The sequence below is a fragment of the Schistocerca piceifrons genome, chromosome X (genome assembly GCF_021461385.2).
Source record: "Schistocerca piceifrons isolate TAMUIC-IGC-003096 chromosome X, iqSchPice1.1, whole genome shotgun sequence".
NCBI classification, from domain to species: Eukaryota; Metazoa; Arthropoda; class Insecta; order Orthoptera; family Acrididae; genus Schistocerca; species Schistocerca piceifrons.
Genome location: NC_060149.1, coordinates 810,405,031 through 810,549,209, shown reverse-complemented (window position 1 = coordinate 810,549,209; position 144,179 = coordinate 810,405,031). Strand labels below are relative to the sequence as shown.

General features: G+C 41.8%; 1 protein-coding gene across 1 annotated transcript; it reads left to right on the top strand.

Moving 5' to 3' along the window:
* Positions 1-27,358: 27,358 nt before the first annotated feature.
* LOC124723093 (ras-related protein Rab-31) lies at positions 27,359-101,719 on the top strand. Its single transcript, XM_047248271.1, has 5 exons — positions 27,359-27,525; positions 56,979-57,106; positions 57,276-57,408; positions 98,106-98,261; positions 101,259-101,719. Exons 1-5 carry the CDS (start codon positions 27,483-27,485, stop codon positions 101,492-101,494), a joined length of 696 nt encoding a protein of 231 aa, XP_047104227.1. The 5' UTR covers positions 27,359-27,482; the 3' UTR covers positions 101,495-101,719.
* The last annotated feature ends 42,460 nt before the right edge of the window (positions 101,720-144,179 follow it).

Below are 144,179 nucleotides of genomic sequence, written 5' to 3'. Positions count from 1 at the left end.
CAGCAGAATTCTTTCACATCAGCTGTCCAGGAAAAAAAACAACTCCGCAAGTACAAAGAATGCCGACAGTGGCACAAGAGCCACAGCGGCACAAGAGCCGACAGCGGCTCCGCCTCGCCACTATTGTTACGCCCGCCTGTGCGGCACGCTTGATCTCACTCGCCTGTGTAACGGCATTTCCAGAACGTCCGTTTCACTGAATTCTTTCGGACAAACTCACTCCCGAGTAATCTCAAGGAGTCCATTAATACTATCACAGTGGATAACTCAACACTGTCCATCATCACACGCATGTACTAGCCTGAAACTTAAAACAGCGTCTAAGTACATCGGCAATGACTAGTGAAACACACATTCATGAAATCTTACAGCTAGTTACAAAATCATATTTACATTGCTTCATCTACAGTGACTCAGCTGAAAACTTAAACTAGCAGCTTGGGTTTTTCAACTGACAAATAATCACTCTCTCTTAAAAAATTTAGTACAATTAATTACTTATTAATTACAAATTCTTTAATGTCCTCTTGGTCAGGCAAAAGCATGGCAATCTATCAAATCCTTAAATCTTACACTCTATATTTACATACTGTACAAATTACCCGTTCTGTGGTATTAATCAATCCTAGGTTGGTACAATTTCAAGTCTACAATGTTCCGTATACCTAATAGTTTTCCAGAGCTTGGATACTCTAAGCAATAAGCATTTGTGTGAGGTATACCAATGACTTTATATGGTCCATTATAAACAAACTTAAATTTAGAGATTTCATTGTCTATCTCGCTCGATTTCTCATGAGCTTTTACAAGTACTAAGTCTCCGATTGCAAACTTAGCAAAACGCACTTTAGCGTCATGGCGACGTATGCGACCATCGGTTTTTAGCTTCATTATTTCTGGCAAACGATCTTTTTTCACACCAATACTCGGTTTGTCTGGAAACACACTCTTATTCCTCATTACTTCATGCAGGCCTCGTCTTTGTTCGTGTGTTACGTTTGACACACCGTCTACAATACTTTCCAATTCACTTTCTACACAATTGTCAATGCCGAGATTCCTCACATTACAGTAGTTCAAATTCATACCTACGTCAATACCATCCGGCCAGTTAACAATGTGTATAGGCTGGTATTGCCTATGCACACCGTCTCCTGCCTCGTCAAAACTAACTACTATTGTTTTATCTTGTGACGTACATGTCAAAGTTTTGCTTTCGCAATTAATCACTGCACGGTGCTTTAGTAGCCAATCTAACCCGATAATTACTTCCGTAGTTAAGTCTGGCACGACGACAAACTCTTGTTCAAATCGTGCCCCACATATCTCGAAGTTGACAAAAATCTGTTTTGTGACCGGTTTACTGGCCTTCCCAGTAGCACCGATAATTTTCACTCCTGTTACTGGCATAACTACGATGCCGGGTCTGTCTTTCAGTAACTCAAATATTTTCCCAGATACAGCACTCAATTCTGCACCGGTGTCAATCAACACGTTTAGTTGTAGGTCGTGCATATTAACAGACACTACTATCTGTCTACACTTGTCCTCGACTGTTTCTTTATTTTCCCACAGTAAATCCTCGTCTATATCCAGGTCATTCCAAAAAAAAAAAAAATCCGGCTTTGATCCTAAATCCGGCTTATCTGGCGGCCTTTTCAGCCTCTGTTCACATACAGTTTTAATTTCAACACGTTTGTCCTGAGGCTTAGTCTGTAGCTTCGCCTCCAATACCGAAACCTTTTCCTGTAACTCGTCAACTAGTGAGTGTTGCTTTGCTATCAATTCATTAATTGTCACCTTCGTTGATTCCTCTTTGGTCAGATTGATCTCATCTGCCAATCTACTTTGAGCAATGTGCCCAGTAGTATCTGCAATTACTTCCTCTACATCTGTGCAACCCACACTGCTATCGTCTGACCGTATAATGTCAGCTCTAACCTCATACACGCTGTAATCTATGTGCTTTTATACCAATCGTGTCCGGCTATCACTAAGATTTTCGTAATCTTTCTCCTTAATACTCTCGCAATGTTTAAACTGGAGGTTTGCGTCGGATGGGTCGGCTACTTCTACCACTACAACTTTCGGTAAAGTCTGCCGGTTAGGGCCAGAACTTTCCGTTACTACTTCAACATCCAACTCCTGCGGGACGAAACACGACGAATCTTGCTCGTGCTCCCCATTAACATCTACTATTTCTAGTAAAGTCTGCCGGTTAGGGCCAGAACTTTCTATCACTTCACAAATACTATCTTCCTGTGGGACGAGACGCGGCAAATCCTGCCCGCGCTCCCCATAAACACTTCTCCCGTACAGGCCCCTATAATCTCTTAGTACGTCGTACAAGCGACCGAACTGCCTTAACCAGACCACATCCCTCTCTGCATCCCCTCGCTCAATGACGAACGTGTTATCCGACATCTGATCTTCTCTCAACAATTGCGAATCATTCTTAAACTCAATCTTCAGTTCCGCTGTGGGTGTTACAGCTGCCACTTTATAATCGATTTCCGGAACACTACTTACATTGTTCTCACTGACAGTGAATGTATTTTCTACCGCCGTGTCTACAGCTGATCTACTACTTGTGGGCGCACTCCTTTCTCCTAACACTGGCACACTCTCCCGCCGTTGAATATTCCATACGGAATTTTCATGACGACGACACCTGGGTTTTCTCCTGTTATTGGGCCTCCAAAATTTCTCCACGCCCGGTGGGCCCCTCACCGGCGCGGCTAATGGTTTCCCTGTCTTGTCCCAGCAGATACGCTCCCCAGATGCTGCTGAGGCGGCTTATCGCACCCTCTGGCGTTATTACTATCCTGTGAAGCCCGTATCACGTTAGTATGATACTGGTTTCCGTCATTCCTGTTATTATTTGCATTGTACCGATTGTTATTACGGTCCGAACCATTATTGTTATTGCTGCCATGGTTGCGGTTGTTGTGGTACCCGTTGTTGTTACAATGGCCTCTACCGCTATCGCGATTATTGCGCCAATTGTCCTCGTCCTCAACTCTTTCCAGGAAATCATTGATTGTCCTGTAATTGCTTCCTACGTAGCGTTTTGTGTCATCTGGAAGCTTCCTGTAGAGTTCCCAGACTATTTCGGATTCCGTGCGGCGATCACGCAAATATTCCAACTTGCGGATCCAGCCCTCACAAAACTCCTTCATCGAGCCGCGCGAATTCGCATCGAAAGGCCTCGATACGACAAATTCGCGCCAGACACTTTGCTGTTTTTGCTCTGACCAGTATTCAGCCAGAAACAAATTTTTAAACTCGTCAAAAGTCAGGTTGGTAATGTTGAGGTTTAAGCCCCAGCGCTTGGCATCACCAGGCAACACATTAGTAACCGCATTAATTTTTCTCTCCTTAGTCCATGATCTGGATAAAACTCTTTCACAATTTTTAATGAAATCCGTCTGGTGTATACCGCCTTTTTTCAAGGGGTCGAACCGCTCCTCTTTCGTCAACAATTCCGAACTGTGTGCACGGATTGGCACATTGCTCTGTTTTTCGTCAAGTTTCTTTTCTAATTCCGACACTCTCGTAATTACTTGGCAAGTGGTGTCGCAAGCGTTTCTACTTCCCTTTTTTTTTCTTCGGAGGTATTAGCCTGCTTCGTCACTTTGGTATCTACTTCGGATACTAAAGCCTTTAAAGTTTCCACCTTCTTTTGATCCTCTTCTTTCACTAATTGAATTTGTTCCGTCACCTTATTCTCGATGATCGGAGCAACTGCTTCTCCTACACTTTTCTCGATTCTGCTAATTTCGGAATAAAAACGAGTATTTATGCTCGCAACTTCCGCCTGAACGCCTATCATTTCCTGTTTAAGATTACCGATTTCGGTATTAATCACAACAATATCTTCTTTTATTTTATCAACTTTTGTGTTAACAACTCCAACATTGTTGTTAACAACATTAATAGCTTTGTTCTGATTGTCTAGCTTCCGTTCAATTTTTTCAGACTGACTCGTGATTTCGTTAATCAAAACATTCAATAAACCAGTTAAATTCCCGGAAACTACCGGTTTTACTTCCGTAGCGGCTCTCTCTTTAATTGTCCCCCCGTATTCGTCATCAAGGGATTCACATTTGATTTTCACTTCCGATTCCGAAACATTTTCTAAAGTTCGGAATTCATTTCTGATCTTTGTTGCGTTTCGGCGGTCGCGTCTTTCATGCTAGCCGCCTGCCCCTGAACAATGGGTACCGCGGTGCGCGTTTCCCACTGTTCGACCGATTGTTCCGTGTCCAAGTCTACAAAATTTTGGTAATTGCTGCCTTCAATCATTTTAATAATTTTCAATATACGTGACAAATCTCAAATCTAATTAGGATTCCTCCCACTACTTAATCTCGCTGACGTAACGACCTGTTCGTAACCAGTACTTTGTTACAACATTTGCACAATGCAAAATTCGTGTCCAGAGCAACCTCAAATTCCGAAGATTGTCCTGTCACCAGGTCGCCACGTGTAACCTCCCCCTCACTTATCGACCTTAATGACAGTGGAAAATTAAACCGCGTGTACCTAATGGAAATTTGGGAAAAGCAATCGTCACCGAAGTTAATTTGTCGGTAAAGAGGGAGGAAAGGGTTACAGCTAAATGAAAGGAAAAATGCAAATGAAACTGGTGGAAATTAATTTTGAAAAGGGGTAAAGTTAATAAAGAAAGTAAATGTACGGCCGTTACGTTAACAATTAACTAGCGGTAATTAGATGTTTGAGATTTGGGGGAAATTACGATCGCCAGTCCTAAGGACAATTACTATAGTAACTGAAAAAGAAAGGTTATTACACATATAATTAGCACTAGAAGCGTGGCAACTGAAGGTTGACACGTGTAGTGTGAAAACTGAAAGTTTGTCAGAAGTAATAAATTTCGCTACACGCTGACTTAATTTAGCAAAAGAATTAATAAAACCGGAAAATCGAAAGTTAATTTAGTGACTGAAGTTAATAGTGAGCTTTCTTTCTGAAGCACATCGAAATTCAGTAAAATACGGTTAGTCTTGGACTACCTCAACAATCAATTCAAAAGTTACTTGAATCTACGCAATTTAGAAATAAGAGATTTAACTTTGAACTTGAATTAAATGATTCTGAACAATTAACAATAGTAAAATTTAGTACGTACCAAGCTGAGCTGTAGTCACAGGTAAGCTAAAATATGGTAACAAAACTCATACTCATAATTTGTGCTTGTGTAATCTAAATATTGTAGCCAGCTATGAATACTTTAACTGAACTTTGAAATTAAAGCAGTGAAATAGAATAATATTGCTTTAATGCTGGCATTTGAATTTCAACGACACTCGGGTTCATTCCAGAAAAGGAAGGGACCCTGCTTGGTAATGCAATTGCGACAATGAGCAACAAAGGTTCATGATACATTGCTGTAATTTTGTGATCTTAACAGTTTTAAAAGCTGAGGTATGCCATACAGTTCTAAAACTTTACGTGCTTCCTTGTTGGTTGATTGAAGGTTTGAAGTCGTCGATCGAGGAGGTGGCGACAGTCACTCATTGTCGGCCGTCGCTGTTGCAGAAGCTGGACGTTGGCGCGCCTTCTTCTCGACACGGTCTCCAGCCGAAACGGGCTCTTGGTGTGCGCCAGCTAACGCTTCCCGTCCGCGACACCGTGTCAGAAACTATCATAGCAAGTCGAGCGCAATTACATGCTGCCAAACCCCGAAAGCGCGGCAACTCGCGGGAGCGTCACACAACACACCTGCTCCACCGCCCTCCTCCAGCCAGACTTCCTCTGCTCTGCCCGCGCTCCACGCGGCAGAGTTAACACTACCAAAGATCGTAAACACTCTGGTTCTCCACACGACCTATCGATGTATTCGTTCGATAGCATAGTTTTCCCTAGGCAAGACCCAGCGTAAAAATACAAATAATATTTACAAAACAACCCAATCCATCGACATAAATGCATATATATACATACAAATAGTAAAACAATTACAATATATAAAGACACAGAAATGACATATCTTCAGGTAACAAAATAAGGAAAAAAATTTATAGTACAATAGATGGAAATAGGAGGATATGCATTTCCGGCGTTACACGCTGAGCTGCATGAGTATCGCATGGTCCTCAATGCTATCTGCTCTAACCTTGTAGTTGTCGGTTCCCGCGATCATCTTTCGTGGTTTTACGACCGAGTAGAGCTTCTCTCACAGCTCACCATAGCCCTCGCGCCAATGGATAGTGATTTGCGGAGGGCGGTGGGACGGTTTCGTCGCCATGGTCGGTGCGGTCCCATCCTCGTCAGTCTCGGCTGCTTCAGGCAGATCTGGACCTGTTCCGGCGTCACCAGTTCGAACGCCCTGGCTCTCGCTGTGTGGCGCCGCGAGGCCGCGATGAAGCCTTCTTCATCGGGTTTCCTCGGCGATGCGGTCGTCCTGCGGTGGAACTTCCTCTTCTTCCGCCTGGCGCGACCGGAACTTGCGGGGGGGGGGAGTGTCCTCTACGGTCGCAGCTGGCCGCTTCCTCCGCGTGTTTTGGTCGGCCTCTGCAGGCTTATCTGGTGTTGCCAGACTGGACGCTGGTGAGGGCGCGGCGGCTTCTGTTGCCAGCGTGACTGGTGTGGGTGCGACTGCTAGCGTGGCAGCTGCCACGTGCGCTTGGCTGTCGCGAGCCACAGGTACCAAAGACCGGAGTCTCGAGAGTACCTCCTCCCTGTCCTCTTCTGTACCCAATGGCCAAACGTTGCATGTAGTTGCAACTCTCCTGAGGGGTCAGCCTCGCCATGGCGATGGCAAATTCCTCCTTTTGTCAGGGGCACTGGCGGCCCTGTGCGTCGTCTCCGTCCTGAGGGTGTGCGAGCGTGGCGCCGAACATTCGCGGAAATTTCCACGTCCATTCGGCGGCAGCGCACAACACTCTCGTCGGTGGTGGGGGGTCAAATGCTGCCACCGTCCGGGAAACCTCCCTTGGACGGTCATCTGCCACACTCTGCGTCCCGCCAAAGCGATCTTCTCGTTTCGGCTCCTCCTCCACGATGTGGCCCCCAACACGACAACTTTGCTTTTTTAGAAAGCGACGACAATTTTGCTTCCTTTGATAGGTGGGTCATGCCACGTGGATTTTGCCACCCGAGTCTCTAACGGCCCTGGCACGCTGATGTCAATACCGAGAACGCTGGTGAGCGAGGGCACACAAGCCGAGTCGCCAACTGTGTGAACCCGAGTGTGCGCAACGAAATCACAGGCAAAGTGCTACTCTCAGCAGCATCAGCACAAAGCGTCCGCGCGCTTCGACAGCCACGGCGCGAGCGCTTGTGGATACCTGTCAGTACTGGTTGGCATACCATATACTCTGTGTTTCCTCCTTAGGTGATTTATGTATTGGTTCACATGTTTCTGGAATAATATGTAAAATGGTACACTACAGGATTCGAGTACTATATTATAAGCTGGAACAGCTTTCGCCTGTTACTAAAAATCTTGACTTAACTACGATACGATTCTTAGAAAAAATAGAATTCATGATGAAAACAATGGAACACTGCACCATTTACGTATTTTTTCAAGGTTTTCTCGTTTTTTTGCAATAATTTATTCTCATTATCAATAACAAATATTTACACAGGTATTCTGTATGATGTTTCAGAAAATTATACAAAAGAAATTGTCCGGTGCAGTAAACCATAAAAAGCACCTGCAGGGAAAGAGAGGCAGGATAACACACAAACACCACATAAAATACGGTACCCAATGTGAATATTTTCTCTCAATAAGGAGAATAAATTCTCGAAACGCGTCAGTTTAAGCATGTGAAAATACGTAATTAGTGCAGCGTTCATTACTTAAGACATGAATGACTGTAGCAGGCTTTTCAAAACTTCGATTATGATGAATGAAATAAAGAAAAGGCAGTTCTTAAATAAGTAACGTGTATGCAATAAATAGGGCAGTTTGAAATGTTTGTTCCCCCCCAACCCCTTCTCAAATAATTTACGTAGTCGTTAATGTCCTTACACTGCAGCTCACGAAGAAAATTCTGATGAACACTTCAAGCTTCTGTTCTCGTTATCACACACATTTTTTCTTTCTTTTCAAGCAATGCGCTCCACACCAAAATATGCTGTTGTACAGGCGACTAACTTACTGTTGGGCTTCCACTCCCAAACAGCTACGATAAAAGGTCTTTCGCTTCACAGATTTCCATAGAATTTTAATAATTGTACTTGCTGATATTACAAAACTAAACTTCAAGCATTACAATAATCTGTCTTTCATCTCGAAGTTACTTCTGATCTCTTTTCGAGTGCGACTACCTCTCTCACTAACATGTTTTGCTTCTCTGTTTTATCTCGTATCAACACTAATAGCTTGTCATACGATGCAGAACTCATCAGAACATAAGTTATGAAATCCTTCAGGTTCGTGAGTCTTATTTAAGTCGGTAAATTAACGTGTGACCAGTCGCTCCTTTTTTCAACCAGTCTCGGACCCATTTTTCTCTTTTTTGTTGTTTTCTTTTGCTTGCTAGCTACAGCTAATATAATTGCAGCATGCGCTTTCTTTGGGTGTCCGACATCTAAACCTTGTAAAAACTCTTTGTCAACTGACAATTTTTGTCTATGTTATTTTTTGTGGCGGTGTTCGTAGCGACAAACACTTGGCTGTAGAAATGGCTTACGAAGTCACCGCCACACTTTCAATAGCGGGCCGACCGGTCCGCTGGAACAGTGAACAGAAAGATGAAAGCCCAAACACTAATATTAAATAAAAGTCGGTACTTATCTTTTATTAATGAAGATACAGTAACACAGTAGTGAACTCGGTGTCTACAGAAATCTGTCTAGTTCGAGTCGGAGCGGCTAGTTCAGCGTCGGCTGACGACAAACAACTCTGCTGCGATGAACACACAACTGACTACCAAGTACACAATTCGGAGGCGAGTATACAACTGAGCGGCGAATACAGAACTGTCCTAGCGCTCGCGACTCCAGCGCTTAAGAAGCCAGAAGCCAGAGGTGGCGCGCGCAGACTTGCGGCGATTTGCTGTCTCGCTGGCGCTGCTTATGCGGACGGCGTCCGGACTTTGATGCTGCCAACCTTTTGGCAGCGGGCTCGGGTGGCATTACTGGCTAGGACATAACACTCCTCCCCCCCAAATCGCCGCAACGTCGTTGAATAATAACGTGGGGAGCGTCGACGGCGGGGGAGGGGCCTGGCCGCAGGCGTAGCAGAAGAGACCGGGGCGGAGACTGTTGTCGGTGGCAGTCCCCGGTCCGCACCCCAGCATTGGCTGCGCGGGGCCCCGGGAAACACCGACTGAAAACCGAGGTCAGGGTGCACGCCTGTGACCACGGGCGCAGCTTCTGGTACTGGACGCGACGGGGCGTCGGGACCCACGAAGAGAGGCAGCGTCACCTGACGCTGCGTCGACGGCTGCTGAGTGGGCGCCGGACAAGGCGCTGCGGTGTCAGACTCCTTGGGGGTGCCCAAGGAAAGCGGCTGCAGGACAGGCTGCACAGCCACCGCTTGGGAAGGCGGCCCGGCTGAGGGGTCGACGTCCATCAGCTCCGAAGGCGGTGGCGACTGAAGAGGGACCGCAGGCGCCGGAGCGACCACCTGGGGCGCTCCCGAATGAAGCTGCGCGGGAGGCATCAACGGGACGGGCTGTCGGCGTGGTAGCGGCGACGGCTGCTGCTGCCCCGGGGTCGGCAGCGAAGTCGGAAGGCGCGGCTGGAACCCGCCGCGAACCAAATCTGTGGACAAAGAACGAGCGGCAGAATCCGGGCGGCCAGCGCGGCGCAACTGGTTCTGATGCCTCCTGTGCACCCCAGTAGCACCTTGAACAGCATAAAAACCGCGACCCTGGACACTTATCACGGTACCACGTTCCCAACGACGGTGACCGTGATAAACTCTGAAAAAAACGGCGTCGTTGCGCTGAAAACGCGTGCGATGCTCAGAAGCGGCGGGTCTATCCGGGGGGTGCAACAACCGTAGTAGGGTGCGATGACGACGGCCGTGGAGAAGCTCCGCAGGCGAAGGGCCGTCGCGTGGCGTGGTCCGGTATGACGACAGGAACGTGATGAGGGCCTGCTGACGAGAGTGCGTAGCACGAAGGCGGTCCATATGATCCTTGAATGTGCGTACAAAATGTTCCGCTGCACCATTCGATTGAGGGTCGAACGGCGGAGTAAGAACATGGCGAATGCCATTGGCAGAACAAAAACGCTCAAATTCAGCAGAGGTAAATTGTGGACCATTGTCAGACACTAAAACTTCTGGAAGACCCTCAATACAAAAAATTGAAGTCAACGCCTGTATAGTTTGTGCAGACGTTGTAGACTGCATGGGCACAACAAACGGAAAATTACTAAATGCATCTATCACGATGAGCCAACGAGAATTCCAATATGGACCAGCGAAATCAATATGTACTCGCTGCCAGGGACGGGCAGGGCGTGCCCACTCAAAATAGCGTTGAGGCGGAGCAGCTTGGTGTTCAGCACACGTCGAACAATCTGTAGACATCTGTGTAATCTGCTTATCAATGCCGATCCATGTACAATGACGGCGGGCAAGCTGCTTGGTGCGGACCACTCCCCAATGACCTTGATGCAACAAGTCGAGGACCTTGGATTGGAGCACTTGGGGAACCACTACACGAAGCTGGTCATTCTCGGTGCGTAACAGCAAAACTCCGTGCGAAACAGACAACAGATGACGTTGCGGATAATAGCGACGAACCACAGGATCCGATATGTCCTTTGCCTTGGACGGCCAACCACGTTGAACAAAACGTAATAGTAAACTCAGATGAGGATCCGTAGCTGTCTCACGTGCCACCTGACGATAATAGGAAAATCCCGGAGAGATTGATGCTCATCGGCGTCAATCTGATGGCAAGAGTCTTCGGAGGAATCGAAGACATCATCCGCAGCAATCGGCAATCTAGAAAGCGCGTCAGCGTTTGCATGCTGAGCTGTAGGGCGATACAGTATCTCATACTGGTATTGTGATAACAAAAGAGCCCAACGTTGTAGTCTTTGAGCTGTCCGCTGAGGAACTGGTTTAGACGGATGAAACAGTGACGTCAGGGGCTTGTGATCTGTCACTAAATAGAATGGTCTACCATAGAGGTAGTGATGGAATTTTGTGACACCGAACACAATAGCCAACGCTTCCTTGTCCAATTGGCTATAATTACACTGAGCTTTGTTGAGCAATTTAGATGCGAACGCAATAGGACGTTCGGTGTTACCGACTCGGTGAGACAACACAGCACCGAGGCCGAAAGAAGAGGCATCACAAGCTAACACCAGAGGCTTGTTAGGGTCGTAATGGACCAGACAACGATCATTCAATAAAGCCTCTTTAAGCTGCTGAAAGGCTGATTGGCAATCAGCTGACCACACAAACGGAACATTCTTACGGCGGAGACGATGCAACGGTGCAGCAATCTGTGATGCATTAGGTATAAACCTAATATAATACGTCAATTTGCCAAGAACTGCTTGCAATTCATGCAGATTGCGAGGGGCGGGCAAATCACGAATAGCTGCTAAATGTGACTGGGAGGGATGAATGCCTTGAGCATTAATAACATGTCCCAGATACTCCATCTCCGTAAGGAAAAATGAACATTTATCGATGTTGCAACGTAGGCCTGCCTGAGACAACACTTTAAACAAACACTCCAAATTACGGAAATGTTCAGCAGGCGTCCGACCGGACACAACAATATCGTCTAAATAGTTGCAACACGATGGCACATTAGCCAGAAGTTGAGACAAAAAACGCTGAAAAACAGCTGGAGCTGACGCACAACCAAAAGGCAAACGCAGAAAACGGAACAACCCCAACGACGTGTTTATGACAAAATACTGTTGTGATTGCTCGTCGAGGGGCAATTGCAAATATGCTTCACGGAGATCAATTTTGGAAAAGAAACGAGCTTCCCCTAACTTATCCATCAGCTCGTCCGGTCTAGGCAAAGGAAAAGAATCAATGACAGTCTGAGGATTAACTGTCGACTTAAAATCAGCACACAAACGTAACTTGCCAGACGGTTTCTTTATAATAACTAAGGGAGAGGCCCACTGGCTCGCTGAAACGGGTTGAATAAAACCGTTGTTTTGCCAACGACGAAGTTCATCTTCTACAGGTGCCCGGAGGGCGTGAGGCACTGGACGAGCACGACAAAATCGAGGCTGAGCATTATCTTTTAACGTAATATGAGCGGCAAAGTTCGCAGCACAACCTAGTTCGTCTTTAAATATGTCACTGTATCGTTTACACAAATCGGTTATGCTGTCTTGAGGATCAACAACAGAATCAATTTGCAACACATTGTCTTGGATAGACAGGCCAAACAAGTCAAAACAGTCTAATCCGAAAATGTTTACACTGTCTGTAGCGCGGAGCACTGTGAATGAAACTGTTTTTGTATTGCCACGGAATGTGGCTGGCACGCTACATACACCTAACACAGGAATTTGTTCTCCACTATAAGTAGCCAAAGAATGTTTTGCCGCTGAAAGTTTAGGGCGGCCGATAGCCGCATACGTAGCACTATTTATGAGAGTCACAGACGCACCAGTGTAATTGAAAATTGAAGGTCTTATCCTGGATGCGTAGCTTCACAAATAGTTTATTACACTGTCTCTGGATCGGTGCAGTGGAGGCGGAAGACACAAAATCTGCGCGTTTAGCGCGTGTTCGCTGCTTACGACATCTCGTGGGTTGGGCGGGTGGAACAACAACTCCCGCTTCACTTGCAGTCTGTACATTACTTTTTACAGCGTTGGAATTACGCTTGGGTCGCATAGCAGAGGGCTGGGTGGGTGGCTTATTGCGAACAAGTTTATTACCCACACGAACCGTGGAAGAGTCTGTAAACGCGACCTTCTGGGCGGGCTGGCTTTGAAGAACATGAATATCCATGGGCTGGGCAGCACTAGAATTGTTCTTGCGTTTACGCAAACAAACAGTCTGGATGTGTCCTTTCCTTTGACAAAAGTGACAAACCGCGTTTCTTAACGGGCAACGTTCACGAGGATGAGCAAGAACACACTTAGGGCAAGATTTAACTCTTATCATTTTGCACACGCGGCTGACGAATGTGTGTAACACGCCGCGGCCGGCTAGTGTTTACAGTCTGACTCTGCCGGTGGGGCCGCGGGCGTGACATAACTTGCTTAGCACAGGCAATTTGAGAAATACATGGCTGATCTATCTCACACTCAGCATAGTCAAAAGTATCTTGGGCTTCAATGATGTTCATCACAGTCTCTAATGACGGGTCAGGCAACTTTAAGATAGCAGCACGAATACGAGAATCTGCAATGTTTTGAGTAATAGCGTCTCGTAACATGACATCACTGTAGGAAGCTCCACACACACAATTAAATCGGCACTGACGGGTGAGGCCCCGTAAATCTGTTAACCACTGTTTATTAGATTGATGTGGCAGTTTCTATAATCTGAAGAACTTGAATCTGGCTGCTGCCACATGAACTCGCGACTCGAAATACTCAGCAAGCTTGTTAACAACAACGTCATAGTCTAAAGCTTCTGGCTGGGATTCCGGGAACAACTTACAAAGTAGTCGATAGATTTCCACGCCTGCAGTGGAAATTAAATAAAGCTGTCGCTCAGTACCTGTGATTTTGTAGACTGACATGTGCGCCTGCAACTGCGCGAAATATTCTCGCCATTCTTCTCGGGATTCATCAAAAGCCCGGAACTGTGGTGCTGCCTGTGCTTGTTCCTTTTGTGTTGGAGGATTAGCCGCTTGTTTGGCGATGGCTTCCACCAGACTTTGTATTTGCTGACTCTGTAACAAGATCAACTTTTGTAATTCGGCAGACATAGTGAACACAAATTAAACCAGCCCCCAAAAGTTTATCGCTATAATTAGTATAACAAGAACAAGTTGAACCAGCCCTGCACACGAGTTCGGAAGTCCTCGTCGCCAGTTTTGTGGCGGTGTTCGTAGCGACAAACACTTGGCAGTAGAAATGGCTTACGAAGTCACCGCCACACTTTCAATAGCGGGCCGACCGGTCCGCTGGAACAGTGAACAGAAAGATGAAAGCCCAAACACTAATATTAAATAAAAGTCGGTACTTATCTTTTATTAATGAAGATACAGTAACACAGTAGTGAACTCGGTGTCTACAGAAATCTGTCTAGTTCGAGTCGGAGCGGCTAGGTCAGCGTCGGCTGACGACAAACAACAACTCTGCTGCGATGAACACACAACTGACTACCAAGTACACAATTCGGAGGCGAGTATACAACTGAGCGGCGAATACAGAACTGTCCTAGCGCTCGCGACTCCAGCGCTTAAGAAGCCAGAAGCCAGAGGTGGCGCGCTCAGACTTGCGGCGATTTGCTGTCTCGCTGGCGCTGCTTATGCGGACGGCGTCCGGACTTTGATGCTGCCAACCTTTTGGCAGCGGGCTCGGGTGGCATTACTGGCTAGGACATAACATTATTGAAAGTATGCGGTCGCTTTCAATACACTGAAAGTTTAACAAACTAGTATTGTCATAAATTATTGAGTATTTTGATGTATATTAAGTATGTAGGTGTGCGAAATATGCAAACCTATACAGCTTTTATCCAGTGTGCTACTACCTAGGTATGTAAAATGCATGTCACTCACACCACATTATCGCAGAATGTAAACAGAAAATAGTATTTATTATCTGAATATATTCTTGTAGGGCAGATATAAGTGCTTCACAGGGTTCCATAAAAATTTTGCTGATTGTGTTTGCTGACATTACAGCAATAAATTTCAAATACTCAAATGATCTCCCTGTCGCTAGGAATCTCAAAGTCACTCCCGGTCTCTCTTCGACTGAAAGTGCCTCCCTCATTAACGTATTTCTCTTCTCTATCTTATCTCGGGAAAGGACGCATCCGAAAATAGTTCATGATGTCTATCAGGTCTATGGTTCTGAATTCACTTAGTAAATTCACATGTGACCAGTTGCTCCCTTTTTTCAACCATTCCCTGACCCATTTTCTCTTTATCGATGCTTTCTGTTGCTTGTAAACTATAGATAATATAATTGCAGCACACGCTTTCTTATGAGCATTCGACATCTAAACCTCGTGAAATCGCGTTTGCGGCTGACACATTTTGTCAATATTATTGGTGGAGTAAGACCGCTTCGATATATTGATGATTTGACAAACTCGTATTGTCAATACATATTGAACGTGTGCAGGCCCAGTTAATAGCTGCAGTGAAGTAATTTGGTCAAAGAAGTTTGACGAAATGTTTGACAAAGTTTATTGTCAAAGAGCTACTGTGTAATATGGGCCACACACTGACGTGCATTTAGGCCTGTATTTGGCGTTTGCCATGTCACATGCCATAATGATGACACAGAGAAGGGTTACCGAGGTGCATCTAGCGTCTCGCTGATGACAGTGTGAATTTGCTTTGAAGCTGCTGATTCTCTTCACCTGCTAGAATGGCTGTCGACACGTGCCTTTATTTGTATATTCATCACGAGAGGAATTGTGACTGCGCTCCTTTCAAAGATATACTTTGGCTGTAGCACCTGGATGAGGCCATATTGGATTTCATAAAAATCATATTTGGTGTGTTTTATATTACAATCAATTTATAATTTATTTCCAGTAAATAAATGCTGTTACAAAATACTAGTACACCGAGGACCTCTCAAAAAGGTACAATATTTTGATACTGAATGCATAAGCAGCATTCAAAAGTTTCAGTAATCACATGATACAAAACAAAGCCACTGATTGTTAGTAACCACTGTTGTGTAGCGGGTGAGTAGACACAGTTACGATGCTTGTGCGGAAATTTTGGTTCACGCCCTGCCATCCGCAAAAATTTTGATATTCAGCTTCACGTTTCTGACAGCTTCTGTGACCAGTGGCGGATTTAAAAATTTTGCGCCCCTAGGCACACCATATTATATGCGCCCCTCCCCCCCAAAAAAACATATTTTAAATAATAACTATTACCTGATCACTTGACGATTGCCGTTTTGGGTGGGAGCGCTGTGAGCTGTTTCCGTACTCCGCTATTCGTTGTTCCGAAGGACGCGTCAGCAGTCTAGTCACGCTCTTAATCAAAATGTAATATGGTTCCTGAACAGTACTTGGTGTACGACAGTGAATAAAACAAACTTAGAATTGCATTGTGTTAACACATTCTTCTGTCGAAAGACAATAGAAACGAACACAAGAAAAATAACTTTTCTTTTATGGCCTAAAAAATTCAGTAGAGCGATTAGGAGACAACGGATTTTTGTTATACATTCACTATTAATATGTGTTTTGCACGAAACCGTTGAAAATGAAAATAAAAAAGTTGTGTTACGATCTAAAAATTGAAGCGAACGTGTCACACATTGGAAATTAATGCGTACTTTTAAAGAGATGCGTTCAAAATTCAAATAAAACTGTCGTTTTACGATATAATAACTTGAATGTGTAGCAGATAAAAAAGAAGTGAATCTATAGGAAGGCATAAGAAATGAAAATGAAATAGGGATTTCGATGCACGAACTAATAACTAAACACAGACAAACAAACACCGAACTGGATTTGCTATTACATAATTTTGCAGACTGGTGTGGAAAAGTCAAATTTGTTTTATAATCTAATAGTTAATGTATAAAGCATTTTGGTCTGTCTAGTTAGATGCTGCATAATAAGTGTACACAATACCTTTAATCCATGTAAGAGCTGAACATTTTTGTACTGCAGCTACTGTTCTCACCATAGCTCTTTCCAACGGTATTACCAAAGCTTTTGCGTATTTATCGACAGAACTGAACGACGTTATTTACTAACAGTTTTTCATCTGAGCGTACTCTCCGATAACGTATATGTCCGCAATAACTATACATTCAGCAAACATCAACAATACGCATCAGTTGCAATACACTACAGTATCAGTATGAGTTGACTGTACAGCGCCGAGCGGCCTGGGTCATTTGGGTATTGTTCAGTATTGTCGGGCGCCTTCGGCCACGTCTGCACATAAACCAGGTTTAGTTCCGCGTTCTGCCATCGGCAATTGTAAAACAAACAGGTAATACATAGCTTGTAAATCCAATGAATGTTCCGTAAGTTATAATAAAAATCACATTATAAGATTAAATTTTTAAAACTAATATGAATAAATAAACAAACTCACCAGTCAGCAAAGTTTGCGTCTGGCTTTGAATGGCAGAAAACTCGTTGATCATATCTTCATAGCTCAGATGGTTATCAGTTAGGAGGTCGGCTTCGATGTGAAGAATGGACAATGCGTTCAAACTCTCCTCAGACATCGTAGGACGTAGGTACGATTACAGTCTTTTAAGAGCCGGAAACGAGCGTTCTGCTGAACAAGTTGTAAGTGCCATACATAGAAGTACCCGTATTCTAAGAGCAATGTCAACATTCGGAAACACGGACTGTAACCTCTCTTTTCGTAAAAATTTACTCATTTCGACTGGTATAACACTAGTCTCAAAAGATTTCCAAAGTTCCGCGAGATGTACACTTTCATTAGGGAAAGAAGGCTCTAAATCTGTCATATGACGCTAGGAGTTTTGCTGCACGTTCACCAATATCGTCAGGTGAACGGTTCTTAAGGTTACTGAAAACTGTGAAGGAGTCCAGCAGTGTCCTACAGCTTTCCTTCCTCCTCACTAATTCGACGTACAAGTTGTGGAATACTGGAAAAAATGTTTCGAATCTAAATTTTTCCCTTCCAGTCAGAAAAACTTCTTTAGAGTCCGCTTCTTCGTCATCATGAAGATTGCGTTTTCGTGATCTTTTATAGGTACATTCAGAGTCTATATAAGTCACAATCTCCATGGATTTATTTTCATAATAGTCGAACATGCCACGAATAGATGCAATAAATTCAACAAGGGATTCATATAAGTCATACGCTATTTTAGTTTCAATATTTACACTTTGCAATTTCAGATTTAGACTATTGAATCCCTGGAGTATGTCCTTCCAAACTGTCATCATGAATACTGTTTATAGACTGCTGAGTTGATTCGAAAATGCTGAAGCCTCATTTCGCACAAGTGGTTTTTCAAACGTATTATTGGCAATATGTGTGAGGGCATTGATAACGCCCTTCCAGTTTTCATATAGACTTACACACGCTTCCTCTCGTGCTGGCCAACATGTTTTTGATAAACTTTTTACCATTTTTCTTCCTGGCTTCATAAAAGAAGAAGTTTATCCCAATGCTGTGTGGAAGCAGAGAAAAAATTGTAAAGGTTTTGCACTACATTGAAATATGAACATGCTTCCTGACAATAGCTTGCAGCACTAGTGCCGACTAAATTCAAAGAATGTGCTGCACAAGGCACATAATGCCCTTTCGGATTTCGTTCTTTAATGTATGCCTGCAAACCTGTGTAGGTTCCTGACATATTGCTTGCATTGTCATATGACTGGCCTCTGCTGTCAGTAATATCAATGGAATTTGTAGACAGGACTTTTAGCAAGACCTCAGCTAAGTTTCCGGGTTTGGTAAAAACAGAAGGAAACGTTGAACAGGCTCGCCATTCTCGTTCACATATCCTAATATGAAAGATAATTGATCAATATGTGAAATGTCCGCCGTAAAATCTACTATTATAGAGAAATATTTGGCCTTTGTATTCCTTCAGAAAGAAGCTCTATTATTTCATCACATATTGTTGAAGAAAGATAACTTTTATGTCCTCGCCCTGGATTTCCATATCGTTCAATGTACTCTGCGAGAAAAGGATCAAACTCGGCTATAAGTTCAAGAGACCTATAAATTGACCATTATGTAGTGAATGGAATCTTTCAACGTGTCCACGTAGGGGAAGTCCACGACTTGTTAGCTTCTTCACTACTGCAAACACCCTTTTCAACACAGTGCGCCAGTACAATTTTTCTGTCTCAACATATGACTCAAAATGTTACGAGTGACAACTCAGAATTTTTGTGTTCAAATGAATTCTCATGATGAGATAAAATATTAGAAATATTTTTCCAGTCTGCAATACCATTAGGAGCAGTCGCGGCCTTACCTCCGAACAATTTACATGGTGCACAAAAATGCAAAGTTGATTCCCCATTTAAAAGTTTACGCTAAAATACATTTTTTGTTCAAATATCTGGTTTTATCGCCTATTGATCTTCTTGAATTAGAAAAATCACCGGTGCAATTTTGATTAATGCCACGTAGTAGGAGAATGTCGATTGTTGATTCATTGACACACCATTCTGCAGGATCATCACTAACGAGGTTATTTCATTTTGTAATGTCTGAATCGACACTTAGTTTTTCGTGAAACTCGAAATCAGGAACAATTTCCTTTTCTTCATTTTTAACTTTTTTCGTCTGGATTTATTTCTTTTACAACGGCTGTAGTGCCAGAAATATCATCCATACTACCTGAACTCGAAGTAGAACCAGCAACATTTTTTGCAAAAAATTTATATACTCTGCCAAGCCTTTTTAGAGCATTGGCTTCTCCTTCTCGATAATTTCCGAAATGCCACCCAACTTAATTTTGCATGTTTGCTTTTTTCACCGTTATTCATGTTAAGGCACTTACAAAATTGTCAACCAACAGCCAAAACAAAAGAAAAAAATTGTAAAAGGAAAGAAAGAAAGGCCGTGTCCAGTTCCAATCGTACTACACCACACATGAGCACAAAGCTTTTTATTTTAAACATGGCACACTAGCTCAAAGATTTTTCTTTTAAACACAGAGTTATGAACTGAACAACTCGAATCACTCGACGTAACTGTGCTATGAATTCATCTCGTAAAGAAATTGGGGCAGTCCCTTTTTTGGCTTCTGTTTCTCGCGTCGCCGGAATTTAACTGGGACGCAAATATTTTCTGAATATTCTTGACACTGTCTTTCTAATTTAAAAAGCAAGTAATTTTTGCAATTTCTTGCAGTGAGGTGTGTTGGATCGACTCTTATTCCATTAATTCTTATAACATTTTGGCGGTTTCTGTGGACAGAGAAGAAAGACTACAAAGTTTAAGTAGTCTTCTTGGCAGTTGATGTTGTGTTGCAGTTGATGCAGTGTGCACACTGCTGTTATGTCTACACGCAAATGCTCCTTTTATTCCAACATAAAATATAAATATCCTTTCCTCGAAGAAAAAAATCTTAATAAGAAGTTTAATATAAAATTTGCAATGCCATGTACTATTCGATTAAACAGAATGGGAACTTCGGTATCGTGCAGGCTGAAGCACACTAAATGAGACAAACGAAAGTTGGTTTCTTCTTCTTTTTTTTGCCTAGTAAAGTAAACAAATAAATAAAATTTTTAAACTGTCGTGAAGTGTATTTCATACATTATTAGATATTCTGCTTATGTTCTTTGCGTGTAAATGTGTTTAAAAATGTAAAACATTCCTAGTATCAACATGTTTTGTTAAATGGGTGTCATTAAATCAAAGCTCAGATATTGAAGACCACAGAGCTTTCCCATTAATTACAGTAATAGAGGGTTGACTTGATACTGCCCCGTAGTTTCTAAAAGAAATTTAAGTACAGTCAGCTTTTACATACTGAGCCCACACATGTTACAGTATTTAAGACTCTGCTGATTAGTTTATCACAGCTTTTCAGGGGTCCTGGTATTTTCACGGGGAAAATATGGTAGGGTTAAGTAGAAACCGACAACATTATCTGAATAATAACGTTTCAAACATTGTATTGTAGATTGCCTTCCTGACAGCTTACTTCAAAATATTTTGAACAATCATGAAGATGATACCAGATTTCCATTCAGTCACCAAGTAAACTATGTATATTTCCAAGCTTGTATTGTCGAATTTCGTTCTCAAGGCTTATATAAACTGGCTAGTTGTTTAACAATATTACAAATTTTTGTCGTTTGTAAGTGCAGTTATTTTCAAATGTAAAAGGTTAAAATGAGTATAGAGCAAAAAGTGCCATCCCAATAAGGTGCCGCCCCTAGGCCCGTGCCTAATGGGACTGTATGTAAAGCCGCCACTGTCTGTGACTTGTAATTATCAATCATTTAGAAATTAAGCATGAAACACGGAAGTGAGGGTGAATATTAAAAACACATTGATTATGTGGTAAATACAAACTACCACACATTGTCAGAACAAAAAACATAAACAAGACTGACATACGTGAGAAAGAGTTGAAATGTGACTTAGTCTCACTGTCAGCCACCTATAAAGCATAAAAGAAAATTTACAAGCTAGTTATTTTAGGAGACTTCTTTCTCAAACAAGAACACCTTCAAGTTAAGCACATACATGTACGAAATAATTCTAATAATGATGCAGCTAGTTGTCTAAGTTACTTTCCTGGCACTGGATTGTAATTTTTTGTGCATAATATTAGAACATTCTTCACACAAGCATCACATTTATTTGGCAGTTGGGGAGCTTCTCCATACATGACTTTTGTAGTAAATGTCGTTACATATATAACTAGTATGTAATCAATAAAATTTTCCTTTGTAACCGCACTGTCAATATGTCAGACTACCGACGTTTCGATCACTATTGCAAGTGATATTCTTCAGGATGTTTTTGTTTACTGCTTTGTGGCCAATAGCGACCCCATCTCATGCTAGGGGAAGGGGGTGCTGAATGAGTATGTTTTTTTCCCCTTTATTGAATTTTGATTCCCATGCAAAGGGGGGGGGGGAGGGTGGGCTGGCAGCAGATTAATATGCCATCTTCAGCCTACAAGAGAGTTAAAAAAACGTAATCAGAAGATAACACACAATAAAAACAGGCAATAAAACGGTGACATTTAAAACCTGCAAAATGGCAAAAAATTGTGGAAGTTAAAATATAAAAACACATGGTTGATGATGCTATTTAAGACACACAGTAAGTAGAGAGACACAATTAAAAAAACATGGCGACAGTCTGGTTTCTGTTTGCAACAATTAAAAAAGTGGATGCATAACGCTGAACACTCACATAAACACTGCACTATAGAGTAGACATGAAGATGACACACCACAGCCTAAGGCCAATGTGGGGAGGGGGGTGAGTACCTGGACAGATGAGGGGAAAAAGGGGGGAAGAGAGGAAAAAGCAAAAAGGGGGGAGCTGATGGAGGGAGAGGACACATAAAAAGGGGGCAGGGTGGATGTGAGAAGGAGTGGGAAAGGCAGAGGAGGGGAAAGCAAAAGGACTCAGGGGAGAGAATGGGGACAAAGAGAGGGTAGTCGGGGAAAACACAATGGAAGGAGTGGGTCAAGAGGGAGCCCGGGGAAAGGACAGAGGTAGGGAGGGGGAGATGAGGATCAGAGTTGATAGGAGGGATTAATGGGGGGAGAGAGGGCATCATCTAGGAGGTAGAGTTGATAGAAGCCACCTTGGGAAAGGAGATGAAGGGTGTAAAGGTGGAGAGTATGTGGGATGCAACAGTGAAGGCACGGCAGTGGGCATGGGTTGGAGAGGAGAGGAGCAACCAGGGGATGGGTGGGTTCAAGTCTGTGGGAGGTGTAGAGGACTTGGATATATTTAAGGAAAAGGAGCAGATGGGGGAACGGAATCAGGTCATAGAGGATTCATGTGGTGGATGGGAGGCATTTATGGAAGGTGAGGTGGAGTGCATGGTACTCGAGGATCTGGAGGGACTTATAGAATTTGAGGGGGGGCAGATATCCAGATGGGACTGGCATAACAGAGGATGGGACGGATCAAGGATTTGTAGGTGTGGAGGATGGTAGAGGGGTTCAACTCCCATATCCAACCAGAGAGGAGATAAAGGTGACAGAGGCAGTTGTGGGCTTTGGATTGGATAGAGTGGAAATGAGGATCCAGGTGAGGTGATGGTCAATGATGAGTTCAAGGTAGGTGAGGGTGGAGGAAAGGCGGACAGGACAGGCACAAGTGGTAAGGGAAAAGTCTAGGAGCCAGAAGGAGTGAGTGGTAGGAACTACAATGATTGCCTGGGTCTTCAGAGGACCGATTTTTAGGAGCTACTGGTTATACGATGCGACAAAAAGGTCAAGGTGATTCTGGAGAAGGCGTTGTGACTGTTGAAGGGTAGGAGTGAGGGTAAGGAAGGTGGTGTCATCGGCATACTGCATTAGATGGGCTGGAGGGAGGGAGTTGGGGCATATATGCTGTGTACAGGAGGTAGAGGAGAGGAGAGAGGACAGAGCCCTGGGGTACACCCATGGAGGGGTAGAAGGAGAAGGATGGCCTGTGGGGGCATGACTGGGTGGTGAGGTTGGATGGCTCTGGTAGGGATATGGGTAGCTATAGCATCAGTCAAGGTGTGGTGGAGGAAGGTAGCAGCTTGGGAGATGTCGATGGGAAATTGGAGGGTAGGGTTGTGGCGTTCGAGCTGGGTGTGCATGGAGTCCTGGTAGGTATCATAGTTTGCACGGAAGTAATTGTGGACAACTTTAGGAGGAATCTCAGGGCAAGGAGCAGGGCGGGGATGGTGACCATCAGAGATAATAAGAAGAATGGGGCTTGGTCACTGCCAATTAGGTCAAGGACTTCTGCAGTGATGCGCCCAAGAAGGTTGGGACAGGCTAGGATCACATCAGGAGTGGTGTTGGATTCAGTTGGATGTGTTGGGGGAGGGGAACCAGGTCTTCCTGGAGGGTGGTGATAAAACGATACCACCAATGGAGATCAGCAGGAGCAAGGCTGTGTATATTGAGGTCTGCAGCTACCACATACGTGGTCAATGTGGTCCAGGAAATTGTATGAGATAGGGATGCAATGGCAGTTGTAGATGGTGACACATGTGACGATAATGGTGGGGAAGAAGAGGCTGAGGGTGAGATGCTCGGTGGGATTGTTGAGGAGAGGTTGGAGCCGAACAGGGAGGTGTATAAGGTAGCTGATAGCAACCCCACCATGTGTTAGGGGGTATTGGTTATTGGTGTGGTGGAGGGTGCAAGGAGCTGAGGAGACTGAGAGACAGGGTTGCAGGAATGTTTCATTTAGGATGTGGCATCTACAAAGTGTTGATTGAGGGTGTGGTGGAAGAGGAGTTTGTGGATGGGCAGGGAGCAGATATTATGGTAAATGATACTGTAATGTTGTCGGGCCATGGTAAGGGAGATTTAGATGAGGGTGGTGAAGGGGGTGAAGGTGAAGTAGGCCTGGTTGTGGGAGTAGATGGCATAGATGGTGAGGTGAAAGATGGAACGGGCAGCAAGGACGATTTGAGAAAGGGTGTGGGGGCATAGGAAGGGGTGGATGTTTTGTAGGACAATTTTGGTGAAGCAGATGATGTCCTCTACAGTAGAGGCAGGGCGGAGCGAGTTGTTGAGGTGGATGGTATCATCTACAGAGCGGATGGGGACAGTGAGCTCTGGGGTGACAGGAGGAGGATTACAGGAGGGGGGAGGGGAGTCGAGGTTGGGGCAGTTCTTCAGGAAGTGGGAATCTTTTCAGTGAGAACAGGTAGGGGGCCTCTTGCAAGCAGCAGTGACATGGTCGTTATACTTAAGGCAGAGTTTGCAGCGATACGATTGGAGGGGGGAACGGGAGGGGTCAACTTTGTGGCGTCTATTATAAATGAGGGCTCTCTCTGTAAGGAGGTGGTCGATGGAGGAGGAGGATTCCGTGAATAGTTGCATAAGGTAAGTTGGCACAGCATCACTAAAGATTCAATGGGCTGAGCGGATTTCAATGTCGGGATGGGAATTGAGTTCTGCCAACACCTCAGCCTCCGTGATCATGGCAGTGAAGGTCGGCAGACGGCAGGGAGGTTGAGGCTGTCGGGGAGAGGAGGGGTGTTGTAGGGGATAAGGGTGGCCTGTGGGCCAAATTGGATACATGGGATTTTGGAGAGGAGAACCACGTTCTTGCAAGGAATGAGAAGGGAGATGGGGGCATTGGGGAAGCATTTACAGATGATAAGGGTGAAGGTGCAGGCATCGAGGAACTGAGGGTCAGTATTGGAGAGGATGAAGGTCTGGGTTGAAGGAGATGTAGGAGTGGGGGATGAGGTCGCGTCCATGGGGGTGGGTGTGTCGTGGGGATCAGGGGTTTTCTTTGTGGAGAGGGTGGGGACAGGGTCAACATTAGGGCGTTTAGTAGGTTTCTTGGACAGGAAACGTTGGGAAGGGGGCTGGGGGATAGGTTGGAAGGGGAGGTGCTGGGGGGCAGGTACACCCTGAGAGGCAGGTGATGCAGCGGGTGGGGGCATGGGTGTGGCAGAAACTGTGGCGTGGCACGCTGAGATCCGTGCTGGCTGGGCGGCTGAAGTAAGTGGTGCAGTGAGTGGTAGAAATTCTGAAGATGGTGACAGCTAAGGGTGAAGGAGAGTCGAGAGAGGTGACAGCTGAAAATGGCACAGGAGTAGGGGAGACTGCGAGGGAAGGGAGAACGGGCTGATGAGCTCCATGTGATGGTGGTTGCAGCAGCTGAGGGGGAGGTGAAAATGGTGAAGGTGGTAGGGTGGGCCATGGTGGTAGTGAGCAAGTGGGGGGAGGGGTGATGGCGACAACAACGGTGACAGGGGCAGGGACGAGTAACGGGGGCAGCAGCAAGGACAGTGGTGGGGACAGAAGACTATGGCGATGACAGCAGCAGCAGGTGCGACGATGAGGCAGTCCTCAGTGAGGGGTTGGGGGGCAGCGGCGACTCGAACAGGGCAGGGTGGCAGCCCCCCCGACAGATGGTGAAGACGGTCTGGCGAATCCCTCCGGACAGCGGCTGTACAATGATGGTAACAGGGGTGACCTGGTATCCTTGGCTGGGAGTGGTGGTGGTGGCAAGCACCAGAGGGCGGGCGGCAGCGAGCACCGGGCTGCAGTGGCAATGGCTGATGGACGGGCTGATGTATGGACTGACGGCTGGCTGGCTGGCTGGGGGCAGCAGCGGCGACGGTGTACAAACAAATAGCAGTAGCGGCCGGCACACAGACGGTAGCAGCAGGGGCAAGGGGTTCTTCCAAATGCATCGATTCCACTCTGAGTGTAGCCCAGACAGTGTAATCCTCCGACTTGGAAGCGAGGGGATCCAGTCCTCGAGATGCTGAATGAGAAAATTTCGTTTCTTATATACCTGCAGACGTGGGTGTTATCTCTTACAGATGAACGAAAAGGATGTTAGAAGTTCTTTATTGGTGTTTTTATTATTTCTTCTCATTGGTAGAGACCCGACGTTTTGATTGGTGTTTGCATTACTACTTGTGATTAGTGGAAATTGATGAGTGGGTAACCAGGCAGCAGTTGTCACGTGGCGTTGTTTTCCTGCAGTCTAGCGCCGGCTGAAGTGCGCCAGTGCTCTATGTACCTTCCGCCGCCGCTGCTGTCTCCCGAGCTCCTGTGTGTATTGCTTCACGTTAGCTGTCGTCCCGTAATGCTGTTATTGTTGGCACCCAACACGTCGGAAGTCGATACTCACCTTCTCTGTTCATGTTAGCGGATCGCCTGGCTATTTCTATTGCCTCTCTAACCTTCCCCCTGAAAGTAAGAGGTTGTTTCACCAGCACACAAGCTTCGCCAAAATCAATCTGTTTGCCATACTAATCCTGGTGTTCTGCCACCACTGACTTGGTGTCTTATCATAGTTGGATATATCTTTCGTGTTCAGATATCCATGTGCTAATGGGTCCTCCCTTCTCGCCTACGTGCACTAATCCGCATTCGCACCTGATTTCGTGAACTCCAGCAGCATGTAGTTTGGTAACTGCATCTTCTGTTGTGTGAAGGGAATCTCTTATTCTGCCGCTGCTTCGGAAAATCGGCTTGATGCCTGCTCAGTGGAGAATTTTGTCCACCCGTTCAGTGACATCTTGAACATATGGTAATAGAGCGATGTTTTGTGCTTCCTTCTGCTCTCCCCTATAGCCTTCATTCTTCGCCATAGTTTTATCTGCTAGTTTCAGTCCATAACCATCAGCACCAAAAATGGACTTGAGCTTCTGTGGTTCACCCTTCACACGTTTCTTATCGCTTATTCTGTGAGCCCTTTTGGCTAAAGTGTGCAGGGCGGTATTCTTCTGCGTAGGGTAATGATGCTTTATTTCGTCTGCTAGGATGACTGTCACGACGATACCTTGACAACAGAGACATCTATCGATATCTTCAAGCAAACCAAAGTATATATTTGAAAGGAGTGAGCCACGGTACCTCTCGCGATATAAAGGCACATACTGTGGGCATACTGACCCCAGAGAGACCTATAGGTTTATGCACGACCAAACTCACATGCTATGCTAGTAATCCGAATACCCGATGCTAGTCTGCCCCGAAATGTATCTCACATCGCTGTCTCACACAAGGAGGTTACAATTCTAATAACATCGATGCCACCATTGTGAATTATTATCGCTGGCTCATGGATTATCGTTGATGCGAATCAACTAGCAACTTTGACATTGACTTGTTTACCAGTAGCGGCAAGACTGTGCCCGTATGTCAAATTTGTTGTGTACGTCAAAATGTAATTGCGTTGTACAGCTGTTATCAATTAACAATAACCAGAGGTTGAAGGGCAGTGTGTCAGCTTTCCAAAATGAAAACCATCGAGGCGAAAATCGTGGTTTTGGGCGCTCAAGGTAACATGATATAGCCTTGTGCTTATGTAAGACAGTGGGATAATAGCATTAATGCCTGAAATGTCTTTGGAATTTTCTCGAAGTCCGTGATATTCGTATTACCCGTGACATATGTTAACTAACTGCACAGCTACTAATAGATGACTCGTTTCTTCGTGGTTAGAAATTAGAAATACTTGTTGCAGTTAAACTGTACGTTGGCCACTATAAGAATATATGGAACTGATTGTTAAATTTACCATATATAAATCTGAGACATTTCATTGTTCGTGCGTTTGTTGATACAGTAACCATCAAATCGCACCACATTTTGACGTAACTACTGTTTGCACTTAGATTGAGATTCATGGAACTAACCTTGAGAGCAACAATTTGATAGTATTCTCTCATCTCGCTTCTTCATCTTTTAGGATTTCCTAGATATTTTCTTTTGCTGATCTTCCAGTACACTGTACTTTCTGTGTTTCGTTTCTTTCAGTTGCTCATGACATGCGAATTGTCCCCACTTTCTTTTCTGTGGCATTGTGGAGAACTAATGGTGTGATGTAACTGCCAACAAAGCTAAATACTATGCCAGCTATTATTATTTCCTGTTGTACAAGATTTCAGTTTTAATGTGATAGCTATGTGTACAGGAAGTATATAAGCTCATTTGGCTTTTTATCCAAACTCCATATGGACTGAGGGGCACACTTCCCAACTGGGAGAATTTTGTAAGCTTCTGGGTGTAATCAGTGAAAAGTACTGAGAGAGGTGGCACACTTATTGGGACAAACGTGTCATATTCAGGAGGACAATGGTTCAAAGCTGCATATGGGCATCTAGGTTTTTCGTGAGTTCCCTAAATCACTTCAGTATAGTGCCAGGATAGTTCCCTTGAAGGGGCATGGACGATTTCCTTCCACATCCTTGAACCATTAAGAGCTGGTGCTCAGTCTCTATTAATGTCAATGAGATGTTGAATCCTGATCTTCCTTCCTTCATGACAGGTGCCTATGACTCTCACCTGAGGAATCTAAGGATAACAACAAACAGGTTGAGCTATGTTAGTGCATATACTAGGGGAGCTGACAGGTCCTGTCTTCCTGTTCTGTGTGAAATATATGTACCAAGTTTGGAGACCATCCCTTACAATATGCTATCGTTCCTTATGCCAAGACCTATGGTGATAGTGCTATTAGTGCCATTGTTTATACAATTCATGATTATTCATGCCACTATTGATAGGTAGTTTAAAGTCGAAGCATGCAGCACCACTGTTCAGGAAGAATGTATAATAATTCTTGATGTAACAGGTACAGAAATTAGTAGCCAGGCATGTAACCACTATTTTAGCTGGCAACTTTACAAGCCCTGGTTTATTTTACCTGTTGTACCAAGATTACACTGTTGAAGTTGTCTTTATTTTTAAGTAAATATTATTTTATTAGTACAGATTCACAGATCCAAGTAAGGAAATTCTTTTTTGAGCAAGTAGTGAACAATATCATGCAACCTTTCAGTTATGCTAAGTGACACTGTTAACAGCTTTTCGCGAGCTCTGCATCTTCATTACAACTATAATGTTATGTAATAAAACATATTTTAAGTATCAAAAATATTGGAGCCTCCATGGAAATATGAGGGTTTTGGACAGGGACATTGTTATTAATGCCATGAAACAGAACTTATTGGTCAGTGGTTGGAAAATAGGGTGTTTTTCAGCAGGGACATAAAGTACAGAATGTGGAATGTATAGAATATAGTTTGCCATGACGTATTTATTGTCTTATCAACTCAAAAACTGTCAACCTCCAGTGTGACTTACAGGTTAGTGTGTCATCCCAAGCTTCATTTCAAAAAAAATTAGGGATATAACTAGTCAGTGTGAGATGACAGTAAGCAAACTTTGCCACATCCCTCTGCTGCTCTGTAACTTCTCATACAGTGTCTTCAGTTTTTTTACTGCGTACATTCTCATGTATGACATTGAATTGGCTCTAATGCAGAAATTTCTGGAGAAAATAGGGAAACGCAAAGAGATGCTGATCATCTGCTCTGATTTCATTGGTGCTGTAGAAGTAATAACATAAACAAAACAGAGAGAATAATTCTGAGCTTTTGAGACCATTATTTTAATTTATGGACCAAATGGGTATGGGTTGGTGGGTAAGTGCCAGATTAAAAATCCAAACATACAGGATTGGATCTCCAGTCCTTTTTTGGATTTTTCAATTTTTTTGTGTCTAGTATAGCTTTTTCATCTTTGGCAATGATTTATAATATTAAAAATGCCAAGTGGCATCATGGTTTGAAATCCACAGTAAACTGTAGGTCTGCCTTTATAGAATATTCCACAATCTTTTGGGTGTGCATCCAGGACAGTAACATTTCATCTTGCAATTTTTGGCTGTTGACCATACAGCTGTCCTCAAGGTGCCTCACCTCAAAGATTACTGTACGATTGACACATGAAATTTCAGGCGATGAAATATTGTTGTTCTGTATGTATACCCAAAAGATCATTGAATAAGGCAAAGATCACTTCAAAGTGGACCACACCTAGTAAAGCACTTTTGCTTCTGAGGCAACCTTTGTGGTGATAACAATTTTACATTTATAATAGTAAGGGGTATCATTCAGGTGAGCGTGAGGATATTTAAGGGTACAAAGAAGAAATGTTTTATCGCCACTGGATACTAATGATGTGAATACTGATTGTGCTGACATGCCGCCCCCAAACCCTCCTGACACACACACCTAAACTTTATACCCCAACCATGTCTAACTTGTGGAATCGGATATTGGCGTGATGCTCTAGTCTAGCTCAAAATGTGTCATTTCCCATGGACACAGTTTTGTCTTGCAGGAAGACCACTCAAAAGTGTGTGTTTATCATATGTCACTTTTGGGTACTAAATTTTAAGATTGTTTTATTTGCTGAGTAGGTCAGTTCCTTATTTACTTAGGGATATAACTCGATTTAGCTGGAAGAGGAATACATGTAGTCCTTATATAATCAGGCCACCTTTATAAATAACCGAAGAGAGATTTTACTGTGTGTAAAGGCTCTAGTTTTAGATTTGAAATTAGACACATCATGCAACAGAGAGACCTCTCCTCCTGCAGCCCTCCCAATAAGTTACTGAAGTTTGTGTGTCCAGTAGCTGCCACACTGTATTTTTGCTCCGTAAATGCTCAGTGGAGTCACTCAGTTTGTCATTACATATTCATCATTGGATTCATAAAAAAAACACGTTTGTGTTGGAGTGCCTATCAGTAATCAGTGTGTACAAGAGATGAGAATAAATAATGGATTGGTTTTTATATGCACCCTTTTTGCTATTGCAGTCAGTGGGATGCTACCTGTTGCCACCGATTCGTGGTTTTCATTCCTCTCTTTCATAAACCCATGTAATGCATTTCTGTAAGACAGGTCTTCAGGACTGGACAGAATCCATAACCTGATGTACAAGCATATTTGCAAAGAGTTAAATTATACACATTCTTGTGAACGGCATTCATAAATGACTGCAAAGAGAATATCCTTGAAATAGGAAGCTAATTTAATCATTTCTGTCTTGAATGGGATTTGTTTTATGGGTGTTGAATACTAGTCTGCCTTGCAAATAGCTGTAAAATCTTATTCATGTAAAACACTACTTGGCACCACCACATCTACGTAGTGTGTGTGTTGGAGTGCCTATCAGTAATCAGTGTGTACAAGAGATCAGAATACATAATGGATTGGTTTTTATATGCGCCCTTTTTGCTATTGCAGTCAGTGGAATGCTACCTGCTACCTGTTGTCACTTATTCATGGTTTTCAGTCCCCTAAACTCAGGACCGTATATCCTCATCCTGAAATGAATTTAGATCATAATTCTGAAGTGTTGATCAATTCCAGTCCCTGTCTCTTCTACTTGATAATGTGTATAGGTGTCACACATTCAGTAGCTGAAAAATTACTGTTACAGTTAATGCTCTCCAGTTCCTCTGTAGTCACATGTGCGGACCTGATTGCACAATTATTTTATATTTTTAAAAAATTTTTAACTTATCCTGACTAGATTACAAGGGAAATATTGACCTTGCTGACACCATGCGTATGCTTTGATTTGATATCATGAAATTAGCAGTCATAAACCGCTCACTTAAATACAATATGCACAAAATATGTGCTGCAACAAGAAATCACATTTGTTGGCTTCACTAATTCACAACCAGACTGCATTATTTCATTCTAACCTATATTTCAGTCTGTGTGAGAGATCAGTGTCCCAATCCCTACATTTCCAAAAATTAGTGCCTAAGGAAGCAAAATAAATATTTAAAGTATTCTGTTTTGGCTCTGTGCATGTACAATGTCACTCACTGCATCGTTATATCTGTTCATGTCTGGTATCAGTAAGTTCACTGCACATGTTACAGATGTACATTATGTACATCTGCGTAGATACTCCACAAGCCAGCATGAGGTGCATTGTGGAGGGCACCCTGTAGATGGAAGCATGTAAACGTGTAACACTTTTTCTCTCTCTCAGTTTAATATAGGGTTAGACAGAACATTTTGTCAAAAAAAAAAAAAAAAAAAAGTATACAATAATAAAGGATCAGCTGAACCTGCTGACAACAGATGTCAGCTTCGTCCCATAACATAATCAGGTGACATATGACATTGTGTGTACACAAACAAAAAGACAACATAACACTAACAATAATTCTTTTCCATCTATACTACTTTTTGGAATGTAGGTTATGTGGCATACTGATCTGTAATGCAGCGTGAGGTCTACGTTGCACTAATAGTTGACAGTTTAGTTTAGTTGAGTTGAAGTGGTATCAAACACTTCAGTTAATTCAAAATAAACAGCTTGTTTCTATTGAGGTATGTTAGATCACTGTTAAATGAGGTCAGGGTTTTATGGTTCTAGGTCTGCTTGCAGCTGTTTGTCACTGGCAAGAGGACAGTCATAGTTATGTGAAAAAGAGTGGCTCAAATCAAGTAAAATAAACTTTGAATGTATGTATAAACTGACCACTCAACAGTGGCATGTTTCCATCCAATCATTCAGACAAATTAAGATAATTTTCTTTAGTTTAGCCTCATGTGAATCGTAACCCTTTCACACATGACTATTTCCTACATCATGAAGACACTGTATTGTAACATAGTTGTTTGTATACTGACCTGAGTATATTCAATGGTTTGACTGGAGATATGCGCTCTATTTTGAGCAACAGTTGGGTGAATATACCACAGGTTTTAAAATTTGATGGGGAAACATGACTTACTCTTGTATACATAAAAATTCTCTGTGTGGATTGCACTTTAATTCTTCAAATGGTTAACACATTTCGGCAGACTGCCATCATCAGGTATGTCGTAAGACAAAAGGGAATAAACATGGGATACACATTACGGAAATACGGAAGCGTCCGATCCCGCCCGTCGCCTTTGACCCATGATGTTACAAATATGGCGGAAATGACCATAAACAATGATTCCAACATGGCGCATATGAAGTCTATACGTACACATTAGGAGGACGAAAATACATCGAAAAACAAACACACACACTTTCCACAAAAAGCCTGACGACACTAACAGGACAAGTGCGGGAAAATGGGGTGTTTTTGGGTGGGGGCAAACTAAATACAAACAAATTTTAGACACTCACCCCTATACAAAATGACGAAAAAAACCGAAATCACAAAACTCCCCAAATACCACTAAACACAGTAATCATCTGGAATCGGACACTTCCCTTGACCTATATAGCTCAACAGCAGTTCCCGATCCCATAAATTAGGATCAAACACTTCCCTTGGCCTATATAGCACAAAAACATCTCCCGATACCAATATCACACAGCCACACATTGGGATCAAACACTTCCCTTGACCTGCGTACTGTTAATTTTATCCGCCATATCCATTCCTGAACAAAACCAACAACCGATTAATTTTATTTAAATTACCACACGATCTACAGTGAACAACACTAAATTAACCTTCACACAAAATCGTTAACTCACTGAAACGAATTCCACTACAAACACAGCCGACACTCGAACAATTCTGGATACTGAGCAAAAGAAAATTGAGCCCATTACACCACACAAATGAAAGCCTTGAACATACCACCAGAGAGCACAACTAACCACAACACGACATCTACAAACACGCCACACTCACAAGCCAAACTCCGCGCCGTCATGACGTCACACACGACAACACCTGTACATCACGGGTCAAAGCCGACGCATGGGATCGGACGCTTCTGTTGACCCCACATTACTTCACATATTATAAGAAAGGAGCTATACTCACTGACTGATGAAAGACACTTGCAATGTACATACGTGACATATGCACACCGAAAAATTGTATTACGTCTAGTAGTACATGGTCATACCAGGTATAAGAACATGCTGGCGGTAATGATGTCACAGATGAGATATTAAACTGTACATTGTGTTTGTAACACAGGGAAAGTGCACTATAATTTGAATATAAGACGCTCAAACAGAAGTAAAATACAATTTTCATCAAAATATATTTTAAGTTTGTGTTTCCAAACTTCAGTAAACAATAAATAACACATCCGTATAGCTTAATTCATATACATGTACTTAGACTTTGTAAAAAGTTGACAAATGAATTTATGTATGGATTAGATAACATGAGACACCTTTACAATAAAGAAATAAAATGTTTTTCGTACAAAACAAAATATCTGTACTTCTGTACTGCACTGAGCCCTTGAGTCAAATTGAGGCGCTACTCGCAAGTGTTGGTAACGGTTAGTTTCCTTTTTTCACCCTTAATTTTATTTTGACACTGTCTACTAAATACAACTTTCCTTGTTAAAATGTATTTGGTTTCCCCTCCGTGCTTTTAATGTCTCTTATTTTGTTTCATTTTGTATGACAAATGTTTTATGCCTTTTCATAGTAAAGCTGTCTCATATTCGTGTAATCCTTATGTAAACTAATGTTTAAAGTTTTGTGTCTATGAATTTATCCATATTAATGTGTTACTTATTGTTTAATAAGTATGTAAAATCAAATGTAAAATACATATTTAATGTAATTTGTATTTTACTTATGTTTTAGCTTGTTAATCTTGTAATAAAATATAGTGCACTTTTATGTGTTAAGAGTGCCACCAATGACTTTGTTATGGCAAATGTGCGCCTGTACTCTGTATGATCATTTTCTGTTTTATGTAATATGATGTACTGATTTTTTGAAAGTTTTTGGTATGTATGTCTCTTAACTTATACTGTAAGTTTCTCTCATCAGTTAGTGAGTACATCTTCGTTTTAGTGATATGCGAAATAATGTTTATACTGTGTTTTTTGTTTTTTACGACAGACCTGATGATGGCAGTCTGCTGAAGCATGTAATCCATTTGAAGAAATGAGATATAATCTAGACAAACAATGTTTGTGTCAGTGCATCATGGTCGCAGATCTGTTGATAGGCTTCCTGTCTTCCGCCTTATTCCCATATCATTGGGGCTCACTCCTTACTATTTTTTTTCATACTGGCAGTCAGCCTGCCACATGTCTGTGGAAAGCTACAATGCTTTTATCCAGTTAATCTTTATTTCATGTAGTACTCTTTCTCACATCCCCCTCCCTCCCTCCCTCCCCCCAAGATTCAAATTATAACATACTATTCAAAAAAATTACTAATGTATTTCTGTGGTACCCTACCACAGTAACATTATTTGTAAGGGAAGGCTTCTTTCATCAATTCACAGACTACATAAGCCACATTCAGCGAGGGCTCTAATAACAAAGTAGTTGTGTGCCCTAAATTATCATATATCCAAAAGGATGCTAGTGCAGTGTTACAAAAGTGCTTTACAATGAAAGAAAATTACACTGAAGAGCTAAAGGTGCAGCTGCCTAATATCGTGTAGGGCCCCCGCGAGCACACAGAAGAGCCTCAACACGTGGCATGGACTTCACTATTGTGTGAATTAGTGCTGTCAGGAACTGACACCATGAATCCAGCAGGGTTGTCAATAAATCCATACGAGTACAAGGGGGTGGAGATGTCTTCTGAACAACATGTTGCAAGACATCCCAGATATGCTCAATAATGTTCGTGTCTGGGGAGTTTGGTAGCCAGTGGAAGTTTTTAAACTCAGAAATGTGGTCCTGGAGCCACTCTGTAGCAATTCTGGTTGTTTTGGATGTTGCATTGGCCTGCTTTAATTGCCCAAGTTGGACGGAATACACAATGGGCATGAATGGATGCAGGTGATCAGACAGGATGCTAACGTACGTATCACCTCTCAGTCATATCTAGATGTTTCAGGGGTCCCAGATCACTCCAACTGCACACGCCCTACCCCATTACAGAGCCTCCACCAACTTGAACAGTCCCCTGCTGACATGCAGTGTCGCATTCGGGAGGACGACGGTTCAATCCCGCGTCCGGCCATCCTGATTTAGGTTTTCCGTGATTTCCCTAAATCGCTCCAGGCAAATGCCGGGATGGTTCCTTTCAAAGGGCACGGCCGACTTCCTTCCCCGTCCTTCCCTAATCCGATGAGACCGATGACCTCGCTGTCTGGTCTCCTTCCCCCAACAACCACCACCACCACCACCACCACCACCACCACCACCACCACATGCAGTGTCCATCAATTTGTGAGGTTGTCTCCATACCCATACATGTCCATCTGCTCGATACAATTTGGAATGAGACTCAGCTGACCCGGCAACGTTTCTCCAGTCATCAGCAGGGATTAGTTATTGCTCCACTTTAGCCTCTACATTTGCAGAAATGCCAGAAACAAAGTTAAACAGTCAGAAGAAATCCTGTTGAGGGACCGAGATGTATTGGGAAAGTACACTGGTGTGCAAAACTTGTGAACAAAAGTAACTTTTGCATGTTGTCTCTGCCAAGTAACAGAGTAACATAGCTCTATGAAACTTGGACTTACACAGAAAGAACTGCCTCAGTATATCACAAAAACTGAAAGAAATACACAATGAGATGAATATAAATGACCCTTTCAAAAAAAAGAGAGAGAGAGAGAGAGAGAGAGAGAGAAGGTAACTACACTTAAGTGATGAGGCAAGACATGGTTCTTAATAGGGTGTGAGTCCACTACAGGTAGCAGCACATGGTCTGCTTCATGCTACCATGTTTACCACAAAGTTAGCAAGGAGTTCTTGTGGCAGGGCATTCCATTCCTCCATCAACATGGTTGACAGGTTGACAACTGCTGGATGGACATTGGTGCATTTGGACGTGCTATAACATATCTCCCAATGCATACAAACATGCTCAGTGGGATTTAAGTCAGGAAAATGGGCTGACCAGCCACAAAAATGAAGTCAGGCCTAAATGTGACCCTGAAAAGATGCACATGTTCAAAGATTTGGCTGTCAGTATGCCCATGCAACATTATGCTTCCCCTCACCATAACACCTGCACCAACAAAACAATGTTCCTGGGTGTATTAAGTGTTCACACTTCTTGCAATATGAAGGTATATGCAGAATCACTACTCAGACTGAATATGCTCTCATCCGAGGACATGGGACGTCACTCCTTGAGAGCCCAGTGCATTTGTCCTTAGCACATTTGCAAACAATGGTGCCAATGTTCATGTGTCAATGTACGCAACATACTGGTTACTGGGTGAAGGGACCACCCCATGCAGTTACCATGTCACTGTGGAGTGAGAGATTGCATGCCTTTCGGTCCTGTTGAATGTGGTCGCAGTTGCACCCACTGTTCCACGTGCCTCTTGCACAACATAGCAGTCATCTCCTCCCAGGGATTTGCCACTATTTGGCAAGTTCGTGCTTGGCTACCACAGGGCCCCAGCCATTGTAGCACTTTTTCCCTTCCGTGCTGGAAGTCTATCTTCTTGCTATTCTTTTTCCCCTCCCTTGGGGAAAGGTGTCTGGGATATTATTGGGAATGTTCTGCATTCTGTTGCTGACCTGCAAACAGTCTCAACTTTCTTTTTTTCCTTTCTTTGCTTCCCTTCTCCTCTCATTCCTCTGCTTCGGTGTTTGAGGATCCTCTTTTTTTCTTCTTCCTCGCTGTGCTCTCCTGAAGGCCGACCTACTTGTCTAACATGAAAAAGGTAACTGGGTAACACGTAATTCCCAGCCCCGGGTCAACAGGTAGCGTTCGCATATACCCTCTGGTACAGGCCAGGCCCAGGGAGGGGTGATTGCCTGAGCTGTAACCTTCCCAGATTGCCCATTGGTCTGTTTGTCAGGTGATCTGGAGGTGTGAACAATCGCGTAAGGTGGGTGTGACCCCTTGTATAGGGGACCCCCAGTTGGAAGGAGCATGCTGTTGGAGATGCTGGCAATCGTGGGGGATTTCCTCATGATGAGTCACTCATCCTCTCCATCGATGTCGATGAAACGAAAACATAATGAGGCTACCAACTTGAAGACGCTTCCCACTGCACCATGGTTCCTTGTGGTATCGCGTACTGAGGACGGCCAGTCCTTCGGCACGTGAAGTACTCCCAGTCCTTTCTTATTCAGAAAGGTGTTGATGCCATTGCTGGCCCTGTGAAATCCTACTCTCATTTACAGAATGGCACTTTGATTTTGGAGACGACTTCTGATGCTCAAGCACAACTACTACTTGCTGCCTCGCTTCTCTACAGCTACCCTGTTTGTGTCGAGGCACATAGAACTTTGAATTCTTCCTGTGGTGTAATTTACACCAGGCTGCTTGACGGTCTAAGCGAGGCTGAAATACAACCCTACCTCTCTGATCAGGGTGTCACTGTCGTTCGTCTCATGTAAAAGGTCGATTCCTCCTTGGTGCCTCACCTGTGACAGGGTGGTGCTGCTGTCCAAGATTAAAGCAGGCTACCAAATCATCACAGTCTGGCCGTACACTCTGAATCTGATGTGTTGTTACCATTGTCATCGGTTCAATCACACTAGAGCATCTTGTTGACACCCGGGCAAATGCGTAACCTGTGGTAGGTATGCACATGAGGGCAATGTCTGCTGCCTCCTCCCTGTTGTATCAACTGCAATGGCACCCACGCTGTTCCTCCCAGGATTGCCCCGTGTATCTAGATGAGCGAGTTGTTAAAGAGATTCTGGGAAAGGAAAAAGTGCCTTACCCAGTAGCTCGCAAGGTACTGGTTAATCACAAACCCTGTGTTCTCCCGTCTGCCACTTATAGTTCAGTTCTTGTTACCTCTCGCTCCATGAGGGACATGGGTACGCAGACATGTGACCTCAAATTTGGCTCTGAGGTTGTGAAGTCGTCTAGTGTCAAGGTGGCATCACCATCCCCCCGTCCCACTGTGCAACAAACTGTCAAACTCTCGCCTCAAGGGGTGAAGCTACCCACTACACAACTGGCAGGCAGGAAAGGCCAGAAGAATTACTCCCGAGAAGACTTCCTCTGTCCCTCCAGCCAAACACCACCCAAGTCTTCCTCTACCCAGAAGGGCTTGAAGAAGCTCGCTAAAGACAAACGGTCTTTCCCATCACCAACTCGAAGTTCCTGCTCGACGGTGTCACCACGTGGTTGCTTAGCCTGGCCGGCCTCTGTCTCGCCGGTGCGCACCACCAACTGTTTTTTGTTGTTGGACTCCACCGACCGACTGCACAAGCACACCAATGCTTGTGTGGATCATCCTGCTACTGTGACCTGTAGTAGCGATTCTGCACTGGCTGTCCCTCAGGGGACACTGAGTTTACACTTACATCTCTTCCTCCTCATGACTGTCCTCCAATGGAACGTTTGCGGCCTTCGGTCCCACAAAGAGGATTTATGGCTGCTTCTAGCATCCCATCGTCCCCTTGTACTTTGCCTTCAGGAAACGAAATTGTGCCCTCAAGACTGCTTTGAGCTTCCACATTACTTACTGATTCATTTTGACCTTCCCCTGAGGTCGGCATCCCATCTCATGGGGGCAGCATGCTGCTTATACGGGATGACCTTCATAGTCAACCCATCTCAACCCCTGTCCTTCGATGTCACCAGGGCCGACTTACTTCGGCTTATTGGGCAGCTACCTCCACTGTTTTTGCTACTTGGTGACTTTAATGTGCATCATCCCCTTTGGGGTTCTCCCAGGACCTGCCAGAGAGGTGCCCTCTTGGCTGACATTCTAAACCAACTCAACCTCTTCTGCCTTAAAACTGGTGCACCCACTTTCCTTTCTGACTCCTCACACAGCTATTCCCATTTGGACCTATGCTTTTGCACTGCTCAGCCTGACCATCGTCTTGAGTCGTCCGTTCTTTCTGATGCCTACTCAAGCGACCATTTCCCGTGTGCTTTCTGTCTGTTAACTCCTACGCCATCCCCATGCATGCCCAAGTGGTAGCTTACTAAGGCTGACTGGCAGCTTTACTCCTGCCTGGCGACCTTTGCAGAACAAGATTTCCTCAGTTGTGATGACCAGGTGGACTATCTCACAAACGCTATCCTTACTGCTGCAGGAAGTTCCATTCCTCATTGCCACGTCGTGTCCCAGTCCCTTGGTGGAGCCCCCTGCAGGTTTGGGGGTGGGAATAGGCCCGCGGTATTCTTGCCTGTCGTAAGAGGCAACTAAAAGGAGTCTCAAATGTTTCGGCCTATACGTGATGGTCCCCTCTCAGGTTTGACCTCCATATTTCCAAATTCTTCTGAACAGCGAGCCAATTGGGGAAGGGCGCTTTACATGGTGCATTGTGTCCATCGTGCATTTAGACCTTTAGCCAGCTTTCTCGTCGTCGCATTGCCATCCTGCTCGTTCTCCATCTCTTGGTCGAGGATACATCCCTGGGTGCAATTTCCACCATGCACTTTGCAGTGTTGCTTTTTGCGGAGACGACGACCATAGACTTCCTTGCACCTAATATCGAGCACGGTAGCCAGTTCGTTGTGGTGAGGTCGCCATGTACCCTGTTGGTTGTAGCCCCCTGACAACACAGGGATCGCTCTGCTGATGCCTGCACCGTTAACTCCCCATGTATGCCAAGGAGTAGACGCCTATCTCCGTGGGGCATCGGGACTCCCGGCAATGGCCATCCTGCCAGGTGGCCGTTGCTGAGGCTGGGTGGCGCCTGTGGGGAGGGCCCTTGGTTGGAGTGGGTGGCATCAGGGCAGATGACCCGCAATGAAGTGTAGTACAGCATCTCTTGCTGGTGGCCATCCGCCAGCAGTCTCTGAGTGTTCTTGGGCTCAATTCAATGCTCAGAAATACGATCCCAAATCTTTCCCCTCCCTGGCCACACTGTGGGAGGAGTGTAAGGTTCAGGATGGCAGTGACACTTATTCGCCCCGGTTCCTAGTTTGTATGAGAGCTGACGGCAAGTCTTTCATGTCAACAAAGCCTCAATTCTTCGTAGAGCATGTAGAGAACAAGTTTGGGGTGGTGGAAGGCTTGTCCAAAATGCGCTCTGGGTTAGTATTAATAAAACGGTGTCCTCTGCCCAGTCACGAAGGTTACTTGCTTGTGACAAGTTGGGAGGTGTTTCAGTTACCATCACACCCCATAAGAGTTTAAATCTGGTCCAGGGTATTGTTTTCCATAGGGACCTTCTTTTGCAGTCTGATGACGAGCTGTGCGCCAATTAAAACATCGAGGTGTTCATTATGTCCAGCGTGTTCATCGGGGTCTGAAGGTAATCAGTTTGCTACTGGTGCCTTCATCCTGGTCTTCGAGGGTGATACATTACCAGAGAAGGTCAAGGTGATGGTCTACCGCTGTGATGTCAAGCGCTATATCCCTCCCCCAATGCGGTGCTTTATGTGCTGGAAGTTTCACCATATGTCTTCCCACTGTACTTCCAGCCTCACATGTCAAGATTGCGGATGCCGATCACATCCCAGTACTCTATGTGCCCCGCCTCCCATCTGTGTAAACTGCGGAGACCATCATTCACCTTGCTCGCCAGACTGCAGGATCTTACAGAAAGAGTGGAAAATCATGGAATATAAGACCCTGGACTGACGGACCTATACTGAGGCTAAGAGGAAATATGAACAGCTCCATCCTGTGCGAATGACTTCCTCATATGCTGCCACTACGACAACTGTGATAGCCGCCTCAGTTCAGCGAATTCCAGTTGGCTCACCGAGCCCCCCCCCCCCCCACCCCTCCCAACCCCCCACCCACCCACCCACCCATCGGTGACGTCTGTCTTCACTTCTAAGCTGGAGAAGCGTCCAAATTCTTCGGATCCTCTCGCTTGCAAGGGATCCCTTGGGTCCCTCCCTTCCCAGATTTCCAGGATGTCGCTCGGCAGTGGCATAAGTGCCCACAAGAAGCTGGTTGTAGGGCTTCGTGATCCTCTTCCATTCCAGAAACTGAACCAGTGAAGCCCTCCCAGCCAGTGAAACCCAAGGAGCAGCGAGAAAAGTCCAAGAAGAAGACTTCTAAGATGAAGGAACTTGCGGTGGCACCCACCCCACCGCAACCAGAAGCTCTGCGTTTGAGGGTGAGGTAGAGATTCTGGCGTCTGCTGAGTACCTAGATCTTGCCGGACTCTGACACAATGGATGTCACTCGCACAAGTACTCAATCGGTGGCAGCAGGTGACCCAGCGGCATAATCTGCCTCCTCAGTCCCTTCACGCCTTTCTCGGTCATGGACACTGTCATTCTCCAGTGGAACTGCAGTGGTTTTTTCCATCAACCTGCTGAGCTCTGACAACTTCTCAGCCTTCACCCTTTCCTCTGCATTGCTCTTCAAGAAACTTGGTTTCCAGCGATGGGAACCCCCGCCCTCCGTGGCTATCAGGGTTATTATAGGAACCAGGCAGCTTATGAGAGGGTATCTGGTGCCCTCTGCATCTACGTCCTTCACTCCCTTTACAGCGAGTCTGTCCCTGTACACACACCTTTAGAGGCTGTCGCTGTTCAGGTGTGGACGCCTCAGGCTGTTACTGTCTGCAGTCTCTATCCTCCACTGGATGGTGATGTCCCGCAGCATGTCCTGGCTGCACTGATAGCCCAATTGCCGCCACTTGTTTTGTGGGGTGGATCGCTGGCAATAGGCTAAGGCAGCATCGTTGAGCAAGTATTGGCCCAGCTCGACCTTTCACATTTCAGTGTGGCACATGGCACGTACTCAGCCATCGACCTTTCGATCTGCAGCCCTAACCTATTACCATCTATCCAATGGAGTGTGCATGACAACTTGTGCGGTAGTGACCACTTTCTGATCTTTCTGTCACTTCCACGGCATCACTCTCCTGGGCGCCCCTGCAGATGGGCTACAAATAAGGCTGACTGGGACTTGTTCACCTCCATTGCCACTATTGAGCCTCTTTCCAATGATGCCATTGATGCGGTGGTTCACTCGGTCACGACCGGTATCATTACTGCCACAGAATCTGCCATTCCCTGTTCTTCTGTGTCCCCTCGGCGGAGGACTGTGCCTTGGTGGTCGTCCAAGATCACTGAGGCAATTAAAGATCGCAGGCGGGCTCTCCAGTATCACAAGCAGCATCCCTCATTGAAACACCTCATTGCCTTTAAACGGCTTTGTGCGCAAGCCCACCACTTCATTCGCCAATGCTAGCAGGAGTGCTGGGAAAGGTATGTCTCCACCATTGGCCTCCATACCTCTCCATCACAGGTTTGGGCCAAGATTAGGCGACTCTATGGCTATTGGACCCCCGTCAGTGTACCTGTGCTTTCACTGAATGGAGCAGTCTGTACTGACTCCGATACAATTGCAAACCACTTAGGGGAGCATTTTGCCCATAGCTCCGCTTCTGCAAATTACCCACTGGCCTTCTGCTACCTGAAAGTGCGGTTGGAACGTTGGAGCCTTTCATTTCACATGCGCCACCCTGAATCGTACAATGCTCCATTCAGTGAGTAAGAATTCCAAAGTGCCCTAGCCGCTTGCCCTGGTACGGCTCCCGGGCCAGATCGCATCCACTATCAGATGCTCAAACACCTCTCGGTGGACTGCCAGTGATGCCTCCTAGACCTTTTCAACCGTATCTGGGTTGAGGGTGAGTTCCCGTCGCAATAGTGGGAAAGCATCGTAATCCTTGTGTTGAAACCTGGCAAGAACCCACTGGAGGTGGACAGCTACCGCCCCATTAGCCTCACCAACGTTCTTTGCAAGTTGCTCAAATGCATGGTGAGCTGGAGGTTGAGTTGGCTACTTGAGTCTTGGGGCCTTCTGGTTCCATCTTAGGGTGGGTTCCGTAAGGGCCGCTCCGCCACCAATAATCTGGTGTCCCTAGAGACTGTCATCTGTATGGCCTTTGCCCACTGTCAGCATCTGGTTGCCATCTTTTTTGACATGCTGAAGGCATACGAAAGGCGCAGTCTTCGGCTGTTGCACATGGCTTCCAGTTTTTGGCTGCCAAGACCTGTGTTACGCATTTCTGCCGGTGACGCACTGTTCACCCTGAACCGAGGCTTTATCTTGATGGCGAACCTCTTGCTGTGGTGGAGACACATTGGTTTTTGGGATTGGTTTTTGATACCTGGTTGACTTGGCTGCCTCATATTCGGCAGCTTAAACAAACGTGCTCGCGGCATCTTAATGCTCTTCATTGCTTGAGTCACACCAGCTGGGGTGCTGATCGGTCTACCCTTCTACAGTCGTATCGGGCGTTAATTCAGTCCCATGTAGATTATGGGCACCTGGCTTATGGTTCGGCATCCCCTTCCGCATTGTGGTTGCTGGACCCCATCCTTCACAGTGGGATCTGTTTCGCCACTGGAGCTTTCCGGACAAGCCCTGTCAACAGCATACATGTGGAGGCAGGTGTCCCTCCATTGCGGTTCTGGCGCCAACGATTACTGGCCACTTATGCTACACATGTTTGTAGCTTGCCCAGGCATCCCAATTATCGTCTCCTGTTCCCTCAGTCGGTTGTCCATCTTCTGAAATGGCGGCCCCAGTCAGGGTGTACAGTCGCAGTTTGCGTCTGAGCCCTTCTCTCTGGGCTTGAGGTTTTCCATCTTCCACTTCTTTTCTGGGCCCCTCTGTGTATACCCCTGTGGTGTGCGCCCCACCCATGCCTTCGGCTTGATTTGGCCCAGAGCCCGAAGGACTCAGTCCCTCCTGAGGCCCTCCGCCACTGCTTTCTATCAATCCTTGCCGCGTTTCAAGGCTCTGACATTGTCTATACTTACGATTCGATGGTTGCTGGTCATGTTGGTTATGCTCTTACTCTGGGGAATCATTATGAACAACTCATTGCCGGCTGGCTACAGTGTTTTCACTGCCGAGCTGGTCGCCATCTGTCGCGCCGTAGAGTATATCCGCTCCTGTGCAGGTGAGTCCTTCATTATCTATATTGATTCCCAGAGTGGCTTACAAGCTATCGACCAGTGTTTCCCTCGCTCTCGTCTGGTGATGGCTATCCAGGGGTCCCTCCATACTCTTGCCCATTGCGGCCGCTCTGTGGTCTTTGTGTGGACCCCAGATCATGTAAGCATCCCGGGAAATGAACGTGTTGACACGCTGGCCAAACAGGCTGTCAGTGCACCAGCCTTGGAGATTGGCTCTTCAGAGAGTGACCTCAGGTCAGTTTTGCAGCAGAAGATACTTCGCACCTGGGGTGAAGAATGGCATGCCCTTCCTTCACCCAACAAACTTCGGGCCATCAAGGAGACTACCGGTGCATGGCGCTCCTCCATGCAGGTCTCTCGCTAGGACACTGTTGTCCTCTGCCGGCTGTGCATTGGCCACACCTGGATGATGTACAGCTATTTATTGTGCCCCGAGGACCCACCTTTATGTCGCTGCAGGCAGCTTTGACTGTGGTCCACATCTTGTTGGACTGCCCACATTTAACTCCGCTCAGGCTGACATTTGCACTGCCTGGTTCGCTTCCTGCACTTTTATCAGAGGACGTTGCGATGGCAGATTTAGTTCTGAGTTTTATTTGTACGGGGGGGGGGGGGGGGGGGGTTATTGCTTGATCTAAGTGTTTATCCTTTTTGTGTGTTGAGTCTGGCCTTTGGCTACGATTTTAGACTGGGGTTTTTAGTGCGTTTCTTGGTGGCTGGCTTTTCCTTTTTTATTTCTATGGTCGGCCAACCACTGCCACACTCTTTGTGATTTCAATTCCTTTTGTCTGGTCTCTGTCTTTCTTGTCCTTTGTCATCTCTTGTCATCTCCATTGCTTGTTTTTATTCCTTGCGGGTGTTTCAAGTTTAAGGAAAAAGGGACCGATGGCCCTAGTAGTTTGGTCCCTTCATTCCCACAAACCAACCAACCCTTGGTGGACTGAGGAATGCCACAACGCAATTTGCGCACAGAGACATGCTCTCTGTGTTTTTAACTGCCGCCCTACACTAGAAAACTGCATTCATTATAAATAGATGCTTGCAAAGTGTCGTCGAGTTCTTCGGGATAGCAAAAGATCTAGTTGGATTTCGTTCTCTAGTTCTTTCAACAATTCCACACCTTCCTCTGTTGTGTGGGCCAACCTCCAACAGCTCTCTGGAACCAAGATCCATTCCCCCATTTCCGGCCTGACAGTAGGTGCCGATGTCATCGTGGATCCTGTTGCTATCTCCAACATCTTGGGCCGCCATTTTGCGGAAGTTTAGATTTCTTCCCACTATCACCCTGTCTGTATACATAGGAAATGAGTGGAGGAGGCTTGGGTGATACCCTTCTCTTCTCTGAATCGTGAGTGCTACAATGCCGCCTTCACTATGAAGGAGCTAGATCATGCTCTCAGTTCATCCTGGTCCTCCACCCCAGGGCCAGATGCTATCCACATTCAGATGTTGCAGCACCTCTCTCTTGCAGGCAAGCACTTTCTGCTTAACGCATACAACTGCATCTGGGCTGAGCGCACATCTCCTGGATACTGGCATGAAGCCACAGTCATACCCATGCCTAAGCCCAGTAAGGACAAAAACCTTCCTTCTAGCTACTGCCCCATCTCTCTTACCTGCTTTGTTTGCAAGATGATGGAACATATGATTCATGCCCAGCTGATGTGGTGGCTCAAATCTCGCCATTTACTCATGAATGCACAGTGTGGATTTCGAGTGCGGCGTTCTACAGTTGACCATCTTGCTACTTTGTCTACCCATGTCATGAACGGTTTTCTGTGGAAATCCCTGACTGTGGCTGTTTTTCAATTTGGAGAAGGCCCACGACACCTGCTGGAGAACTAGTATTCTTCATACTCTTTACACATGGGGCTTCTGTGGGCACCTGCCCTATTTTCTTTGGGCATTTTTACGAGACCGAGTTTTCAAGGTGCGTGTGGGTTGTGCTTTGTCAGACACCTTTATTCAGGAAAATGGTGTGCCTCAGGGTTCCGTCCTGAGCATCATCCTCATTGCTATCGCCATTAACCCTATCATGGCCTGTCTCCCACTGGGCGTCTCTGCCTCCCTTTTTGTCGATGATTTTGCATTTATTGCAGTTCTCCACAGACCTGTCTCACTGAGCACCATCTTCAGTGCTGTCTTGATCATCTTCACTCCTGGAGCATCGCCAACGGCTTTCACTCTTCCAATGACAAAACAGTCTGTATGAATTTCTGGTGGCGCAAATTATTTCTCCCACCATCTCTACATCTTGGGCCTGTTGCCCTTCCGTTCATTGACACTACGAAATTCCTGAGTCTCTTGCTTGATAGGAAACACTCTTGGTCCTCCCATGTCTCTTACCTGGCAGCCCGCTGTACACAGACCCTCAATGTCCTACGTGTCCTCAATGGTACTTCTTGGGGTGCCGATAGAACCACCCTCCTCCATTTGTACCAGTCCCTTGTCTGTTCGAAACTCGACTATGGGTGCTTTGTTTATGCATCTGCATGCCCATCCCTCTCATGCCATCTCAACACTATCCATCATCGCAATGTCCGTTGGGCCAGGGTGCCTTTTACACCAGCCTGGTTGAGAGTCTGTATGCTGAAGCTGCTGAACTACCATTGTCCTACCGCTGTGACTTCCTCCTCAGCAGATATGCATGCCGTTTGTCTGCCATGCGTGGCCACCCTTCCTATGCCTCCTTCTTTGATGATTCCTTAGATCATCAATATGTGGCTCATCCCTCTTCCCTGTTACCTCCTGGCGTCCACTTTCGCCACTTGCTACGGCGGCTTAACGTCACACTGCCTGCAACTTTCCCCTTGGGTGTGAACCCTTCACCACCTTGGCTTTGTGAAGTGGCCCATGTTAACCTTGACCTTCATTCGCTTCCTAAGGACACTACTGCAGCCTCGGTCTATCGCCTCCAGTTTCACGACCTTCACATGGAACTTAGCGATAGTACCTTTGTATACACTGATGGCTCTCGGACTGACTGTGGGATTTGGTGTTCATTTGTCGCTAGAACCAGTGTCTTTCTATATCGGCTTCCGGCCCACTTCTCATTATTTACAGCCGAGCTTTTTGCCTTGTATCAGGCCATGGAGTACATCCGGCAACACAGCCTTCCCAATTGTGGCCTCTGCTCAGACTCACTCAGCAAAAGGTGGTGTCACTTTGGCACCGCCAATGGTACTCCCTTCATGGGAATAAGCTTTGGCTTATTAAGCCTCTCCAGGTGCCTTGGACAACCTCCTCTCAGCACTCCTGCCGAGAGGAGATTATTTTAACTCGGCTGCATATTGGGCACTGCCTTTTTAGCCATCGTCATTTGCTCAGTTGCGCCCAAATTTTAACTGTCCGCCACTACCTGCTGGAATGCCCTTTTTTTTACTAATTTATGTTCCATCTTGGGTTTCCCATCTGATTTATCAGCTGTTTTAACAAATGACACACATGCTGTCGCCCACATTTTCCTTTTTATCTGCCGAAGCAATATGGTGAAGGCCATTTAATTTTTAGTTTTAGATCTCCATTTTTGTATAGTGTCATTTTTAGCCCTTTTTCCACGTGCCTTTTTTAGATGTATCCTATTCTTTCCATTGGGACTCACGCATAGTCATTTCCCTTGTCTCCATGTTTGTGTTCTGTAGTTTCAACTTCGGCATGTATGGCCTCAGTTGTTTTTCGCGCCCTAAAACAAAACAAACGAACCATAGCAGTCATCTGCTACTGTAGTTGACCAAGGTCAACTGCCTCGGGTTACTTTCATCACACATTGCTCTTCTTCCAGTCTCCTAATGATTCTTTCCTGTTTTGAAGTCGTCCACATGTTGTTTCTGGGCCATTTTGTAACGAAGAACACCAGCACAGTGCACCATAACTGCTCGCTGATTGACACACACTGTCTTTTCCCATTTGCCCCCTGCGGGTCTGGCGGTTAGAATAGGCCAGAGGTATACCTGCATGTCATAAGAGGTGACTAAAAGGAGTCTCACACAATTCGGCCTTTATGTGATGGCACCCTGTCATGTTTGACCTTCATCTTTCTAAATTTTTCCGAAGAGCAAGCCAATTGGGAAAAGGCGCCTTAATGGTGCATTGTGTCCATTGTGCATTGAGATCTTTAGCCCAGTTTCTCGTCATGGCATTGCAGTCCGGCTCATTCTCCCACTCTTGGGTGAGGACACCTTCCTGGGTGCGTTTTCCATCATGCACTATGCAGTGTCGCTTTGTGCGCCGATGATGACCGTGGACTTCGTAGCACCTCATATGCAGCATGGTAGGCAGTCCGTTGTGATGTGACCTCCATGTACCCTGTTGGTTGTAGCCCCATGACAACACAAGGATCGCTCTGCTGATGCGTGCACTGTTAACTACCTACATATGCCATGGAGTAGATGGCCATCTCCCTGAGGCAGCGAGACTCCTGGCAATGGCCATCCTGCCACGTGGCCCTCACTGAGGGTGGGTGATGCCTGTGGGGAGGGCACCTGGTTGGAGTGGGTGGCATTAGTGTGGATGACCCACCATAAAGCGTAGTACGTCATCTCTTGCTGGCGGTGTGCCGCAAGCAGTCTCTAAGTGGGCAAAGTATAACTCCAATGCTGAGAAATATGACCCCAAATCGTTCCCCTCCATGGCCACATCATGGGAGGAACACCAGGCTAAGGATGACAGTGTAGCTTATTCACCCAGATACCTCGTATATACGAGAGTTGATGGGAAATCTTTCATGTCCATGAAGCCTCAGTTTTTTGTGGAGCATTTGGAGGACATGTTTGGGGAAGTGGAGGGCTTGTCCAAAATACATTCTGGGGATGTTTCTGTTACCGTCACGCCCCATAAGAGCTTAAATATGGTCCAGGGTATTATATTCACAGGGACCTTCTTTTGCAGTCTGACGATGAGCTGCACCCCAGTATAGAGCAGCGAGGTGTTCATTTGGTCCAGCAGGGTCCGAAGGATGATGTGGTTGCCACCGGTGCCTTTGTCTTGCCTGAGAAGGTCAAGGTGATGGTCTACCGCTGTGACGTCAAGCCATGTATCCCTCCCCCGAAGTGGTGATTTAAGTGCGGGAAGTTCGGCCATGTCTTCCTGGTATACATCCAGCATCACATGTCGAGATTGTGGATGTCCATCACATCCAAATACTCCATGTACCCCGCCTCCCATCTGTGTCAACTGTGGAGGGCATCACTCGCCTTGCTCGCTAGACTGCAGGATTTTACAGTGAGAAAAGAAAATAATGAAATACAAGACCCTGGACCGACTGACCTACACTAAAGCTAAGAGGAAATTTGAGCGCCTACATCCTGTGGTCACCCCATCAGTTCCTCACATTCCTGTCGCCTCTCAGAATCAGAAGACTATACCTGCCCCCTTGATGGTGGGGGGGGAGGAGGGGGGCACTTCCCTCCCTGTTGCTCCTGCACCACCTACTTCTGGAGCAACACCACACCGTCCCCCCCCCCCCCTCAGCCGTCAGGGATATCAGTCTCCACTTCTGCGCTAGAGGAGTGTAAGTCTTCTTCGGCTCCTCTTGCTAGCAAGGGGTCCCTTGAGTCATTCCCTTCCCAGGTTTCTGCTAGTGAGAAAGTTGACACCCACCAGTGGCTGAAGTTCCTAAAAACAGCTGATCATAGGGCTTCACACTCATCCTCAGCCCTGGAGACTGAATCAGTGAAGTCCTCCCAGCCAGGGAAACCCAAGGAGCAGCAAGTGAAATCCAAAAATAATGTCCCCAACACCAAGGGAATTGCAGTGCCACCCACACCACCGCTACCTACAAGCTCTGCATCTGCGGATGATGTGGAGAGTCAGGCGTCTGCTGAAGACCTAGATCTTGCCAGACCCTCAGACTCAATGGATATAGACTGCTCAGGCGAATAGTCGGTAGCAGCAAGTGACCCTGAGGCATAAACTACCTCACTGAATGTTCTATGCCTTCCCAGTCTCACGATGACTTCATCCTCCAGTGGAATTGTGGCGGTTTTTTCCACTGTCTGCCTGAGTTACAACTGTTAAGCTTTACACCTGCTTTCTGCACTGCCCTTTGTGGCTATAAAGGGTACTACAGGAACCGCAGCAACTATAATAGTGTCAGGTTGAGTTTGCCTTTGTCCTAAACTCAGTATGTAGTGAAATTGTGTCCCTTCACACCCCTCTTAAAGCTGTGGCTGTCAGAATAAGGACGACACAGGAAATAATTGTCTGAAATTTATATCTTCCTTCAGGTGGTGCAGTATCCCTGAATGAATTAACTGCACTGCTTGATCAACTCCGTAAATCTTTCCTACTTTTGAGAGATTTTAACACCCATAACCCCTTTTTGGGTGGCACCGTGCGTACTGGCCGAGGCAGAGGTGTTGAAACTTTACTGTATCAGTTCAACCTCTGCCTCTTAAGTACTGGGGCTGCCACACATTTCAGTGTGGCTCATGGTTGTTGCTTGGCCATGGATTTATCAATTTGCAGCCCAGAACTTCTCCCATCTATTCACTGGAGAGCACATGACGACCTGTATGGTAGTGACCACTTCCCCATCTTCCTGTCACTGCCCTAGCATCAGGCCCATGGACGCCTGTCCAGAAAGGCTCAAAACAAGGCGAACTAGGAAACATTCACCTCTGCTGCCACTGTTGAATCTCCCGCAAATGGAAACATTGATATGATGATTGAGCAGTTGACTACAACAATTGTTTCTATGGCAGAAAACACGATCCCTCACTCTTTAGGGTGCCCCTAGCGAAAGGTATCCCTTGATGGTCGCTGGAAGTCGCTGAAGCAATTACGGAGTGTTGGTGAGCTCTACAGCGGCATAAGCGGCACCCTTCCCTGGAGCACCTCACCTCATAGCCTTAAAACGGTTGCATGCCCGCGTATGCCAGCTTATCAAATGATGGAAGCAGGAGTGTTGGGAGAGATAAGTCTCAACCATTGAGTGCCATATGTCACCTTACCAAGTCTGGGCAAAAGATGAAACGTGTTTTTGGGTACCAGACCCCAACAGGTGTTCCTGGTGTTAACATAAATGGCGTGTTTTCTACCGGCACAAACGTGATTGCCGATCACTTTGCTAAGCACTATGCTGGAGCCTCTGTGTCAGAGAATTACCCCCCCCCCCCCCCCCTCCTCCTCCTCCTCCAGCCTTTCGCACTCTCAAATGGCGGCTGGATGGGGAAGTCATCTCATTTACTACATGCCACAGTGAATCCTATAACGCTCCATTTGGATGGAGCTCCTCAGTGCCATTGCACATTGCCCCGACACAGCTCCTGGGCCAGATTGGATCCACAGTCGGATGATTAAACATCTCTCATCTGATTACGAGTGACATCTCCTTGTCATCTTCAACCAGATCTGGTGCAATGGGGTCTTTCCATCGCAGTGATGGGAGAGCACCATCATTCCAGTGCTCAAACCCGGTAAAATCCCACTTGATGTTGATAGCTACTGGCCCATCAGCCACACCATTGTTGTTTGTAAGCTGCTAGAACATATGGTGTGTTGGCGGTTGGGTTGGGTCCTGGAGTCACGTGGCCTACTGGCTCCATTTAGAGCGGCTTCCGCCAGGGTCACTCTACCACTGATAATCTTGTGTCCCTCGAATCTGCCATCTGAACAGCCTTTTCCAGATGCTAACACCTGGTTGCCATCTTTTTTGATTTACGAAAAGCGTGTGACACCACCTGGCGACATCGTATCCTTGCCACATTGTACAAGTGGTGTGTCTGAGGCCTTTTCCTGATTTTTGTCCAAAATTTCCTGTCACTTCGTACTTTTCGTGCCCAAGTTGGCGCCTCCCATAGTCTTCCCCCCCCCCCCCCCCTCCCCCATATCCAAGATAATGGTGTCTTGCAGGGCTCTGTATTGAGTGTGTGTGTCTTTTTAGTGGCCATTAATGGTCTAGCAGCAGCTGCAGGGCTGTCCATCGACCTTCTCTGTATACGGACGTCTTCTGCATATTATACTGCTCAACAAGTACTGGTGTTGCTGAACAGCGCCTACAGGGAGCCATCCACAAGGTGCAGTCATGGGCTCAAGCCCATGGTTTCCTGTTTTCGGTTGCAAAGTCATGTGTTATGCACTTCTGTTGGTGTCGTACCGTTCATCCAAAACCAGAACTTTACCTTAATGACGATCCACTCACTGTAGTGGAGACATACCTATTCTTAGGTGATGACCCACCTCAGTGTTGGTGCGGCACCCAGCTGACAGTGGCCCATATCTTGGTGAGCTGACCTTCTTTGGCTGCCCTGCGACGGACTCTTCAGTTACCGGACTCATTGCCATTAATTTTAGCTGACAAAGCCTCATCGGCTAATCTAGTTTTATGTTTTATACGTGATGGTGGGTTTTATCATTCTATATAAATTTTATTGCCTGTCCTTTGTCCCTTTGTGTTCCGCACTCTAATGCTTTTAGGGTGGATGTTTTAATGTGTCTCAAAGTGGATGGCTTTTCCTTTTTATTCTCATGGTCAGCCAGCCATGGTCATCCGCTCTCTTGTTTTTACCCCTTCTGCCTGTTTCTTGCTTCTCTCTCTAGTTTTCTTTTCCTGTTTTGTCCATAGCAGTTTTGGTTGTCCTTCTGTCGTTCTTCTGGTTCTTCCTTTCTCCTGTTATTGTGCTGTATGTCTCCTTTCTTTTCTTCTTTCCCTTGGGTAATTACTTTAAGGGAACAAGGGACCGATGACCTCTCAGTTTGCTCCCCTACCCCCTCCCTCCCCCCATTTTTAAACCAACCAATCTTTTCCCTTTCCTGCAACTGCCTCATGTTATAGGGTTAGTCCCATTTGGCACTACAGTTACGCTGACCTTGCACCACGTGATGTCCAACTTTCTGTGCATGACTGAGAGACCTCTGTCAACATGCTCCCACATTTTCATTCATTTCTACCAAGTTGTTTGTATGTTATGTTACTTTATCTCATTCTTAAATTTTGCAGTGCAATGTACTTTCACAAATGGAGACTCATGTCAAACACCATCAAAATGAAGGTTTCCCTTTTGCATCTAAACAATAAACTCATCAGAGGAAAATTCAACATACAGTTTTAAAACACTATACTTAGAATAAAAACACCAAAGTACCTGGGAGTAACCCTTGTAGAATTCTTTCAGAGAGCATCTAATAAAAACAGCCAAAAATTTGGAAACAAGAAACATCATCATTCAAATGCTGTGTAGTACAACTTGGGAGCATCTGCATTACGTCTATGTTCTTCTTTTCTGGGTCTTTTCTCAGCTGCTGAATATTGTGCACCAGTTTGGCTAAACAACTCCTGTGCACAAAAGATAGGTGTCCAACTAAAGAACACCATGAGAATAATTGCTGGTGTTACGAAGTCAACATCTACAGAATTGTTGCCAGCACTAAGCCACATTCCAGCCCCTAAACTAAAACACACAAATGCTTTCACAAATGAGTACCAAAAGATAATGGGTAGCAAAATCTATCAAGATGTCGATAAATTGGGCCATAAGACTCTGCTCTAGATGGTCACCGACAATAACAGCAAGGGGCACTGTTGAATATATGTTCAGCATTACTAATGCACAGACTCAAGAATGGACGGGGCAACAAAGTGATAATATGCTGTGTAACACCCAAAAATCACTTGCATTTGACTTGCCTCATAAAACATCAATACTAAACAGAATTACAAGCCAACATAGCAGATATGCATATTTTTTACACAAATAGGGTAAGCAATCATTCCCACTTTGTGATTGTGAAGAACCACAGACCATCACAGAAGAATGCTGCACCAGATCATACAATGGTAGAACAGAAGACTTCTCACTAGCAACTCCAAAGTCGATAGAGTGCATAAATGCCCTAGATGTTTATAAGCTTTTAAATGGTATATGTTGTGCTCTTCAGTCGTATCCATTTTTTTCCCTGTGTTTCAGAAAGCCATACAATAAATAAAATAAATAATTGTAGTCTTCCAAGTGATGAGAGGTCACTTTTCAGACAGTCCCCAGCTGGAGGCAGCACCAGGACAAGCAGTGTTGGCACTGGCAGGGGTTAAGGGTTGAGGAAGAAGGCTGTGGATATTCTTAAATCTGGCTTGGAGCAGTGATGCTTCTTGCCTTATCAAACATTGATATTGCCACACATTCTCTCAAAATTTGCTACCTGTGTTCATGGTACATGGTAACAGTAAGATTTTTTGAGAGAGAGAAGACTTGTTTTAATGCATGATTTCATGTTTTGTAATGGCACCATTGGCCATGCTGTTGAGTAGCCTAAACAACCACCACCATTGAAATTTTGTTCTGCTGTCCTCCCATCACACACTGTTCAGTGGTATGTGGCTGATGATCACAAGCAACCACATCTCTATCTGAATCCACCTTCGAAAGCAGTTATCAAAAGAAAGCTGCTGATATTTTAAGAATATGGTGAGAAAATTACAACTCACTTTTGATATGATTGCCACACCTACAGGATCTGACACACTGTATGTCCTATGGTCTGTTACCCATATGTCATGAAGAAAAGACAGTGCTTGGTTTGTTTCAGTTCCAAATGTGTTTCATGCAACCACAGCTTGATTATGGACATACGGTTCAGCGAAGTCTAAACATTAAGTTGGCTGGGTGAGCATTTAGCATCAGCTCTGTGCACACACTTGCTACTGAGTACAGTGATCCATCATTTGCCGTGAGATTCACAATTTGAATTTGAACTGAGCCTACGAATACCGGACATAAGCTTTCGACTCATAACATAACAATGACGTGGCGCCATACCTAGACAGACAGACAGAGAACAGAACAGTGAAAATATTTTTATTTTGCATCTAGATTATTTTTTTAGGCCATAGATTTTGGTGACAGTTTGATTTGCAGCATAGCCTATGTCTGGGTTAGCCTGAAAGATAACAGGTTGGTTTTGAGTTGGCAAAGCCAACAAATGTGAATACGGAATCATGATCTGTAGTGAGACAAACTTTTCTGTGTAGCTGAGGTGTAGGTTTGGTGGAAAGGTGACAGTCTGTTTGTGAGATGGCAAAGTAGTGTTGAAGGCTTCAGTGAAAGCCAGTATGCTGCCTGCCTGACACTATTGCTTACTGACCAAGTGATCCTCAGGAAAACTGAACCAGTTTTGGTGTTCCTTCTTCCAGCTGTTGACATGAAGTTATTTTAACTTGCTTTCCAATAGAGATTTTTACTATAGCATAAGAGTTCCATATCCAGCAAGAAGACAAACCAGTGTCTGATACATAGATCATATAGACTTCTGTTGTATCCTAGCCAGTAATGCCAACCGAGCCCGCTGCCAAAAGGTTGGCAGCATCAAAGTACGGACGCCGTCCGCATAAGCAGCGCCAGCGATACAGGAAATCGCCGCAAGTCTGCGCGCGCCACCGCTGGCTTCTGGCTTCTTAAGCGCTGGAGTCGCGAGCGCTAGGACAGTTCTGTATTCGCTGCTCAGTTGTATACTCGCCACCGAATTGTGTACTTGCTAGTCAGTTGTGTGTTCATCGCGGCAGAGTTGTTGTTTGTCGTCAGCCGACGCTGACCTAGCTGCTCCGACTTGAACTAGACGGATTTCTGTAGACACCGAGTTCACTACTGTGTTACTGTATCTTTATTAATAAAAGATAAGTACCGACTTTTATTTAATATGAGTGTTTGGGCTTTCATCTTTCTGTTCACTGTTCCAGCGGACCGGTCGGCCCGCTATTAAAAGTGTGGCGGTGACTTCGTAAGCCATTTCTACAGCCAAGTGTTTGTCGCTACGAACACCGCCACAAAAACTTCCATATTAAACATTTTAATAACCTATATATTAAATCTTGGCTAGAGAAAACTTATGATTTACTGCTAGACGTGTCCTCTCTTTTACACGACATTGATATAAACGTGAATTGTTTTTAAGATTTTGTCCTGTCCATTGCCTCTAATGTGCTAGGAAATTTTAATGTTGTCTCAGGATGCCTAGCTCATTCTTTATTTGCCATTAATATTAGCCACATGGTCATTTTAAAATATTTTAGCAGTTCCAGAACCTTCCTCAAGCCAATTTTAGATAGAACAACTGAATTTTTTCTATCATTTTTTTAAAATTTGCTTTATTACTGTGAGAGATGGGTGGAGAATGGATTAACCTCAAAAATATTTTGCCAAGTGTACCAATAACAGCTTTGCCAAGCACCTTAATTGCACAGTAATGTAATAATATATTTTTATGTTCCAGGTGTAGGTAAGACTAGTATGGTTGTCAGATATATTGGTAAAATGTTCAGCCATCATATCAGCCCAACAATTGGAGCATCATTCTTCACATGCAAAATAAATATTGAAGATACAAGAGTAAAGCTGCAGGTATTTATTTAAAATTCAACAATGCATACATCTTTTTTTCTCAGTTTTCCAAATGTATTGAGACACAACAAATACTCCACAAACATTTTTGCAGATTTTAAACCTTTCACAGCTGCTAAAAGTTTTACTTTCTTAATTTAATTACATATTTGTTTCCCACTCTGTCAAGGTTTGGGACACTGCTGGTCAAGAGAGATTCAGATCCATGGCACCCATGTACTACCGCAATGCGAATGCTGCCCTCCTTGTGTTTGACATCACACAATATGACTCTTTCTTGTCTGTCAAATCATGGGTGAAAGGTAATTTAAACAATATAATAGAAAATATGCATTTAACTATAATATATGCATACTTCACGTCACAAAATTTGAGCAGCAGGATATGTGGATCTCACTGAATTAACTTTGCACGCAGTGCCAATATATCAGCATGGCAGTGCACACCCTTATACGAACTGACTTTGAATGTCTTCAACCTACCAAGCTATGTACATTTAATACCATCATTGTCCAAATTTTGCTCATGAAAGGAGTTTTGCGTCTGTTTCGATAAACACCTGTCAGTACTCATACAGACCTCACAATTAAAGAGTAAACTGGCTTGGAAAATAGCAGGAAAGTTGAAGGGGGAGGCACTGTCATGAGTGATAAAATACTAGTGGTTATAGGGTTCAGAAAAGACACTCTTTTAGGGTAGGGAGGACAGGAAGAAAACAAAGTTTTAAGAGAGGTTAGGATTGAGACAAACCTTCAGTTTGAGAAAGAAACCAAAAAACATAATTCTAGCTTATTACATCAGCATAAACAGGTGTTGGTTGAGAATTTTCAACAATCAGCATAAATTTCAACACTACCCAATTTTAACTGTCAATGTGAAATGTCAGCTATCTTTATGCATCAACATATTTGAGGACTGAGAAATAAAATTAATGAATTAATTATCTGCATAGATGAATTAGTCGTCAAACCCAGCTGACGTAATCTGCCTCTATGTACATCATGCGACCACTGGTATAGAACTTTTAAGTGGTACAGGATTTAGGTTAGCATCTCACTTTTGTAGAGCAGAAATGGAGAAAGGAAGAGTTGCCACATTCATCAGTAACTGTCATAAATTTAAGAACATAGAAAGACAAGTTTTGCCTAGAACAGCATATGGAAGCATGTGCAACAGAAGTAGAATTTCATAAAAAATCCTTCATAACATGAAGTGTATATTGAGCACTTGCAAGTAACTTAAATCTGTTCATAAACCACCTTGAAGCTGTACTGGCCCATTTAACAACCAGAAACAAAGAAATAGTGGTTGCTGGTGACTTCAGTGCAGATTTCCTTAAAGACTCTCCCAATAAGAACTTATCTGAGTGAGTAACGCTATCATTCAACTTAATTCCCACTGCAAAGTTCCCAACTAGGGCAGCCAATTGCTGACAAACAGCCATTGATAATATCTTTATAGAAAAGTCCAATGAACAAAATTAGATTACAAAACCAATAGTCAATGGCCTCTCAGACCATGACATGCAGTTCCTTCTGTTAAATGTTAATGCTGAAAATGGTATAAAATCTGTTAAATCTGAACTCAAGAGGGTAATCAATAAGTCAAAAATTGATTATTTTAGGACACTCCTCAGAGACATTCACTGGAGTGATGGTTACAGTGCTCATGGCATAAATGGAAAATATAACACTTTTGCTAATAAAGTGCTTACCTTATTCTAACACAAAGAAGCCATGAATTACTCAAGGAATAGAGGTATTTGGTAAAACAAAAAGAAAACTATCTGTCAATCTGAAACAGTTCTGATGTTGATGCTATAGCACATTCCAAGAAATACTGCAAACTATTAAAGACTGTAATACGGATATCAAAGCAAATATATTAGATTGAAAAGATAAGTCATACCAGATAACAAAGACAATATGGGCTATAGTGAAGGAGGAGACAGCTAGAACCAGACATGAAGAGGGGCAAATTGCATTAAGAATAAATGATATATTGGTGACAGGTGCGTATAGTGTTGCAGAACATTTTAACAAACATTTCATAATTGTTATTGAAAAGATGGGATTGTCAGGTTCTGTATATGCTGCCTTGGGCTACCTCAGACCAGACATTTCAAGTAACTTTCATAATATGACTTTGACCCTCACTACCCCAGCAGAAGTAATGTCCATCATAAAATCTTTAAAATCGAAAACATCTAATAGGTATGATGAAATATCAGCAAAGTTAATTAACAAATGTGATTCTGTGTTAAGTGACGTATTAAGCTATCTGTGTAACCAGTCATTTATCAGTGGAATATTTCCTGAATGGTTGAAATACGCTGAAGTTAAGCCACTGTTTAAGAAGGGAGATAAAGATATAGCATCAAATTTCTATCCAATTTCACTTTTGCCAGCATTCTCAAAAATTTTAGAAAAGGTAATGTACAGTCAGCTTTAGAACCATATTATCACAAATAACATACTGTCAAAGTCACAGCTTGGATTCCTAGAGAGTTGTGAAGTTGAGAAGGCTATCTACACTTACAGTGAAAATGTACTTAATTCATTAGACAAAAAATTGCAGGCAACTGGTATATTTTGTGGTCTGTCAAAGGCATTTGACTGTGTAAATCACAATATCCTTTTAAGTAAATTAGAATATTATGGTGTAACAGGAAATGCAGCAAAATGTTTCAAATCTTATATCTCTGGTAGGAAACAAAGGATGTTATTAGGAAAGAGACCTGTATTAAGCTATCAGGCATCATCCAAATCATCCAACTGGGAACTAATTACATGTGGGGTCCTACAAGGTTCCATCTTAGGGCCCTTTCCTTTTCTTGTGTATATCAGTGACTTTTCATCAGTAACATTACCAGATGCCAAGTTTTTTTTTTTATTACAAACACTGCAATAAATAGCAAATCAAGTGTAGTCTTGGAAAGATTGAGTAATAAAATATTTGTGGACATTAATCACTGGTTCCTAGCTAATTCTTTGACACTAAACTTTGAAAAAACACACTACATACAGTTCAGAACTCGTAAGGGGTGTCCCACGAGTATGTGTCTGACATATGACGACAAGCAGATAGAAGTAGTGGACAGTGTTAAATTCTTGGGATTACAACTTGATAATAAATTCAGCTGGGAGGAGCACACCACAGACCTGCTGAAGCATCTAAACATATTTCTATTTGCAATGTTAATTTTGTCAGACATAGGGGATACTGAAATGAAAAAGTTGGCATACCATGCTTACTTTCACTGTATAATGTCATATGGTATTATTTTTTGGGGTAATTCATCAAGACAGGCTAAAGTTTATCGGCTCAGTTCAGTGTATCAATACTAGAAATAAGAATAATCTTCAGAAGGATTTAAAGTCATTTACTCTTGTACAAAAAGGTGTGCATTATTCAGGAACACACATTTTCAATAATTTGCCAGCAGCCATAAAAAGCTTAACAACCAATGAAATCCAGTTTAAAAGAAGACTAGAGGATATATTGGTGGCCAACTCTTTCTACTCCATTGATGAATATTTCTCAGTAGAACTGTGCGCGCGCGCGCGCGTGTGTGTGTGTGTGTGTGTGTGTGTGTGTGTGTGTGTGTGTTATGTAACTTATGCACCATTTCAGTGCAGTAGTGTGTTCATTGTAAATACGTATTGTAGTAGTTCTATTATAGAGAGAGAGAGACGATCATTCCACTTGGAACCAGTGGAAGATACATTAGCGTATTTGTTTTAGTTGTAAATATTTGTCATGTATTATTGTTTTCTGACGTGATCTACATCCTGAAGGTCCTCCTCATTACGGATCAATTGGAATGAAAGTTAATCTAATCTAATCTGTCATTGAGACTGTCCAGCTTCTTTCAGCAGTTGCTTCTGAAACACCAGTCTTACGCATGTTGTTTCTTCATTTTGATTAAATTTATTTTTAATTATTGTGTTGAAATTTCTTTGTTTTCTTTCATAACAATTGCTGTAAATTGTGAGACATCTTAAAATTATAGTAAGTGAATGTGAACATTAACACAAGTGAAGCAATGCACAATATGTAACTCATCAATTAAGAAACAACGTTGCAAAATCACCAGAGCCTGTTTTAATGAATATTTGTTTCCAGATAACAAGTTTTGGTCTAGAAACCATCTCCACCACATGCATATACCTAAAAATACATCAGAAGCATTGTTTGGCAAATTATTTCGGTGAACTACGGTGTGTGACACATCTGAACATTTTCAAAGATATATAAAATGTACATGCTTCAAAATTCATTATTGTCGTATTTGTGCATGATATGAACAAAATTTCTCAAATTTTTCATAAAACACACATGAAAAAATATTTCCAAACAGAATATAAGCTGCACATGAACGCTACACTTTAGCAATAAAACCACACTTTTCAACAGAGGAGATGTATAAATTGTTCAGTGTGAAGATCATACTTGTCACTGTATTGGTCAAACAGAACAAAAAATTGGAATTAGGTATGATTAGCAGTGTAGGGCAGGTAGTGGCCAATGCATCTGGAGATACATAATGTTTATTTGCCTCATTAAATCTGTTTGTTCACATGCTCTTGGGGGACGGGTCTTACTAGCAGTTGTATCACACCATATCCCATATCAACTGGTGTGAAATAAATATGTGCAACCACCAGTGAGGTCCTACAAGCCAACTATCAATGTACTGACATCTGCATCTGCGTCAACTAATTTACAAAATAAGGATGGCACAAGGAAAACATGAGCTAACTCTGATTGTAGTAAATCATTTTAAGACAGAGCATTAGACTTTACAATGAGTATTACATATTCACATACCAAATAACCTTTTGTCACCTTCTGTGCCTCCCGCCACTGCTGCCACCTCCACCACCACAATCACACTGTTTGGGCTTTGCACAAAAACACACTACTTACACTTCATTTGGGGCAAACTGCTGTCCTCTCCCGTAGCTCGAGTAGTTTACAACAACAAAATTCTTAAGAAGTGCATGAGAGAGCAGCACATGTAAAATGATCACATTCATTTGTCGTTACTTTTTCTTCTTCACTTTGCTGTAGATGATTTCTGTGTTCCACCATTTTTTTCTTCTGTATATGAGAACAGTATCATCATAAATAAGTCATTTATGTATTTGGGTTGTCATATTCTCAGCCTTCTACTCTTAAGATTGTGGTAACAATTTATTATCCCATGTTGAGTATAACAAGAAGAAGAAGTTAAGAGCTGTTATTTCATATATTTTTATCTTCATTCAAAGATGTATTTATTGAGTTTATAATTGCCATATTGTATATGCTTGGAATAGTAGTGTCCTCTCCTGCAGGCCTGGGGGTTAGAATAGGCCCGAGGTATTCCTGCTTGTCGTAAGAGGCGACTAAAAGGAGTGTCACACCTTTCGCCTTTTATGTGATGGCCCCCTGTAGGGTTTGACCTCCATTTTTCAAAATTTTCCTGAAGAGCAAGCCAATTGGCGAAGGGTGCCTTACATGGTGCATTGTGTCCATCGTGCATTGAGATCTTTAGCCCAGTTTCTCGTCGTGGCATTGCAGTCCCACTCATCCTCCATCTCTTGAGTGAGGACACCTTCCTGGGTGCGTTTTCCTCCACCCACTATACAGTGTTGTTTCCTACGCGGACGAGAACCATGGACTTCTTAGCACCTCATATCCAGCATGGTAGCCAGTCCTTTGCGATGTGGCAGCCAGGTACCCTGTCGGTTATAGCCCCCTGACAACACAGGGATCGCTCTGCTGATGCCTGTGCCATTAACTCCCCATGTATGCCAAGGAGTAGAAGCCCATCACCTTGGGGCATTGGGACTTCTGTCAATGGCCATCCTGCCAGGTGGCCTTTGTTGCAGCTGGGTGGCACCCATGGGGAGGGCACCTGGTCGGAGTGGGTGCCATCAGGGCGGATGACGCGTGATGAAGTGTACCACGTTATCACTTGCTGGTGAACAAACGCCAGCGGTCTCTAAGCGTTCAAAGTCTCAGTACAAAGTAAGGAAGTATGATTGTAAATCGTTCCCCTCCCTGACCACACTATGGGAGGAATGCCAGGCTAAGGATGACAGCGAATCTTATTCGCCCCAGTACCTCGTATGTATGAGAGCTGATGGGGCTCCTTAGTCTTGACGAAGCCTCAGTTTTTTTGTAGAGCATTTAGAGGATGAGTTTGGGGAGGTGGAGGGCTTGTCCAAACTGCAGTGAGGGTCAGTCTTGATAAAAACGGCATCCTCTGCCCAGTCATGGGCATTACTCACTTGTGACACGCTGGGGGATGTTTTTGTTACCATCACGCCTCATAATAGTGTAAATATGGTCCAGGGTATTATATTTACAGGGACCTTCTTTTGCAGTCTGAGTTGCACGCCAACTTCGAGCAATGAGGAGTTCATTTCATCCAGCGCGTCCATCGGGATCTGAAGGATAATCAGGATGCCACCAGTGCCTTCATCTTGACCTTCGACGGTGACACATTATCCTGGAAGGTCAAGGTGATGGTCTACCACTGTGTTGTCAAGCCATATATCTCTCTCCCAATGCTGTGCTTTAAGTGCTGGAAGTTCAGCAGTATGTCTTCCCACTATACTTCCAGCATCACATGTCGAGATTGTGGATATCCATCACATACCAATACTCCATGTGACCTGCCTCTGCAGGAGAGTATCATTCCTCTTTCTCACCTGACTGCAGCATTTTACAGCAAGAAAAGAAAATCATGGAATAAAAGACCCTGGACCGACTGACCTACACTGAGGCCAAGAGGAAATTTGTGTGCCTACATCCTGTGGCTATGACCTCCTTTTATACCTCTGCTACAAGTGCAATTGTAGCACCATCTGTTCTGTGAATTCCAGTCAGCTCTCAGAGATGGAAGACTACACCTGTCCCCTTGATGGTGGGGGGCACTTGTCTCCCTGTTGCTCCCGCACCACCTACCTCGGGAGCACTCCCAACCATTGGGGACACCAGTCCCCACTTCTGAGCCGGAAAGGTGTAAGTCTTCTTTGGCTCCTCTCGATAGGAAGGGGTCCCTTGGGTCTCTCCCTTCCCAGGTTTCTGCTAGTGGGAAAGATGACACCTGCCAGTAGCTGAAGTGCCCAACAGCAGCTGCTCGTAGAGCTTCACATTCATCCTCAGTGCCGAAGACTGAATCAGTGAAGTCCTCCCAGCCAGAGAAACCCAAGGATCAGTGAGAGAAATCCAGAAAAAAGACCCCCAAGACCAAGAGAATTGTGGTGGCACCTACACCACCACTACCTACAAGCTCTACGTCTGAGGATGAGGTGAAGATTCTGGCATCTGTTGAGGACCTAGATCTTGCCAGACCCTCAGAGACAATGGATATAGCCTGTTCAGGAAATAAGTCGGTGGCAGCAGGAGACAGAGGTGTAGACTACCTCATTGAGTGCTTCATGACTTCCCAGTCTCACGATCACGTCATCCTCCAGTGAAATTGCGGCAGTTTTTTCCACCACGTGGCTGAGCTATGGCAACTGTTAAGCTTTACACCTGCTTTCTGCATTCCCCTCCAGGAAACCTGGTTCCCGGCAATGCAGACCCTTGCCCTTCATGGCTACACGGGATACTACAAGAACCGTAGCGAATATAATAGTGTCAGGTGGAGTTTGCGTTTATGTCCTGAACTCGGTATGTAGTGAACCTGGGCCCGTTCAAACTCCTCTTGAAGCTGTGGCTGTCAGGATACGGATCACTATCTGCAGTGTATATCTCCCTCCAGATGTTGCGGTACCCCTGAATGTATTGGCTGCACTGATTGATCAACTCCCTAAACTTTTCCTACTTTTGGTAGATTTTAACCTCTTGTGGGGTAGCACCATGCTTACTGGCCGTGGCAGAGATGTCAAAACTTTACTGTCTCACTTCCTCTGCCTCTTAATTACTGCGGCCGCCACACATTTCAATGTCCATTGATTTATCAGTTTGCAGCCCAGAACTTCTCCCATCTATCCACTGGAGAGCAGGTGATGACCTGTGTGGTAGTGACCACTTCCCCATCTTCCTGTCACTCCCCCAGCATGATACCCACAGACGCCTACCCAGATGGGCTTTAAACAAGGCAGACTGGGTAGCCTTCACCACTGCTGTCACCATCGAATCTCTCCCGCGTGGTGTCATCGATGTTGTGATTGAGCAGGTCTGTACAACAATAATTTCTGTGGTGGAAAATGCAATCCCTCTTTCTCTAGGGTGCCCCTGGCGAAAGACAGTCCCTTGGTGGTCACTGGAAGTTGCTGAGGCAGTTAAAGAGCATCGGTGAGCTCTGCAGTGACATAAGTGGCACCCTTCCCTAGAGCACCTAATAGCCTTTAAGTGGATCCATGCCCACGTTCACCTGCGTATAAAATGATGGAAACAGGAGTGTTGGGAGAGGTATGTGTCTACCATTGGGTGCCATATGTCACCTTCCCAAGTCTGGACGAAGATCAGACATCCTTTTGGGTACCAGACCACAACAGGTGTCCCTGGTGTTAACATCCATGGCGTTCTCTCTACCGACACAAACGCAATTGCCGAGCACTTTGCTGAGCACTATGCTCGAGCCTCTGCGTCAGAGAACTACCCCCTAGCCTTTCACACCCTCAAATGGCGGATGGAAAGGAATGTCCTCTCGTTCACTACACGCCACAGTGAACCATATAATGCCCCATCTACAGAGTGGGAGCTCCTCAATGCCCTTGCAGATTGCCCCGACACGGCTCCTGGGCCAGATCGGATCTACAGTCAGATGATTAAACATCTCTTGTCAGATTACAAGCAACATCTCCTCATCACCTTCAACCGGATCTTGTGTGATGGCATCTTTCCATCCCAATGGTGGAAGAGCACCTTCATTCCAGTGCTAAAACCCGATAAAAATCTTTTTGATGTGAATAGCTACCAGCCCATCACCCTCACAAACGTTGTCTGTAAGCTGCTGGAGCGAATGGTGTCGGTGGTTGGGTTGGGTCCTGGAGTCATGTGGCCTACTGGCTCCACTTCAGGGCGGCTTCCGCCAGTGTCGTTCTACCACTGATAGTCTTGCGTCCCTCGAGTCTGCCATCCGAACAGCCTTTTCCAGCCACCAACGTGTGGTTGCCATATTTTTTTACTTATGTAAGACATATGACACGGCCTGACGATATCATATCCTTGCCATACTGAATGAATGGGGTCTCCGGGGTCCACTCCCGATTTTTATCCAAAACTTCTTGTCACTCCGTACTTTCCGTGTCCAAGTTGTTGCCTTTCATAGTTCCCCTCATATGGCATTCCACAGGGTTCCATATTGAGTGTCTCTCTATATTTAGCGGCCATCAACGGCCTAGCAGCAGCTGTAGGGCCATCAGTCTCCCCTTCTCTATATGCGGATGACTTCTGCCTTTCGTGTTGCTCCTCTAGTACTGGTGTTGCTGAGCGGCACCTAAAGAGAGCCATTCACAAGGTGCAGTCATGGGCTCTAGCCAATAGCTTCCAGTTTTCAGCCGCGAAGTATTGTGTCATGCACTTTTGTCGGCATCGTACTGTTCATCTGGACCCCGAACTTAATCTTAATGGCTATTCACTCACTGTAGTGGAAACGTATTGATTCTTACGACTGGTTTTCGTTTTTGATGCCCGATTGATGTGGCTACCTCACTGTCGTCAGCTTAAGGGGGAGTTCTGACAGCACCTCATTGCTCTCTGCTGCCTGTGCAACACCAATTGGGGTGCAGATAGCTCTACGCTGCTGCAGCTCTATAGAGCCCTTGTTCAATCCAGCCTTTACTATAGGAGTCTGGTTTACAGTTTGGTGGTGCCCTCAGCGTTTCCTCAACCCAGTGCACCGCTGTGGTGTTCGCCTAGCGACGGGAGCTTTTAGAACGAGTCCGGTGACCAGCATCGTGGAGGCTGGAGTCCCTCCATTGTGGATCCAACGTGCACAACTGCTCGCCAGTTATGTTGCACACATTAATAGTTCTCCTGAGAATCTGAAGTACCGTGTCCTTGTCCCACCCACGGCAGTTCATCTCCCGCAACAGCAGCCCAGGTCAGGGCTCCCGATTGCAGTTTGCATGTGCTCCTTTTTCTCGGAACTGGAGTCCATCCCTTTACCACCTCTACTTGAGGTCCATTCACGTACACCTCCATGGTTTACACCTCAGCCTAAACTTCGTCTGGACCTTTTGCATGGCTCTAAGGACTTAGTTAACCCTGCTGCCCTCCACTGTCACTTCCTCTCGATTCTTGACGTGTTCCGGGGTTCTGAAGTTTTTACACCAACGGCCCAATGGCTGAAGGTAATATTGACTTCACCTATGTCCACAGAGGCCATATTGGACAGCATTTCCTGCCTGCTGGCTGCAGTGTATTCACTGCAGAGCTTGTGGTCTTATCTCGTGCACGTCAGTCCATCCGTTCCTGTACTGGTGAGTCATTTCTTCCTTGTTCTGACTCCCTTAGCAGCTTACAAGCTGTCGACCAGTGCTATCCTTGCCATTATTTGGTAGCGAACATCCAGGAGTCCATCTCTGCCCTGAAATGGTGCAGTCGTTCAGTGGTGTTTGTGTGGATCCCAGGACACGTTGGAATCCCAGGCAACAAACTTGCTGACAGGCTGGCCAAACAGGCTACGCAGAAACCTCTCCTGGAGATGGGCATCTCTGAAACTGACCTACGTTCTGTGTTATGCCGCATGGTTTTTCTGCTTTGGGAGATGGAGTGGCATAACAGTATGCACAACAAACTGTGTGTCATGAAGGAGACTGTGAATGTGTAGAAGTCTTCCCTGCAGGGTTCTCGCACGGAAGCAGTTGTCCTTTGTCGACTCCACATCGGCTATAGGTGGCTCACACATGGTTACCTCCACCATCGTGAGGACCCACCTCAGTGTCGCTGTGGCTCCCAAATGTCAGTCGTCCAGCTCTGGCTGGACTGCCCACTTTAAGCCGCTCTGCGGTGGACTTTTAACTTTCCCAGCACCCTACCTTCAGTGTTGGGTGACAATGCCTCAACAGCAGCTTTAATTTCACGTTTTGTTTGTGTGGGTGGGTTTTTATCATTTGATGCGAGTTTCAGCGCATGCCCTTTGTCCCTCTGTCCCCTCCACCCTAGGGCTTTTAGGGTGGAGGTTTTAAGGTTTGAACGTGTTACATAATGGCTGGCTTCTCCTTTTTTTATTCTTACGGTCGGCCGCCATAGTAATTTCCTCTCCCTGTTTCTTGCATCTCTCTCTGGTTTTTTTGACCTGTTTTGTCCATTGTAGTGTTTGTTGTCCTTCTGTCGTTCTTCTGGTTCTTCCTTTCTCCTGTTATTGTGCCATACATCTTCTTTGTTTTCTTCTTTCCCTTAGGTAATTGTTCTTCTACTGGGAACAAGGGTCCAATGACCTCACAGTTTGGTCTACATCTACATGGTTACACTGCGGTTCACACTTAAGTGCCTGGCAAATGGCTTATCAAACCATTTTCATACTACTTCTCTACCATTCCACTCTCCAATGGTGCATGGGAAAAAGGAACACCTAAATCTTTCCCTTCAAGCTCTGATTTCTCTTATTTTATTATGATGATCATTTCTCCCTACGTAGGTGGGTGTCAACAAAATATTTTCGCATTCGGAAGAGAAAGTTGGTGATCGAAATGTTGTAAATAGATCTCGCCGCAAAGAAAACCACCATTGTTTCAGTGACTGCCACCCAACTCGCGTATCATGTCAGTGACACTCTCACCCCTATTGCACAATAACACGAAACAAGCTGCCCTTCTTTGCACTTTTTCGACGTCCTCAGTCAGTCCCACCCCATAAGGATCCCATACCACTCAGCAATATTCCAGCAGAGGGCAGACAAGTGTAATGTAGACTGTCTCTTTAGTGGGTTTGTCACATCTTCTAAGTGTTTTGCCAACAAAGCGCAGTCTTTGTTTCGCCTTCCCCACAATATTATCTATGTGGTCTTTCCAATTTAAGTTGCTCATAATTGTAATTCCTAGGTATTTAGTCTTATTGACAGCCCTTAGATTTATGTGATTTATCGTATACCCAAAATTTGTTGGATTTCTTTTATTACCCATGTGGATGACCTTGCAGTTTTCTTTGTTTAGTGCCAGTTGCCATTTTTTGCACGATACAGAAATTCTCTCTAGATAATTTTGTAATTGTAATTGATGGTCTGATGATTTTAGTAGACAGTAAATTACAGCATCATTTGGAAACAATCTAAGGGGGCTGCTCAGATTATCACCTAGATCATTTATATAAATGAGGAACAGCAGAGGGCCTATGACTCTACCTTGCGGAATGCCAGATATCACTTCTGTTCTATTCGATGATTTACTGTCTATCACTACGAATTATGACCTCTCTGAGAGGAAATCATGAATCCAGTCACACAACTGAGACGATACTCCATACGCACGCAATTTGATTAATAGTCGCTTGTGAGGAACAGTATCAAAAGCCTTCTGGAAATCTGCACTCATGCTCAAAAATTAAGGATAATTGCAGAATGTGGTGCCATGCAACATGGCACTACACAAAACTGGTGCGGATAGCATAGGCACATAGGGAACACACATGACACAGATCTGTAAGTCCACGGTATTGGTGATAAGTTAAGAAAACTATCCCGAAACATGTGGGCTACAAAACGCCACTGTTTTCTGCACATGTACCCCGACATCGATATGGGATATGATCATCATGCACACATACACAGGCTGCACAACTTGTTGGCATACTCTAGATGAGGTGGTCGAGCAGCTGCTGGGGTATAGCCTCCCATTCTTGCACCAGTGCCTGTTGGAGCTCCTGAAGTGTCCTAGGGGTTTGAAGACGTGCAGCGATAAGTTGACCAAGAGCATCCCAGACGTGCTCGATAGTGTTTAGGTCTGGAGAATAGGTGGGCCACTCCATTCGACCTGATATCTTCTGTATCAAGGTACTCTTTCATGATGGCAGCTCAGCGGGGCCACGTGTTATCATCCATCAGGAGGAAGGTGGGACCCACTGCACTCCTGGAAAGGCGGACATATTGGTGCAAAATGACGTCCCGACACATCTGACCTGTTACAGTTCCTCTGTCAAAAACATGCAGGGGGGTGTATGTGCACCAATCAAAATCTCACCCCACACCATCAAACCACGACCTCCATACAGGTCCCTTTCAAGGACATTAAGGATTTGGCATCTGGTTCCTGATTCACGCCACATGAAAACTCGTCAAGAATCTGTTCAGACTATACCTGGACTTGTCCGTGAACATAACCTGGGACCACTGTTCCGATGACTATGTACCGTGTTCTTGACACCAGGCTTTACAGGCTCTCCTGTGACCAGGGGTCAGCGGAATGCAGGGCAAATAAACCATGTCTGGTCTGTTGTCTGTAGACTGTGTATCTGGAAACAACTGTTCCAGTGGCTGCGGTAAGGTCCCGAGCAAGGCTATCTGCAGTACTCTGTGGCCGTCTGCAGACATTGGTGGTGAGATATCGGTCTTCTCGTGGTGTTGTACACTGTGGACGTCCCGTACTGTAGCGCCTGGACACGTTTCCTGTCTGCTGGAATCTTTGCCATAATCTTGAGATCACACTTTGTGGTACACGGAGGCCCCATGCTACGAACTGCTGTGTTTGACCAGCCTCTAGTCGCTCTAGTATTCTACCCCTCATAACGTCATCAATATGTGTTCTTTGAGCCATTTTCAACACACAGTCACCGTTTGCATGTCTGAAAATGTCTGCGCACTTACTCGCTGCACTGTAGTCTGACATGCACCAACACACCTCTGCATATGTGGACTGCTGCCAGCACCACCGTGCGACGACTGCAAGTCAAATTTCTTTCATGAAGGAATTACAGAAAACTGTATTTAACTTTAGTGGCACCATCATCAGTAACATTTCCGTCGCTATTGCGCAGTGGCTGTATTGACTGTTTTTTGCCACTGGTGTACTTTACATACGACCAGAATCTCTTTGAGTTTTCTACCATATTTTGAGACAATCTTTCATTGTGGAAACTATTAAAAGCATCTCGCATTGACGTCCGCACTAAATTTTGAGCTTCCGTGAAACTTAGCCAGTCTTGGGGATTTTGCGTTCTTCTGAATGTAACATGCTTTTTTCGTTGCTTCTGCAACAGTGTTCTTACGTGTTTTGTGTACCATGGTGGATTAGTCCCGTCTCTTATTAACTTATGTGGTACGAATCTATCTACTGCTGTTGATATTGTACTTGAACAATATCTGGTCTACACTTACATAATTATCTTGGAAGAAATGGAGACTCTCTATTAGGAAGGCATCAGGTGAATTTTTATCTGCTGTTTTAAATAGATATATTTTGCATTTATTTTTCAGTTGTTTCGGTTGATATGGATTTGAGCCTCATTACAATGACCTTGTGTTCACTAATCCCTGTATCCATCATGAAGCTCTCTATTAGATCAGGATTCTTTGTGGCTAAGAGGTCAAGTGTGCTTTTGCAACCATTTACAAATTGTGTGGGCCCATGAACTAATTGTTCAAAGCAATTCTCAGAGAAAGCATTTAGTACAGTTTCGAAAGATGTTTTCCATCTACCACTGGCTTTGAACATGTATTGTTGTCAACAAATTGAGGGTAGATTGAAGTCTCCACCAATTATAACTGTATGAGTGGGGTACTTATTTGTAATGAGATTCAAGTTTTCTTTGAAGTGTTCAGCTATTATATCATCTGAGTTGGGGTCAGTAGGAGGAGCCAATTATTACTCTGGTACGGCTGTTGAGTATAACCTCTACCCATAGTAATTCGCAGCAACTATTCATTTCAACTTCACTACAAGATAAACTACTACCAACAGACACACACAAACACACCACCACCTACTTTATTTAATCTATCCTTTCTGAACACAGTTTGTGTCTAAAAAAATTTCAGCAGAATTTATCTCTGGCTTTAGCCAGCTTTCTGTTCCTGTAATGATTTCAGCTTCAGTGCTTTCTATCAGCGCTTGAAGCTCTGGTACTTTTCCAACACAGCTACAACAATTTACGACTGCAATACCGTCTGGAGCTCTTTTTGATCTTTCCCAAGACTGTCTAACCTAGAAAACAGTCCATGCCACGTGTCCCTGCTACCCGTGTAGCCGCCTCCTGTGTTTAGTGGACACATGACCTATTTAGCAGAACCCGAAACCCCACCACCCTATGGCGCAAGTCAAGGAATCCCCCCTTTCTAAACAAACCAATCAACCAACCAATCCACCTTCCAGTGATGTCATGAGTCACAGCAGAAGGGTGGAATCAGAACTTCTGGTACCGACGCTTGTCAATGATTTGTATTTACTTTGACATAATCGGATGAGAAAGGGGTCAGTCAGGATCAAACTGTGAGCTCACTTTGCTGCAGCCACTAGAAGGATAACATGAAGGGTGAGTCAAATGAAAACCTTAAGTTTGTAATAACAAATCAAAATTTTGCGCTGTTATCCTGTAAGTTGGCAAGCATGCTACAAACAGCGTGCAGAATGGCCTGTAGGTGGCAGCATAGTGCAGATGCACACATACCATCGCAGTATCAGTATAAACATGGCCGCCCCACTTGTGACTTGCACCAGGGAAGAGTAGTGTTCTGTTATTCAGTTTTTGCGTAGTGAAGGTGTGAAACCTATTGAAATTTATCAACGAATGAAGGGTCAGTATGGTGATGGATGTTTGTCACAGCAGCAAGTCTACGAATGGAGTACGAAGTTACAAATGGTGTGACTTCAGTGGAAGATGCTCCTCGTCCAGGTCAGGCACAACGAGTTGTGACTCCACAGAACATTGCAGCAGTTGAAGCCATAGTGAAGGAAAACTGCTAAGTGACACTGAATGACATTGCAGCATGTTTACAGATTAGTCATGGGTCAGCACACAACATTGTGCATGATGTGCTCCAGTTTCACAAAGTATCTGCAAGATGGATGCCACAGCAGCTGACTCCTGAAATGAGAGAATGACATGTTGATGCTTGTGAAGAACTTCTTCAGCACTTTGAACGAGAAGGTGATGGCTTTCTTGCAAGAATCATTACTGGGGTCGAAACCTGGGTTCACTTCTACCAACCGGAAACGAAGAGAGTGAGCAAGGAATGGCGCAAATCCTCGTCACCAAAACCAAAGAAGTTCCGAACAGAACCATCAGCAGGGAAGGTTATGCTTACTCTCTTTTGGGATGAGAAAGGCGTCACTTTGGAGCATTACATGCCTAGAGGGACCACTGTCACCAGTGCATCATACACAGTTCTCCTAAAAAATCATCTGCGGCCTGCAATCAAATCAAAGCTACGTGGATTGCTGTCAGCAGGTGTCCTTTTGCAACAATCACAGACCTGCATTTTGAGTGTCTTTCTCATCCGCCATACTCACCAGACCTTGCCCCCAAGTGATTTCCATATGTTTGGACCACTCAAAGGCACAATGGCAGGAAAGTAGTTCTGTTCTGATGAAGAGGTACACCACACGGTGCATGAGTGGTTGCGCGGACTACCAAAAGAATTTTTTTCTAAAGGAATTTATGCACTTGGTAAGTGGTGGAGGACTTGCATTGAGTGTGGGGGAGATTATGTTGAAAAGTGACACAGCTTTGTACCACTTCTGCACAATAAATAATATTTAAAACAATATTTAAGGTTTTCATTTGACTCACCCTCGTAATACTGTGCATATGCTTATCTGCCCGAATAGCTATGCATCTTAGTGTGCAGCTTTTGGGATTCGAGAAGGCATTCCAGTCCCCGATTGACTGTGCCCAGTAGATTAACAGCAAGGACACCTAGCCACCCTCTGGCCCTAACATTGCCAAATCCAAACCGTTAACATGCTAACCCAATGAAGATATGGAATAATGCCCAGGAAAAAGAAGAGTGTGCGCATGCCTTACGAAGGGGAGATATATGCGAGATGTGACTACATTACAGTCAGAGAGAGATGAACCCCTGGCAGCTGGTAATGCTTTCAGCTGTGAAGCATAAATGACTTGGTGAAAACAATAGTCACCTATAGAGCAGCAACTACACTGAGGCATTTCCGCAGAGATGTGTACAAAATAATTAAGTTAGAGAGATCCGCTTCAGTTATAGTAATATTTTTTCAAACCATGACCGGTTTTGAGATTTTAATATTCCATCTTCAGTTGTATGGAATTACAGTATGTGGTAACACATAATGCGCAGTCAGGCCAGTCAGTGGCTTCTACACCGTTACACACTGTTGGTGCCTGCACCACAATGCATTTCCAGATCTCCTGTGTAGTCCTACACACAGTAGTGGTTGGCATTCCTACCATGCAGCTGCCCGACAGTGGACAGTTTCTGCCAACATGCAATGACTGGAGCTCTTGCACTGGCTGGCCCGACTGCATGTTATGTGTTACCAATTACTGTAATTTCATATGCCTGAAGATGGGATTTTAAAATCCTGGATCCAGTCATGGTTTGAATAAATATTACAACTACTAAAGCGGATCTCTCTAAATTAATTATCATGCCTCTCAGTCACAGGTGTCGTACGTAACAAACCTTGTGTATACAGAATAGTGTTAGGTGGTTGGTTGAGGTAGACAGGCGAAGCAGCTGTGCCGAGCCCACTGCAGCTCTCAGGGGCCTTCTTTAGCTGACTCTACTATACATGCATGTACAGCTTTTAATGTGTAAACTTTCACATCCAGAAACTTCACACTCCTTAATATATATCAGGCAGTTATGTTGTGGTCAGATGAATTTTTTTACTTAAACTCAGTGCTTAATGAGGTGTTCGAACAGTTGAATTGGATTTTTTTCCTTCTGATATTGCAGAACTATTTAAATATTGTCTCACGACCATGTGCTTCAAGTGAACATGTGCTTCAAGTGAACATATGGATAGTGTGGCTAAGGGGAGCCACCTTAAGCCAGGTGATAGCAAATTGCTTTATGGAAAAAGTCAAAGAACAAGCATTAGGCACCCTTGTGATGTTCGGATGCCGGAATAGATCTGTGGTTATCTCTTGCCTGTCTTAAGAGACAACTAAAAGGAGTCTTGTATGTAATGAAACTTTCTTGTTGATGTCTTGGCCTTTATTAGGACACACATCAGTTTTAGCTCATTTCACAATCCTTCCTTCAACTTTTCTTCATGATTACTTATGGCCCCATTTTAGTGTTTGAATTCCACCTTTCAAAATTTCTCAGAAGTGTGGGGCATTTAAGGAAGGACTCCTTATGTAATGCATAATCTGTCCACTGTGCGCTGTGATCTTCTGCACTTCCTATTGAGTGTATTGGTTGTATTTTTGCACCCAAAATGCAGCATAGTAGCCAATCTATCATCTAGAGTCATCCTGTACCCTCAAAATTGTAGCACTCTGACAGTGCAGGAATTGATAGCTGAGCTGTAACCTCACCAAGTGTGTCAAGAATTAGGTGCCTGTCTAATCAGGCCACTGGAACTTTAAGTTCCGTGGCTGAGTGGCACCTGTGGGGAGTGCATCAGATTAGAGTTTGTGGCATCAGGATGAATGATCGACAATGAAACTGATCCAAGAAAGATTTTAATCCAGAGACTTACAGCCTCATGGTGTTTCTGTCTTTGGCCACACTATGGGATGAAAGTCAGGCAGGGAGTAATGGGGGTGGACAGTTTGCCTAGTTCTTGGTATGCTCCAGAACTCTCAAACAGTATTTTGCAACAACAAAGTACTGTTTTCTCATTGAAAATATTGAGAATTGGATTGGAGAAGATGCTGTAATAGAAAAGCCAAAAAATGGATCTTTGTTGACGCAACATTGAATGCTAACCAATCACAGGCAGCACTTCAAGTCTGTGACAAGCTCAGTGAAACACTAGTTACCATCTTTCCTCATAACAAACTCCACAGGATTCAAGGTATCATCCTCCATTGGGATCTGACACTCCAGAATTGTGTGATGGTCATTTTATTGGTCACATCCAGAGAGTACCTAAGGATGGTAGGGTGGACACACGAGCTTCCTTCCTAGCCTTTGATGGAAATGTTTTGCCTGACAAAGTTAAGGTCATGGTGTATAGGTTGATGTCAGGCCTTATTTTCCTCCTGCTATGAGATGTTTTAGGTGCCAGAGGTTTGGACACACGTCCTCCCACTGCACCAATGAGGCTACTTGTGGGGCAAGTGGAAGGTAATGCATGAGGGCTGCACTTGAGAACAAATCCTTCCTCATTCGCCAACATGTTCAGTCTTAAAGAGCAAGAAGAAAATCCAGGAATATAAGAGACTTGATTGCTGTCTTGCCAAGATGCTAAGAAAAAGTTTGAATGACTCCATCTGATCGGTATGATGTCTAACTTTGCAAGTATTATGCCAAAATCCACACCTAACAAGATGACAAGGTCTCAAACTGCAACTCCTGTCCCTAGCCACATGTCAGTTCCCGTTTTTCAGTTAGGGTAGGGGACATTAGCTCCCAATACCCCTAAACCCACAGCAGCAGTGGTAACAACCCCATTAGTGCAGCAGAAGATGCCTTATCCTCCTCTGACATCATCAGGGCACCTGTCAAGGTGCCTCCCTCTCCGCACAAAACAGACCAGTAGTCTATCACGAACCAGTGGTTGATGGAACCTGAGGCTGTGTGGGTGTACAAAACAGCTGTTCTCATCTGTCTCAGAAGTCAAGACAGGAAAATCCTCATAGACATAGTAACCTCACAGGGGCAAGGATAAGTCAAAAGTGAAGACTCCCACATTCTGATGGAACATGAGTCAGCAGCAAAGTAATGCCTGCTTCAATTTGCTGTTGGCTGCTTTCTCAGATCCCTGTCTGACATTCCTTCAATGGGACCTGGTTGAACTCTGTCAATTAATGGCTATTTACTGTGCAGTTGGTGTGACACTTTAGGAAACACGGGTCTTAGAAATCCAACACCCTATGATTTTCAGCTACAGACCCTACAGCGAAAATCACATTTATGCGTAGAAAGCACCTGGAGGAGTCTGCATGCTCATACGCTCACACTATTAGTGAGCAGGTGCTGCTGACCACTGCGAAGCTGTGGCTGTTTGTGTCTGCCTGTCAGTTAGGTTAACAGTCTGTAATATCTGTTTACCCCCAGACAGATCTAGACCCTATCACGAGTTGGTGGAGTTGGTAGAACAGCTGCCTCAATCTTTCTTCCTACTGGGGGACTTCAGTGCTCACAGTCCTCTGTGGGGCAGTGAAACCACATCTAGCAGGTGCCAAGTAATAAAGCAATTAATTTCAGAACTGGAGGTCTGCCTACTTAACAATGGCACTGCAGTACATTTCAGTACAGTCCATGGAACATACCGAGCCATAGATCTTACTATCTGCAGCCCTAGCATCTTCACCCTTCATTCTATGGTCCACCTGTGGTGACGTCTGCAACAGTGACCACTTTACTATTACTCAGACCCATGACCAATGGAACATGCACCACGTTGGCCCTTTTGGACAGCCAACAGGCAAGCTTTCACGTCCAAAGCAACTTTTGAAACCACTTGAGAGAAGGATATCGAAGGAGTGGTACAAAATACTATTGACACAATTATGTATCCTGCAGAACCTATGGTACCCTGTTCTATCCTGCCAGTAACCTGTGCCATAATGTATGAAGAAATAGCTGCAGCTATCAGAGAGCATCGAAGGGCAATCAAGTGACAACCTTCTGCAGAACATTTAATAGCATTCAAGAGACTTTGGGTGCAGGCATGGTTTTTAATACAAAAGCACACCCATCATCTCAGGTATGAACTAAATGCCTCCACATTTTTGGCCACCCATTGTACCCAGTCTTTCCTGGCATCTCTCTCAATGGCAACATTTCTACAGATCCCATAATCATTGTTGAATGTTTGGTGGCACACTTTGCCAAAGTGTCCTTGTGCAGTAACTACCATCCTAACTTCTGGAAGTTCCTAGCAGAGCAAAACTACTTATTGTCCTGTGCACATGGCCTTGAAGCATATAATGTTTCTTTAGTGGATGGAAGTTCCATATCACCTTAGCAGTATGTGTCAACACAGCCCCTGGACCCAATAAAGTACATTATCAAATTCTTAAACACATTAGCAACAACAGCATAAAACACATTCTTCAATTTTTCAGTCTAATTTTGCAGGAAGGGGATTCTCCCCCCCCCCCCCCCCCCACACACACACACACACACACACACACACACACACACACACACACACACACACACACACACACACCTCCTCAATGGCAGGAGAGTATTATTATCCCTATTCTGAAACCAGGAAAAAGACCCTCAGATCCTGACTAATCATCAACCTGTCTCTCTAAGGAATGGACTGTGTAGATTATTCAAAAGGATGGTCAACCAGTGACTGTGTTCATGCCTGGAAACCAGAGGGCCTTATTGCAATTTCATAATGTCTTTAGGACACTCTGCTCCCCCACAGACCAATTGATTCATCTATAATCTCCAGAGCACAATGCTTTCACACATTGCGAACATCTGCTTGCTGTGTTCTTTGCCTTGCAGAAGGCATACAATAGCATGTAGCACAGACCACATGGCTCTGGACTTTATCCTGCCTGGGCTACAGCTGCATTGCTTATGGGTTGGCAGCTCCATCAGTACTGAGCATGTGATACCCTGTACAGTGCAGTGGTTTGTGGTTGGCAAATGGGGCTTTCCGTACAAGCCATGTTGACAATCTATTGGGGAAAGCTGATATCCCACCATTGAGGATTCGATGTTAGCAATGTTTGGAGAACTATGTGGTCACAATCTGTCAATGCCTACCTGTCGTGGTTGTTCAAACCTTGTTTCACAACCAACAATTCAGACCGCTTACTAGTTTCCCAAAAATGTGTTGGCAGATTGGGTATGGTTAGAAGCTCTATGGTAGCACCCATAATTGCCCACTCTTTTCTGAATTCGTAGTGTTCCCTCTCAGCACTCCTTGTGGTGTGTACCCTGTTCTGTGTGTCAGATGGACCTCTTTCATGGCCCTAGAAAAATGCTGATCTCACCATTTAAATATGCCTGTTCTGTTTGGTTCTGCACGATTACTCAAATTCAACATGTATCTACATGAATGGATTGAAAGTCAGTGACAGGGTCGGATTTGCTTTTGCACATGCAAGGGGCTGTAAGAAGTGTTCTCTGCCAAGTGCATGCAGTGTATACACTACAGAGTTTGGTTGCTCTGCAGCACTTTAAAACTCCCACCACAAGACTCTCTGGTTTGTAGCAATTCGATGAGCTGCTGACAAGGCACACCTCACGAGGTAATCGTCCAACCTGATATTTCGAAACCCGCCCTGAAACTTTCTATGTGGAATACAATGAAAGAAATGCACTGGCAAAATTTTAGCTGCTAAAACATACTGCAAGAAGTTTTTAAAAATTGTTGAAGTTACTCATTTTTGTTCCACAAGGAACCACTTATGACAGTGGTTTGTTCAGCCCTTCCTGCCTAGTGTGTGATCAACCATGATGAGAACATAGTGCTAATGTATCTGGACTGACACAAGAGAATTTGAAGCACCCAAATCGTTCAAAAATGGCACATATCATTAATGTTTTAAATAAGAGGGAGCCGTATTGACATCTTAACTGTTGCATATGTAATTCTTACAAAAGTGACTAGCAGAGGAAAATAAATTGAGGCAGTGTTTGATGTTACATTACAGGCAACTTCTATCAGTTCACTTTAATTTATTGAAATGACATATTTCTTACACACAAATCATTTTATAACAATTCTGGTAGCACAGTTCTTATGATCATTTTTGTATGATGTATATTTTAGTAACAATGAAACAGTTCCTTGTTTATTCCCCATAGTAATCACAATAAAGTGAATTGTCATTTGAATGATGAAAACATTTTCCTTACACCAGGCACATCACAGTAAGTACTAATTTTATTTAGACAGAATTGTGATGGATCAAGAAATGGTCCTAGCCATTGATCTGCTTATTGTGCTGTATAACAAGCATATGTAAAGCAGTTGGTAAAATGTACCAACGCAAATGACAAAAATTGAAAGATAATGTCCTCTTGATAAACCTCAAATAATGTTGAGCATTCGGAAATCATATTGTCAGACAGTTTCCTTAAAAATACTTTCCACAGTCAAAAGAAATCCTTATATAGAGTCACATTGGTTGTTCTGGGTGGAATCTGAAAAAAATCATCAGTCATTTTGGCATCCTGAAGGACAGAGGTATCGTTATGTCCAGGCCAAGAGTCCAACAAAAGCAATGAATAAATTTCTGCAGCTTGTTAGAAACAGTTTTGAATAAAATGTTAAAAATTATTATTTCCTATTTGTTCAGATTTTGATAGGCTGTTTATAATACTTTCGTCACTAAACAGTCTTTTTTTTTTTTTTTTTTTTATTTTTGCTCCTAATATGTCTTGAGGTCCCTGAAGACAGATATGAAGCTACATCTACAGTAATTCACTCACAGTTATCACTGTCATTGTCGTGTATGAATATGTCATAGCATTCAACGATCACACAATAGGCTCTGTCTTTTTTCACATCAAAATGATAAAGTAAGATTTGCTCGTAGCTCTTTTACAAAACCTGCCTGATCGGTGTTAAAACACAACAAATGTGGGGATAACAGCAAGCTTCATCTTCACATTATCGAAAGATGAATTGAATGTCCTCTACAGTTTTACTTGATGTAAACTTCATTGTTTTGCGACTTCCTGTACCGTATGTGAGATTTCTTGAATCTGCTTACCTAGGCCTAAGGACACTTTAAATCAGCGGTGTTTACTTCAGACGGCCAGTCTTGTAGATATGCATTGGTAATGGTGCATTGTCTCATAAGAACAGCTCTACATAGTTCATATCTCAAGAAAACTCCTCTGAAGAACTGTTGCGCCTGTTATTTATCTAAGTTTAAGGGTTGATGTTGGAGTATTAATAGGAGTAAAGGGACTTTGTGGCCAACATATACTGTAGGTTTTTTGGATATTTTTATTTTTTATTTTTTCCCCAACAGTTTGCAGTTTTTCATTTTGACATGTATTTTTTACTTCATGCAAGTCTTTTTTTTCCATTTATATGGTTCACGGTCATATTTTACGAAGAAAATCCGGGTTTCCACAATGCTTAACATTAAGCGTTAAACACAATGAATATTAACTCAGTTTAGTCTCCATTGTTAACACTTCTGCTACTGCAGAAGCAACTCGTAATTATTATGTATATTAAATGCATTGCACATGTGAGTGAACAGTAACTACTGTTTCAGAGAAACTATCAACGAAAACTTAAATTCCCTGTGCAAAATACGATTACGCAGAGTCGTGTACAGTTCTCCAGTCACCTGGGCAGCTATGAATTTGGAAGTTTTCAACATAAAAAAAAAAACCTTGCAGGGCATCTTAGCAGCTAAAATTTTGATAGGGTCATTATTTTGATGTCTTCTTCCTGTATAAAAAATTTCATGGCATGTTTCAACATGTCAGATTGGACCATTCCCATTTCTGTGCTACTCAAAAAACCATTTGGTGACTAACATCCAAGACCTATTAGTGGACCACCTCATCGACAGTAAAACAGTTACATTCTTCTAGATACTGAGCCATGTCAGTATTCCAGGAAATGGACTCGCTGGCAAATTAGCATAAGAAGTAACCTCAAGAGATGAACTTGAACTTAGAGTACTGGGCACAGACTTATGGTTGCAGTTGTGACATCACTTTTCGAAAACCCTGGATATGGGATTGCAGGCTACGATAACCTTCAACAAGTTGAGAGTAATCACAGATGTGGCTTGTGACATCCAGAGCAGGTAGTTGCAGTTTCTTGATGTCCTGTACTCTTCTCTCAAAATAGTGATACCTTCCCAGGTGTCAATTTCACCCAAGCTTCTCCTGGTTTTAACTCCATGAGGTTTAGGTTTGTATAACCATAGCCACTGTACTTTGGATATGTTTAGATTTGTTGTTTTTGTATTACATTCTGATGCTTTCTTGAAATCTAAGAAGTGAGAGGCATTCATATTACTGATGATAAATGGCCTCATTTGCTGTATCATGTCTTTTACATTCTCTGGAACAATACATTTGGTAACTCACGAATAAACATTTTGTTCAGTTATGGTGTAGGTTAGCAATAAATAATGATACTTACCTCCCGAGCTGGACAAGCTTTTGCAGGAATACATTTATTACGTGAACTTCTGTATTCGTTCCCTCCATTTTTCAGATTTTCCTCATTGCTGCCACAGTACCTTCTCCTTTAATTCGTCATTTCTTTCCACTCCAGCTGTTGTAAATGTCTGCTGCCTCCACCATTTTATCTAACACAGCAGTAAGTTTATGCAGAGCCTTTCATATGTTAAAAGCAGTAGCTGTTAAACTGTATGCCATCTGTTGATTATATTTGCTACTACATTTTCATTTGTGGCAATTTGGGCCTTTTATACATTACTGGGCTTGTCATGTAGCTCCTATTTCACACAAAAATTTACAGTTTCACATTTTGACACTTGAGCCTTTTTTATTTCAAGCCTTCAGTTTGCCCCATAGTCTGTACTGTCTGCATGTCTGCATTTGCTCACCCCCGTTTTAGTGTCTCACCCCAATGACCCTTCTTAGTGGATCCTTCAGTGACCAGCTAGAGTTTTAGCTGCTTAGATGTTATCTCACTTTTAACTCTCCTGCAAAAGCTATTGTCATGCATATTTTCAAATATGGTGACATTTTTCATTTAACATCTTCCTCTGTCATTTTCCTGTGGATCAAGTGACTGATAACCAAGTAGTTTCGTCCCTTTAAACCCTTAATAATAATAATAATAATAATAATAATAATAATAATAATAATAATCCATTATTGTCAACAACAACAAAAACAACAAGCATTAGTAACTGCCAACAAGAAACTGAATACGTGATTCCATTACATGGATGATAAGTTTGTGTTGTGGAGACATGGCTAGGTCATTTTCATGTACACTCTTTGACATAAAACTCGATCGGCGGCCGGCCGCTTCAGAGGCTAAGTGCGCGCCAATCGCGACATGGGACAAATAAACTGGCCAACTCGCTAATTCTCTTAAGTCCGGTTATCTGCACAATCTGGCAACACTGTAGACTGTGGCACTTCCTGGAGGAAAACTTATCCCATGATAGAGAAACCATAGGCTGATTATGCCTGTGGTCTAGCGGTAGTGTCCGTTGTTTCTGTTCACAATGTCAGTGGATCGGGAGCAGCTGGCATGAAATATTTTTATAGCCTCTTCTGTCTGAATGCTGAATATGTGAATGTAATGGTAGCACAGATTCAATCTATTTCGCTTTCTGACACACCGATATCAAAATTTTATCCAGTAACCATTTTGCTGCATATTTCCAGCAGACTGTCCTCCTCTGGACGCCGTATGCGGCAATGCTCCAGGATCCATTTGCTGGCTACAGGCAACTGCCGTGGTGACAGCAGTGGCGATGCACTCCCCCGTTCTTTATCAAAAGCACCTGCTACCGCTCATCGCTCTTGATGATTTAAAATGCTTTATTATTAAATGTTGCTCCACAGAAAATTTCTACGATTTCCATTCACGCTCAAAAGCAACAGAGACTGACGCTGTGATTAGTAGGTGGGCATTATATTACATTAATCGGCAAGAGTTGAGTATGGCCCGAAATTAATTTTATAGACTGGGACGAAATTAAACCACTTCACTACAATCGACGAATTTATAAATGCTTCATACCTCGTTTCTTTTTTTTCCATTTATATGGTTCACGGTCATATTTTACGAAGAAAATCCGGGTTTCCACAATGCTTAACATTAAGCGTTAAACACAATGAATATTAACTCAGTTTAGTCTCCATTGTTAACACTTCTGCTACTGCAGAAGCAACTCGTAATTATTATGTATATTAAATGCATTGCACATGTGAGTGAACAGTAACTACTGTTTCAGAGAAACTATCAACGAAAACTTAAATTCCCTGTGCAAAATACGATTACGCAGAGTCGTGTACAGTTCTCCAGTCACCTGGGCAGCTATGAATTTGGAAGTTTTCAACATAAAAAAAAAAACCTTGCAGGGCATCTTAGCAGCTAAAATTTTGATAGGGTCATTATTTTGATGTCTTCTTCCTGTATAAAAAATTTCATGGCATGTTTCAACATGTCAGATTGGACCATTCCCATTTCTGTGCTACTCAAAAAACCATTTGGTGACTAACATCCAAGACCTATTAGTGGACCACCTCATCGACAGTAAAACAGTTACATTCTTCTAGATACTGAGCCATGTCAGTATTCCAGGAAATGGACTCGCTGGCAAATTAGCATAAGAAGTAACCTCAAGAGATGAACTTGAACTTAGAGTACTGGGCACAGACTTATGGTTGCAGTTGTGACATCACTTTTCGAAAACCCTGGATATGGGATTGCAGGCTACGATAACCTTCAACAAGTTGAGAGTAATCACAGATGTGGCTTGTGACATCCAGAGCAGGTAGTTGCAGTTTCTTGATGTCCTGTACTCTTCTCTCAAAATAGTGATACCTTCCCAGGTGTCAATTTCACCCAAGCTTCTCCTGGTTTTAACTCCATGAGGTTTAGGTTTGTATAACCATAGCCACTGTACTTTGGATATGTTTAGATTTGTTGTTTTTGTATTACATTCTGATGCTTTCTTGAAATCTAAGAAGTGAGAGGCATTCATATTACTGATGATAAATGGCCTCATTTGCTGTATCATGTCTTTTACATTCTCTGGAACAATACATTTGGTAACTCACGAATAAACATTTTGTTCAGTTATGGTGTAGGTTAGCAATAAATAATGATACTTACCTCCCGAGCTGGACAAGCTTTTGCAGGAATACATTTATTACGTGAACTTCTGTATTCGTTCCCTCCATTTTTCAGATTTTCCTCATTGCTGCCACAGTACCTTCTCCTTTAATTCGTCATTTCTTTCCACTCCAGCTGTTGTAAATGTCTGCTGCCTCCACCATTTTATCTAACACAGCAGTAAGTTTATGCAGAGCCTTTCATATGTTAAAAGCAGTAGCTGTTAAACTGTATGCCATCTGTTGATTATATTTGTTACTACATTTTCATTTGTGGCAATTTGGGCCTTTTATACATTACTGGGCTTGTCATGTAGCTCCTATTTCACACAAAAATTTACAGTTTCACATTTTGACACTTGAGCCTTTTTTATTTCAAGCCTTCAGTTTGCCCCATAGTCTGTACTGTCTGCATGTCTGCATTTGCTCACCCCCGTTTTAGTGTCTCACCCCAATGACCCTTCTTAGTGGATCCTTCAGTGACCAGCTAGAGTTTTAGCTGCTTAGATGTTATCTCACTTTTAACTCTCCTGCAAAAGCTATTGTCATGCATATTTTCAAATATGGTGACATTTTTCATTTAACATCTTCCTCTGTCATTTTCCTGTGGATCAAGTGACTGATAACCAAGTAGTTTCGTCCCTTTAAACCCTTAATAATAATAATAATAATAATAATAATAATAATAATAATAATAATAATAATCCATTATCGTCAACAACAACAAAAACAACAAGCATTAGTAACTGCCAACAAGAAACTGAATACGTGATTCCATTACATGGATGATAAGTTTGTGTTGTGGAGACATGGCTAGGTCATTTTCATGTACACTCTTTGACATAAAACTCGATCGGCGGCCGGCCGCTTCAGAGGCTAAGTGCGCGCCAATCGCGACATGGGACAAATAAACTGGCCAACTCGCTAATTCTCTTAAGTCCGGTTATCTGCACAATCTGGCAACACTGTAGACTGTGGCACTTCCTGGAGGAAAACTTATCCCATGATAGAGAAACCATAGGCTGATTATGCCTGTGGTCTAGCGGTAGTGTCCGTTGTTTCTGTTCACAATGTCAGTGGATCGGGAGCAGCTGGCATGAAATATTTTTATAGCCTCTTCTGTCTGAATGCTGAATATGTGAATGTAATGGTAGCACAGATTCAATCTATTTCGCTTTCTGACACACCGATATCAAAATTTTATCCAGTAACCATTTTGCTGCATATTTCCAGCAGACTGTCCTCCTCTGGACGCCGTATGCGGCAATGCTCCAGGATCCATTTGCTGGCTACAGGCAACTGCCGTGGTGACAGCAGTGGCGATGCACTCCCCCGTTCTTTATCAAAAGCACCTGCTACCGCTCATCGCTCTTGATGATTTAAAATGCTTTATTATTAAATGTTGCTCCACAGAAAATTTCTACGATTTCCATTCACGCTCAAAAGCAACAGAGACTGACACTGTGATTAGTAGGTGGGCATTATATTACATTAATCGGCAAGAGTTGAGTATGGCCCGAAATTAATTTTATAGACTGGGACGAAATTAAACCACTTCACTACAATCGACGAATTTATAAATGCTTCATACCTCGTTTCTTTTCCTTTCAAAGTCAACTATTTGTGCAACTTTTGGTCAATGTTCGGATGTTTTCGTCAAGCCAGAGTGAGTGTCCTTTGTGTAAAGTGTATTACAGTTCTTGTTTCATTCCTTATGGTAAGTCTGTGCGATAAACTGTGTGAATACCTTGCAATGTATGCTCTGTAGCTGGGCAGGAACACTGCACATTTGGAGTTCCATGTATGGATTCATGTTGATCGAAAGTGATAGTTAAGATCATCAGATTTAAACCGGAAAAATTTATCGTTTTGGAGGTTTCAGAGAGTGGAAAGGGAGGAACGATATTAATCAACATGTGCACTTCATAAACAACCTCCAGACATGTTAGACCTATATGACGAACAAAGCTCAAATTTATATCGTTGACAGTCGGTTTGAATCTTTTCAGGATCTATTTTACAGTGAAGCACCTTGGCATTTGGAAAGCAGACATCCATGGTATTAACATAATTTAGTAAGTCGAAATCGGACGAAGATTGATGTTTAAAGGCATTCTTCAGATTTCGTTCAAGGAATTTTTACTAGTAACTCCATTAATTAAAATGGAAAATAAAAGGTTGTATTTGGTGGCTTCCACCGATATTGGAACTGCTATGTCATATAGTATGAGCACGGCAACCGACAAGGGAACCTCTGAGCTAACGACACACTGGCAGCAACAGGTGGACTATGGTCGCTGCGATGTTGCCTGAGCCTCAAAACGCAACCTTAAACACACAAACAGGTGTTACTTATGTGAAGAACGCCGTTCTTGGAGTCCAGAAATTAAATATACTTTCATAGTGTCTCATCTTACAGTGGATTATATCGTATGAGTCTTCGATGTGGAAAACGAATGTCAAGTGAATTTAGCGAGGTAATGCCGACCTACACCCGGAAGAAAATGCACTATCACAGTGTTGACAAATACTTGCTACGTTGCTGCCAACTCTCAGCTCTGTAGCGAAATGCTTGTCGTGATTGTCCAATATGGTTCTTCAGAGTGGAGACGTGCGCGCACGTTTGGTTTTTATGCGGCGTTCTCCCCTTACAGTTTCTGACGTTGCCTTCTAGGCTATGTATACATTTGAGACATTCAATTATCATTAATTCAGAATGATACAAATTTCAACTTCCGGCATGGAAGAAAGCTGTTGACGCCGACATTATATCATTTCAACGTAGGGAAAGCAAAACGGATGATTCAGTGTTTCTCATTCAGCATAAAGCATGTGAGATAATTTTCCGTAACATTATAATCATCTAAAAATACAAACGAAGTAAAAATACATCGGAAGCTCATTTGAATTGAACATAATGCAAGATATCAAACGCTTTGCACCTCGATGTCGAATGTGTCCACGTGCAATCTTTTGCTGCAACATATAGAACGTCATGATTACCACGAGAATGAAGAAATATGTTGGTAGGGGTGGAAGAAAGAAGACACGCAGTCAACAAATATTCGATTGCTCATGGCATTAATTTCATTTGAGATGTAAGTAGTAAAGCAGGATATTTCTTTCATTAACACGAAAGATATGCCGCACATATTGATAACGAGGAAGTCTGTCTCTTCATAGTTTCCTTCTTGAAATCTGTATGCTCTATTACATACTAAGTAGCCTGATCATTGTTTCAGTAATGTTACCCTCTTGTTTGACCCCGTAACGATGAACAGATTCCAAATGCATGTCTCTGCATGAAAGTAGTAGTTCGAATCCTTCCTGCGTTGTTTTCTGAGTTATATTGCTTGGAATTCCTGAAGCAGATCACTGTGCCTCCCCCCCTCTTGGGTTAGGTCTCAAAACAAAACCGCTTTTTATCCAATGGCATAATTCATTCAGACAGCATCAGCACAAGACTATCAAACAAAGCCTTCCATTTACTGTTGCAATACTCTAACCAGCAGCTGACCCAAGGGTAACCCACGGTCATGGTCCGAAATTCGCAGCTCTCTGCTACTGTGGCAAAGTCCGTCCTGCACTTTTGATTCCGCAGCACCATTTTATCTGGTAACACTGTGTAGTTGCAGAGTTGCGCCAGCATGTCTGTCCTCACACTGTCAACTTTATGTATCTCACTTCTCCTGTAGCGTTGATCAAAAATGGTTCAAATGGCTCTGAGCACTATGGGACTTAACATCTGAGGTCATCAGTCACCTAGAACTTAGAACTACTTAAACCTAACTAACCTAAGTACAACACACCCAGCCATGCCCGAGGCAGGGTTCGAACCTGCGACCGTAGCGGTCGCGCGGTTCCCAGACTGTAGCGCCTAGAACCGCTCGGCCACTCTGGTCGGCCGATAGAGAAATAATTCCTTCATTTATTTAGGAATGGTTCAAAATGGAAGGTGTAATTTTACTATTATAAAAACTAGCCTGGATTGAGTTGATTAGTTCCAATTTTTGAATACATTACAGCCCAATAATCAATAAAAATGGAATAAAATAGGAATGTAACGTCTGGAAATTAGTAAGTGAGGACGTCCTTTGTCTACATATATGCTTCGAATATAGGGTATTAAAAACAAGTAGTCCATATTTCGAGAGCTGATAGGATGGACAGAAACAAGACAAACATATCCAGTAAACAAGAGCAATCAGTCTGGAATGAATATCTTAAGAGCAATGAGCATTTCTTCACCTTTACCACTGTGAAACACATCTGTTGTTCTACTTAAAACACTTCTCTTGTACTGAAGAAGTGCGTGTAGCTCTTACAATATGCACTTTGTCTTGTTTTAGTCCATACTGCCGACTCACAAAGTATGGAATACCACTTTCCTTAACACCGTGTGTATATGTATTACAGAAGCAATGCAAACAACGGAACAGTTAACATTAACAGTTAAATTCAATTGTGAAAAGATACACTGCATCACATTTGTTAACAATTTCGTAATAGTTCCATATTTTGAAACAAAATGAACAACATTTTGCAGGTATTATCCGAAAATCGAGAAAATAACAACACTGGAATGTAAGAGCGTTGCCGCATACGGTGTCCAGAGGAGGACAGTCTGCAGGAAATCTGCAGCAAAATGGTTACTGGATAAAATTTTGATATCGGTGTGTCAGAAAGCAAAATAGATTGAATCTGCGCTGCCATTACATTCACGTCTTCAGCATTCGGACAGAAGAGGCTATAAAAATATTTCATGCCAGCTGCTCCCGATCCACTGACATATTCAATAGAAACAACAGACGCCACCGCTAGACCACAGGCGTAATCAGCCTATGGTTTCTCTATCATGGGATAAGTTTTCCTCCAGGAAGTGCCGCAGTCTACAGTGTTGCCAGATTGTGCAGATAACCGGACTTAGAAAATTAGCGAGTTGGCCAGTTTATTTGTCCCATGTTGCGATCGGCGTGGACTTAGCCTCTGAAGCGGCCGGCCGCCAGTCGAGTTTTATGTCAAAGAGTGTACATCTCAGTGAGATTAATCCAAAGATTCAGTTCAGTGTGGAGGAGCAGATGGCATACAGCAAATTACATTTCCATGATGTGCTAATCTTCAAGAAAGATAATGGTAGCTTTGGCCACATGGTATATTGCTGCACACAGGTGTGACCTACACAGAGATTCAAGTCGCCACCCACAGCAGATGGGAGGTGTTATCAAAACATTAGGTGGCATCCAGGTACATATGTGAACCAGAGCTGCTAGATGTGGAGTTGGAATATCTGACCAATGTGCTGCTGGGATAAAAAGAGCATTAAAACAGACACAACAAGATCATAATGATGTACAGGTGTCTGCAGAGCCTTTGGTTTTCCTGCTGTTCATTAAAAACATAACTGACCACATACAAGATGCTGATGATATATATCATCACTGTAATCTTCAAACTCACTTGACAGATACAGGAACACCTAATGTTGGCCAGGGATGCTTGCAAACCACTGTAATAAGCAGGAATTTATGGGATACTGTGTAGTTGTAGATACATGTTTGTGGATACTACTAAAAAAATGGTCAAAAAATAACAGGAAGACCACAAGGGCAATTATAGGTGGGGAGAAATTGACAGATTAGCTGTTGCAGAACATGCTTTGCAGCCAGAAGACCAGTGGGTTCAATTTGATAAGATTTAGGTCCTGACAGTCAAAAGCAGATACTATAAAAAGCTACACAGGGAGGTCATAGAGATTACCGAACACTTAAGTAACTTTAATCTGAATGAGGAGGGTTTGACACTACACAGTATCTGGATCCCAGTGCTGGAGAAATGGGTACCAGTCTTCCACCATGGGGTGACAGCAATACTGGATGACAACAACTGACCGTGGCTAACTGCACTCAAGTTTTCAAAGCATGTGATGCCATGCCTTGGTGCTGTACACAAGGAAACAGTGTGTGCGTCAGACCTTCAAAAAAGCTAAAACTCTTCTTGGAGTTGTCATCTGCAGGCAGGGACAAACATTGTGTTTCAAGAAGAAATTCATCTGGCTACAGGTAATATCCCAGAATATTTTAATAAATCTGAGCTCACAACTTATCACAGGACTGAGCATTTTGAAGAAATATGCAGATCTATGTGGGGCTGAGGTCTTCACAAGTAAGCCCTGTTTTAACTTATTAAGTAATAACAGATAAGTATTGATTTGAAAAGAAACTGGAACCTGATGTCATGTGTGTAGTAAAGGGGTGCTTTCATTTAAGGGAGTGTCTGTGAGTAGAATAATCTATGTGTGTGTCAGTACAAAAAACTTGTAGTGACTGATTACTTAGACTCCACATTAGACTCCATTTGTATAGTGGTGGATTTTTTTGAGGTTAAGGTTGTTAATTTGTTAATTATCATGTAGATGCACATGAATAAGGCATTTGCAGACTATTGTGAAAAGGATAGATTGCTACTCACCATATAGAGGATGTTTTGAGCTGCAGACAGACACTACAAAAAGACTATTTAACATGTTAAATTGTGATCAGAAAGCTAATGTGTTTTAGTAGTCATTTCGTTGTGCCCGTCTGTGATTTAACATATCCAACTACACTCCTGGAAATGGAAAAAAGAACACATTGACACCGGTGTGTCAGACCCACCATACTTGCTACGGACACTGCGAGAGGGCTGTACAAGCAATGATCACACGCACGGCACAGCGGACACACCAGGAACCGCGGTGTTGGCCGTTGAATGGCGCTAGCTGCGCAGCATTTGTGCACCGCCGCCGTCAGTGTCAGCCAGTTTGCCGTGGCATACGGAGCTCCATCGCAGTCTTTAACACTGGTAGCATGCCGCGACAGCGTGGACGTGAACCGTATGTGCAGTTGACGGACTTTGAGCGAGGGCGTATAGTGGGCATGCAGGAGGCCGGGTGGACGTACCGCCGAATTGCTCAACACGTGGGGCGTGAGGTCTCCACAGTACATCGATGTTGTCGCCAGTGGTCGGCGGAAGGTGCACGTGCCCGTCGACCTGGGACCGGACCGCAGCGACGCACGGATGGACGCCAAAACCATAGGATCCTACGCAGTGCCGTAGGGGACCGCACCGCCACTTCCCAGCAAATTAGGGACACTGTTGCTCCTGGGGTATCGGCGAGGACCATTCGCAACCGTCTCCATGAAGCTGGGCTACGGTCCCGCACACCGTTAGTCCGTCTTCCGCTCACGCCCCAACATCGTGCAGCCCGCTTCCAGTGGTGTCGCGACAGGCGTGAATAGAGGGACGAATGGAGACGTGTCGTCTTCAGCGATGAGAGTCGCTTCTGCCTTGGTGCCAATGATGGTCGTATGCGTGTTTGGCGCCGTGCAGGTGAGCGCCACAATCAGGACTGCATACGACCGAGGCACACAGGGCCAACACCCGGCATCATGGTGTGGGGAGCGATCTCCTACACTGGCCGTACACCACTGGTGATCGTCGAGGGGACACTGAATAGTGCACGGTAATCCAAACCGTCATCGGACCCATCGTTCTACCATTCCTAGACCGGCAAGGGAACTTGCTGTTCCAACAGGACAATGCACGTCCGCATGTATCCCGTGCCACCCAACGTGCTCTAGAAGGTGTAAGTCAACTACCCTGGCCAGCAAGATCTCCGGATCTGTCCCCCATTGAGCATGTTTGGGACTGGATGAAGCGTCGTCTCACGCGGTCTGCACGTCCAGCACGAACGCTGGTCCAACTGAGGCGCCAGGTGGAAATGGCATGGCAAGCCGTTCCACAGGACTACATCCAGCATCTCTACGATCGTCTCCATGGGAGAATAGCAGCCTGCATTGCTGCGAAAGGTGGATATACACTGTACTAGTGCCGACATTGTGCATGCTCTGTTGCCTGTGTCTATGTGCCTGTGGTTCTGTCAGTGTGATCATGTGATGTATCTGACCCCAGGAATGTGTCAATAAAGTTTCCCCTTCCTGGGACAATGAATTCACGGTGTTCTTATTTCAATTTCCAGGAGTGTATTTCCAACCAATAGCTCAAAACATAGTATTAATACTAGGAATAAGAACAATCTACATAATGACCTAAAATCACTTGTCTTTTCCAAAAAGGATCCAATATTCAGCAACACACATTTTCAATAAATTGCCAGCAACCATTAAGAAATTGGTATCAGATAAAGCACAATTTAGAGTTTGAAAGACTTTTTGATAGGCAACTCCTTCCTCTCTATAGAAGGATATCTTTATGAGGACTGTTAGACTAGCTTAAGTAAAAATGTCTGTTAAATTTCAGTTTTGACAGCACTTGGTTACAACAGACAAGATTAGGTATTTTGTGTATAGTAAATTTATTAAAAGTTGCATTACTAGGTTTCATTCTCACATTGCATTAATTCTGTAAATATTAGCTGTTCCAGTTTGCTGTAATGTATTCACATATTTTGACAATCTCCTGACAAATCATTAGGGAAGTGAGTATTATATTTAAATGTTTTATATTTTTTTGTATTATACTTTCTGACTTGTTCTACATCCACGAGAATCCTCTAATTTCTGTGTCTATGGAACGGAAACTGAATCTAATCTAAACTAATATCCTGTGTGACGAGTAGCAATCCCTCCTTTCGTGATATTCTTGTTATTCCTTCCTGCATTTTCTGTTGTTGCATTTGCAGAATAATACCGAGCGAGGTGGCGCAGTGGTTAGACACTGGACTCGCATTCGGGAGGACGACGGTTCAATCCCGCGTCCGGCCATCCTGATTAAGGTTTTCCGTGATTTCCCTAAATCACTCCAGGCAAATGCCGGGATGGTTCCTCTGAAAGGGCACGGCTGACTTCCTTCCCCATCCTTCCCTAATTCGATGAGACCGATGACCACGCTGTCTGGTCTCCTTACCCAAACAACCACCCAACCACCACCACCGCAGAATAATAATAAATAAAGAGATTTGGTATGCCAGCTGTAGGAATGTAAACAGATTTATAAACAGATTCTAACACACATTTATTTTCACAAAGAAAAGACATTTTGGACCATGACTGTTAAGCTCAGTTACTCTTTCCAAATCAGTCTTGCAAAATAATTGTCTTTGCACCACTACTAATGAAATAATAATTAAAATCTCCCAGGGTATTTTTTACTTATAGTTACTAAGAAGCAAACAGAACATTGGTATAACAGAAATGCATCAGTGTTTGTCATTACCAGGTGGTGTGTTCGGTAAGCAGGTGATGAGGACTTGAGAAGCTGCATACTTGGGACAAGAACATGTTAGCAGGCAACAGGTTTGTGGTCAGTGGCATGTTTGCTTGTGGTCCAGGCAGGAATGAACTTCCAGCATTAGCGGCCTCCAAGCTGTCCCATCAAGGCTAGTATTGAAGTATTTATCGTGAAGTTTAGCAGTGAAGTGTCTGCTGTCTCTACTCTGTAGTCTTGGACTAAAGCTCTACCCTAGGACAATCTCTCTTCTAGTGTTCCCCAAAGGTTTGTATGGGCTTGTCCATGTATTTGATTGACCAACTGATGTTTTTCTATTCACCAATAGAATTATTTTAAAAACAACTTTCATAGATGTTGTATTCTGCCCTCTGCATTCTACACAAAAAGGCCACACATGCTCACCAAGAATGTCTTTCTCAGAAGATATTCTTTCATTATATCAAGTTGTGCATTCTCAGCTACCTGCCAAAGAACCAAATCCTGTGATTATGTCCTTTTGTCATCTTTACATTTGAAAATCAGTGCTTTTCTTTTTGCAAATGTCTGCTTTTGCTCCAACCCCTAACAGTAGAGCTGACACACACACACACACACACACACACACACACACACACACAGTTGTGGTCTAGGCTCAGACGATGATTTAGTTTGTCGGAAAGCTTGGGAATGTTATCAGTTTTGTTCGTATCCCTCTTGATGACTCAACGCCTTGACCGTATGGCGAGTTTTACCTTCAGGATGTATTTATGCTGCCACATCAATGCTCGCCGGCATTGGGTTGCAATGATGATAAAAAAAAAAAAAAAATACTGAACCTTAACTGCACGTATTGCTGCTTGCCATGGTTATCACCACATGATTATGTCAAACTGGTTTGTGTTTCACACTGTGACCATCACTACGTCTCATAAAGCGTTAAGCCGTGCTCGGCTGTTCCACGATTACTCTGGCAGTGCTGTGTTTCACTGTTTCTCATCACACCGACTCTTGGAAAGTGTACGTCTACATCTCAGTCTACACCTAAACACCACAAACGACTGTGACGTGCATGGCATTGGACCATATATAAGGAATGGAGCATGGGAAAAATGACTTCTTAAATATCATTATGCAAGCTGTAATTAGATTAATCATACCTTCACGAACAGTGTGAGATCAATAGGTAAGGAGCTGTAGTAACTCCTAAATTCTTCATTTAATAGTGATACTTGAAATGTTGTAAGTGCTCTTTTGATAGATAGTTTTTATGCCTCAGGTTTTTATGCATTTTGATGTTGATTTCTCATTATCAAACATGGGACCAGTGTTACTGCTCTTCATTATTTATTTTCAATCTCTGCCAATAGTCTTATTTGGTATGGATCCCACACACTTGAGCTATATTTAGGATGGGTCACATGAGTGTTTTATAGGCAGTCTCCTTTGTAGATTGACTGTTTTCCCAGCATCGTACAAATGAAATCACTATATGAGGACAGTAATGTTTTGAGATTTACAAGTGATGATTTTAAAGAGGCACACATTTCGGCCATTTGTGGATGGAAAGCTATCTGGGACCAAAGGCATATGGATCATCATAACCGCTTCATTAGCTGTAATAATGTTTGGAAATTTGTTCCTCTGTTTCTCCTTACTTGTTGTTTTCTTTTTTTCATTAGAATATCAGCACAAAAATTTACATGTGTCAGATGGAGTATATGAAGTAGATGTGGATAAGAATGGACAAAATACTACCTGAGGAGGGGTAGGTTTATGAATTTCTCTTATACAGGAATGGTGTTAATAATTTTGGGATTGAATCTTCATATCTAAAACTATTCTGGCTCAATAATAATTCAAATAAACTGGAAAATATGTTGAGACATTCATAACTGTCTGAAAAAGTGATCTGGATAATTTTTGAATTGTTGTTAGAACTTCTGAAGTAACTGCTCGCTACTGTGGATGGTCTGCATTTAGAGTGCATCCATACCCCTTCTTTTTTCTCATTTCAATGACCACATTTTTGGCGTGAATGAACCACTACTGTTCTCATTAGATGATTCATAGAGCATGGTTTTTTGCTTCACACACTTCATGTAATCCACTCAACAAATAACATGAATTGCTGCAGGGTAAAGCTTCCCAGTGCGAAGCGAGATGCCTGTGTGACTATTGAGCAGTGATGTTACAATGGTGAGGCTTAAGTGTAAATGTAACAGGGCTCTCAGCAGCAGTGAGATGTGATGTTCCAGCAGCAAGCTGCCACCATAAAAGTAACTTGACTCCTTTCATTATTTGTATTCCACTAAGGAGTTTACATTACCATATCACATTTTTATATTTACATTTATTCAAACCTTCATATTTAAATTCATTCCCACCTTCTAATTCATTTTATTGCTATTTCTCTGTGATTTTCTCAATTTCTTGATACTTTCTATTAACACAAAACAATACAAACATTCTGGCATTGTGTTCTATTCTATTGGCCATTTAATCATTAACAAATTTTATCATATTCTGAGATGGATCATTCCTATACTGGCACTGTCTCTGTCAGACTTTATACTTTGTCTGGAATTGCTTGTTTTGTCTCTGCACATCTCTCTTTTACAGTGACCATTGTGGTCATCATTGCGGACAAATCTTCATGTACCATTATGTTTGCCTTGGAGTGCATAAGCCAGAAAATGTAACATTATAGCATTGCACCAATCTTGACCAGACATCTTTAAGTCTAGATGACCTGCAAGAATGAGTAAGTTTGAGGCATTAGGTGGCCAAAGTCAGCCTTGAATGTGCTTCATACTTTCCATGAAATATTTTAAGTGTTACAGCTGTTTGCATGAAATGTTCCAGTTTGTTCCTGAGGACTTCTCCTTAAAATCTTGGTACACTGTATTATTTGTGAGACTGCCAACCGTGTGTATTATTCACTGTCTAAAATTGCCAAATTACCATCATCCTCTATTCCTCATTGATTCCTTCAGTAAAAAAAATATGCCTAGAGACCTCTTAGGAACACTTTTGGATTGACATTTCTGTTACACCTGTATCTCGGCAGAAGCATTTCGGCTGCTGACGTGTGAAGAAGTGTGTACCTATTTTCAAGACTGTGTTTACCGTTTGTTCAGAATACTATCTTTTATCACAGATGTCTCCTGTTTCTGGCTTCTGATCACCTTATTTCATGCTTTATTAATTAGTGCAAAAGCATTGTTCAGTTGACTTACATTGGCTGCAGTTTGCATATTTATATCACTTGCTTCTGTCATCACCCTCTACCCTTTTCAACTCCCAAGATGTGCTCACTTTCTCATCATTGGATTTGCTTTATTCCGAACATGCCTTTTGGAAGCTGGTGGTGGTGGTGGTGGTGGTGGTGGTGGTGGTGGTGGTTGTTGTTGTTGTTTCCAGAATGAAGACTGGTTTGCTTCAGTCCTCCATGCTAGTCTGTAATGTCCAACCCATGTGCTTCGCCCTGACAACATATTTCCTCATGTATAAATTGCGTACTTTCATGCATTCTATAATTTTGGTGCAGTTATGGTATCATGGTGATCAAGATGAAATTGATCATGCTTGGTTGTATGACCTGTAATTGATATTATTCTTAAATCATGAGGATGGTGTGTTCTTGACCTAAACTGGTAGTTTAATAAAGAAGGGTCATACAATTATTGTCATATCATGATTTTCTAAAACATTTGTGTTCGTTTCTGTGCAACAATGATAATTATTAGGTTAATTACAAAGTCTCCAAAATAGTGTTTTCTTTTTATATGTACTATTCTAATATGGATGATGATAAGAAAAGTTATGATTATTGTTGTTGTCTGTCAAATACTGGATTTGTAATTACTTATATCATTCCACATGTCAGCAACAAAATCTCAGCATATATCCACAGAATATGTACAAACTTTAATAGTAATTTTTTGTGGTTTATGAAAATTGCCCAAAATTTGCCCATTTTGTGTCCAGAATTGCAGAGGAATGTTGATGAACCAATGGTGTTGAGTGTTGTTGGAAACAAAATTGATCTGTCAGATGGGAGGAAGGTATCTAAAGAAGAGGCCTCAGCATATGCAGAGTCTATAGGTGCACGGTACTTTGAGTCATCTGCTTTACAGGATGAAGGTAATATTTTGTAAAATTTTCACTACATTAAATTACTTGTAATCCAAATAATTATAAATAAGTTGCCCAAATTTATTTAAATATCTTAATTTACAGTAATCATTCTTGAAATTGGCAATGCTTTCTTATATTCTATTAATTGTAATACATGATTCTTCTAATTTTTAAAATTTTTGTGCAATAATGTACGAAAAGTAAAAAACTGCAGTTTTAAATTTTCTAGATCAAAATGTGAGTTGCATGTTGAAAAATATACATGTTGAGAATTTTCCACAAATTTCTATTTGTCCCTTCAAAATTTCACAATAAAATTTTAATAAAATATTTCATAGTCACATAAGACATTCCTGAAAATTTTGATTTGCATAAAAAGAATATACACTGCTACCCACCATCTGCTGCTGAGAACACACATTAAAGAATCTTAAGTTTGTTAAGTTTGTAAAATAACTCATAAATATTAATATTGCTAATCAAATTGTTTAAACTATCAACTACATTGCTTCAAAGGGAAGTGAGGGAGGACAGTGACATATGGTACAATATGTAGTTAATTGTTCATGGATTGCTTTCTTAGCTTTTTAATGCCCCATGGCAGAGTCTCTCTCAATGCATACACAGAATTTATAATGTCGTTAGCACTTTTAAGACTGAGAAAGTCTTATTAGATCTCATGCATAGGTATCAGGCATGCAGTTTTTGCGCTTACACCGTTGTGGTGTGATATCAGACAGTTGTAACATTTGTGCCATCATTGTCAGTTTATAGGTACTATCCATCTTCTAAAAACTTTCAGTTAGTACTTCAGATACACAAATAACTCCATGCTTTTGCAATATAACTTCATATGCCCAGGCTAAGGTAGTTGAGCACAGAACTATTGAACATGTTGTCTGCAGTTCAGTGAAAGTCAATGTTCAACCTTATGTCATTATACTTGGTCAGTATCCTCAGGACTGGTTCTCTTAGAAATGAGAAAAATTGAGATAATAAGTACATAGTTTTTCATATTAGTCTGTTATGTGTTTTTGTTTTTTTTTTTTTTTTTCATTTCTGGTTTGTTTCCAGCAGACATTGTGATTTTAAACATTTTTGTGTTTGTTTGTATATGAAAATTAACTACCACATGAGCCAACCCAAAACTTTGTTAATCAGTAAGTTATAACACACTTTTGACATAAAACAGACTTTGTGTACTTCCATGAAAGGATGGAAATCTGTCAGTGTAGGTACACAAAGAAATTCTATTAAATTATTTGCTATCTCACAGCAATAAATCAGACTGTGTATTTGAAAAAGTGCTGCAGGGACACACAATGATCAGTCTTATGATGGCTGTCTGTCATGGTAGTAATGCAGTGATCACATTGTGAAATACTTGACAACTTTCTACTAGCAATAAACATTATTGGTTATGTCTTGCAGTGTGCTTTATGATACCACTTGCATTAGAAACTATAATATAGAGATAATTATTCAACTGGAGATGTTATCTAAATGTTTCTTTTATATTGCAATCAAGACACATTTATAGTGAGCTAACAGAGATTGTGTCTGCTTAACTGGCTATTTCAAGTCTGACAAAGAATAAAAAGCGTTCACAAATTGCTTAATGAATGATATTTTTATATGTAGAAAGGGGAACAAGAATTTCTCCTAATATACAAGTAGCTAAACTTCAAATTTCGTTAAACTATAAACTTGTCTTGGGTTGGCCATTCAAGAGTTCGTTCCATACCTGCTGTCCTTTGAGCAGAGATGATGATGATGATGATGATGATGATGATGATGATTCTATAATCTTTTTTTAGTTGTGATGAATGAAAAGTTAGAATAGCTGTATACTTCTCCCATTATGTAGAACAGTTTCTAAGCTCTTTCAGCAATTTTAAATGTTATCAATTGCTTGTATTATTGGGGACACTTTCTCCATACAGTTGCCCAACATTGTCAGTAGCACAGGGTGAATAAGTGAGTGTCTTTCTGGTGCATCATTCTCTTGGATATCGCATCGCTTTCGTCCATCACCCTCGGTATCTCAATGTTAATACCTCCCCATTTCATTTATTTAATATTGGATCTTATATTAAGTTGTTTTTGAAAGTGAAATGTTACATTCTGTGTGCCCTTATAAAAGTGGTTGTGATCAGTGTTCTCATCACATTTCACTGTAAGGCATCATGTTTTGTAGTGTATGGCACAGGAATTAATGGAAGACCAGGTTAGTCAGAAACACATTTTCTTCCCCTAATGGTGGTGAGGCACACTGATGACATAAAATATTAATTTTTAAAGTGATTTACTTGTTCACACTAGATCTGAGGGAGACCCAACTTTTTTATGCTCCTCTGCATCATGCCTCAGTAGTACACTGCAGATTTCACAAATGACCTGAAGTGCCCATTTTTGCCCTGGTAAATGACATGCGTGCCAAAATATTTCTTGTAGGTTCAACAGAAAACGTTTACTTCCTGACTTCTGTGTTTAACTACTTTGCTGAGGAATGTTTGAGGAATTGAGAAATAGTCATTATTTTGACTCTGGGACAAAAGATGAAATGTGTGTAACTGTAATTACTTAAAATGAAAATTTCATTGCTGTATATACTAAATGAAAGTATTTTTTTAAATTTCAAACTGTCATCTTTTAAGAACAGTGCAACTTGTAAATATTTATAGTTACTTTGCATTTTAAGACCAACAGAATTGTTAATTTTGGAAAAAAGCTTAAAATATATTTGGTGCACAGTGTAATGTTTGATGCATTACACTCTTTATAAAATGGGGCTAAATATAAAATGTTTACAGAAAAAGAATTAAGTACATGTCCACACTATTGTTCGTTTTAAGGTCAGAAAGTATTGCACATTGTGGTGTACTATTCTTGCACATTAAATTTCGAAGGAAATTAATGGAGATGAATAGGGCTCAGTTCTCATGTACACTTTTAATATACTGTACGTACATTTTTGAGGAAGATTTTTGTTTTTTGTTTCAGGTATTGAGGAAGTATTTTTGAATACGGCAGTGGGTCTCATACGTCTTTGTGAAGACTCCTCATGTTCCAGCCTCAGAGTGTACGACTCCTCAGAAAGAATGAGCCCACGGACCAATGTTTTTCATGATCCTGCTTCTCCACCTTCACCACCAACTGTTACTCAACCGGTAGTTCATACAGATGTGCCTTTTGTACCAGCACAAGCTGAAGTAGAACGTTCTCCTTTCTGTTGTTGAATGGCTTCAGTCATGTTGCATTTTATTGTAATCAAAATGACTGATTCCACATGGTTACCCTAACATTTCACAAGTACGAAATATTAGTGAAAACTGTGAAGCAAAAAACATTACAAGTATGTTGGTTAATGATTGGAGTAAATATTGAATGGCATAATTATATTACTGTGAATATAATTATCCCCATGACAGGTATTTCGTATAGTGACACAATGATCAATAGGGAAGGAGAATTATTCATGTGTACATGAATTTACATTTACACTTGTATTCCACAAGATACTGTGCAGTGTGTGGTGGTGGTACATACTGTACCAGTATATTGTTGAAGTAGATGAAAATTTGGGTTCTGATGTTTAATTTAGTGTTCATAATATTTTATGAACTTTTGAAGATTCAGTATTGAAAATGCTGTTTGAAACAATATTTTTATAAAATTTAAGAAATACTGCATTTAAAATGCTTTTTTATGACTATTTTATGAGATTACTAGATTGTTACTACATACATAGAGTGAACATTTGCCCGATTGCTGTTTTGATCAGTCTTTAAACATTAACAAGAAGTCTTATGATGATAAAACTAGTGCCAGATTTTTTTATAGATATTACAGAAAAGGGATCATAGCTGTTTCTGACAAAATGACATACTTTGAATTCTTACTGCCTGTGATGTTATTATTTGAACTCTTCAGTTTTCCTGTTTGCAGAAACAGACCTGTTATTTGAGAGTGGGCTGTTATCATCACATAATGCTTCAGTGCCTCTTGTAAACAACTCTCTACCTTTTTTTCTCTTTTCTTTTTTTTCCTCCTCATATATTATTAAATAAACTTGGCAGCTATATTTGTGATATGTAAGGTAATTGGTTGCTGAATTCCATTGGTCAGTTGATGATCATTCTTTGAACAGTGTTTAAGAATAATATATCGAAATGTGTAAGCGTATATATTGGGATAATGGAATCAAATGTAATTGAATCAATAAGGTATATAGGTAACATAAATATATGAAAGAAATGTTTGCACATCCTGTGACAACTGTAAATGTCTGGGATAACACACAAACTTTCCTTTCCCTTCAGTTTTTGTTTTAAAGTCTCTTAGGGAGAACATTCCAGCTCATGTCTCCATTTTGGTAGTGTTTCCTATTCAGCAGTGTAAAGTCTACCAGATAGTCAAGAAAGACAGTTTATTGTTGAATCTCTTTCGATGTACAGATTAAGAGAGATAATGCATGCTTTACATTATGTCAGATAACATAACATTGCTTACAAAGTTTTCTTAAATTATGAGGTATTTACAGTAACACCAAAGACTTCAAATTTAGCATTTCAGTTTTGGCATATGGATATCTATCATTAAACACTGTTTTGTTAATTCTTTTTCATCATGCATTTCATGTTAACATTATTATGTTTTATTGTTGAAATAGTAAACCTTATTTCTTAGCTGTACACCAGAGGTGATTCTCAAAGAAGCTAATATTGTGTAGTTGTACTAGGAGATGTCCTTGATTTATGTGACAGTTTAGTTACATATTTTTTATCCTTGCCTGTGTTTTATGGTAGCAACAAATTGTGTAAATCATTATTCCACCCAGATACTGAAAAAATCCTTAATTAACTCTGTTAACAGTCATAGTTACTGGGGATGTATTTTGGTAATAACCCTTTCTTGCCATGTGAAGTTGTGATGGTCATTATAATGCAGTTTGATCTTAATGTATGATGTCCACAGCTCATAGTCTAGTGGCTAGCATTGCTGCCTCTGGATCTCAGAGTCCCAGGTTTGATTCTCGGCTGAGTCAGGAATTTTCTCCTCCCAGGGACTGAGTGTTTGTGTGTTAATCATCATTTGGGAAAATGGTGAGGCTGGACTGTGAAAAGATTAGGGATATGTATGGGTGCTGATAACCGCACTGTTGAGCCCCCCACAAACCAAACGTCATCAGACACCTTAATGCATGATGGTTGAAGTTGGATATGCAGTGATTATTCGTATTCTGGTCTTCCTTGTTACGCCAATGATAAGAACCAGTCCAGACTGATATGCTAAGAATAAATCTCCATGCAGAAATGAAACTTGATTTTAGTATTTAAAGTAGTTACCAATTAAATATTCAGTTTAGAATTGTAAAGACACAACTATTGTTGTGTTTCACAATTTCATGAATCATTGTTTGATTCATTGCCTGAGTAATATAGAAACAGAGTGTGAAATTACCATCATACCATCATTTTTCTAATGCTATGGTAGGAGACAATTATTGAACACTAACCTATTCCAGAGGGACTTCTGCAGCTTGACCATATTTCTTCACTTTTATGTTAGTTGGTATTGCAACTTAACATGATCTTTTTCAGCTGCTTTATGATGCTATATGCTCATTGTGGAAGGATTGAATTCATGTTGCAGCATTTTTGAAGAGAAATATTCAGTTGTCTCTGCTTTTTCAGTTGGCACATTGGTTACACATTATGTAGTTGTAAGTATTGGCCATGGAAAAGGGTTAGAGTGGTGCAGTATAATGATTAAATTCACCTGAGTCTGAAAGTGCATATTTGGACATTTGTATTGTGTGTGTTGTAGATTGTAGTCTTTGCTTTTATTAGCTCGTGTGGCATTCATGGAGTTCAGTCTCCACTGTTCCTCTCTGAGTAACCTGGCAGATTTGTGTGTGTGTGTGTGTGTGTGTGTGTGTGTGTGTGTGATGAATGTTAGAATGAAGCACTTCTGGGTGAGTGAGTGATCATATCATCATATTTTAACTTTTTGGCCACTACTGTTATTTGTGACTTTCATCACAGTCATGTTTTTCCTGTAAGAATATTGCTAAAAATGTTGAATTGTGTAGGGAAAGGATACTAAAAGATATAGTCATAAGTATGACCATTTGTTTGTGACTGTTATATAAAGCCTTGCTCAGAATCTGTGATATTTTTGAGAAACATGACTTTCACTGTTTTGACCACATTGTGAACCACTAGTTACTACTAAGGCAACAGAACATATCAGTGTATTCTCCATTTTAAAGTAACATGCAAAAAATCTTTACAGAATCATACATTATGTAACTGGTCAGAACATTCGATTAGTTGTGTCCCTGGGAAATTTTCCAGTGCCAGTGTTCTTTCACTTTCTGATCAGGGCTTGTTCTTATATTTTTATAGAAACTACACATATATGTAGAAAAGTTGCTAGATATTCGTAGTGTCAGTCCCATTTGAGATTGGCAGAGTTTCATTGTAGAAATAAAATACGTTAATGGAGACCGACCTTTACAAAATACAGTTATATTTTTAGAAAAAAGATTTTATCATAAGAAGATAACTGCAATTTAAAGAAATATTATATAAGTTTTAACTGCCACTACTGTCTTCCATTTAGAAACTGGTTACTGGTTCTCATTGAAGCCCATCTTCAGACCTGACACAATAACAAATAATGAAAAACTGAAAGACAGTCATAAGTAAAACTTTCAACAACTTGAAGGTTAGTTTCAACACTGCAACACTGGACTCGCATTCAGGACGACGATGGTTCAATCCCGCGTCCGGCCGTCCTGATTTAGGTTTTCCGTGATTTCTCTAAATCATTTCAGGCAACTGCCAGGATGGATCCTTTGAAAGGGCATGGCCGATTTCCTTCCCCATCCTTCCCTAATCAGACCTGGTGCTCCGTCTCTAATGACCTCGCTGGTGACGGGACATTAAACACTAATCTCCTCCTCCTCCTCAACACTGCATTGCTTTACAGTGTTTGGTCCAATTGGAAGTGGTATGCCCTTGTCTTCTTCCAAAATTTGAACTGACTTAAAAAGTTAGTTTTAGGATGATTTGCAAATTAATGTTGTCTCCAGACCACAGTAAAACTTGAAATTATTCACATTTGCGAATTGTGGGTAGATATGGGGGTGGGAGTGGGACCCAGCACCAACTGAGAATCGACCTCTGGAACTTCTAATTTGTAGTCTGGTACTTGTCCACTGAGCCACACTTAACAATGTTACAAGAACCTTCAATTACGTAATCTATAACAATAAAAAATCCTATCATAATTATGTGAACACATTAATAGTTATAGTAAGTAGCCAGGTACGACACTTTGTCATACATGTGGTTCGAGGCAGTTGCACTAATACTAGTGGATGTTATATATTTAATACTTTTCAACCTTCGTAATGTTTGCCACACTATGTCAACTGTCCCACTATTTTCTTTAATAGGTCTAAACAGCAAGTCAGCCGGAGATATCTTTGGTGATTGCTTTGATTGGAAAATGCTGATTTTAAACGATTCTGTATTCTATCCTTTCATATTTGTTTTTAGTTATGTTCCATTCTCTAATTCTGTTTCCTGGCATTATATATATATATATATATAGCACTGTGTGCTGAAATATTTCCTTTAAACTCAACAAGTGATGTTTTGATTGACTGTGTACCAACACTGGTTTTATTTCTTTTCAAGAATCTTACATGCCATGATAGACATTTCATATTCTTGCCTTCACTTGCTATGTCACTATTTTCTGACACTGTATTCGATGTATTCCTAGTATAACACTGTTATTTGTATGTGGAACACAAACAGATCAAAGTATGACATTAACAGTATTGGTTGCGAAAAAATAACTATTTCATTGTTACCCTGTAAAATGTTTTCAGTTCAGAGTCAACATAAAAAGGTTTCCATATTTACATATGGGATGTACTGACTTACACTGTCAGTCCCAATGGGAGAAACATAGTAAGTTCTCTCTCTCTCTCTCTCTCTCTCTCTCTCTCTCTCCCCACACACACACACACACACACACACACACACACACACACACACACACACACACAAAAATAATAATACTGTAAGTAAGGTTCACTTTTGCCTCATACTAATTACATAAAATGGTATCACTTTTTTAAGGTATTCATACAATAACTTATTTTGGCCATTCCTTCTGCTTACCAGTTTAGATGTATAGGATGGTTATAATTCAGCTTTTGCCATTTGGGAGGGCCTTCCATGAAAACTGAGTGATGGTAGGGCAATGAAATTTTGTGGAAACATTTGTAAAGACATGTGGAAAAGAATTCATGAATAAACCATTGAATGAAACACACAATTTTCACATGAAGTGGTAACATGTGTTCATTACCTACCATGTGTACATTCCAGGTGACAAACATTACTCATTGTGATGACGGTAGATATTCACAAAAGTATGGAACAGCACTAGAGATACCATTTTATAATTGTTCATAGCACCTTCTGAGCAGTGGACCTAAGAATGTGCAGCTGTCGTGGCACAGCTCTTGCACTTCTTGAAGATCAGATTGCGTCCAGCATTCTCAGCCATGGCAACAGTTAACTTCAACAATTTATGGTTTAATTTGCCTTTGGCCCCTCCCAGTGGCAATTCCCAAACCGCTAGTTAATTCGAACTTCTGAGCGGTGATCTTCAATCCCTGTGCGGAAAGAGGACCTCTGTATTCCTTCAATGCATTTATACTCGTAAAGTGCAGCAGTGCTATTGCTGCTGTTTCAGTAAAACTGTTTTATGAGTAAAGCCCTGCTTGTCTTGTCAGACCCACATTGACGGACTGCAGCTGATGCTTGTGTTTCAACCCTGCTTCACCATAGTACCAGTACCAGCACCTAATGGCAAGTTGTGACACTGAATCTGCCATCAACACAATTCCTGCAGTGCACAGTCATTCTTATAAAGTTTGGTAATCACATGCTAAATAGTTTTCCAACTACAACAGCTCAAGTAGTGAAAGTTTAATTACGCTGTCCAGTCTCATTAATGTGACCACCTGTCAAAAGCCTGAATAACTACCTTTTGCAGCATAGATCACAGTGAGATGTGCATGATGAGTCATGGAGATTCTGGAAGGTACTGACTCAAATGGTGTGGCTAGCTGCATTAGGTTTCTGAGTTGAGGATCTCTGGCACGAACAGCCTAATTAAGATGTCCCACAGTTTCTCAATTGGGTTCAGTTCTGGATTGTTTGGTGGCCAGAGGAGTATGGTAAACTCATCCTGCTGCTCTTCAAACCATGCATATAAACTGAAAGCAGTGTGACATGTTGCATTGACCTGCTGGTAGATGGAATTGTGCCGAGGGAAAGCAAACTGCATGTAAGGGTGGACATGGTCCCCAAAGATAGAAGCATGTGTGTGTTGCTCCCTTGTGCCCTCTGGAATGACAAGATCATTCAGGGAATGCCACAGAAACATTTCCCAGATCATAACACTCCCTTCTCCAGCCTGGACCCTTTGCTTTCAGACGTTTCATGCCATTCATACCATCGGCCATCTGCCTGATGGAGCATTAAATTTGATTAGTCTGAAAAGGCCACCTGTCACCACTTAGTGGACGTCCAGTTGAAGTATTAGCTTGCAAATTCCAGCCTTAATGGCTGACAAAGAGCAGTCAGCATGGATGCATGAGCCAGGTGCCTGTTGTGGAGGCCCATATACAGCAGTGTTCGTGTAATGGGCATTGAGGAGACACTATTGGCAGCCCCTTGGTTCGCCTGGGTGGTCAGTTGTTCAACAGTTGCCTGTCTATTTGCCCATACACATTTCTGCAGCTGTCTTTTCACCCCATCAGCTATGGCCCATGGTGCACCACAGTTGCATTGGCACCAGTTTTCAATAGAGCCATTTTGCCATACGTGGTATTCTTTAACCACAGTGGCATGTGAACAGTTTACAAACTTAGCCATTTCGGAAATGCTTCCACCCTTGGACTGTCAGCCAATGATCATGCCCCATTGGACATCAGATAAATTGTTCCATTTTGGCATTACGACAACAGCTGCACTGTTTCCTGTCCCCCCCCCCCCCCTCATCCTCATGCGCTTTATGTACCCTCCACTGCTAGTGCTGCCACCTGCTGTCTGTGAGTGGTTATAGCATATTGACATCAAAAATAGGTGGCGGTCACATTAATGTGTCTGGACTATGTATAACCACTGTGTACTGTTGCTGTGTGATAAAGGTGTTGAGAAATTTATGTTGTGAATGGATCAAAAGTTATGAGAAAAGGGGGGGGGGGGGCGTTTGTTGACAACAATTTTAAGTATTTTTTTTACTAGCCAATATTCACAGATCAGGTTTTAGTTGCTTCAGTGAGGTAACCCTTCAGCTTTGATCCCCAATTGTGGTTAAGCCTTGTTAGTGCATCATTATCCTACATGGCAACAAAGCAGAATTTAAGTGTGGGTGGCTTGCTGATTTGAGACACGCAGGACAGACACTGTGCATTTGTGCAGTTTAGAGGAACTGCTGTTGGAAAGATTCTGTATTGAGTCAAGAAATTGTTGTTATACTTAACCTAATTGTGACAAGTAGTTTGTTTTGCAGATATTATGCGTCATTGCTACAGAATTTGACACAGTCCTGTTGATGATGTTGTAATAATTAAATGTACCAGTCACAGGACTTGTGTGGGAAGGGATAAACATTTTACTTCAGGGTTACTTGCTGGTATAGTACTTACATGATCCAAGGTACTAAGCAGTGGTGATTTTAAGTGTTGATGACACTGTTAAACTGGCTGTGTGGCAGGATGACACATAGAAAAGAGAGGTTTGTTAGTACCCGTTGTCTTAGATACAACTCTGTCCTTAACACAAAAAGAATTAGTCAAATCTCTGTTGGGGAGACATGATGAAGCTGTTAAAGTCTATTGTGGTACTTCATTGTAGATACCTTTTTGTGTTTTGTTGATAGTGTTGTAGGAGCTACTAAGTTAATTGGGAGGGGGGGGGTGGTTATTATTGGGAGATGATTCTCTCTGCATTGCGTCATGTGAGTGTAAAATTCTCCTAGATTTGAACCTTCACCAGTTCCTTGCTGGCTGCTCTTTCCACTCCTGTATCCTTGCTCCTATACTGCATTATTTTACTTTACAGATTCCACTTTTTGATCTTGCTGTAAGCTCTACATAATTTTAGTCCTTTTTCATCATCTTTTATTGTTTACATTCTGACTGATACCACTTCCTCTCATCCTTAGACCTCTTTCCATTCACTGTTTTGTTCATGTTTTTCGTGTGGTTCTCTTTCTGTATGTGTGTTTAAAAGTGCCACTTTCTTCCCCTCCTATTGCCAGCTGCCTCTTTATTCCTGTCTCACCCTGCTTTCTCTTCTTTCTGTGATAATTCTAAGTAACTTCTCACACTCCAGCATACTTCCCTCCTCCCTTTCTCCTTTTACTTGTCCCAACTTCCACCCTTGTTGGCTTAGACTGGAACATGTAATTTATCATTTTCAGGAGTGGGAGTACATTTACAGGTTTAAACTTCCTGGTCTTGAAAAGAATTGATATCTGAAGTTTTGGCAGTGATCATTACTTGCATTTGTATCTCACGGTGAGCACTGTCTTCCAGATAAGTGGTACTTTTCCATTTTCAGTTACATTCCACCTAAGATTTCCTTATACTGTAGTAGGTATTTTGTGACTTATTTGCTGTCCTAAATAATTCATAAAGTGCAGTATTAAAGTGTTTTTATCTAATACTGTTTTTTGATTTTTTAATTCTCCTCATTTTGTGGCTGTTACACTATAATATAGCATTATATATAAGGAGAATTATTGTTGGTGAACGAAAACTGTTGTGGGGGAATTAAATGTAATACTGGGCAAGTATATGCTACAGCAAGAAACTTTTAAAGAAATCTGAGAAATTAAGTTATAATTTGTTTTAGTGTATCTCATTCCCTTTGTTGCTGGTTTTTGTAACAGTCAGAACTTCTATGAATAATTTATCTTTTTTATGAAAATTGTTTGTAGATCGATACAGAAATAAATTGTGTAGTTTACCTTGCATGTCTCTATTGATGAGTGAAGTCTTAGCACTCGTTTTCCTTTAAATGGTATGTCTTTGTTTTTGTGTGACAGGTGTAGTATGTACAGTGTCAGAGACTAGCTCTATGTAAAGTCATTCGAAAAAGTCAGTTGTTTGAAGAAACTTGTACCTTGTATTTGTTGATCTTCAGTTCAGGTTTTTTATTTTAACCCAGGATGCATTGTAGGAATTCAAACAAAATGTGAATGACATAGTGCAAAACTACTTTGGGCAGCTGTTTCATTGTTTCTCGGCCAATGCAAATGCGTGTTAGTAAATAGGCAAATGGACCGCTTTATAACCGTTCAATGTATGTAATTTAAATTGCAGATATTTTTAACACTGTCTACTGTTAGCAAACACTGTAATGGCTGTTGAATGATTAAGATGTCAAGGCATATTTGGCAGCTGGTAGTTGTTAAATCTTGTGGCTGGGATTGCACATTTATCTGTAAATAAATAAAATTTACAATTGAGTTACTGGTAAATAAGCCAAAAAACATATTAAAAAAACCATTTTGTTTGCTTGTGGTTTATACTTACATGTTACATAGACAACATGTTGCAAGTTATTAGTTTTACTGTGAGTTTATGCATGCTGTTAGCTCCTGTGGACTTTTTATTTTGTTGTTACACCAGTTCTGTGTGTGTGTGTGTGTGTGTGTGTGTGTGTGTGTGTGTGTGTGTGTGTGTGTGTGAGAGAGAGAGAGAGAGAGAGAGAGAGAGAGAGAGAGAGAGAGAGAGAGAGAGAGATTTACCACATCTGTCTGAGGACTTAAGGCAGTTGGTCCATAATTTATATATTTCAAATAGGCCATTATTATTCAATTAAATTCATTTTTAGATACTGTAATCATATTTTGTCTCAGTTGTTCAAAAGGTTTAAATGTTTTTGTGTGGTGTACAGTCTCTTTGCTGCTGCTCAAGTACCACATACCCGTATATTTCCCAAGCATTTTATGTTTCGGATCTTTCACTGAGAAAAATACTACTGCAGTGCTCTCATAGATCGGCCAAAGGTCACTGATGTAAAGCAAATCGTAGCCGGTAGGGGGGAAAAGGCATCAGCTATTTTCAGCACAAGATTTAACAACATGCTTGCTGGTCTAGTTGTATACTGTTTCTTAATAGGTTCCATTTGCTGTGACTGGAAACTGAAAGTTGACTCCTGTTAGGTAGGATGTCACTGTAGTTTTTTTTAATGTTAGCAACTACCATAGCATGTAACTGATGTGATTTATGAGACTTAATGCCTATTTACAGGTGTCAGATCTGAAGTTAGAGAAAGCTATTACTGTCAAATGTTATAGTAATTAAAAAAAAAACTATTTGAAGGCTCTGGCTCACATTTGTAATTTTGTGAATTGTAAGGTACAGAGCTACTATATATTTTCATACAGTAGTTTAGGAAAAAGAATGTAAAGAAAGCTGCAGTCTCAGAGACTGAAAAAGTCCTTGTTTTCAAGGTTGAAGAATCTGTATAACATTTAGTCCAGTGTAATATTTTTGTGTTTTTATAAGTGAAATGTATAATACTCGAGGCTTTGGCCATCCACTAGTGAAGAGTTTTTGAATAGATATTCACACTATATTATAGAATTTATAACAGTACAAATGTTAAATACACTAAACATAATTTGTATTTTATACTTTTTTATGTGACTGAGGTTAATGAATAATATTTAACTGAAAAACTGTTGGTGAATATTGTTGCATGTTAGTGGATGTATGTTCTAATATCTTATTGTTTGTCCTCCACTTGAAGGAAATAAAAAGTTATTTCTCCTTGCATAATTGGTCTTTTTATAAAAGCAAATTTCATAATTACTGTTGTCCCTTACAATTTTGATTTGGAAGGTTGTAAGATGGAGAACAAATTCTGCATTTTTTAAAACTGAAATTAAACTGTGTTGCATTACTTATTGAACACTCATTTTTTGCACCTATTTCCTCCACCAATCCTATCTGCTATGAATCACAGACTGAAATGCAAGATTCAAGAATTGGTTGAAGAGGGTTTTGTAAACCATCTGTTTTGAGTGTATTATGCTTCCTGAGGATTCTTTGAATGGATCCCAACCTGGCAACTGCCTTACCTGCAATTAGTTTTATGTAGTTGTTCCATTTAAATTGCTCAGTACACATAGCCATAGATATTACGGTGGATTCCAGTGATTGTCCTGCAATTGTGTAATCATACAATAATTGGTATTTCTGCCTATTTATGTACAATACATTACATTTGTTTGTGTTAAGCTCAACTGTCAATCCGTGCACCAAATATTGATTTTCTGCTGGTCTCTCTCAATTTCATTACAGTTTTCTAGAATTGCACCTTTGTGTATAATGGCAAAAAGCCTCATGGTACTTCCAATGCTATCCACTATGCCAGTTATATGTATATTGTGAAAAATAATGGCCCTGAAACTATCACTTCATGCTGAGAGAATGCTTATTAAGCTCACTTAAAAGTACGCATGGAAATGAACTTCCCACATTAAGTGTGTGCTCACAATTATTTGTACATGATATGTATGGAAACCACAAATGTTAAAGAATTACTGAAGACAGGAAATGAACAAATGATCTAATCATAGCCAGCCACTGACTGACTACAATGTGATTGTAGACTGTGCTGAACATTCGCTATTCTCTACTCCTCACAAAACAACCACCTCCTGTTCCTGAGTGGACAATAGCTTCCTGGATCCAAATCCAGTCATTGCTCCTTTGTATGGTGGGACCAGTAAATCTTGGCATATTCTGTATCATGTTGTCATGTCATTGTCACTGCAACATTCAAATGGAGTGTACAGACGACACTCAACATGGAGGTGGCCTGTATCAAGGATGGGGGAGGGATGGGTTGTGAGTGCCTGAAGGAAGTCTCGTTTGATGTGAAAACAGATGATTAAAATAAACTTGTGGTATATTCTGAAACTTACAGAGCACATGAGGGCTCATCCAGGCTGGACTGTAGAGGCGTCCACCAGTCTGGATGTTTGCAAAGTACGGAAATACAGGGCTATTACAAATGATTGAAGCGATTTCATAAATTCACTGTAGCTCCATTCATTGACACGACACACTACAGATATGTAGAAAAACTCATAAAGTTTTGTTCGGCTGAAGCCGCACTTCAGGTTTCTGCCGCCAGAGCGCTCGAGAGCGCAGTGAGACAAAATGGCGACAGGAGCCGAGAAAGCGTATGTCGTGCTTGAAATGCACTCACATCAGTCAGTCATAACAGTGCAACGACACTTCAGGACGAAGTTCAACAAAGATCCACCAACTGCTAACTCCATTCGGCGATGGTATGCGCAGTTTAAAGCTTCTGGATGCCTCTGTAAGGGGAAATCAACGGGTCGGCCTGCAGTGAGCGAAGAAACGGTTGAACGCGTGCGGGCAAGTTTCACGCGTAGCCCGCGGAAGTCGACGAATAAAGCAAGCAGGGAGCTAAACGTACCACAGCCGACGGTTTGGAAAATCTTACGGAAAAGGCTAAAGCAGAAGCCTTACCGTTTACAATTGCTACAAGCCCTGACACCCGATGACAAAGTCAAATGCTTTGAATTTTCGGCGCGATTGCAGCAGCTCATGGAAGAGGATGCGTTCAGTGCGAAACTTGTTTTCAGTGATGAAGCAACATTTTTTTCTTAATGGTGAAGTGAACAGACACAATGTGTGAATCTGGGCGGTAGAGAATCGTCACGCATTCGTGCAGCAAATTCGCAATTCACCAAAAGTTAACGTGTTTTGTGCAATCTCACGGTTTAAAGTTTAAAGCCCCTTTTTCTTCTGTGAAAAAAAGTTACAGGACACGTGTATCTGGACATGCTGGAAAATTGGCTCCTGCCACAACTGGAGACCGACAGCACCGACTTCATCTTTCAACAGGTTGGTGCTCCACCGCACTTCCATCACGATGTTCAGCATTTCTTAAACAGGAGATTGGAAAACCGATGGATCGGTCGTGGTGGAGATCACGATCAGCAATTCGTGTCATGGCCTCCACGCTCTCCCGACTTAACCCCATGCGATTTCTTTCTGTGGGGTTATGTGAAAGATTCAGTGTTTAAACCTCCTCTACCAAGAAATGTGCCAGAACTGCGAGCTCGCATCAACGATGCTTTCGAACTCATTGATGGGGACATGCTGCACCGAGTGTGGGAGAAACTTGATTATCGGCTTGATGTCTGCCGAATCACTAAAGGGGCACATATCGAACATTTGTGAATGCCTAAAAAAACTTTTTGAGTTTTTGTATGTGTGTGCAAAGCATTGTGAAAATATCTCAAATAATAAAGTTATTGTAGAGCTGTGAAATCGCTTCAATCATTTGTAATAACCCTGTAGGAAGGAGAGAGAAAACTGGTTCATTTGAACTAATTGGTGGCTGGTCAGTGACAGCAGGGACGGAGGCAGATGGCACAAGGCCGTCTGCTCTGTCAGAAAGCCGGAAAGAAACTGAGGACTTGTGCTCTGTCTGGAAGCTGGACCACAAGAGAGCAAAGTGACTGCATTCTGCTCCCCAGAAGGCAGCCAGTAGCACCCACATGACAGCTTTCTCAGGCCTCCCATTGGCTGATCGGCATTGGCTGATCGGTGGCATTGGCACCTTTAGTGCATCCAGCAGAGGGCTAGAAGCATACCCGGTCAATGGCTTTTACCAGAAAGAACCACTTGTGTCCTGAAGGGACAGGCCTGTTGGTCACATAGGCTCTGCAAGAACTAATACTATGTTTCAAGCCTGTAGTGTGGTTGCAGCTACATGCATGCAAGAAAATTTTAAAGTCTGAATAAATTTGCAATAAATTACACCTGATAACCCTAACTGGCTCGGTGCCCTGTACAATCCTTCCCTCTTTCATAACATTCAGAATAGTGAGGGTGTGACTCTTGTGGGGGCTTAATGCTCTGTGAGTGATCTTTTACAATTGTTTTCGTTTAGTGTGGGAGATGACTTACGTGTAATCATGTTTATCATATTTCATCAAATATGTAAATAGCAAAATATTAAATATTCAAATTTTGTGCAGTGATGTAATATGCTTAGTAAATCAGATTGTTCATAGCAATTGAAATCAGCATGGGATTGTAAAATAATGATTACAGTAAAATAATGCAATGAATGTTGATGAATCAAAACAATTTCTCTTAATAGTTTATGGTTACAGTGCTAAGCTTGGTGTAGTAAGAGTAGGTGCTGATGGATCTTAATCAGCATGATCTTTAAAGAGATTTGCAGATGCCCTTAGAAGTGTACAGTTGATTGTGCTGTCTGGCAAATATTAATCTCATTGCCACATTATGCCAAAATATAAAATGGATTATTAACACAACAGAATACTTAATTCTATGATAATCAATGTATTTACGTGACAGACACAATAAATCAGCCTTCTGCAAATCTTTTGACACCTGGCTTGGATTAGAACTGGATTAAATACATTTGAAAAAGATTAACACAGTAAAATCTTGCTACATCCTCCATCTATTATTTACAGCTAGCAGTTTCACGAAGTTCCACAGGGTGCAAAATACTAATACAATTTCAGTAACATGCAGAATTCAGTTAGCAAGTTGAAGAGATAGTGTATCATAAAACACATGGAAACCTTATCTATGTCAATCTGTGTGAAATAAAGAAGTACAAAATCTTTTCTTATGCTACATGGCACATCTCCATTCAGAATAATAGAAAAAATTCTAATTGCTGGGTACAAGGTGGTGATTAATGGCATTTGAATGCCAGGAACTTATACTCTAAAATAATAGTGGTTAAGTACAGCTATAATAAAATAACTTACGAAGAATAAGTAGATTTCCCTATATGAGGGGGCAGTTTTGGTTTTAACATTAAAAGACAGTGCAAATAGATCCCAAGGTAAACACAATTCAAAATAGTAAGTTTAGTGGCTTTTTTATTAAAGGAGTTCAACAGCAAGACTACAAGACAAGCGTACTAACCGGACACTGCAGCAAGTGAGGAGTGATACACTAAAATTTTGGGTGTAAAGATGAGACAGCAGAACTGGTACAGCCAGAAGGGTTTAGCATAAACTACCCTTCTTAGGGAGAAGAATAGCATTGATGACAACAGAAGGATAAGAATGGATGGTGGTTGTGCACCAATATTGGCACAACAGACGATTGTGCTCTAGGCTTCTCAGTAGCATGAAGAAACTGTGCCATCATAAATTGTCCAACCACCTTCCTGTTTGGCACAGGGAAACAACACAAAATTAAAATAAAGTAATATAAAAGAATGTAAAAACTGTCAAAAGGATAGGAAAAGAAGGTAAAACAGCTTTTCTCAGCTAACTGTACCACACTGTTACATGATAGAAAGATCAAGGGTTTAGTGGAATTAGTCTATACAGTAAATTCACAAATTTCTAATTAGACTGGTTACAGGTGATAGTTTGTATAGCTTGGTTAATTGTTAAAAATGACATTCTGTAAGAGAAATGCTTTTAAAATGAAATCAGTATATAACTCTGATGAACAAAATGTTGGGTAATCAAAACACAAATAGGGAATGGAATAGCTTCCAATCAGTTCTGAAAGCACAGAACATTCTAAAGCTTGTCAAAGTATTGTCACAGTTAAGATAATGAGAAACCACTAAAGAGTATGCTACCAATAATAAGTGTAAAAATAACAATAGTAGTTTTCTAAGTACTCGGTATGAAAATGTTGTTAAGGATGGTTTGTGTTTTGAGACTAACATTTTTGGGCTTTGCACATTCGAGAAATATCTTTACTTAGGTATATTGATCCATGTCACTCAAATTTACTCTCTTCAATTGCCCTAAAATAACCCATTTGTTTGGAAATGGCAGAGGTATCTCTAATTGTTCCGAACAGTTGTCAGGACTGAAGGTCCACTGTTGCCTTAATAACTGTCTGCCTCTGGAAATATTTTGGAATTTAAAATCTGATTTTGAAATCTCTGTCTTATCATGGTGTACATTATTTGAAAAACTCCTGTGGGTCTCTTTCCTGTATGCCACTTTCTTTCATGATTTTAAATCAAATATTAGCAATGATCAAATTAAGCTTTGTGCAAAATTCTACCAGGCAGCTTCCACTTTCATTCCTTTTCCACAGTCCATGCTCTACTATTTTCTTTCTCTTTCTTTTCCTAATATCAAATTCCAGTCACCCATTCCTATTAAATTTTTTCCCCTTAATTATCTGAATAATTTCTTTTACATCATCAAACCTTCTTTCAATCTCTTCATCATCTATAGAGCTAGCTGGCATATAAACTTTACTACTGTGCTGGGCATTGGCTTTGTGTCTATCATGATTGTAGTAATGCATTCACTAGGCTGTTCATAGTAGCTTACCTGCCACCACACTTCACTAATTCTCACAGTATCTAGCTTCTACCTATCAGTTTTCCTTTCTAAATTCTCTAGCATACATACCTGATTAAGGGAGCTAATATTCTACACTCCAACCTGTAAAATGCCAGTATTTTCTCTCCTGATGACAACATTCTCTTAAGTAGTCCCCACTCTGATATCATAATGGGGGACTATTTAACTCCAGAATACTTCATCGAAGAAGATGCCATCATTAAACCATACAGGTAGAGCTGCATGTCCTCGGGAAAAATCATGGCTGTAGTTTCCCCTTGCTTACAGCTGTTTACAGAACCAGCACAACAAAGCCATATTGGCTAATGCTGCAAGGCCAAATCCACACTGTTGCCTTTACAACTACTGAAGAGGCTGCTGCCCCTCTTCAGTAACCATGTGTTTGTTTGGCCCCTCCACAGATACTCCTGTTTTGTGGTTCCATGTACAGTATGGGTTTTGTTGAGTATTGTTGAAGTATGCAAGGGCCACCCCACCTCAGCCAGGTACGTGGTTCATGGGGGACATTAGAGTAATAGAGAATGAAGTTGCAATTTAATTATATTATTTGATATGTCGTCATGACACGATGTGCGAACAGTACAAAAGGCATTATTGTTGCACTATACATACATAGAATATTACTAAATTATAGTGACTACAGGATTACATACCAGACTGCAACATATTGGAATTTTGAAGTGTATACATGGGAAGCTTGGGAGAAATTGTTCATTTCAGTTTGATTTACATCACTGAGGTTAAGTGTCTTTAGGGACACTGAAAGAGAGAGCTGCAACTGAGAAATGTTTCTAATGTGTGGTTACTTGCTTTCAATTTACCCAGTAGAACTGTTAATAGGGGAAACACATTTTTCGGGCATGTGAACTTTATCACCTAGCACAAGGTGGGAAATGCAGAAAAAGGTTAAACACATTTACACAATTGCATTCTAAAGAGGAGCATGAAGGCTTCAAATTGTAATCAACGCATTTTATAGCTATTTGCGGTCTCACTGCAGAAAAGTGGGCCTCAAAAATTCAGCTAGATATCCAATTATGATTTTCCACAGTTTTCTCATATAATTTATGCCAAATGGTTTCTTTGAAAAAGACATGGCCTGGTGTCTTCTCTCATTCTTGCCGTACATAGGAATGAACTCAGTCTCTGTTGACTGTGACGCTGATAGAGTATTAAACACAAACCACCTTTCCTCTAGATGAAAGTGGTGCTTCTGACAACCTCAGACCACACTACCAAATTCTGAAAATGTGAAATTTGCATATCTGCATTACACACTAATCTAATAGTGCACAAAACTATAAAAAAAAATCAAATTAAAAATTAATATAGCTTCAAGGGGAAGAAAGATATAACTAAATGGGATGCAATGAAACAACCAAATGACTGAGAACTGATATTGCATCTATTTAAGTAACTATGGTGTCAGGCAGTAGGAAACTCCACTTCATCTACCAATGTGGGAAAGTATTATCTACTGCTAACAGTGCTCAGAAGCAAATAAGTAGTTCTGATTGTCTCAGAGTGTTTTTCTGTACCTATCTGCCTCTATACTATGTATTGTAGCAAATTCAAGGCAATTCAGATACACATCCAAGTCACTTGTGTTAAACTGAACTTGTTCCAAGCGTGGTTGTTTCCTCACATAGGGGACAGTGGTGCCGTTACAGGAGAAGAAACCCTTTTTATTCTTTTAGATTATTACTACTTTGTGACAGCAAACTCAGGTGGAAATGCATTTGTGCAGAAGGGTTCCATTTGATATCTATCATTGTTTTCACTGTCCACAGCATTTGTATTCCCTAAAAATTTATTACTGTTAAAATGAATGTGACAAATGATGATTGCTATGACGACTTGTTTTCTGTACCCACTTCAATCACCCTGATTTCCTGCATTATTTCTTCCATGACAGAGGCTCAACTTTCTGTCACAAGTAGATAGTAGCCATTGCTATTGACAAACTCTTCACTGTTGTTCATGATCCGTGATCTGTTGGTCCTTCCTCAAACACCCTCCCTCCCCCCCCCCCCCCTCATATATATATATAGTGTGAAAACAATGGAGTAGCTGACTGCGCAGAAACCATTCTGTATTGTTCTAGTAAAAGTTCCATTTGAAATAATCTCATTGTTGATGGCATGTGAAACCATAATCTTTCTTCCTTTAAAAAAGAACTGGGCATGAAAAGAATATGTAATTTGTTCAGAAAATGTAAGTCACTGTTTGAAGAGGGGCTTATATCTCAAACTAGTTGTGTCTAAGTAAATTGTTAATTCAACAAAACCCTACCATGTCAAGTAACACAATGGTTAAGATAATGTACTCCCACTCTGGAGAACAGCTGTTAAAGTCCTTGTCTGGCCATCCAGGGTTAGGTCTCTTATGCTTTCCTTACAATAGGTCAAAGAGAATGCTGGGATGGATACAGCAGATTTACTTATCCACTCATACAAAATCTGAGCTTGTGCTCCATCTCTTACTAGCTCGTCATTGATAGAATATTGAATACCAATATTCTTTCCAACAAACTGTATAAATTAAGAGGAGGAATCATAAATAAAGTCAACACACCTGTCTCAGTTGATAAATACACATTTTTCCCAACCAAATTCTTTACAAATAACTGTAGTTGATGACAGTGTTAAGGCTGTACATAGAACAGAAAAATTGACAAAACTGTAAACACATTAAAGACATTGCATAATGATCCTCATTGGATGATACAATGTTGAAAAACAGAAAACTCTCATGCAAGGAACCGTTCACTGAAGGAGAGGACCTGTGACACTGGACTAAAGGCAATGTGCACTGAAAAAGGCTCCTAGGACAATGGAGAGGCTGCAATATTTAGGCAACACTTAACACTTCATAAACTTTCTGTATACAGATGCTGTGAGGGGTGGGGGGAGGTTTGCATTTGTTTGGTGTGCGCACTCCACATCCAGATTCCACACTCAGTGACCTACTATGAATTTCCATTAACTGTGAACTGGTTTTCTGGCTTTTGATATTAGTCTAAGAACACAGAGCAGCAGGGATATTTACAGAATACTTGTGACCAGGAACTAGATGAAAGGGTTATAACAAAAGGCATCTGATTGGGTAGTGTCAAGTAGAAATTACTACTATTAAACTAATTCATAAAATGTTCTGTGTTAAGCAATGAATGGGAAGGGTAAGAAATACCATGGAATCAAAGTTGTCACAACTACTACTAATGCTTTAGGTGTAATATCACACCTTTTGTATTTTAATTCTGGAAGTGGTGGTGTGTATAGAAATTCCCTAAGTCATAGGAAGGGTGTTGGTCAGTCATTAGACAACCATGTGTGAGCAGGCAGTTATAACCCAGCTTCTGATTAGATGTTCTCCTCTGTGGGCTGATCATACCAATTCAGGTGATTTCATTTCTGAAAGAATGGCTGCTGTCCATATCCCTTCATAAGAGCCAGATTTCAGGTTTGCTACCTACAACTATGACAGGATCATTGCCAGAAGAGTAGCAACGTAGGTGAGATACTCATAAACCTAAACACTGACCAATGTGAATCGTCCCAAGAAAGTGTCTCCCAGCTACAAACTAAGCACAAGTGACCTTAACATAAGGTGAGGTGCTGTGTTCAGTAAGCTAGGATTGCATAGATGACGTTACAAGGCTACCAAGCCAAGCAAACGTCCATTAGTATGAGTGGTGAAGCATGTATAATCATAATTTAAAGTTGTGGCTGTGTGCTATTGACAATACTCTTGTTATGGGAGGGAGAGTAGGCCCAGTAGTATGCAATGTAGTGCTGTTGGTGAGTAATTGTTGAGTTTGACAGTGGTACAAGTTGGGAAACATGCGAGACTTGTACCTCTGGTATTACAACATATAAAAATATAAAATAGTATAAGTCATGACAGACTTGTAAGTTCATAATGAGTTCTGACTTCTAATAATCAGCCACATCATGAAATAGTTAGGTAGAATTCAGTAGTTAAATTCTACAGTGTCTATGAAGTACTGCTATACTGGCACTGAAAATCATTACACTGATGTGCTATACATCCAAGCATTCACGCAAAGTATAAAAACTTTAATTATGGAAATGTGACAATGAACCAGCAAGCTCACCATATGTGACTGTATAATGGGAAATATTTCAATGAAAGTAATAAGTTTTTGAAAACATAATGTAATTGCATAGATAAAAAATCTACTCGCCAAGAAGGTGCAGGAAAACACACTTGTAAAACTTATTATGTATTAAAGGTGGAAGAAAAGGTAATATGCAAGACAGAGATTACTGCTAAAACATTGCGCATGAGTTCAAGAGAGTGAAAAGCTAACTGCATTGTACGTGATGGAGGTAGGAGGAGAATGGCGAAAAATGGACAGGTCGGAAAAGGAAAGATGTAGAAAACTAACATGGTCTGAAGAAAGGAATAGTTCCTATGAAGAAATGCTGAGACCAAAGAAATTAACATAAATTAAGGCCAGGTAGGTGGCGAGAACCAAGGATATGTCATAACATCATTTTCCATCTGCGGAATTCTGAGAAACTGGTGTCTGGGTGAAGAATCCAGATTGCACGAATGGTGAAATAGGTACCAAGGTCATGACTGTCATGTTATAGTGCATGATCTGCAACAGGATATTGTGTGTTGCCAGTATAAACCCTCTGCCTACGCCCACTCATCCTAACTGATAATTTGGCAATATGAAACTTCCTGGCAGATTAAAACTGTGTGTCCGACCGAGACTCGAACTCGGGACCTTTGCCTTTCGCGGGCAAGTGCTCTACCATCTGAGCTACCGAAGCACGACTCACACCCGGTACTCACAGCTTTACTTCTGCCAGTATCTCGTCTCCCACCTATTCTGGAAATTTGGCGATAGTCATGCTGATGTAACAGGCCAACCTGTGTTTACATAACAGCTGATACATGACGTGTTGTTTCACAGGTGGATCTCCTTTGCATTCTTCCTGCTCACCTCAACCAACTTTATTCTTAACAGTTACTTCACCTTTGAGGGTCAGACATACAAACAGATCAGGGGTATGGCTCTGGGTAACCAGGATGGCTCCTTCCTATGCTAATCTTATCATGGGTCACCTGGAGGGGGCTTTACTGGGATCCATAAGCCTTCAGCCCCTGGTTTGGTTGAGATACATTGATGACATTTTTGCCATTTGACTCATGGTGAGGCTGACGCATTCTCTCAATTAAATTTCACATGATCCTCTTCTGAATCCTATGCCACTTTCCTTGATGTTGATCTCATCCTCACCTAAGGCCAGCAACACACTTCTGTCCACATTAAACCTACTAATGAACAACAGTACTTACATTTTGACAATTTCCATCCTTTCCATGTCAAACATTCCCTCCCATACAGCTTTGGTATTCGAAGCAAACATATTTGTTCAGATGCAGACCACCATTATCACCTCAGCCTTCACTGGACATAATTATCCCACCAGCCTAGTTCAAAAGCAGAGTTCCGGAGCCATCACATCCAATCCTAGTACTGCTGATTCCTCCAAAAAAAAAAAAAAAAAAAAAAAAAAAAAAGACATCGTAGGAGTACACCACTTGTCACCCTGCATTATCCTGGTCTTGAATGTATTAATCAGCCACTTCGAAAAGGCTATGACTTCCTTAAATCATTCCCTGAAATCAGGTCCATTCTGTCTGAGATTTTGTCCACCATACCTAGAATAGCTTTTTGTCACCCTCCCAATCTCTACAATATCCTTGATAGACCCTATGCTCCTTCTGCACCCATTTCCCTAGCCTATGGCTCCTACTGCTATGACTGTTCCCACTGCAAGGTCTTCTCTATGCACCCTCCTACCACCACCTATACCAGCCCTGCAACTGGAAAACATACTTGTGTATTATCAAAGGGAGAGTCACCTGTGAAATGACACATCGTACACTAGCTCTTATGTAAACATTGTTTGGCCTTTCACATTGGCATGATTACTATCAAGTTATCAATTAGGATGAATGGGCATAGACAGAGGGTGTATACTGGCAACACACAATATCCTGTTGCAGATGATGCACAACAACATGACAGTCATGACCTTTGTGCCTGTTTCACCATATGTCTAACCTGGATTCTTCCCCAGTTTGTCAGAACTCCACAGGTGGGAACTGATGCGACAACATATCCTTGATTCTTGCCACCCACATAGCCTTAATTTACATTAATTTCTTCTGTCTCAGCATTCCTTCACAGTAACTACTCCTTTCTTCACTCGATTTTAGTTTTATACATCTTCCATTTTCTGATCTGCCTGTTTTCACTGTTCCCCCTGCCACCTCTATTATATATAATACATTTGCTTTTCACTCTTATTAACTCATGCATGATGTCTTAGCAGTAAGCTCTGCCTTGCATATTACCCTTTCTTTCACCTTTAAGTTCTCAGGTTTCCAAACCTCACCTGGTGCCATCTCCAACAGTCAGTCTTTCCTTCTTAACCCATCTGGTAGGTCTCTCCTGACCTGGGGTTCTGAGTGACTTTTCTGAACTCTGTCTCTTTTTTTCTAAACCTCGCCAGTCCTTTTCCTTCACCCCTCTTCCTTCTCCTTCAACCCTTCTGCCAGAAGAATGAGCCACTGACTCCAACAGCTTGCATATGTAATACCTTTTGTATGTGTGTTTTCCTGCCCCCACTTGGTGAGTAGATTTTTTTATCCATCCAATTACATTATGTATAATGTGAAATGGCTTATGCTGTGAACAATGCAGTTAGAAGAGTGTAATTTGCCTCCAGAATAGGTTTACAATATTTGCCACAATTAGTGACAATTATTTGTGAGTATATTCCATGCCATAGTGAGTAGCTATGTATGGAGTCTGAGTTGCAATACGTTTGATTGTACCAGTGATGTATCAGAATGTTAAATGAAGCTGGAAGCTTAAAATATGTGCTCAGAAATGACCCATGATTGAAATTGGCCAATTGCATGGGTAATAAAAAGAATACAGCCTACTAGGACCATGTTTTCATTCTCAAAACATGTTAAGGCTGTGGACCCCCACAAAAATAAAATTTTGAAATGTTTGTAGGCAATTTCAACTCACTGTCAACATCTGTAGACAATATACAGGGTGAACCGGAACTCCACCAATAAACTTTCAGAGGTCATTCAGAGATACCATTTGAGTATTTTGGAATAAGGGCCCTACAGTTTCTAGTGGCTCATTATAGAGTACTTGCATTTTGTTTGGCTGCTTGCCCAGATTAGCTTCAGATCTGTATTGCATTGAAAATAATGCATAACAATGCAAATGTCCATTATGTGTGCTTTGCGTCTTCTTTGTAATCAAACTTGTTCCATTCACTTATAGCACTTATTTTTGACAACAGTAATGCTCGCTTTATTCTTGTTCCTCAAACTTGCATTCAGTAGGCCTGCTCAGTTCTGTCTTGGGTTTGTTTTTCAAGTTGTGTTAGTTTTATGTAACAGTGATTCATAGCATTATGGATAGGTTTAGTGATGAAGAGTTGGCTGATATGCTCCTCACATATGGGATCATTGAATGCAATGGAAGAGTGGTACATAGACAATATTTTGAGTTGTTCCCATAACAACAGCTACTGTATCACAGTACTTTGGCATCTGAGGGTTATTTCACCGTTTTGAATTGTACATTTTGGTGTTTGCATATTACATGCTTTTTCACTGTTGTGGAGGTCTTTTCACAAGAAAAGAAAAGAAAAGAAAAGAAAAGAAAAGAAAAATGTTATTGCAGTAAGAAACTGAATAAATCATAATTACAGTCTTACTCTGTAACGAGCCACCAAAGACCATAGGTCCCTTATACCAAAATACTCAGGAGGTACTCCTGAACAACCTCTGAAAGTTTGTCAGTGAAAATGCAGATGTGGCTCTGTAACACTTGCAGTGTGGTGGCAGAAACAAGTACTACTTCACCACATCTCCACTGTTATGCCATCCAGAAATTTACAGGAGACAGTGCTGTGAATTTATAATTTCATAAAAATTAGTGTTGATAATAATGACATTAGAGGTGTTGTGTGCGCAGGTCATTGCAAAGATCATATACAAAAGATTATGCCACTTGCACCAACAGCCAGAACATAACATGTTGAAGAAAGTAGATAAAATATAGTGGATAACCATAACTTCTGCAGGGTTCCACTAGTAACCCCCAACCAGCATGGAGGTAGCAGTGCAGTGTTGATACAGCTTACCAACAAACTATGATATGGCAATGCTGTACCTGAACAACACAGGATGATGTCAGCAATTTATTTGCCAGCTAGCATGTGGGCAACAAAAATCAAGGAGACTGTGAAACATAAGTTATGAGTTTTTTCCTTATTTAGGGCCAGCAGTGTAATATATGTCTGATAATGACATGATTGTTAGAGTAGATACACCAAATAGCTGCTTATAATAAGTAATCTTTATTTACGATAGACTGTTTCGGCTTAATCGCCATTTTCAAGTACGTCTAGATTAATGCGATATCCATACTGCATTGTTAGTGGACTGTTTTGTAACTGTCACTGCTTTAATAAGATCGTAAATGTTGTCAAGATTTTGAAATTAAATGTTAATTACAATGTGACAGCAGTTTGACAACATTTATTATCTTATTAAAGCAGTGAAAGTTACAAAACAGTCCACAAATGATGCAATACGGACATCACATCAATCTAGACATACTTGAGAATGGTGATTAAGTTGAAACAGTCTGTCGTAAATAAAGATTACTTATTATAAGCAGCTATTTGGTGTATCTACTCAACAATAAGTTATGAGCTGTAGCACTGCATTAGTATTTCTGACTAATGGCCCTCAGAGTGAAATTAACAGACATTGCTTGACTTAATGAAATGTGCTTTCCTGTAAGCAATAACAGTTAAAATTTATTATGCATTGTTGGTGCATATTTATCATTTTTAAAGAGCAATATCACAGCAGTGGTTGCCCTTTCTTCAAAAGAAACTGTTAATAAGCTACCTGCCTAGTAGGTTTAGGAAATGTTATAGTAGGCACACTGAACAGCCAGAACATTATGACCACTGATGTACTAGTGGTATAAGCCCATTCGGGTGATAGCAGTGTCACCTGATGAGGAATAACAGCTACTCAGACACAAGCATGGTGCATGTAATATCAGTGCGTGTGCTGTCTGTGTGTAGAATGGGGAAGGTGTGCAATATATCTGAGTTTGACTGAGGGCAGACTGTGATGGCCTGGAGGCTCCACATGAGCATTCTGGAAACTGCACAACTTGTCAAGTTTTCAGAGAGTCCTGTGGTGACTGTCTTCAACACATGGAAAAACCAAAGTGAAACCACGTCCAGATGTTGTGGGGTTGGCCAGCCACCACTCATTACAGATGTCAGACTTATAGGCTGGGCAGATTGGTAAGTGAGCTGTGGCAGAACTAACATCAGATTTTAATGCTGGGCACAGTGCACTGAACACTCCTAATGATGGGCTTCCACAAACATCGACCCATGATTGCGACAATGTTAACATCGCAACATTGGCACCTACAGCTGATATGGGCACATGACCATGAGCACTGGATGTTGGTGCAGTGGCAGTGTTGCATACTCTGATGAATCCCAATACCTTCTTCATCATGCCAATGGGAGGGCATGAATCCATTGTTTTCCACGGGAACAGCTCTTTGACACCAGTACTGAGAGATGGAGACGAACTGGCAGTGGCTCCACTATGTTCTGGGGAACATTCACCTGGGCACCTATGGGTACAGTGGAGCTCATGCTAGGCACCATGATGGCCAAGGAGTATCATATCTTGGTTGCAGACCACACACATCCCTTCATGATGATCATATTTTGCAACAGCTGTGGCATTTTTCAAACGATAAAGCACCATGTCACAAGGCCAGGAGTGTGATGATGTGGATCAAGGAACACAGTGCCAAGTTCCAGATCTGAACACAAGGCATCAGAGCTCATCACCCATTTCCACAGAATTTATGGGAATTGGGTGAGTTGTGTGTGCAGATGTGGTACCAACACCCTCCAGCAACCTACCAAGGCTTCATTGCTTCCATGCCATGACACATCGCCACTTTTATCTGTGCCTAAATGGGACATACCAGTTATTAGGTAGGTGGTCATAATTTTTCTAGCTGATCAGTGCATATCCGCATATTATGTAACTGTATCAGTTGTTTTACCCTAATGAAATGGAATTTTGGCATCACAGCTCTGTCAGTGTTGAAGTTTTTATTGTTTTCTTGTGTATTAAGTGTCAATAATAGACTGTTTTATGTTAACTGTTCAAGATGGCAACTAATGAAGTAAGTGCAGTGAGCAGATCAGTTGACAGTAGAAACAGAATTTATGCCTTTTTGAATATGTTTCCATTCATTCTGGAAGCATTTTTTTTCCATTTTGGTGTTGGTATCTCAAAAACATGCTTTTGAAAGGATTATTCAGCTTCATGAAGTGATGAAAAAATGCTGTCCATAAATTTGTTGTTTGACATAAAAAAACAAAGAAGCTATTAGACAATAAATCAGAAGAATATGGGCAATGAGGTATTAATTTGAAGTTGTTATCTGTAACATAATCAATTGTTTGATGTGCTGTGTGACAGCTGGAATTATCACAAAGAAGAATGATGCAACATTTCAATAGTTTTTCTGATTTCATTGATGACTTGTGGCAAGCAAATTGTTGTGTGTTAGTCTGCATTATCTGCTCTTTGATCCTCTAAAGCAGAGGTGTACACACTTGCTAGTACCGCAGGCTGCAAACCCCTTGCTGTGACTATGTAAGGGCTGCAAGTTCAAAAATATCATGCCATGAGACAAGTCATTAATCTGAATTGGGATTCCTTGTCCCAGTGCTCAGCTCAAAAGAACTAAGTTCTACAAGGTCCCTCTCTTTTCATTTTGGCAAGGAGTGAAAGATGAGTAAAAAAATTGACAAGAACAAATGGTGAGGGGTGGGCCACCATGACTTCAATGCTGGGTCACATGCGGCATTGGTCTGTGGATCCCTGATCTAGTTGTGGTTCTAGCTTTGCTTCATCTGGAGGGAGTGGGGGGAGGGGGGAGGGGGGGGCAAGAAAATCACTATTGTACCCACCAGTGATTTGCATTTCTTTCCAATTGGTCTTTTTCTTTGCACCTGACCAGGATATTGCCTTTGATAATGATTGACTTTCTTTTTAAAGGATGTCAGCCAGCTGTTTTGACAAAGTGCAGTGACTGTAAATGTATTGTATCTATTTCCTGCAATAGCTTTTATATTAGCAGAGTTTCTCATAAAAAGTAACTGTTGGTACATCTATTTTCAGCAGACAAATTTAATTCTCTTTTAAGAGCTAGCAGATCTTGAGATCTTAGGCTGTAGTGAGAACTCTGCACAGCAGATTTTTAGTGTTTATTTATTCTCCTTGTTCATATTTTGCATACATTCCAACCTCAGTAGCACCACAGCTGGGTGATTTCCTCTTCCGTGGGCATCTGTTTGTACTTCCTCAGTTACTCCTCACTGTTTTGTTCATGTTTTTGAGATCTTATTCAGACTTTTTACACAGTATGATATGGGTAGACACTGTGCTCATTGTGAGCAGACACATGGAGGATTGGTTGCTGTCTGTGAACAGCTGGAGGCTGCTTTGACCATGGTCAACAGAGTTTTGGCTACTGCTGAAAGCTGTGATGCCATCACAGTGCTAGTGATGAGACCTGCAGGTTGTTGCTGCATCTTTGGATATGCAGCATCTGAGAAATTCATCTTCACTCAGGAGTGAGTGGCACACAGAGGCAGGTTTGCATGTCACTGGGTGGAAGGTGAAAGTGGAAATGGGCCACACAGCTGGCTCCTTACATCTTAGCAACAGCAGGTATGAAGTACTACCCAGTGTTGACAATACTTCCGAGCAGGCACAGAATGCATCTCCTGTTGGGCCAATGGCTGATTTTCCTGCCCAGTCCGGACAAGCACAGAGAGCATGTATGATAGTCAGTCACTGGGAGCACCAATGTTAGGCGGATCATGGAACCCCTCAAGGAAGTAGCATGCAGGGCAGGAAAAATTGGCTGTGTGCACTCGGTATGTTTGCCAGGGGGAGGGGGGAGGGCGGTGTCTTGTCTGTCATGTGGAAGAGGCTGTGCCAGCAGCTATCGATTGCACTGGGTTCAACAGGCTGCAAATAGTGGCACATGACATCTCAAATTATGCCTGCCGTCTGGGTTCTGAGGCAATCTTTGGTCCCGTTCAGTGAATGGCTGATTTGGTGAAGGCAGCTAGTATCACAAGTGGGGTGCAAACTAAGCTTACTATTTGTAGTGCATACCCAGGGTCAATCATGGTTCTCTGGTTTGGAGCAGAGTGGAAGGTCTAAACCAGAGGCTCAGATGACTCTGCAACAGTATCAGAAAGTTGTCTATGATAGCAAATGTGACTAGAAGTTTTACAGGGAATGTTAAGAAAGGCAGGAAAATAGTTTTGCTTAGCAAGAGTCACAGGATACAAATTACAGAATATCTGAGTAATCAGGATCAGATACTCAATGCTGAGGGTACAGACGTGGAGCACAAATGGAAAAATTTGAAAGCATCATTTAATATGCCTTAAACAAGAATGTTCTGGGCAAGGCCTTAAGGGATATGAAAGACCCACTGTGGTTTAATAGCCATGTTAGGAAACTGCTACATAAACAAAGAGAATTTCATCACAGATTCAAGAGAAGTCAAAACCTAGCTGACAATCAAAAGCTGAACAAAGTGAAAATGAACATAAGGAGAGCAATGACAGAAGCGTTCAATGACTTAGAAAGTAAAATTTTGTCAACCCATAAGAGTAAAAACCCTAAGTGGTTTTGGTCTTACATAAAATAATAAGTGGTTCAAAATCCTCTAGACATTCACTCAGTGACCATACTGGCACCAAAATGGAAGGTAACAGAGAGAAGTCCGAAATACTGAATTTGATCTTTCAAAATAGTAAAACACTGCCTCCTTTCAATCATCATACGAACATAAAAATGGCAGATATTGAGATAAGCAATCATGGAATGGAAAAGCAAGTATAATCACTTACTAATGGAAAGATAAAAGATACATATAGGATTCTACAAAGATTATGCGAAAGAACTTACTCCCCTTCAAGCAGCAGTTTACTATAGATTGCTGGAGCAACAAAGGGTATGTAGCGACTGGAAACAAGCGCACATGATTCCTGTTTTCAAGAAGGATTGTAGGACAGCTGCACATAACTATAGTTCTATATCATTGATGTCTATCTATTGTAGAATTTTGGAACATGTTTTATGCTCAAGAATAATGATATTTTTGAGAATCAACATGGATTCTACAAACAGAGATGTTGCCAAACTCGGTTCACTCTGTTCCTCCATGAGATCCATAGTGCTGTAGACAATGGTGCACAGGTTGATGCCATGTTTCTTGACTTCAGAAAGACATTTGACATCATATTGTACTGCCATTTGGTGAAAAATACAAGCTTACAGAGTATTGGACCAGATTTGTGACTGGATTTAAGACTTTCTTGAAGACAGAACTCAACACTTCACTCTTAAGGGAACAAAATCGACAGATGTAAAGGTAATTTCTGGAGTACCCCAGCAGGTGTGATAGGACCATTACCATTTGCAGTGTATATTAACGATTAGTAGAAAAGATCAGAAGCTCTTTAAGACTGTTTGTCTATAAGAAAGTAGCAATGCCAGAAGACAGTATCAATTTGCAGAATGACCTGCAGAGAACTGACAAATGGTACAGGCTCTGGCAGTTGACCCTGAATGTAAATAAATGTAACATTTTAAGCATACATAGGAAAAGAAAGCCACTACTGTTCAACTACACTAATGGTGACAAACTGCTGGAAACAGTATCTACCATAAAATATCTAGGTAGAATGGCCACATGAAAGAAATAGTATGAAAAACAGATGCCAGAGTATTCATAAGAAGAATTTTAAAGAAATGTAAATCATCCATGAATGAAGTGGCTTATAAGGCACTTGTTCAACCAATTCTTAAGTGTTGTTGATCAATATGGAATCCTTAGCAGGTAAGAATGATAGAAGAGATAGAGAAGATCTAACAAAAAGCAGCACGTTTCGTCAGAGGATAGTTTAGTTGGTGCAAGAGCATTATTGAGATGCTCAGCATACTCCAATGACAGACATTACAAGAGAGGCATTGGGCATCATGGAGAGGTTTACTATTGATATTTCAAGAGAGCTCTTTCCGGGAAGAGTCAGACGACATATTACTTGCTCCTCATATATCTCACGAAATGATAATAATGAGAAAATTTGAGAAATTAGAGCTAATAGAGAGGCATACCAAGAATCATTCTTCCCACACACTATTCGTAGTTGGAACACAGAAGGGGGGGGGGGGGGGGTCAGTTAGTGGAATCAGAAGTACCCTCTGCTGCACACTGTTAAGTGGTTTGTGGGGTATGATGTAGATGTCTTTAAAGAATATACACACTCTTTAAAGGTTCTCAGTAATTCATTTATTTTACTTAAAGAAATATGTAACTCTGTTATTTCTTCTTTTTATTTAATTACAGAGTGTGAAGTGTCTATTGTTAACTGATGCAAGAAGCTAGGGCCAGTGTTTGACTCAGAGTATTATTTGCTTTTCTTTTGCCCTCACCCAGAGCAGTGGAACTTGACCATCACAGCTGTACACTGTTAGACACTAAATTCAGGACCCCAGTCATGAATATCATGCTGGAACATTTATATTAGGGGATAGTATATGCTTTCTCTGCAGCTATAAGGTGTATACAAAAAGTAAGGGCCATTCAGTCATAAAGAAAAATTATGCTCTGGAAAGAGCTGTTATTTGCAGTTTAAGTATTGTTCAAATCTATGTAGCTTTTCCAATTGCCACTGACTTCAAAGCACATTTTGTAAGTTGCAGAAACTTCTTCAACCCTCTGCACAGAAGTATTGTGACCAGGCAGTGATCAGTTAACAACAGTGGTATTCCGTGTCTTGTCACCATCAAACTGTAGTTCACTAACTCATTGTTTCCAAGTTCAAGATTAGGTAATAGTCACTGGGTGTGAGGTGAGGAATGTAGGGTGGATGGTCACAAAGTTCACATATAAATGGTAAATCTTATCTTCAGTACAGGCAGCAGTGTTCGAATGTGCATTATCGTAGAAAAGGATTATCCCGTGTGATAATTTCCTGCACACTCAATTTTGGTGAGCATCACACAGTACATATCAGATGTTATTATTGACCCACATTTCACGAAAACAATCAAAGACCACTCTTTTAATGCCAGAAAATAACTTGCTTGTGTATTGTATGACAGCAGGCACAAATGAGGAGCTCTGAAAGTACAAATGTTAACATTTCCACCATTCACTGCTGTCCATAGAGTGCGTTTGAATACATGTGTCATAAGGTAATGTAAGATTCTTACAGGAAATCACATGTTGAATAGTACATGTGTTTTCTTATCACTGATGTACTGTGTGTATGTTTGAAATGTATGATAAAACATCAACACAATCATGAAAAAACAAATAAGTCTGCCTTCTCTGTCAATTAATTCAACACATAAAGCCGCATATCTGTAGATTTGAATACTTCTCTCTGCCTCTGTATTTGTTGCATAATTTCATTGGTTGGGTGCTGGGCTTGCCACTCTGCTCTTCATCATGTACATTTGCATTTCCACTTTTAAAGTCACTACACCATTGCCTAATCTTCCCGTTACTCATTGCTGCAGGCCCATAAACTAGGCATAGTTCCAGATGAATTTGAGCAGCTGCAGATCTTGTTGCATACAAAAATCTGAGATATAGCATGCATTTTAGAACTGGCAGAGTAACAATTTTTGAAACCATTGCTGTTTGCTTTCACCCACAGTCAAATGACTTATGTGGCTTTGTAAACAATCAGTATGCCTGCCAATGATGAATTTATTTATGAGAAATGGTAAACATCCGCTCCTTCAGCAGATCATCTGTAATTTCATGAGACATAAGGGGCTCAGTTTTCTGAATTCCAACGTCATTTGAAATAGTCTTTATGTGGAAGTAAGCATAATATAAACTTGGTGCCTTATGTGAGGCCAGACAGATGGATTGTTTAGTGCAGTTGGCAAGTGGCAACTGGTAAGTGTAGCAAGTGGGGAAGTGGTATGTGTCAGATGCAAATTCATGTTTGCACAACACATGAACATATCAACACAGATGAGAACTGTGCTGTATTTGTAGAGAAGAGAAATGTTTGAGATAAATTAACTACGGTGCTACATCAGTTTAATAAACACAGTGAACATAAGTGATGCATAAGTTTATTACAAGTTCTGATAAATGGCACTACTGTGGAACAGTGAAATACTATTCAGTATTTAAATTCTGTAATACCACCAATTTACTCTTATGCCACTGATGAAAACCAATACACAGTCATTCTTGATTGAGCATTCCCAAAACCAGTAAGAACGTGAACTATAGAAATGTTACAACAATGAGCCATCAGATTTGGCTATATCCTGAGAGATGGTTGACTCTACATAGCACAATTATACCAGTGTAATTTCGTTCCCAAAACATACATGCAACATATTCCAGAATTAGTGACGATTCATTCTGTAGTGAGTAGCCAATTACAGATACTGGGTTGCAGTACACACAGGATTGTCAGTGATTTCAATTGTATGTGATATATACCCTCCAACCCTGGTGCCAAGTTTTATTTTTGAGCATAACCATATATTTCTTATAATATAAGGCAGAATTTACTCATAGAATTACTGTATGATAGCATTCACATCAGTTTGTGACAATTTTAGAACAGAAAGAAAGACTGTCCACTGTGCTGGGAATGTATCGATCTTTCAGCTAGAATGGAAGACACCCTAGCCCTTTGTGGACTGAGTGATTTCTTATAATATAAGGCAGAATTTACTCATAGAATTACTGTATGATAGCATTAACATCAGTTTGTGACAATTTTAGAACAGATTTTCAGCTGAAACAATGACCTACACTGAAACAATGGCCTACCTGGAAGAAAATGACATCCTGCATTGATACCGAAATCATAAATCATGCAAAACACAACGGTCACTCTTAACTGATTTCTTCTTCCCGAGCGCCACAACCTTGATAAATAATATTATTGATTCCAAACAATACTTCATTCAGGAGGTTTGGTCAATTTCAAATAAAGGTGGGCTTGAAAATTATCTAAGGTTGAAACTATAGAATAGTGTAAAATAAATTACTTATATCAATACCACATTTTACACATGATATCTTGATACGCATGGATAGAGCTGGCCAGATGAACTGCACAGTAATGGTATAGTCGAAAGTATAAGTAACAATATGAGACTTTTTGCAGCAGGTGATGATATTCATGAGGAAGTTTATAGGACATCAATTATAGTAATGTCCAGTTGTATCTTGGTAAGTATCAGTTGCATTTACTTGCATGTTTGGACAAAAAGATATTAATGACAACTGACAGCCATCTGACATTAATTTGAAATAACAGGTGATATATCTATACCTAACACAGCTGAAGGCTAGATATTCGCAGTCGCCAAATTTATTCTGAAGCACCAGTTAGAAACAGAGACTAACAACTAAATCTACATTTTGATAATTGTTAAACTGTGCATATGTATAAATGTACTAGCATTTTAATTAATAATAATGTGTAAACTATAGTTAGTCACACCACCTCAATACTTTGGAGTAACATGCGAGATACAAAATGCAATAATCACGAACTCAGTTGTAGGTAAAGCAAATGACAACAACTTGGTAGGATACTGCAGTTTGTCTACAAAACACTTGTAAAGATCACACTGGAATACTGTTGAACAGTGTAGGATTCATAAAATTTTGGATTAAAGAGGATATTGAGGTATGAAAGAGGGAGCCATGGTCACAGGCATATCTGAATTACGAGAGAGTAACAGAAGTGTTGAAAACTCGCAACAGGACACACACACTAGGAATGGTGCCGTAAGTCTCATTAAAGCATGCTTCAAAAATTTCAGGGGTTTGCTTTCAGGGCAGAAACTGCACATATTCTTTATTTCCCTTTGTTTTAACCCTGCAGAGGTCATGAAGATAAAATTGGATTTACAAGCATAGATTACTTCTACACTTCATCATACGATAAACAGGTATGAAAATGTACACCCAATAGTAAGCTGAAGAACTTTATGGAAACTATTTTGATGTATAAGTGTATTAGGAGGCTAAAATAGTAACTTGGTTGCTAGTCAGGTTGTGTCTGATGATGTATCTTCCAAATTAACACAAATGTTCTTAGTCAGGCAATTCACAGTTCTCTAACTATTACTTTCCCAGCTCATTTGAAAAAAATCTTAACTTCCTACATGCAGGCTCTGGGCCCATTATGTTCCATGGTAATCCTGGAACCATTTATCGAATATGTTTTCACATTCCTCTACATCTTGGTGGGAATTCCAGTTTCAAATTGGATAGGCAAGGAAAAAATGTTAAAGTTTAAAATCCAAAATAATGAAGAAGTGCAGGTTACCACTTACTATACAGTTAAGCACGTTTTGGAACTCCTAAAACAACTTTTTTCAGCCCTACTTGCACGTAGAATCACTGCAGGTGTTAGGGAGGGGAAAAAAAAAAAAAAAAAATCAGTAAGCTGACATATTTTCATTCAACAATGTGATGTGGAAAAATGTTCTGGGGGAACTCATCTTCAAGAAGGAAAGTCTTTATGGCTCAACTATGTAGTGGTCACGCACAATCATCTTGTAGACACCTGTTTGGGGGGTTGGACGTTTTCACTACTGCTTCCCTCACAAAGTTTGCTTTAAATAATGCACTGCAGTTCAGAAGGATCAGTACTGTACTAATTACAATACCAAAAGAAAAAAAACGACATTCATCACTCCACATTTAAGATGTCTTTAGCCCAAAAGTGGGTGCACAAAGCTGCAACACAAAATTTTTGATCACTTACCCAGTGATATAAAATGTCTGACAGGCAGCAAGTAAATAAAATTTGAAAAAAGTTTCTCCTTGACAATTCCCCCTATTCCATAAATGAATTACTATTATTGTAATTTGTAAAAGGTGATGGGAAAGAATTACTAACTCACATCTGCATGTGTAATTAAAACCCTTATAAATGTACAGCACGTAGCCATATTTACAAATTGTGAAATGACTCATTCCACATCATTACGATTTGTAGTGCAAATGAGGCTTGGGACATGGAACTACCTATGGTTCCATGCTAAGCACTTCTGCCATGCGCTTCACACTGGTTTGCAAAGGATATATGTAAATGTAGATAAAACACAGGAGTGAATAGTGCACACTGTTTGACCTTGATTGGGAACCCAGGTCTGTCAAACCCAAAATCATCTATTGCTGGTTCTGCTTCCCAAGGCATTTACTGTTTGGAATGTACAGCTTGTGGAAAGCTGTATGTGGCAAGTACACCCCACTTTCTCATCCCAGGTAACTCTAATGAGAATTTTGAAGAAGAGAGATGATTCAGCAAGGACTCAGTAAAATATTGTGGTCCTGGAGGGTATAAAATCTGGAACTCAAACAACTGCAATGCAGTCGGGAAGTCCTGCCATAAGGTGTCTTTGATAGAAATCCGTTTGGTAGGTCACTTAGCATACAGAGCATCACTTCAAAGCTGAAGAGAGTTGTGAGTCCAAAGAGCTGCTGAAAAGTCTCTGGCCTACGCAGATACGTGCTGGTTGAACTTTTTGGACAAGGTAACCATGCATTGAGCTGTAGCTCATGGTCAACCTTGTAAATATTTCCCACCTCTTAGAAGCTCTTACACAGGTGTGAAATGACATTACAGGCAGCTCTCATTTCTACAGCTGACTTATGATTACTGTGGTTAGCATTAGAATGATCTACCCCCACATAATGTCAGCTAAAAGTGTTCACAATGCCATCCTACAATTGTGTATGCCTAAAGTACATAATGGAGTCAGAGCCACCAAAGCTCACATGGATTATTCCTATGATATCATGGTTGCCACAAGTTTTCCAAAACAAAATGCCCTGACTTCCAGACACAGTTTTAGCATTTTTCTTGAACAAATTTTGAGATCTAAATGGCAAGTAAACATGTATGTTGACAAAAAAATGTAAGTATATCTGTATTTCTGAACATGTTTTTAACTTTGAATGGACAGCAAATCCTTTAAAGGATTTATGATCTGAAGGTTAAGTAAACAGGAATCTGTATAAATAAAAGCCTTTTTAATTTAAAAAAAAATTGTTTATTAACAAATTAACTCAGACTCTGAATTAACAGCAACTTTTTGCTCCTTCTCCCATACAATATGTAAGAACTTTCCAGGCGAGATAAAACATCAGATTGGACAAGAGACACAAAAGGAATATGTTGTATAATGTAACAGAAAAGCTTCAAAAATAAGAACAGTAGCACTGGGATATATTTAGTGACTATTCTCTGTAAAAATAATACTGCCTTTGCCAAACAATAAAAAGTCAAACAAACACTTAAAATCAATCAATGAAAAGTATTCAAAACTCCTTTGTGAGAGAAGCGATCTCTCTGTCAATTCCACTCAGTTCAGAGACCGTCTCAGTTTCCAAGACTTTTTGACCTTCAGTTCATTAACTTGCTGGATGATGAATCTCTTCCACTTCGTTCTCTTGGCTTTTTCACATTGCTTTTGTGTTAAAACATCACCATACTGATCTTGAGCATTATGATAGTCCAGAATCATTCTCTTGTTAACATTAATCTTGAAGACACTTCCAGTCAATTTCAAGCCATCATATACTTGACGTATGGTTACCAATGACTTATCGTACTCTCTCTGTTAAAGGTAAGACCTTGTTCTTTGAAGGCCTGATCATGGTTCAGAATGAGAATATTTTGAAGAAAGCTATACAATTGACAAGTAGTATCACAATCCAATAGGGCTCTCCAAGAGAGATTGATTTTCGACACACATCTCTTGTAGTTTGCACAGAGTTCCAAAAATTCTTGCTTACCAACAGGTCGCATGAATTCTTTATCACAGTCACAATAATTAAGGATGGTCCACCTTTTTGCAAATACACAAATTTTTTTTTGCTTTATCACCCGAATGTGTTTCACCTCAGTTGTGGCATTCTCAGTGGTTTATTTTATTATTTTCCTGAATTACTTACATACATACAGGTTATTTTTAGGTTAAGGAATATAATAAATAAGACTTTGTTGTCATTTAAATTGTATGTGCATTTTATTTTCTTTTACATTGTGTGTGTCATGTGGCTGCCAACCAAAATCACACAGGTCTAAATTAGTACATCATCCATATCATCTGCAAACATTAGTGATGTTAGAAAATCATTTGCATTGAATTTTTTGTTTGTTATCCCTTATTTAAAATGTATGTGTTGGTTAAATTCATGGCATATGCCCATTTTTACCTTACCATTGTAGTATATTGCAAGTCCTTGGCTGTGACAAGTTTGTTTTTATGTACCAAACATGTTTTTGTGTAGTTGAGCTGAACCTGCGGCCACTGTTGACAGTTTTGTGAAGCTTAGGCGTTGTGAACAGTTTCATGTGGTTTGTTATTCATGGATTGTTTCATATTTTGACAGTGTGTACACTCATTATCTCCACCTCATCTGTAAATATCATATCTTATTATGTTGCTGTGGCATGGACACACATTTCACTGCACAAATTTATGTCTCTGATGCACATCCGACTTTGTTCTCTCTTTGGTTTGATGACTGTGAACTTTGAACCTGTTCAGTTTTATTTTGTGTTGTCCAATAATTCATTTAGGGTCTTTAATAGTGTTTTGTTATATAGTACTGTTTGGTTATTGATAACTGTTGGCCCTTTGTGATAGCTTTTTGGATGTGGTAATTTTCTTATGCTGTTAAGAATTGGTACAGATAGTTCCTGAGCTTTAGAATTTGGATGTCTGTTTCTTTGCCAATGGGGTGGTGGTCGTTGTTTTTAATGAGTTGGTCCGCAAATGTGTGCTGAACTTTTCACTGCTCTGAAATGTTTCGAGTATCTTATCCTGAAATTTCTACATGTCTGTCCGATGTATACCGAATCACAGTCTTTACGTAAGTTAGCTGATATATATACTTGCTTTGTTGAATTTATCTATGGTGGTGTTAGGTGTTTTTAGTCTTTCCCGCAAAGTGTTGTTTTATATGATATATTTATGTAGGTCACACGGGATATGGTGGTCGGCAATGACAGAACTGACACGCATCCACTGCAATCTTTCTCAAATGATTTTACAGAAACTATTTGGTAAAACCTTTCATTTTTGCTTTACTTGTAGCTTTATATGTCAGGTTCATTATGATACGCCCATCATTTTGTTCATGTTCATAGTTATTGTGATATTGACGTGGATATAAGGCTGGTGAAATGAGAAAAACTAAGGGTTTTTTGGAACAACATGAGTGAAATTATTACACGTTTATTTTGTACAGAGGATACGAGTTTTCGTAAGATGCTGAATTTACTTTTCCTCAGTGCCTCACTTCATAAACCACCGTTTCAGAATTCCCTCGCAATTGCGTCTGCACAATATGTTAGTGAGGTGAGACTGTAAACACCACCGAGTTTTGTCAAAAGAAGCAAATTTGAACATGACAAAAAGAGAAATGAATAGGTTTTACTCAAAATTCCTCACTCGTGACACTTCTCTGAAAGCTACAAATGGTTAACAAACCAGGCAAAAATAAATTGCTGGATTTTAAGTAGAATTCTTTTTATATACTAACCAAAGAAGTGACAGATCTCTTTGAATGGTCACCATGCAAGTGTGGGCATGAAGGGGCCCCAATCAATATTTGCAAAAAATATAAGTGTAGGCTTCAGTTTAGGATGGCACTTCCACTCCAACGTTTAGCATTTCTCATACAGTGCCTGCCTATAGCCCCCACCACTATCGCTCTCCCCACTGTGCCCTGCCGTTTGCACATCTAGTGGCCATGGTACTCTGTGTGCACTACAGTTTGCTCATGTTGCTTCCTATTCTATGTGTTATTTTGTTGTAAAATGTCAGGGTGTGCCATGTTTCTAGTGTTTTTTGTGGTTTATTAATTTTCTGTGCCCTGTGTGTTCCCTGTTGTGTGGTTGTCGCTGGTGTGTTGTATGTGTTCTGGATCAGATGTGTTTGTATTTTATTGTTTAGTTTGTCAACAACAATTTATTGTGCCAGGTTAAAAATAAGTGTTGTTGACATGCTAAACTATACAATAAAAACACAACTGACACTGAACACACACAACAGTATCACATCATAGCACACCATAACAACCACACAACAGAGAACAAACAAGGCACAGATGATGATGAACCCACAACAACAATAAAGCAATGCACACCCTGATATTTGACATCAAAATAACACACAGAATAGGAAACATCATGAGGAAACAAGCTACAAATGCAGCATATAAAACAACACACTGCAGGAAAGACTAAACCACCAAACACCACCACAGATAAATTTAACAAAGTGGGTATATACCAGCTGACCTGCGTAAAGACTGTGATTCAGTATACATCAAACAGATATGTAGAAATTTCAAGGTAAGATACTCAAAACATTTCAGAGCAGTGAAAAGTTCAGCACACATTGCACATTTGCAGTACACCTCATTAAAAACAACCATCATCCCAGTGGCAAAGAAACGACTCCAAATTCTAAAACTCAGTAACCACCTGTAAAAATTTTTAACAATACAAGAAAAGTACCACATCCAAAAAGCTATCACAAAGGGCTAAAAGTTATCAATAACCAAACAGTACTATGTGACAAAACACTATTCAAGACTCTAAACGAACTAACAGACAACACAAAATAAACCCGAACAGATTCTGCAAGGCATTTGGGACTACAATCTTGCTAGTTCTTGGGCTGCTATTTATCACAGCTGGATCACAAAAGCTTCTGTATCTACAAATGCTATACATCAAAGGTGACTTGTGAAGGAAGTTTGAGCACAGATCACAAAGTCCCAGCACTCAGTCCTGAACGCTAAAATATCTTTGACAGATACTTTTACCTTCTCCTGCTCGGACCGTACATCATGACCCAAGTTTATTTTCTTTCCCAGTAATAAGACTTGCCTCATCAAGTTTCATATCGCATACCAATTTTGTGGTAGATAAAACATCAGACTTAACTAATATGCACATCACATCAGCATGAATAGAAGAGAAAGCACAGTACAGGATAGATACCTTAGGGGCTACACACTGAAATTCAATCAAAAAGGGTGTGACCTGCTCCAGAAAAAAATAAATAAATAATAAAATCTTTAGTTGGCAGCAGAGGATCTCAGAGGTACTTCACCACTATTCACTAGCTGTAAGTATTTCAACCTTGTGCTCCCTTACTTCGTCTGTGTAAGTCTTTAGTAAGGGGATCATTTTTACACGCCGATTGGCCACATCTGCTTTTCCATTCAGCGCGTGAAGCAAGACTTTTTAGGTAAGGGCGGATTTTTGGGCTTATTAAATCTTTTATAATCAGCTCTATGTGCAGGAACATTCTTCAACTAATTATAAATCAATTTCAGAAAAGATACAATGCCCCAGTTACTCCTTAAGGCTGCATTCTTGAAAAACTGGTGAACTGTATGGAGACCACAAGATTCCATATCAATCAAAGTTGCTGCACAGTCCCAATTAATACTCTTCAGATCATGATAACAGTGCTTCAAGAATGCCCAGTTGATATTTGGCCCATCCTTTGATACTTTAAGCATGTTGGTAAGATTCAGGTCAGAAGTTTCTTTCTTAAAACCTCCAGGATATTGTCAGCAGTGGTGTGGCCCAAAAATGCAGATGCAAAGTAGTGCATTTCAACCTCTTTGTTAACTTTGTATCAATATCTGACGACAACATCCATTTGCTGCAACTCAGCCACCTTGTTAAGGCTCTTGTCGAATGTGATTACAAATTGAACATCCCTTTCAGAATCTGCGAGAAAATTTTTCCTTAAGTGCAGAGTTAAACCATACATGATACCATATGTTGTCTAGGGCCCCACAAGCTGCACATTACTAGCTACATTATCATTAGAGAACATGACCTGAAACAAAGCAGTCTGCTTGCCTGCAGTAGGAAAAGATACACAGTTTTCAACGGCTTGCAAAGTACATAATATTTTTGCCCTAGTAATTTCATCCTCGATCAGGTACTTTGAAATACGACTGTTAGCCAACACACCATTAGTGGCAGTGGTGGAGCCGACACTGAGACTTGCTGGGAGGATGACAAACTGGCCATCAACTTCGAGATCCCCTATTCACACCACCATCTCATCGAGCATCAAGAGATCGTCTTTATTACCCCCATGTAATCTTGCTAGAGGACACGGAGCATGATCCAGAATTACCAGCAGTGTGAAGACAATCAAATATTCCAATAAGACAATGACATCACCCATGTGATACTATCAGGGGAAGAACAGTGGTCTTCAACAGATGGGTTTCAGTGCACACCTGAAATAAAGAATGGGATTAATGAAAGCAACCCCTGTATCTAATGAGGAAGCAAGACAAACAAATATGGCAGGGAATAGGGCTGGCGGGGCATTTACTGCTGGTCCTCCCTCTTCACTCCAAAACCAATGGCGATTTTCCATAATGTCAAAACTCGGCATTATGAAAGGAAAGGTTAGGTTACATCTAGCCGCACACAGGTAGGTCAAAAATAACACAGTCTGACTGTCACTTTCAAGTGCCACCTTGTTTGCAAGGGTTCTCAGCTCACTTGACATTCCTGTTCTCCTCGTTTACATTTTAAAGCATTATTGGAATACCCTTTTAATGATATAATGTATCATCAAAATGGCACGATAAAAACTAAAAAATCATTGAAAATAAAATACCATTAAGGTCAGCAAGAAGAATAAAGACAGGCTCTCAGCTGGTTTAAGAAACCCTTGGACAGATTGGTTCGTTGGTTGATTTAGGTGAGGGGACCAAACAGCAAGGTCATCGGTCCCATCAGATTAGGGAAGGAAGTCAACTGTGCCTTTTCAAAGGAACCATCCTGGCATTTGTCAGAAATGATTTAGGGAAATCACGGAAAACCCAAATCAGGATGGCCAAATGTCTGTCTGAACCATCGTCCTCCCTAATACAACTCCAGTGTGCTAACCACTGTACCATCTCGCTCGGTCCTTGAACTGAGGGACTACATAAATATGGGGCAACAAGAGGTGACAGCCTTATTCAACACATGTCCCCAAATGTTGGCCCTGGGTTCAAATACCAGCTCTAGAGTGGTGCTTTATCTTTCCTTTAACTTTTTACACACTCACTGACCCAAGGAGTTGTGTTACACAAGCAGTCTCTAAGAGTTAATGCATCACTTTATGATTGTAGCATTTCATTTATTGAGGACTGCTGAAAAAGATTAATGTCCA

Coding starts and splice junctions, on each gene's coding strand:
- LOC124723093 (XM_047248271.1), top strand. CDS start 27,483: ATGAAAACCATCGAGGCGAAAATCGTGGTTTTGGGCGCTCAAG. Junction 57,409..98,105: donor TGTCAAATCATGGGTGAAAG/GTAATTTAAACA, acceptor TTTTGTGTCCAG/AATTGCAGAGGAATGTTGAT. Junction 98,262..101,258: donor ATCTGCTTTACAGGATGAAG/GTAATATTTTGT, acceptor TTTTTGTTTCAG/GTATTGAGGAAGTATTTTTG.